This window comes from Carex rostrata, chromosome 13 (genome assembly GCF_964058835.1).
Source record: "Carex rostrata chromosome 13, lpCarRost1.2, whole genome shotgun sequence".
NCBI classification, from domain to species: domain Eukaryota; kingdom Viridiplantae; phylum Streptophyta; class Magnoliopsida; order Poales; family Cyperaceae; genus Carex; species Carex rostrata.
Window position 1 is genome coordinate 7,042,944 of NC_135930.1, and position 144,179 is coordinate 7,187,122.

The 144,179-nt window shown below is 33.7% G+C and overlaps 8 protein-coding genes and 1 long non-coding RNA gene across 12 annotated transcripts in view; 1 reads left to right on the forward strand and 8 right to left on the reverse strand.

The window, feature by feature from the left end:
* Positions 1-5,923: 5,923 nt before the first annotated feature.
* On the reverse strand, positions 5,924-83,403 carry LOC144564266 (uncharacterized). The gene is made up of 2 exons (XM_078313850.1): positions 82,952-83,403; positions 5,924-6,264 (listed from the first exon to the last, which is right to left on the reverse strand). Exons 1-2 carry the CDS (start codon positions 83,328-83,330, stop codon positions 6,227-6,229), a joined length of 417 nt encoding a protein of 138 aa, XP_078169976.1. The 5' UTR covers positions 83,331-83,403; the 3' UTR covers positions 5,924-6,226.
* LOC144564386 (methionine aminopeptidase 1A-like) lies at positions 22,844-26,344 on the reverse strand. Of its 3 annotated transcripts, XM_078313987.1 has the most exons (7): positions 26,117-26,344; positions 24,733-25,354; positions 24,259-24,357; positions 23,917-23,990; positions 23,747-23,816; positions 23,577-23,642; positions 22,844-23,185 (listed from the first exon to the last, which is right to left on the reverse strand). In XM_078313987.1, the coding sequence occupies exons 2-7, from the start codon at positions 24,743-24,745 to the stop codon at positions 23,124-23,126; spliced, it is 384 nt and encodes a 127-aa protein (XP_078170113.1). In that variant the 5' UTR covers positions 24,746-25,354; positions 26,117-26,344; the 3' UTR covers positions 22,844-23,123. The 3 variants fall into 3 exon arrangements, with proteins under 3 accessions (XP_078170113.1, XP_078170111.1, XP_078170112.1); XM_078313985.1 differs by lacking the exons at positions 24,733-25,354; positions 26,117-26,344 and adding an exon at positions 24,434-24,555; XM_078313986.1 differs by lacking the exons at positions 24,733-25,354; positions 26,117-26,344 and adding an exon at positions 24,434-24,555 and having other exon boundaries at positions 22,844-23,239.
* A 4,425-nt stretch (positions 83,404-87,828) lies between the features above and the next one.
* On the reverse strand, positions 87,829-90,594 carry LOC144564265 (single-stranded DNA-binding protein WHY1, chloroplastic-like). Its single transcript, XM_078313849.1, has 7 exons — positions 90,289-90,594; positions 89,847-89,941; positions 89,672-89,764; positions 89,388-89,482; positions 89,134-89,207; positions 88,696-88,784; positions 87,829-88,331 (listed from the first exon to the last, which is right to left on the reverse strand). Exons 1-7 carry the CDS (start codon positions 90,509-90,511, stop codon positions 88,218-88,220), a joined length of 783 nt encoding a protein of 260 aa, XP_078169975.1. The 5' UTR covers positions 90,512-90,594; the 3' UTR covers positions 87,829-88,217.
* Positions 90,595-93,049: 2,455 nt separating this feature from the next.
* LOC144564550 (uncharacterized) lies at positions 93,050-97,033 on the reverse strand. 2 transcript variants are annotated; one of them, XM_078314149.1, is made up of 13 exons: positions 96,704-97,033; positions 96,250-96,302; positions 96,088-96,156; positions 95,750-95,828; positions 95,592-95,659; positions 95,343-95,444; positions 95,167-95,256; positions 94,913-94,987; positions 94,784-94,816; positions 94,491-94,568; positions 94,018-94,086; positions 93,841-93,911; positions 93,050-93,485 (listed from the first exon to the last, which is right to left on the reverse strand). In XM_078314149.1, the coding sequence occupies exons 1-13, from the start codon at positions 96,756-96,758 to the stop codon at positions 93,470-93,472; spliced, it is 858 nt and encodes a 285-aa protein (XP_078170275.1). In that variant the 5' UTR covers positions 96,759-97,033; the 3' UTR covers positions 93,050-93,469. The 2 variants fall into 2 exon arrangements, with proteins under 2 accessions (XP_078170275.1, XP_078170274.1); XM_078314148.1 differs by having other exon boundaries at positions 96,088-96,168.
* Positions 97,034-97,639: 606 nt separating this feature from the next.
* LOC144564365 (uncharacterized) lies at positions 97,640-100,648 on the reverse strand. The gene is made up of 3 exons (XM_078313971.1): positions 100,199-100,648; positions 99,212-99,461; positions 97,640-98,675 (listed from the first exon to the last, which is right to left on the reverse strand). Exons 2-3 carry the CDS (start codon positions 99,443-99,445, stop codon positions 98,352-98,354), a joined length of 558 nt encoding a protein of 185 aa, XP_078170097.1. The 5' UTR covers positions 99,446-99,461; positions 100,199-100,648; the 3' UTR covers positions 97,640-98,351.
* Positions 100,649-101,794: 1,146 nt separating this feature from the next.
* On the reverse strand, positions 101,795-106,082 carry LOC144564585 (zinc finger BED domain-containing protein RICESLEEPER 1-like). Its single transcript, XM_078314194.1, has 4 exons — positions 105,728-106,082; positions 104,714-104,963; positions 102,286-104,177; positions 101,795-102,198 (listed from the first exon to the last, which is right to left on the reverse strand). Exons 2-4 carry the CDS (start codon positions 104,945-104,947, stop codon positions 102,171-102,173), a joined length of 2,154 nt encoding a protein of 717 aa, XP_078170320.1. The 5' UTR covers positions 104,948-104,963; positions 105,728-106,082; the 3' UTR covers positions 101,795-102,170.
* Positions 106,083-112,068: 5,986 nt separating this feature from the next.
* LOC144564351 (pectate lyase-like) lies at positions 112,069-114,758 on the reverse strand. Its single transcript, XM_078313954.1, has 4 exons — positions 114,199-114,758; positions 113,174-113,837; positions 112,774-112,877; positions 112,069-112,504 (listed from the first exon to the last, which is right to left on the reverse strand). Exons 1-4 carry the CDS (start codon positions 114,393-114,395, stop codon positions 112,144-112,146), a joined length of 1,326 nt encoding a protein of 441 aa, XP_078170080.1. The 5' UTR covers positions 114,396-114,758; the 3' UTR covers positions 112,069-112,143.
* Positions 114,759-132,980: 18,222 nt separating this feature from the next.
* LOC144564720 (cytochrome P450 81Q32-like) lies at positions 132,981-135,038 on the reverse strand. Its single transcript, XM_078314318.1, has 2 exons — positions 134,049-135,038; positions 132,981-133,632 (listed from the first exon to the last, which is right to left on the reverse strand). Exons 1-2 carry the CDS (start codon positions 134,499-134,501, stop codon positions 133,018-133,020), a joined length of 1,068 nt encoding a protein of 355 aa, XP_078170444.1. The 5' UTR covers positions 134,502-135,038; the 3' UTR covers positions 132,981-133,017.
* The window catches only part of LOC144564721 (uncharacterized), a 15,547-nt gene continuing 5,044 nt past the window's right edge, over positions 133,677-144,179 (forward strand). The window contains exon 1 of the long non-coding RNA XR_013514717.1: positions 133,677-133,744. This is a non-coding gene — a long non-coding RNA (uncharacterized LOC144564721). The remainder of the gene's footprint in view (positions 133,745-144,179) is intronic.

Consider the following 144,179-nt stretch of genomic DNA (forward strand, 5'->3'; position numbering starts at 1 on the left):
TGATTAAAGTTTCTTTTAAGTCAATGTTTAAGTTATTACATTAATTTTCATTAATTTATGTAATATATAATTCATCTTGGAGCATAATCCATTAGCTTTTAAGTCGATGTTTAAGTTTATTTGAAAATTTTTGCACCTTAGATATTTATGTTTATAAATTAGTGTTACAATGGAATTTTCGTTTATATATATAATAATTTTTTGAATATTCATTAAAATGAGAAATATTTTAGATTTAATAGAAGCATGAAGTTAAATGAATATAATAGCATAATTCAAGTTTAGTTATTTCCTTGTAGTTTGGTGTATGGACTAAATGATAGACTACCCGTACCAACAATAGTGTGAAAAAGTGTGCAACCAAATCCTGTTCTTACACCATCAGCTGCACGAGAAAGTGTGAAAAAGTGCAAAAATTGGTGAGATTGAATGACCCATTCGGTCTGGGAAAAAGGCAATTTTGGAGACCGAATAGGCCGTTCGGTCCTTATGGTTTTTCAAAAAAAAAAACAATCATATTGGTTTCGTAAATTTGATTTAATTATTTATGGTTTATAAAAAAAATTCAACATGGTTACATCTTTTTTCTTTTTTTCCCCATAGCAATTAAAGATATCTTGAATTGCTAAATGATGGTTATTTTCAGTTGTTCCTTAAAATCAAATAAAATGCATGATTTAATTAATATTATATGTGTGGCATCTGATACTCAAGTACCTGACGTTTACTTGATGGATTTTGGATGTCTGTATCAATTGAGATTCATGTTTGCACGAATTTCAAAGCAGATTAAGATAAAATTGAAAGGGTTCTACGATATGAGACTTGGAGAGGCTGCAATTAAAATGATTAAATAATTAATTATGCCATTTGATCCGATCCCTATATATAGAACTTAGTCAACGGCTGCCATGTCATCTATGCTCAAGCCGGCATTAATTACTTTAATATTTTTGACAGTTTGATATATATAATATATTGATATTTTGTAAAAACTATCAACATTTTGTGAACAACTTAAAAAAAAATGCTAAAATAACATCTAATAAATAACTTATGGGAAGTTGCAATTATTAGTTTTATCAGAAATATTTAGGTGATCTACTTCAACAAAAGTAATATATATTGGTAATTGTAGGAACCTCATTAATTATATATGTTTATGCAATCTATTTGAATTTTTTTTTTGCTTATTGATCAGTTCTTTTAGTTCAGCACCAGCTGTATTAATTTCTACCGCGATATTTCTCAACATGGTTCGATGGACAAATCAATATTGATCACCACCAAAACATTATTGTGCGAATTAAATAAAAAAAATAAAAACTGAATATTTAATTAACAAAACATAGACATACTCTGATACTAAAAATGAGCTTAATTAATTACCTAGATATCTAAATATGAGATGCCACTCATTAATTAACCCTATATATGTTTATCATCATCAGCACAAAGAAACCAAAAGTGTTTACGATATACTACCATGCATTCCTGAAAATTGTGACCAAGTCACCGATGAAACTTACAGTTATTGGTAACCAAAAGCAGCCAGTTATAATTTCTTAAGTCAAGAAGAAATATTAGTCATAATTTCTGCAGAATACATATAGACTCTTCTAAAGCATCTCCTGTTGAAAAAGTATTACATTAATAAAAAATAACATTGGTGCTCGATGTTTTAGAAAACAAAAGGAAACACTATTTTGGTAGACTTTTCAAGAACGATTTTGTTACAAACAACTACCAAAAATGCAAGAAAGCACAATTTTTTGTCAAATAAATTGTTGAATAAAATAATCTTACAAAGTTATAATGACGGAAGAAATCAACAAGAGAACACGAGTTTTGAAAAAAAATATTTTGTTTTACTTTGTTCATTAGTCTCCTCATTGAACTGGCAAGGAAAAGAGTTTGACGTAAGCAAAAAATTGATTGAGGCAACGAGGCACGCAAAATCTATTATGTGTTCACATTTATATATATTTTTGTGACTTATTTGTTTTAATATCATATCGTTGAAGAAGTTAGCTGGCAATGAGCTGCAAAGACTAGAAAAAATGTGAATAACACAAAAAATGTCAATGGCATTACGTATAGAAAGGAGGTAATTAATTTATAGAAAATGATATTAAGTCACTAATGATGCAGTATTAATTATGCTTATATATGTATGAAAGTGTCAAGTTACAGCTCGTTCTATGTGATTAAAATAAAGAAATTCCACAATTTGCCTTATCAAATAGCAGCAGTACAGGTAAACCAAACTTGTTGAAATCGATTACGTACGCAGTGCATAAGACATATATATACAGTGCGAGTAATTATAACCTGATGATGATAATTTTTTTTCATCTAAATAGATGAATTGATGATATTATGCCTGATGCCAGACAAGTAATTAATTCTCTTAGTGCTAACAAACAGGTGCATTGTGGTGACTTCTATCGTTGTTATTACATGTTGAGCTAACGACATGTTGAGCTGACATTGATGATAAGTCTGCGCTCAGTTGGAATTTAGATGACGGCTGAGGAAACGACACCGAGAGGAGAAAGCAAGAGATTGACATAACAGCGCTCAAGGCGCCTTTCACTATCCTCTATGAAAGGATGAATTTATGGTTAAGACTTAAGACGGTTTGACATATATACAACATCCCTGCAAATTATAATCCCAATTAATAGAGGATTGTTATTAAGACTTGTGAAATATTAATTATTTCTATTGGCATGCAGGTCCCGGTGGTGACTTGTCATTTGTCAAAGCTCTTCCCTTTCAAATACGATGGCCTAACAAGTACGATTTTTCTGTACGGTAATTCAACAAATGCAGCTCCACATAATATATATTATGTCCTTTTCAAAATTAAGAGAGAAAATGGAACAAGTTACTACCGTACGCACACAATTAATAATTAGAATCATACGATCCTTACTTTTAGATATATATTCCTCCTGAAAATCAGAATATTCAGACTATCATTATATATATATTTAGTTACAGTATATATCTCATTTCACAGGACAGACAAACAGATATTAGATGGGCCTAATCACTTGCGCTATTAAGCCCATACAATTACGCCTCAATTTATGGTCTTATCGAACTATCGAAGTTTCTTTATTTTTGGTCCTACTGGGCTAATAGAAGAAGTTCCCGAATAAAAATGAACCGGTTTACTACATGATACGGGGTAACTCCAGGGAGTAGACCGTACGCTTAAAGAGAGCTTTGAATTGGACTCATTCTGCTTGAGATCGCAAATTGAGATAAGACTGGGTCTCAGAGTTGATTGAGATCTCGGAGATATCAAATTCTTGACCAATGTGACATCTCTTGGCATAAGCTTCAATTGCTTGAATGTTGACCTTTTTTCTGTTAAAAGAGGGGCTTTATATAGTCTGATCCTAATCTTATAAACCGCATCACGTCGGGCGGTTTAAAGGAGATTGTGGGATCATGTGGTTGTGAAAACTGACTTGTGAATAGTTATGCCGCATTAAGGCAGCGTTTGGCTAACTGGAGTCGAGCAGGCTGTTAATTTGGCCCGTATGTCTCGAGACTTTATGAGGCCCTGCAAGGTGGTGACTTGGGCTGACTCATAGGCCTTTTCTTCTTATTTTGGGTTGGCCTCTCAATGAGATACGAATTCCAACCTTGTTCATAGCCTACGAGAGAATATAAAGGACATTGGAAACATGACCCTATTATTAGACTCTGAAATTAAAATGCATCTTATGCAGATGCTTTTGACTTAACTATGCTACTACAAGATGCCTCATGTTGATGCATTGGTGTTACTCACGGTATTAATCCAATCCTTATATTCGGATATACTTTTGTTTATATTGGGTTTACATTGGTTTGAACAATTGCTAGAAGTTAGATTCAAATACTTAAAAGAAGATAAAACAACATCTCATACATTGACTACCATAAGTATCACTTGAGGTCTAAAACATTATTAAAATTATTTCTCGTAGAGAGAAACGACGTGGATCAACAGGGCCGGCCCTGACCCTGGGCCCCAAAGCCCAAAAGGCCCCCCAAAAAAATATTACATATGTTAAAAGCCTAAAAACAAAATGGATTAATAACTTCATTTCCAGATAGCTGACGGGCCCAACAAATTTTCTAAGGTTTTTCGTTTCTAGGCCGAAAAGAAAGAATCATAAATTCCTAATCCTTCCTTTTTATTCATTTTTTCATTTTTTTTTCGTTTATTGATGGAAATTATTTCTTCATTTTGGAAACCTACCTATTCAACCAACCAATTCAACAGCAGTCAAAAATTTCTTCGCTCAAAATATTGAAAACCTAGTTCGGCCATAGGAATAAAAAAAATTGAAATCTAGTTTTGTTTTTTTCTTCTTTGTAAATCAATAAACGAGGGAAGAAAAAAAAAATTAAGAAATCTATTTCTTCTCAACACGAGCAGCGATAGCGATGCAGCAGTAGCAGCAGTGACTGGACTGTCTCTGCCTCATTATCTAGGTCCTATCCTTCTATTACTTTTTTTTTTTAATTTAAAACAATGTTTCCTAGAAAATATGGATCAGGTAGCAAAAAAAGAAACAAAAAAAAGGAGAAAAAAAAACTAAAATCTCATTGTATATGTTTTATTTTGAGGGGTATTGGTTTTATGTCCTCCCTATTTTGTATGATATATTGACATATTAATAAAAAAAATTGTAGATATTAAGATCTCAAATTTTTCTCTTGCTCCGGCCTCAAAATTTTCAGGACCGGCCCAGTGGATCAATTTTTATTCGGAGTCATAATGTCATTGTTATTTTTAGTGAAAACAATAAAATAATGTCTCGACTGTCATTTGAATCCGGATCTCTCGAGTGGGAGCCAAGAACACAAACCACCTAGACTACTACAACTTAATGAAGTATCTCAATTTCTATAAATTATGTACATTAAAATCTCGTATTTTTTCTAATTTTTACAACCTTGATTCAAATTATGTTACTAAAAAAAAATACGAAAATTTAATATATGCAATACATAAAATTGAGATTTTCATAACGTTGTAGTAGTCTAGTTAGTTAGTTTGTGCTCTTGACTGATTCTCTTTGAAAGATTCAAGGTTCAAGCCACGTTCAAGTCATATGAAAAATGTCAATGACTCCCATGTGTTCTTGAACATGATTTTAACCTTGGATTTTTCGGTTCTCAATTTTTATGTATTACATACATTAAACTTTGTATTTTAAATTTGAAGTAACATAATTTGATCAAGGTTGTAGAAATATAAAAAATACGAGATTTTATTGTATATAATTTATAGAATTTCAGATTTTCCATAAACTATACTATTGGCTCCCACCCGAGAGACTCGGGTTAAAGTCACGGCCAAGAGCCCAAGACATAATTTTATTTTATTCACTAAAATAAATTAAATTAAATTTAAAATTGCTGGAAACAGGAATTGAATCTGAAATGTAAAATAGCAAGCACGCTTCCACTACACTAAATATCAATATAAAAAAGTATCAAAACCGACCGCTCAATATATAATCAGCGGATAAAATCCACTAGACTGCGCGGCAAAAAAGTATTATTTTGAGTTGAGTACGTATTATTCTGCTCAGCGCGGAAAAATCAGCGGGCAAAAAAGTATTATTCGTTTTACTTTGTACAGAATAATCTACTACAGTTATTTTGAGTTGAGTAATTCTGCTCAGTTGGAATTTTATATGGCAGATGAGGAAATTAGGACAATAATTAAGTTATTTTTGACAGAGAGATCCGACTGCGCGGCCGAGATCTCAGCTACCTAAATCTTAGCTCTTGAAAAAGAACAAAAAAAGAAAAAAAAAGTTTCTTGTCTGACATCCGCTTATTTTTGACATTGATATAAATTAATTATCCGACATCGCTCAGATTACATGCTCAAGGTACTAGACAGATGTTATTTCACAAGCAATAGTATATATTTATAGTTGAAATACTATATACACACGGTCCCTTTAATTAACCAATTAAAGAAACGCCAACCCTTTAAATAATACATACTTCACAGAATCAACACTCATTTACTGTACAATATATAATAAGGAAAATAAATATGACAATCCAACTTTAATTACATAACATAATTGTAATAATTGAAGCAAAAGGAATGTGACATATGTGTATTAACTGTAGATGTAGGTTTACCGGACCATGCTCATGGAGTGAATGTTTCCATTAATTCAAGTAGTCAGACCATGCTTCAACAGCCACCACCACCACCACCGCAACCACCACCGCCTCCGCAACCACCACCACCACCACCACAACCACCACCACCACCACCGCCGCAACCAGTGCCGGTGCTTGCCCTGCCCCCAGTGTACGTCACGTTACCTCCCTGTTGAGGCGGACCCTGGGGCTCGTCCCCACAGTTGAGTATTACAACGCCAATTACGCACACCATGAAGAGGATTATGACGGCATGAGAGATGATGGATTTGTGTGGAAAATCATTTTCAAGCAATATGGCAAGAGCCCGTACCATTTTTCTCCCTGCTTGTTGGTGTTCGGAATTATTACATATACATATATATGGAGCGCTTGTTTACTATTACCTATATATCTCCATTCTATTATATTAAGCACGTTGGATGTCTGATCCGCCAACGGCTACGATTGAAAGATGAAACTTCGGATTTGATCTCAGCCCTTCAATTACATAATTTGTATTCTTTTGATTAAATGCATATGTTTTATATATAAAAGTCTAAATTTAGTTAAAAACATACCCACCACATGTACCGCCACATGATACGTTACAATTAAAATTGAACAAATTCTGAAATTTAGTGATATATGTATTTGTTTCCTTATTTTTTTTATTTCCATATTTCTCCTCTTCAATTAAGAAGACTCCACTTTCTATTTTTTTTTTTTTTGTTTCATTACTTCTTTTTCGTTTCTATACGGATCACAATGAAAATCAATTTTTTTTTATTTCCTTATTTCTCTTTCTTTGTTTCTATACATATTGGTGTGGGCAATTTAGAATATATTTCAAATATAGAATATATATCAATGTGTGTGTGTGTGTGTATTCTAAATTGGAAACAAGGAAGAATAAAAATATAAATTGAAAACAAAGAAGAATATAAATTGAAACGTGTGTGTGAATATATATTTCTCTTATAATATGTGTGTGTGTGTGTGTATATCCTATACATACACGCAATAACACTTTTTATTTATGTTTTTTGATATCATATTATATGTTGATATTGAATTGTTGTATGATATTTGATATTAGATTCAAATCGAGCTATTATTTGATATCATTGGTACTTAAAAATAAAGAATCATCACATCATCAAATTGTTATCAGAGAACACGATTAAAGTTAATTAAAAATACAAAATCATATAAATTTTCTATTAACATGTGTTTTAATTTTTAAATAATAATAATTTTTATTGATATATTTGTTTCTTATAATATGTCCCGTTGCAACGCACGGGTATGATACTAGTATATATATATATATATATATATATATATAGAGGTTGTCTAAGATCAAAGTGGTAGTTTCTGAACTTTCGTGCTACCAATTCGTTTTTCAATTTTCAAAATTCAAAACATCGATCCGAAGTACCGTTCAAGTTGATCTCTATATTAAAATGTGCTTGGAGACTAAATTTTACATTTTTCTAATTTTTTTTACTATTTATTAAGCCACTTTGAAAATCGCTGATCCAACGGTGGCTTCTAATTTAAGCCACCGTTGGATCAACGATTTTCAAACTGGCTTAACAAATAGTAAAAAAAATTAGAAAAATGTAAAATTTGGTCTCCAAGCATATTTTAATATAGAGATCACCTTGAATGGTTCGGATCGAAGTTTTGAACTTTGAAAATTAAAAAACGAATTGGTAACACCAAATCTCAATATATAACTACCACTTTGATCTTAGCCAACCTCTATATATATATGTGTCATGTAACAAAAAGATTGGCAATTGCCTACGGCTTGGTTGTTGCAAAAAAAAAAAAAGAAAAAAAAGGAAAAACGAAGATTGCATGGGAAAGACTTCATTTTCAAAGTAACAACTAGCTTGTATAATTCTATTTCTGCGATTCTCATGACCACGCGTGGAATTCATAAAAGCCACGTGGGCATTGTTTGTAACTTGTAATAAGTTCTTTGATATGGTAATTCAGTCAAAAACGATAACTTTGCTGTCTTGAATAGTATGTACCATAGAATATTTTTTGCAGATTTGAACATCAAGTCGATCGTCATAAATTTCATCGGTTGGCGAAAAGAGTTTCTCTTTGAACTGGCAAAGGATAAGAGTTTGACGTGAACAAAACATTGATCGAGGCAACGACGCATGCAAAAACTTTTATGTGTTCACATGGATATATTTTCATACTATTAATTTTATTTAAAATTGAAACGTAGAACTTAGCAGGCAATATTTTTGATAAACAATAAGCTGCAAAGATTAGAAACAACGTGGATAACACAAGAAATGTCAATGGTATTACGCGTTATATATATATATATATATATATATATATATATATATATGCATGTATGCATGAAAGCGTCGAGTTATTCGCTCTATGTGATATTAAGAAAAAGAAATTCGACAATTTGCCTTATCGATGAAATAGCAGCACAGCGCGCTAAACCAAACTTATTTTATTTATTATTATATATATTTTTTTTTGAAAGCTTAATTATATTGGCAGCAGCCATCAAGATTGAATTAATAGATGTGTTTACAACCACAGAGGTTTACTATAAAATTACATCAGACTTTCAAAAAATATATCCAATCCCTCATGGCACATTCCCAGTTGACATCATGAACCAGACTTAGTTGCATCCAAACAATCAGTGCATAATTTTCAGATAGTTATTGTTCAATTGTCGTGACGCAGTTTATAATTGTATCAATACATGTATACACAGAGAGCAATTATAACCTGATATTTTTCAGAACAGACAAAAACAGAAAACGTCAGGTCTCTCTTAATCGTTTAGTACAAAAATTAACAGGATATATAAAGAAATTTAAAATAAAGATTGGTAGATTTGACACGATTTAGCAAGTACACGATACGTTGATTTTGTGAGATCTGAGGAGACAAAATGTATTTCATTCAATCTAATTTTTAAATTCCAAAGTTTTGCTCTTTACACGGCATATGAGCCGTTTATTGTACCGTTGGTACGTGGCTACTGTTTTCTAGCTAATTCGGTATGCTGCCTGCTCCGATTTTTTTATTTTTATCCAAAATTTAAATTAAATTTCAAAAATTAACCGGTTTGGCTGTGAAATTTTAAATCTACCCAAACCGGTTAACCGTTAACCGGACCAAATTTCCGGTTAACGGTTAACCGGACCCTGGCCGGTTCGGTTAACGGTTTAGCGGACCAATGGGTTCGGTTAACGGTTTAGCGGACCAAGGGTTCGGTTAACCGTTTAGCGGACCAAGGGTTCGGTTAACCGTTTAGCGGACCAACACAATGGGTTCGGTTAACGGTTTAGCGGACCAAGGGTTCGGTTAACGGTTAACGGTTTTAAAGATTGATGGACGGTTCGGTTAATTTTTGAAATTAAATTTAATTTTTGGATATAAATAAAAAAATCGGTGTAATTCTTCGAACCCACATTTCAGTAAAATATTTTTTATTTTCTGGCGGCTACAGGCTACTTAATCATTTCAGTAAATACTGCAGGCTACTTAATCACAAAACAAACATAGAGTATATGAAAAATTGTTGTTCTTGTTTTTTTTTACAAATTAGTGAATTACAATTAAACTATAATGATAATTTTTATATTTTATGTTAGATATTGAAGAAGTCTTCATCATTTTCTCCCATGGATGAGCTTTCTAAAAAAACTTACAAGCAGTGGTGAAACCACATTGAATCAAAAGTAGACAACTGTTTATTTTTTAATTGTAAAAACTGAATATAGATATATCATATATGTATAATCGGACTGTTGCTTACTTCTAAATAAAATTTTATATATTTTTGGACAACCCATAGTCTGAATTGATTAATTTACGACAATCAGCAACCCGCTTATCTTATTAGTAATTTTTTTGACCTATCCCTGATAAAAATCCTGACTATAAATAATTTTATATGCAACGCATCGTAAGTAAAATACATTAATTTTATCTCTCATGACAAAGTTAACTCGCCTTGATGAACTAATTTTATATTATATTTCTTTAATTACAAATTTTTTAATTATACAGTTTTCACTTATTTAATATAAAGAAATTAATCACGCACTCCCTTATCTCCGATTTTTTTATTTATATCCAAAAATTAAATTTAATTTCAAAAATTAACCGAACCGTCCATCAATCTTTAAAACCGTTAACCGTTAACCGAACCCTTGGTCCACTAAACCGTTAACCGAACCCATTGTGTTGGTCCGCTAAACGGTTAATCGAACCCTTGGTCCGCTAAACCGTTAACCGAACCCATTGGTCCGCTAAACCGTTAACCGAACCCAGGGTCCGGTTAACCGTTAACCGGAAATTTGGTCCGGTTAACCGGTTTGGGTAGATTTAAAATTTCACAGCCAAACCGGTTAATTTTTGAAATTTAATTTAAATTTTGAATAAAAATAAAAAAATCGGCTGCCTGCTACACAAGTGTACAAACCTACGTTTTCTTATTCTAAAAATAATGAAAGAAGGATCCGCTCAAGGTGCGAATATTTGTTTACTTGGCATTGAAACAAAAAATTCTCACGCATGATCAAATGGCTAAAAGGAAATTTCACTGTGAGCTGTCGTGTGTTCTCTGCACTGGATGTGCTTGTGAAACTGCTAACCACTTACTTTTTGAGTGTGCTTATGCAAGGTCTGTTTGGAACCGATTGTCTAATCGCTTGGGATATAGACTAATGGTGTTAGGAGATTCTATTGAGCATACTTGGACCAGGTCTAAGCGTTCATTTATGCATGGCAGCTGGAATTCAAAATGAAAGAGGCTGGATTGAATGGTTTAGCATAACCATGTGGTTTGTGTGGAAGCAAATTAAGGAATGAGAATATCTTTAGAGATAAGATGTTGCCTTCAATGAATTTAGTTGATCGAATTCATGTTGAGGGAATTTTGTGGATGAAATTTTGCAAGGACAAATTGAGATAGATATGAGAGGTTGCAAGGAGAGGCAATGGATGTAATTTTTATTATTTTTTGCCATTTTTTGGTTTGGTAGCTTCTACCAACATTGTCAAAAAAACAGATCTTATTTCTTGATTTGATCCTGGGCTTGATCGATGATGTTCGAGTGAAATCAATTTTCAATTCCTCTTTATTTTCAAAACAATATCTTACTATCCTGAGCAATAATAAGGATGTTCTTAAATTGTTGACAAATTTTTAATATCGCATTTAGAAATCTGCGCAATATTAGTTAACACGGTAAATAAGTGTCATCATGCGACAGTTGCACTGTGGGGGCTTTTATCCTTGTTATTACAAATAAATGTTGAGCTGAGATTGGATGAGAACTCTGCTTAGTTGGAATTTTTGATAACGTACGAATGAGGAAACGACACCGAGAGGAGAGACCGAGAGATTGATAGAACTGCTCAAGGCTTCTTTCACTATCCTCTTTCAAAGGATGAATGGTACATCAGACTGTTTGACATGTATACAACATCCCTGCAAATTATAATTCCAATTAATAGAGAAATGTTTTTCTAAAGTCTCTTGAAATAATATTTCTATTGACAGCACCAGGTGACTTGTCAAAGATAGAATAGTTGTTTTTTATCTTCCTTTCAATATAAGCTAGCCTAGAAATTAAATACAAATGCTTAGTACGGTTCAACAAATTCTGAAATGGTGGAAGTTACTGTTGTATGTACACAGTTAGTTAGAATCATACGATTCTTACTTTTACATATGCGTCCAGATAAAATCAGATTATTTTTCGACCATTACTGATCAGGTAAGTTAGATAACTCAAGGAGTTAAAGTAGTTACAATAGATCAGCAAAATTTTACATATTTACTCGTGTCGCAGTGATTTTAGTTTACCCATTTTGACAGTTGAGAGATGCAAGAAACCATTTCTCCAATTAAGGTGCCAGATAATTGTGAACTGCATTATCTTCCCTTATCTTTTTTTTGTTTCTCTGGGCCAACGACGCACTAAATTATTACTGATTCAACCCCAAACTTAAGGCCCAAATTTTTAAAAAATGACCTCATCTATGGTCTACCATCACTACTACAAAAAAATATTTTTCCCATCGCCTCTTTACAGTTGGATGTGCTTCCGCACCAGTGTTTTAAAATACGGTTTTGTTCATGCATGCGGAAGGCCACTGCATACCGCATATGCGGTATGCGGACGCATATGCGGATTTTCATGCGAATTTTAAAATAAAAATTCACGTATATATATATATTCATATTCATATATTTGAATTTATTTTTACAAAATAACATAACCAACAATAATTTTTTGATTTTTTTAATATAAATTTTAATTAAAATACAATCAAATTATCAAAATCGCATGGGAAGACTGCATGGCCGCATATTCGGACCGCATGGCCGCATTTTTAATCCGCATGACCGCATATTCGGATCGCATGGAAAAACCGCATGGGCATTCTGAGTACGGCTGCCGACCGCATACGCATATGCGACTCCATTTTAAAACACTGTTCCGCACAGATGACACTTGTTACGAGTGACAGCACTGTAATTACGTTGAACTTTATAATTACGTGCGGATTTAGTTTGCACGAATCTTAAAATAGATCGGATGGTCAATGTTCATTAACTCGAAAGATTCCCTTTTGAGTTAATGCAGAGGATACGAAAGAGAGATCTGCGCAGTAGGAAAGGCTGAAAAGTGGAACCAATATGTAAATAACACTGTAGAAAGTTCCGTAGATCAGTAGTGTGAATAATTAGATTCAAGCCTGGTTACAACAGCGCGGTTTGAAGCCTGCCTTAGGCGCAAATTAAAATAATCACCTCTGTTTCCATTACAGAAACAGAAATTAAATGAGCCAATCCAATTGTCCATATTAGGCCCCAAACAACTAGGCCTCCAACCTATGGTCTATCCGATATTCGTTATTTTTAAGCTTAAAAATCTGATATAATAAGTCACCCGATCAAGATGAACCGGGTCACGACAGAGACCCAGTTGTGCACCAGTATGACGTAGTGTATTAAGATTTTCAAATAATATTCGAATTATAATTTTCAATACCTTGTTAAATTATTCTGAAAGTTAATAAATTGTACAAAGAAAAAACATGCTATTTTTTTTCTATTATTCGTAAAGTAACATATTATATCGGTATTTTGGTATATATTGTCTAATGAAATCAACAAAACTTCTTTTAAAATTACACTAATATCATGTCTGTACATTGCAACGGAACATATTATAAGAGAACAAAAACAAAATCCTATACAAAATTAAATATTATCATAAATTAATATACCAATTAAAAAAATAATTAATCAGTAATAAAAAAAAAACCCAACATATTCTCATACAAATGTACATAAAGCCTATTTGTGTTTGTCTAGGGAGATAAATATATCATTTGTAATAGTTTAGTTGAACTTACATATTTTGTAATAGAGGTTATAGCAAGATGCACCAGTATATGGGGGTAAAATAGGCGATGCTGGAATTAAAATAGAGGATGTCAAGATAATGAGGGTACCAGTGTTTCCGGATACTGGTTTTTCTGTTTTCTTAGAAATGTAAAGAAAACAGTTTAGCGTGACTTCGTGTTTGTTTATCATTTAAAATAATAATAATAATAATAATAATAATAATAATAGTAATAGTAATAATAATAGTAATAATAATAATAATTATTATTATTATTATTACTATTATTACTATTATTATGATGAGTGATGCTGTCATGGATCGGAATTTTTTTTCAATTTTTTGTCCGAATTAATCACAGTCGTTAATTTCAAAAGGGTAAAATTGGAATAGCATCATATAATAAAATCTTTCCGTTAAACTTTTCGTTAGATCTCCGTCCTTTGCTCCCGTCTCTTCCTCTCGTAGTCGTAGATCACCACTTCCTTAGCGAATTTGCATCTCTGAGATCTCTCCCTCCCGTGGCGAATTCTCATCCTCTGAGATATCCCTCCCGTCGGTCGGCCCCTCTCCTTTGATCCGTATCTCCCCCTCCCGTCGGTGGCCCTTTGCTCCGTATCTCCTACTCCCCCGTTCTCTCCAGTTGCAGGTCTAATTTCTCAGTATCATCTTGACTAAACATGGCACTTTCTCTGCCATTGGAGAAAGAATGAATTTAACTTCTCAACCACTCTAATCAAGTCCTATGATACAAAAGACATAGCCAACCAACAAAAAATGCATCTGGTTATTACCACTTTATATTTTTCTCAATTTATAAATTAACCTAGCATTTTGCACTATTCTTAAGGGGAAAAAGAATCGCAATTTTATCAAACAAATTTTGTTAAGTTCTGCAAAAACAAAACTATGCTAAAGGAGTACAAACTATTTCATGGTATACTGGTATTCTTATTTTTGCACTTATCACGTGTAATCAGAGATCAAAATGTCTCCCGGCCAACAAATATAATATAAAAGAACAAAGTATAAATATGTTTATTATAAGAGGGAATATGAAAAGGTAGAATAATATAAAATTATAAATCCATACCTCCCACGTAGTAAGATTTCTTATATACACTGGTGGACTATCATAAACATCTTCGGATACACTAATTTCTGCCACTTTAGGGGTAATTCCACAATCTAAGAAGCATTAAAAAATTGATAAACGAAAAAGGATCTTCCAAGAAAAATAAGTTCTCAGAGAAGAGTACAAGTCATTATCTCAGACTCTACCTTTACCAGTGAAGGTACAATTTGCACTGTAAAATCCTCCAATTTGGTACCTTCTCTCCCATACCCGCATATTTCCTATTCTTTGTTTGTTCTGGTTGTTTTGCTGATTGGATCAGATGAGAAGGCAACTCCTTGTATGAAGAGCTACTGACAAGCCACTTCTCAGCATCTTCTCATTTTGAAGACACACTCTTTCTTTGCAAATTGAAATTATTCCTGTCTAGTCTTCCATCTCTACATGGTAGAGTACTCTATTGTAGATGCTCTGGCTTCTCGGAATAGTTTCCTTTTCCGAGAGAGGATAATATGGTCCAAAAAACGAATTTGAGTGGTCCAGATCATTGGATTGTGGTTGGGGCATAAAAGAAAGGCACTGTTACTGCATAGCACAATGACAGTGTGTGTTACGAGTCATTTTAGGTTCTTCACCTATCAAGTTTTGAGTTCTATCCTTACTGATGTCTGATATGCACACACAATCTCACCATTTTATCAACTTCATTTCTGATTTATTTGATTGGTTTATCATGTGACAAGGGTAATTTAGGAAATTTCTGAGTATGCATGCTTATTCCCGATTAAACGAGCAAAGCAAAATATTTTCTCTGATATCTTATCTTTTTACTTTCCTTTCAGGATGCATAATACTATCTACTTTATTCTGATATCTTATCTTTTTTTACTTTCCTTCCATGATGCATAAACTTTTTTTCTGATATATTTTTTTTCTTGTTTCTTATCTTATTTTTTTCAATGAAGGTGGAGAGTTGCATGATCTTGTCAAATTATTACATATACTGAACAATGGAGTAATGATTTATGATGTTGTTTTAATTTCCCTTTTAAATTTTTATTTGGAAATTTTATTATTAGACTATGAATGTTTTTGTTATTGTAGTGATAGTTTTTAGTGCATTTTTTGCAGCCATTAAATTGCGTACCATTCAAAGGAAAACAAGAAGATAAAAATGATGGATAAATTCATTAATAGAAAGAAATTGAACAATTTAATCTATATTGAAATTGTAAGAGTTGCATGATACGATAAAAGGAAAGTGCACACCATGTTTTTTTTTTAAAAGCTTAGCAATGGTTGCTAAGTTACAAAAAAAAAACAAAATAAAAGAAAAGGAACATTCAATTCTAGCAATTATCTAACCATAGCTAGAAGTGCACATACAAATATATACATCTCTTCTTATTTTTTACAAAACAAAGGAAAAAAAAAATCAACCAATCGAAAACCCTCAATTTTATGCATGCTCTAAACTGTCCTTTACAATCTAAAGAGCAATTTCAAATATATTAACATAAAAATGAGTACAAGAAAATTAATATTACAATCCCAAATTCTGTCTTATACCAGTAACAATACCAGTAAACTCATGCCTATCAAACCAACATTGACAACAATGTCAGGTACCCGCATTAGCTTTGAGTGGTACTGGTATGCCATTTGCTTTAGAGAAAAAGCAGACCTGCTAAATGCCAAGAATGATTGACATAATTGTATCTCCAAATGCAATCCACTACAAATACAACATCCTGAGGGTTGCATCAGAATTAGTTTGCTCAATTGCATTTGCAACATCTAAAAAATACACTATAACGGCTTACTCTTGAAGTGCCTGATATATCTTGTTTCCAACCATTTGTGTGGTTACAAGTCAAATCGACCCTTCTTTCTCACCCTTTCTATGAGAGAGCATAATTTGATATTGACATAATTCTAAAAAATTAGATTTGAGGGCCACGGTGAAATTTTTCCCGTAATGCAGGGGCACAAAATACTCTTCTTTTTTAAATAATATGTGCATATATGGGTTATTTTGAGGCCTTGCAAGGTAAGACCAACACTGAGAACCATGCCTCAGACTCCGGCATCATTGTAAAACTGCCAACCAGTAGCATTGCACTGGACCTCTCCAAAAACAACATCCAAAAAACAGAAATAAATTAAGAATAGGATACCCGTAAAAGGGAAACTAAAACCAAAATAAAATTAAAAAAAAAAACAGAAGAATTACAAATGCAACCATCACCCATAAGGCCATAACAGAACCATCAATAGATGTTAAGCACTAATCCGGATCTGGCAAGAGATTGGTGATTTGGTGCCCATCATGCCTATTATTTCCTCCTACAATATATAGTGCCACAACAAATTAGCTGCGTTGTTGCATAAATAAACCAAGAAAATCATTTGTAAAGGTTGTAACTAAAAAAGAAAAAAGGAGGTAATAAGATCAGTTTCTCGATTTCACCCGAAATGTTTTTCTATTTAATTCTTTTTTTTCCTCCTTTTTAAAGCTTGTTTCTCTCTATGTTGAAGTCTGTTTGATATCTCATTTAATAAAGGTAATTTGAAGTTACCTCTGGTGAGGAGCATGACTATTTCCTGAAACAAAATAATTACAAAAAAAACAAAAAATTAAGATGGCACAGATGGAAACAAATGAAACATGATAGTGGTATGTACTAGCCAATTTCATTACTTGAAAAAAAAAAAAGAGTAAATACAAATGCCAAGAAAAAGTATCTAAAAACTAATACATTGCCTTCTTAAGCTGATGGTATCTAGCAAATCTATAACTCCACCTTTGAAATGCCAAATTGGTTGAGAGAAAAGGCCATCACAAATCTGATTTCCTTTTGAATAAAGGTGTATCCCTACTTGTGACAGTTACTATATCACAAACTATGGAATTTTTCATCAATTAAACCTTGATTCTTGTACAATTAAGAAACAAACAAGCTAAGCAAAGATCACAAAATAGCCATTTTTTTACAAAACAAGGAAATCAATCAAACTAACAATGGTACAGTTGGCACCATTGCACCAACCAACTTGCAGAGAAATGTAAACTGATCAAAGCAATTAAAGAAGTCGAGAAAAGGCACATGTTTAATTTTTCCAAACTATACCCAATAATTACCATATTTGCAAGCAATACCCTAAATTCTCAATCTAGCAATTTGCACTGGAAATTAATGACCGCAGACCAAGAACAAAAATATTGTGATAATCTTTAATACATTGTGAGTTTTAACATCTCTTTGAAACTCTTATCTATTACACGTTTGTTTAACACCATCCTGTTGGCTTTACTACTGAGTTATAGATTGGTATCAACAGAGGAGAAAAAAGATTATGGAAAAGGGTCAACCTCGCCATCTACAATTAAGTAAATCATTCTTGGAGATATAATGCCAGAATGATAGACAAAAAAGAATACAATCTACTACAAATGCAACTAGTTGCCAAAATTCAGTAACAGAAGCTATTATTTTAGTGTTTAAAATTAAAATGAAATGGTACCATTGAACCAAAATGGTATGTCATCAGAGCATCAAACCCATAAGGATCTGAATCTACCAGGCCATACACAGGCAAATGCAGATGCTCACCAAGATGCCGCAAAAACCTATTGTATTGGCAACATTAAATTACCCAAATATCCATTATATTGCAAATAAATCGAACTTATCTTAATTAAAATATCCATATATTGCATAAAGCATCCAAAGAGCATATATTAAAAGCACCTTAGGCTGTTGAATCTTGCCGCAACGGTTGGGTTTCGTTATGATGGTTATCCAACAGCATGTATTGAGACATAATTGCCATGATTTCTGAATCCAAAATGCAAAGAAAACAAGAAAAAGAGAGGGATCAATGCACTATCTTTTGTCTTTCTTCTTTTAAGAAACTTTTTATTGTGAAAGATCCAATATATCCTTGCCCCTGCAAAAGGGGAAACTAAAACCATGAAAAATTAACCATACCTGAAACTCAGAAACATTTGATTTGCAAATGGACTGAAAAATAGCATTAACAGTACATAAATGACCTATCCGGTGATATGGATGGAATTACTGAAATGATATTATTATCTTCCCTAAATGGGGATTGTGATAAAAAAAAAGCAACTACTAATGCAATTAAAATGGAAGTAATTACTACTGCCAATTACCAATAGAAGAATCATGGTTAAACTTCTCCGCTGGTGCAATATCAATAAAGAGAGAAGGGGAAATAACTTTGAAAAAGGTAAATTTACCAGATAGTTTTCAACTTCGGCTCAGCGTGGTACCAAGAGGGTCTCAATCGTTCTCCTCCACCTTGCTTCTGAGGCCGTCTCCGAGCTTCGGGAGCACAGCCAAAGGACCCGAAGGACCCAATGAAGCCGTAACCGGGTTTGCGTAATTAACAGGGAAAAAGGGGGAGGGCAATGCAAAATCGCACCAGGAAGAGAGCGTGTGAGGGAAGGGAGACACCGATCTAGGTTACGCTCCCGTGCTTGGGTTGGGAGCGACGGGGTCGATTTGGATTTGGGTCTAGGCTCGGCAAGTGAGAGAGAGGAAGAAAGGGCGCGAAATGAAAACTTTGGAGGGAAAAATGAAAATAAACCTAGCTATGAGATTTTTCAGAGTCGGACGGACGAAGGCTTAAGTGGAAACAGGGATCCAGCTGTCAGTGAATAGATTGGATTAAAGAGGCCACAGACCACAGTATTGTTAAATGGAGAGATTCATTAACAAACAGGGCAGCACATCACTTATCTGTATTATTAAGCACGTTGAGTGTTCGATCCATCAACAGCTACGATTGAAAGATGAAACTTTGAATTTGATCTCAGCCCTCCAATTACATATTTTGTCTTCTTTTGATTAAATGCATATGTTTTATGTATATGCTCCCACACAATACGTTACAATTAAAATTGAACAAACTCTAAAATTTAGCAATATATTTATATGTTTTCTTATTTCTTTGTTTTCATATTTCTCCTCTTCAATTGAGAAGACTCCACCTTCTATTTTTTTATTTATTTGTTTCCTTACTTCTTCTTCATTTCTATACAGATCATAATGAAAATCAATTTTTTTAATTTCCTTATTTCTTTTTCTGAAATCAAAAGAGTTGTTGTTGAACATAGTTTTAAATGTTTTGAATCTTTTGATATTAGTACTGAAAATAAAAGTTAGACAACATTGGAAGTTTTTTAAATAACACTTTACTACTTGGGGGACGCGTTCAGGTATGATAGCTCGGGGTATCAGAACATTTCTCATAAATATATAGGCATATAAATTTTAGAGTGATTTGAATATCAATTTACAATTCACTATTAAAAATCTAAACGATTTAGCTTTATCACATTTGGATTTATACATGTCAATGAATTATAAATAGGAGTCAAATTTGACATAAGAACTATACAAGCAATATGCACTACATCTATAATTTATTTACAACTTTCACGAATTCATATATTGATTGTCATTGAATCTTGTCATTCTCAACAAAATGTATATTGCAATGGATTATAATTAGACTGAATTATCCCTTCCAATAAAATGTTTTCAAAAATTAAATCATAAACATGTTATCTATCTCTCAAATATATATTTGATCATGTATCAAGTCATCGACCTTGAGGAGCTAAATACGGTGCCAGTATAGTCCGTATTAGATTTGTCCAATCGCTCAATTTTCGATTCATATTATTTGTTATACAATTATTACCCAATCTGTATATTTGCAAATCAGGAGATCTCCATTTTAAGTGGGAGTCCATATTCTCTGAGGTAACAATATTTCTATTTACTCTATTTTAGGTAGCCCGATATACCACGTATACATTTTGAAGGCTCTTCCTCCTTCGATGCCATCTCCTACGGCCTACTGGTTTCCAATAAAAAAAAAACAAATTGAGCGGAATTTTGTTTAGAAACCATAAATAAAAAAATTGATTTTATCAAACTAACATGGTTGCTTTGGTTTTTACAAAAAACATAAAAACCGAGATGCCATTTCGGTCCAAAGTATTTTTTTTTGACCGAATTGTCATTTCGGTCCGAGCCGTTTTCACATATTTCAAAAAAAATAATGTTTCAAAACTTGTGAAAATATATCGGACTGAATTGTCATTTTGGTCCCAAAAAAAAAGGGTTTGAACCGAAATGACATTTCAGTCCTTATGGTTTTTAAAAAAAATAGTAATTATGTTGGTTTCGTAAAAAAAAAATTAATTATGGTTTATAAAAAAGAAAATCAATTGAGCGGGGAAGATATTGAAAGAGTTGGGCTCAAGAGCAAAATCACTTATACACGGGAGCAATCAAGAGCTTTTGGGTCTAATTATGTAATTAATTATATTTTATAAAATATTAAATATGATTAATTTGAACTATTTGTTAAATGGATAAAAATGTGATTGCACAACAAATAATACTGTTTGGAAAATTGATTCAAAATTCTCCAGATAGAAAATAAAAGAATTTACTTTTTCTAAAGCTCAAAATTAAATGTCTCCGAAATGGCTTGAAGCAGAGGAGTGTTTGATTTATCTGTCCTTTTATATTAACCATGTAGATGTCATGATCCGTCAATAGCTGTGATTTAATTAACTAGATTTTTAACATTTAAGATAAAAAAAAGTCTGCAATTGTGATTTTATGTGGTAAAGTATTGACATTTATTATGTTGAAGTCTATATTTAGTTCTCTGAGTACTCGCTACACTAATTTTCTACCTACAATCTCTTCATATGAATGTTGTCATAAAAATAATTAATTGATAACATTTTTTTCTTTGTTTTTATATTATTGATTACCACAAAATAGGAAAGTAATTAACATGTTTGCAAACTAAATATTAATTATCTTCCTAAGATAAAAAGGTTCATTTTGTTGAAGAAAGAGATTATAAAAAAACAAATATTGAAAATTGCTGATTCGATGGTCTAGAAATTTTCTACTGTTCACGGTAAAACAACGATTTTCAAAGTGGCTTAATAGATAGTAAAAAAATTTCAAAAAATGTAAAATTTAGTGATTGATCTAATTTTATTTTAAAAGTGTAATCTAATTTAATAAATAGTAAAAATTAGCGATTTGGAAGTAGATATAATACCTAGTTTTTAGTAAAAATTAGTGATATAATACCAACAATTTTTGTAATCTAATTTAGTGATTAATCTATTCCAAAAAATATAATACCTACAAATTAGCGATTAATCTAATTTTTTTTACTGTTTATTAATCTAATTTGTAGGTATTATATTTTTTTTGTAGATAAATAGATAATTTGGAAGTAGATGAAACAAAAGATATGGTGATAGATGGAAAAGAAGAAGAAAGTTTCGAGCCTCATGAAGGGATATATGATTCTATGATATATGATGCAGTTTGTTCCACGAGTGTAAACAGTGATATACGATTCTATTATATATATTGTAGTTTTTCCTAGAGTGTGAATATTGAGATACGTGTTTGTTAATTTCTGGTTTCTCATATCTTACTGGTTTGACATATAATGCAATTTGACAATAGAGATTCTATGATATATGCATCTCTTTTTTTAACACTGTTTCATTTTCTATGATATAAGCATCTCTTTCTGTGATATATATGCATCTCTTTCTGTTATCTACAAGCTGGAATTTCTACAATTTATACAAGACTTGCAAGCCAATGAGAAGCAATAAGGTTGAGCATGAATTTTGTAATTCTATGATTTTGAGAAACAATAGGGTTCATTGTGTAAATTTCACAATACCCCTTTGTTAGGACTGGTTTGTTCAAATTTGAATTGTTATAAACCAAGAGAGTAAACAGTGATATATGCATATGTGATGTATTCCTTTGAAAACTTGATTTTCTGATTTATTTTTATGCCATGTTATTTTGGAACTTGAATGTGAAACTGGATACTGATGTTTATTTTAGGGTTTTGACATGTCCTATGTAAAGCATCAAAATGAAGATTCGAATAATGAAATCAATCTTGTCAAATGCAAGGGGCATGGTTTTATGCAGTGAGGCCTCTGATTTACAACCCATGTCAAACAACATTGGTACCAGTGGTACCAGCTCCTAGTCAGTACAATTTGGGATGTTCAAATTGCAAAAAAAAAGGGGGGAAAATATTACAGAAAAAAAAAAATAGAAATCCTAACAAGCATCCATGGAAGTTCTTATAAATTAGTTTTAACCAGAATCCTTTACAGAAAATTAGTTTCTTAAAAGAAGAAAACAAAACAAAACAAAAGACAAAAGTTCTTATAAATTATAGCTTCTAAGCAGAATCCTTGACACAGCTTCAACTGTCCATAATTTTGATGAGATAAAAAAATGCATGTACTGAACGCTAATCAAGGGCACAAAAGCTTAACCAATACCAACTCAATTCAAACTAAAATGTATTCACTGTCATAGGCACTACCGTCTTCACTATCTTCATGTTCTTGCGCCTTCGAAATTCATGCTCGGCTCTTGAAAGAAATTCCATCTTTCATTCTCTACAAAACAGAAAGAAGAATGAAAGAATAAAGTTGAACTCATTCACACCCCCTCTGCAAAATTATAACAGAAATGTATCAATACTAGTACTGATCTGATTTGTTTTAAAAACCGAATACTACAAGCAGAAAAAAGATGAAAGTACTTCACAGAAACTAAAATTTTCCTTACATTTGGTCTTATATGCAAACATCTCAACAGAGTACGGGGATAGTTGGAAATACAAATTGTACAAAAATTTTCCTTACATTTGGTCTTAAAGAATGTTAACAGATCCGAAAAATAAATGCAAAACCAGCCAGGGAAACAAATTGTACAAAAATTTGAGGTCAAACAGTATGCGTCATCAAAATATCAACAGCAGTAGTTTCTTAGTAATAATTGACTAACCGGTATTAATCATGGGCTCTATTGTAAATGTCTGACCGGCTTTCATTATTCCAACTGCTTTATTCTCTGCATAGATATCGATCGAGGGAAAAAAAAAACAGCAAATTAAAGCATGGATAAAATCATTTGATTTGATATGACCAAGAAGTGATATAAATTACACATCTTACTTGCATAATGAGGAATGTTTGGGGCACAGTGAAATAACTCTCCGATACCATGGCCACAATAAGATTTTACCTACAGATGATATAAAATTAAAAAATGATGTCAACAAATTGCGAAAAAACAATTATTAGTCATTAGTTGCATATGAAGGGTTCTGACTAATCCCACTTACAAAAGAGAGACCAGACATAGAAGCATGCCGACTAATCACATCACCAACCTCTCTAAATCTAACTCCTGGCTTAACTGAGACAAAAGACAAAGCCAAAAGTAAAATTCGTTAATATGCTTTTAAAAATAAGTACTAGTGAAAATCCTACATCAAAAGAACAGGTTGGTTATAGTATACAAAAGATCTGAATATTAGTTTGGTTAATATGCTTGACTTAATTTTCATTTGGTTAATACATGTACCAGCAAACAACTCAGCTGTTCCTGTTTTAAAGCGTAATAGAAAATGGCATGCAAAAATGCCTGTTTTATATTTTTATTCAAAGAAATTCAGAATGATCACCTATAGATATAGCTTTTTCCAAGCACTCATAGGTAGATCGAACCAGATGCTGGGATGCTTCATCGACATTACCCACAAAATACGTCTCATTCAAATCACCTATATACATTACAGCAAAAAATTACACCAAATTATCAATGCATATATAATAACAAAAGGCTTACTAAATTTTTACCATGGAAACCCTTGTAGTAAACTGTAACATCAACATTTACAATATCACCATCCTCCAGTTGCCTGTTAAGGAGAACTCTATGTGAATGGAAATTGCAATTTTTGTATATAAATCCCATAAAAAATAAAAATAAATAAACTTTACCAATTCTACATTCTCCAACAATATTTCCTTTCAGCAAGTTCAAATCGAGATTATATCTCACATTTGGGGAAGAGCTAATCAAGTCTCATTCTACGCACAACCAAGAATTAAGGGTTAGCCCTGAGAGAGATAGAGAGAAGAGGAAGGGAGCATACCGGAGGAGGTCATAGAGAGCGACAAGACGTGGTCGAGGCGGAGATCGAGGCTAGAGGCAGTGGAGAGAGATGAGGCACGACCGCACGAAGGATGAGACAAGCGGAGCCGTGGTGAAGAGGGTGGAGGCTGTAACACACTACTATCATGATGGGTAGCTGTGCACAATTAAGATGCATGATGTAATTGAATTTTTAATATATCCTTGGCTGCATCAGTCAAGTTATAAAAAAAAAGACAATGAGTTGGCTCCTTATTTTGGGATCACAAGCAGACTATTTTGTAAATCAGAAACCATTCAATCTAAATATCGTTAGTCATTTGCAGCCAGGTTTCAATAGGTACAGATATCTTGAGATACCAAGCAAACATCACATACACATGTTGAACTTTCTCATCATACACGCAGTTAAACCCCCTAAAATCTACAACCGTGAAAGTTATCCTTTCTCTAAAGAGAGCGATAGACACAGCCAGAAAAAAAAGGAGGGGGAATTAAAGCTCCTCGGCAAGTTTGGTGGATGATGCCATCATGCATAGACTTGTCGATAATCTCATATTTCTTGTGGTCAGTTGTCAGTGCTTCTTGTCCCTGCTCAGCTTATCCTCCATCTCCAGTTGTGCCTGCAATTCCAAATATTATTTCTTAATCACCGTCCAAGCTCGTTTGAACAACACTCAAGAATTAAAATCGTGAATATGTCATCTATTTCTCATATAGGCAACAATGTTAGTTTGATGCGATTTCAAGATTAATATACTATTGTTCAGGTTATATAAAAATTTAATGATTTAGCTCTTAGCCTCGCATCGACGATGAAATGAAGTCCAAATTGCACGAGATTTGGCATACACACTGCTCAAGTTACAAACTTTACAATAAGGTCCCTATTTTATTGGCTATTTACAAAAAAACTCAGCACAAGTAATAAATTGAAATACTAAACCCCTATGCCTATATCATCCATTTCGTTATTCTTATCTTTTTCTCTCTTTTCTCAAATTACTTGTTATTTTTGCTAGAAATCGATTTCACCTGCATCTGAGATCCAGTCTCGTTGCAGCATTTCAATTTGTAAAAAAGATAATGAAACCAACACTGGACATGGTTTCGTGCATTAAGCCTCTGATTGGAATGAAACTTTTGAAAAATAGATTTTATTTAAAAAAAAACTTTTAATTGCGTTCATGAAAAAGTCAATTTTTTTTATTAAATTGCCCAATTATGGAGAACAATTGATTTGCAAAGCTAGAAAAACCATAGTTTTGGTTAATTACCCGGTTGCCTTTAATCAGGGATTTCAAAGGACTGGAGAGAGAGAACAAGATTAAGACCTGAAAATCATGAAAGAAAATAGGCAGAAGCAAAAAAAACAAGAACAATACCTAGTCGGTGACACTGAACCAACAGGCGTCTATCCCCACCCCTCCTCTTTTGACGGCCGGTGAGATCAAATAGAAAGGGACAAGCAAAGAGGAGGGAGGGTTTGAGGTTTGGCACTGGCGCGATTAATTTGGGCAAAGATTTGGTCTGGCGAGCGGAGAGGAAAGCACGGCGTTTTTACTCGGCGCCGGTATAACTTCATTCATTTTCATTTTTGTTGTAGTGTGGAACTGTGGATTGCGTCTCACGGCGGGAGGTGATGAAAAAAAAGAGTTAACAGAGCAGCATCACATTTTAAATACCTATTATACCCTTCCGAAAAAATAGTCTGTTAAATTTAACAGAGAATTTTGATCCTTACAAATCATCTAAACCGTTCGATCGTAACTAAATGAACGGTCCAAAATATTTTTGATCCATTGCAGAATTTGCCTATTATGATTATTATGATTATTATGATTTGTGAAAAACTATGATTGGTCACTGCGATCATTCGTATGATAGCGGGTTATGCTTTAAATTTAATATAAAAAAAACATCTCTAAGAAATTGTGATTTAATATTTTCGGATATTTAACCACTAACTATATAAAAAAAAAAAAAAAAATTCGGCTGCTAACTTTTGCCCTTTTAAGATACCATATAAATGATATTAAGTCATTCATGATGCAGTATTAATTAATTATGCTTATATATGTATGAAAGTTCAAGTTACAGCTCGTTCTATGTGATTAAAATAAAGAAATTCCATAATTTGCCTTATCAAATAGTAGCAGTACAGGTAAACCAAACTTGTTGAAATCGATTACGTACGCAGTGCATAAGACATATATATACAGTGCGAGCGAGTAATTATAACCTGATGATGATATTTTTTTTCATCTAAATAGATGAATTGATGATATTATGCCTGATGCCAGACAAGTAATTAATTCTCTTAGTGCTAACAAACAGGTGCATTGTGGTGACTTCTATCGTTGTTATTACATGTTGAGCTGAGATTGATGATAAGTCTGCGCTCAGTTGGAATTTAGATGACGGCTGAGGAAACGACACCGAGAGGAGAAAGCAAGAGATTGACATAACAGCGCTCAAGGCGCCTTTCACTATCCTCTATGAAAGGATGAATTTATGGTTAAGACTTAAGACGGTTTGACATATATACAACATCCCTGCAAATTATAATCCCAATTAATAGAGGATTGTTATTAAGACTTGTGAAATATTAATTATTTCTATTGGCATGCAGGTCCAGGTGGTGACTTGTCATTTGTCAAAGCCCTTCCCTTTCAAATACGCTAGCCTAACAAGTACGATTTTTCTGTACGGTAATTCAACAAATGCAGCTCCACATAATATATATTATGTCCTTTTCAAAATTAAGAGAGAAAATGGGACAAGTTACTACCATACGCACACAATTAATAATTAGAATCATACGATCCTTACTTTTAGATATATATTCCTCCTGAAAATCAGAATATTCAGACTATCATTATATATATATTTAGTTACAGTATATATCTCATTTCACAAGACAGACAAACAGATATTAGATGGGCCTAATCACTTGCGTTATTAAGCCCATACAATTACGCCTCAATTTATGGTCTTATCGAACTATCGAAGTTTCTTTATTTTTGGTCCTACTGGGCAAATAGAAGAAGTTCCCGAATAAAAATGAACCGGTTTACTACATGACACGGGGTAACTCCAGGGAGTAGACCGTACGCTTAAAGAGAGCTTCGAATTGGGCTCATTCTGCTTGAGATCGCAAATTTAGATAAGACTGGATCTCAGAGTTGATTGAGATCTCGGAGATATCAAACTCTGACCAATGTAACATCTCTTGGCATAAGCTTCAATTGCTTGAATGTTGACCCCTTTTCTGTTAAAAGAGGGGCTTTATATAGTCTGATCCTAATCTTATAAACCGCATCACGTCGGGCAGTTTAAAGGAGATCGTGGGATCATGTGGTTGTGAAAACTGACTTGTGAATAGTTATGCCGCATTAAGGCAGCGTTTGGCTAACTGGAGTTGATCTGGCTGTTAATTTGGCCCGTATGTCTCGAGACTTTATGAGGCCCTGCAAGGTCGTGATTTGGGCTAACTCATAGGCCTTTTCTTCTTATTTTGGGTTGGCCTCTCAATGAGATACAAATTACAGCCTTGTTCATAGCCTACGAGAGAATATAAAGGGCATTGGAAACATGACTTTATTATTAGACTCTGAAATTAAAATGCATCTTATACAGATGCTTTTGACTTAACTATGCTACTACAAGATGCCTCATGTTGATGCATTGGTGTTACTCACGGTATTAATCCAATCCTTATATTCGGATATACTTTTGTTTAAATCGGGTTTACATTGGTTTGAACAATTGCTAGAAGTTAGATTCAAATACTTAAAAGAAGATAAAACAACATCTCATACATTGACTACCATAAGTATCACTTGAGGTCTAAAACATTATTAGAATTATTTCTCGTAGAGAGAAACGACGTGGATCAACAGGGCCGGCCCTGGCCCTGGGCCCCAAAGCCCAAAAGGTCCCCCAAAAAAATATTACATATGTCAAAAGCCTAAACACAAAATGGAAGACTTCATTTCCAAATAGCTGACGGGGTCCAACAAATTTTCTAAGGTTTTTCGTTTCTAGGCCGAAAAGAAAGAATTATAAATTCCTAATCCTTCCTTTTTATTCATTTTTTCATTTTTTTCGTTTATTGATGAAAATTATTTCTTCATTTTGGAAACCTACCTATTCAACCAACCAATTCAACAGCAGTCAAAAATTTCTTCGCTCAAAATATTGAAAACCTAGTTCGGCCATAGGAATAAAAAAATTGAAATCTAGTTTTGTTTGTTTCTTCTTTGTAAATCAATAAACGAGGGAAGAAAACAAAATTAAGAAATCTATTTCTTCTCAACACGAGCAACGATAGCGATGCAGCAGTAGCAGCAGTGACTGGACTGTCTCTGCCTCATTATCTAGGTCCTATCCTTCTATTACTTTTTTTTTTAATTTAAAACAATGTGTTCCTAGAAAGTATGGATCAGGTAGCAAAAAAAGAAACAAAAAAAAGGAGAAAAAAAAACTAAAATCTCATTGTATATGTTTTATTTTGAGGGGTATTGGTTTTATGTCCTCCCTATTTTGTATGATATATTGACATATTAATAAAAAAAATTGTATATATTAAGATCTCAAATTTTTCAGGACCGGCCTTGTGGATCAATTTTTATTCGGAGTCATAATGTCATTGTTATTTTTAGTGAAAACAATAAAATAATGTCTCGACTGTGATTTGAATCCGGATCTCTGAGTGGGAGCCAAGAACACAAACCACCTAGACTACTACAACTTAATGAAGTATCTCAATTTCTATAAATTATGTACATTAAAATCTCGTATTTTTTCTAATTTTTACAACCTTGATTCAAATTATGTTACTAAAAAAAATACGAAAATTTAATATATGCAATACATAAAATTGAGATTTTCATAACGTTGTAGTAGTCTAGTTAGTTAGTTTGTGCTCTTGACTGATTCTCTTTGAAAGATTCAAGGTTCAAGCCACGTTCAAGTCATATGAAAAATGTCAATGACTCCCATGTGTTCTTGAACATGATTTTAACCTTGGATTTTTCGGTTCTCAATTTTTATGTATTACATACATTAAACTTTGTATTTTAAATTTGAAGTAACATAATTTGATCAAGGTTGTAGAAATATAAAAAATACGAGATTTTATTGTATATAATTTATAGAATTTCAGATTTTCCATAAACTATACTATTGGCTCCCACCCGAGAGACTCGGGTTGAAGCAGTGTTTTAAATAGCGCGCTATAGCGGCGCTATAGCGCCGCTATAGCGTTTTCCAACCAAAAAAGCTATGGCGCTATGCCCAAATAGCGCCGCTATAGCGCGCTATTCCGCGCTATAGCGCCGCTATTTGAGCATAGCACGATTTTTTTAACCCGTACGCTATTTCGCGATAAACGCTATTTAAACCATTGGGTTGAAGTCACGGCCAAGAGCCCAAGACATAATTTTATTTTATTCACTAAAATAAATTAAATTAAATTTAAAATTGCTGGAAACAGGAATTGAATCTGAAATGTAAAATAGCATGCACGCTTCCACTACACTAAATATCAATATAAAAAAAGTATTAAATCCGACCGCTCAATAATCAGCGGATAAAATCCACTAGACTGCGCGGCAAAAAAGTATTATTTTGAGTTGAGTACGTATTATTCTGCTCAGCGCGGCAAAATCAGCGGACAAAAAAGTATTATTCCTTTTACTTTGTAAAGAATAATCTACTACAGTTATTTTGAGTTGAGTAATTCTGCTCAGTTGGAATTTTATATGGCAGATGAGGAAATTAGGACAATAATTAAGTTATTTTTGACAGAGAGATCCGACTGCGCGGCAGAGATCTCAGCTGCCTAAATCTTAGCTCTTGAAAGAGAACAAAAAAAGAAAAAAAAAAGTTTCTTGTCTGGCATCCGCTTATTTTTGACATTGATATAAATTTATTATCCGACATCGCTCAGATTACATGCTCAAGGCTAGGGACTAGACAGATGTTATTTCACAAGCAATAGTATATATTTATAGTTGAAATATAATATACATACGGTCCCTTTAATTAACCAAGTAAAGAAGGGGCGTGCTATTCTAAGGGCAATAATTAAGATTTTGAGAGCTGAGAGAAAATATATTCTATTAATTCCAGTTTTATCCTTATCTTAATTAAGAAATAGATTGGGCCTTTACTATGATAATTATACAGCATTCGTTATGACTGACCTACTGCAACCGCATAATTATAACAAATAAAGAAACAAAACACATACGCCCTTCTGTTTAATATCCACCAAAAGACAGGGTAGTACTGATCATGTCTATGGTAAATTGTGCATGCCATCCAGCATGTATAGTTACCGATATATTATACAAGATATTCAGACCATTATTTATGCACCACACAAGTATTGCTTGCAGCCATTAGACATATGTACCTCTCGGCGCATGCCCACATTGTTCATATTGAATTACAATAGAGTATACATACATCATCTTTTGTAGACTACTATTACTTTTGACAGGTTGGCATGAAGGAAATATCAATTTCAAAATAAACAGAATGCTAGATGAAATGGTACTAGTGCAAACCTGATGTAAGAAAGCAAGGTGTTGAATAGCATTCTTTCTAGAAAACAATATATTTTTATTTAAACTTTTATTTTTATAATTTGTGGCAGTGATGAAATGTATTATTTCACACGTAGCTTTTTCTAATTAATAGTACTAGTATGTAACCGGTTCCTTGAGTAGTATCTTCAACTTTTCTAGTTATTTCATCTCATTTTTTTACTGGTAAAACCAATAATTAACTTATTATTAATCGAGTTGATGTTGTGAATTGCATAAAATTTAAATATATTCATAAAAAAGATTTAGTTTAATACGAAAGTAATAAGATTTTCTAAAATCAACTTCTTTTGTTAACTATGATTATTAATTAAGCCGGAGAGAGAGAGTAAAGGTCCATTTTATTTCTTAATTAAGCTAAGGATAAAACTGAAATTAATAGAAAATATTTCTCTCAGCTCTCAAAAACTTAATTATTGCCCTTAAAATAGCACTCCCCATTAAAGAAACACCATCCCTTTAAATAATACATACTTCACAGAATGAACACTCATTTACTGTACAATATATAACAAGGAAAATAAATATGACAATCCAACTTTACATAACATAATTGTAATAATTGAAGCAAAAGGAATATGACATATGTGTATTAACTGTAGATGTAGGTGTACCGGACCATTCTCATGGAGTGAATGTTTCCATTAATCCAAGTAGTCAGACCATGCCTCAACAGCCACCACCACCACCGCCACCACCGCAACCACCACCGCCTCCACCTCCACCACCACCGCAACCACTGCCGGTGCTTGCCCCGCCCCCAGTGTACATCACGTTACCTCCCTGTCGAGGCCGACCCTTGGGCTTGTCCCCACAGTTGAGTATTACAACGCCAATTACGCACACCATGAAGAGGATTATGACGGCATGAGAGATGATGGATTTGTTTGGAAAATCATTTTCAAGCAATATGGCAAGAGCCCGTACCATTTTTCTCCCTGCTTGTTGGTGTTTGGAATTAATAAATATACATATGGAGCGCTTGTTTACTATTCCCTATATATATATATGTCATGTAACATAAAGATTAATTGGCAATGCCTACGGGTTTGGTTGTTGCACAAAAAAAAAAGATTGGGAAAGACTGCATTTTCAAAGTCACAACTAGCTTGTATAATTCTATTTCTGTGATTCTCATGACCACGCGTGGAATTCATAAAAAGCCACGTGGGCATTGTTTGTAACTTGTAATAAGTTCTTTGATATGGTAATTAATTTGGTCAAAATCGATAACTTTTCTGTCTTGAATAGTATGTACCATAGAATATATTTGCAGATTTGAACATCAAGTCGATCGTCGTAAATTTCATCGGTTGGCGAAAAGAGTTTCTCTTTGAACTGGCATGGAAAGGATAAGAGTTTGACGTGAACAAATTAAAGATTGATCGAGGCAACGACGAACGCAAAATCTTTTATGTGTTCACATGGATATATTTTCATACTATTAATTTTATTTAAAATTGAAACGTAGAACTTAGCTGGCAATAAGTGGATTAATGCCATTTCTTATTAATTAAGCAACGCGTAATACCATTGACATTTCTTGTGTCCAGCTAAGTTCTACGTTTCAATTTTAAATAAAATTAATAGTATGAAAATTTATCCATGTGAGCACATAAAATATCTTGCGTGCGTCGTTGCCTCGATCAATCTTTTGTTCGCGTCAAACTCTTGTCCTTTCTATGCCAGTTCAACTCTTTTCGCCAACCGATGAAATTTACAACGATCGTCTTGATGTTCAAATCTGCAAAAAAAATTATCTAGCATGGTAGCCTTACTCAGATAGAGTATTTGCAAAGCATGCATGGTATTACGCGTTGCTTAATTAATAAGAAATCGTATTAAGCCACTCAAATAGAGTAAGGCTACCATGCTTTGCGCTATAAGAAATGGAATTTTTTACTATATATGTATGTATGCATGCATACATGAAAGTGTCAAGTTATTCGTTCTATATGTGATTAAGAAAAAGAAATTCGACAATTTGCCTTATCAATAGCAGCACAGGTAAACCAAACTTATTTTTTAATTTTTTTTGAAAGCTTAATTGATAGCAGCTACTAAGATTGAATTAATACATGTGTTTACAACCACAGAAGTTTACTATAAAATAACATCAGAATTTCAAAAAAAATATCCAATCCCTCTTGGCACATTCTCTGTTGACATCATGAACCAGACTTAGTTGCATCCAGACAATCAGTGCATAATTTTCAGATAGTTATTGTTCAATTGTCGTGACGCAGTTTATAATTGTATCAATACATGTATACACGGAGAGCAATTATAACCTGATATTTTTCAGAACAGACAAAAACAGAAAACATCAGGTTTCTCTTAATCGCTTAGTACAAAAATTAACAGGATATATAAAGAAATTTAAAATAAAGATTGGCAGATTTGACACGATTTAGCAAGTACACGATATGTTGATTTTGTGAGATTTGAGGAGACAAAATGTATTTCATTCAATCTAATTTTTAAATTACAAAGTTTTGCTCTTTACACTACATGGCATATTTAGCTGTTTATTGTACCGTTGGTACGTGGCTACTGTTTTCTAGCTAATTCTGTATTTAATGCTGTCTGCTACACAAGTGTACAAACCTACTTTTTCTTATTCTAAAAAAAAAAAAATGAAAGAACAGATCATATTTCTTTATTTGATCCTGGCCGCTTGATCGATGATTGATGTTCGACTGAAATCAATTTTCAATTCCTCTTTATTTTAAAAACAATATCTTACTATCTTGAGCAGATAAGGATGTTCTTAAATTGTTGACAAATTTTTTATATCGCATTTAGAAATTTGAGCAATATTAATTAACACGGTAAATCAGTGTCATCATGCGACAGTTGCACTGTGGGGACTTTTATCCTTGTTATTACAAATAAATGTTTAGCTGAGATTGGAAGAGAACTCTGCTCAGTTGGAATTTTAGATAACGTACGGATGAGGAAACGACACCGAGAGGAGAGAGCGAGAGATTGACAAAACTGCTCAAGGCTCCTTTCACTATCCTCTTTCAAAGGATGAATCAGACTGTTTGATATGTATACAACATCCCTGCAAATTATAATCCCAATTAATAGAGATATGTTATTCTAAAGTCTCTTGAATTAAATAATATTTCTATTGACAGCACCATGTGACTTATCAAAGATAGAATTTTTTTTTTTTTTGAGAAAAAACTGATGTCTGAGCATCAGTTTGTTGTATTGATATAGTTGCAGGAGGCTGCAACTGGTGTTTACAAGATGCAATTTAAGCTCACACCTGTGAGCTTTTCAATAGAAAATAGAAATGAGAATGTAAATTGTAAAGTAAAGACAAGTAATACATATTAAGGCAATTAAAATTCTATTGAGTTGTGCTGTTTCTCTGGTGGTTCCTCTTGCTCCTCAGTTGCTGAATATTTTTGCTGCTGTCCCTGAATGTCCTGTTGCACCGTTCTCTCCATAGTATGAATTGTGTTATAAGTATGATTAACCTTGTCTTCTTTGTGCTTGTTCCTTTTGTCAGGGCTTGTATTGGTTCCTATGGCACAATGATCTATAGGTCTGTCGCCACCTTTAGGTATGTCTGTTGCCGTGATGCATAAGCTCATGAACAAGTATTTTACTGTTTCAAGTTGGTTGGTACACATGATGCATCTGTTAGTTAGGTACCAGCCTCTCTTGTTCAAGTTGTCGATTGTGAGAAGTTTGTTTTGTACCATTAGCCAACCAAAGACAATCATTCTTAGGGGACATGACAGTTTCCACAGTCTGTGTATGCTTGTCAGAATTGTAGATGTTTTTTTGATTCTCTGCTAAGTGGACTTGATGGTGAATTTTCCTGTTGTGGTCCATTTCCATGCAGCGGTATCTGGTGTGTTTGTTAGGGTGGTTTGTTGGAGAGAGTGTTTGAGTTGTGTGAATTCGATTGCCATGTCTGACATGTCCTGTAACTAAGTGTGAGTATAGTTTTGTCATAGTGTTGCTGAGAATACCCATTCCCCAGTTGTGGTGCCAGAGGGATGTTGATCTCCCATTCACTGTTAGCATGGTGATGGAGATGGAAGCCAATTGGAGAATTGTTGTGGTTGGATCTGAGCTAGTAATATGGTGTCAGGTATTGTATGGTTTATGAGTTGTGTTGTGGTTTGGTTGATGCTCTCATTCCACAGCCTTGGTACAGTAGATTGCCATTGAAAATACCATTTCAGCAGCATAGCCTGATTGAAAGATGTGAGGTCTACCACTCCTAACCCCCCTAGTTGTTTTGGCATGCACATGATTTTTCATTTTGCCATGTTTATTTTCCTTCCTTCTGTGTTGACCCCATGCCATATGAATCTTTTCCTTATTTTATCGATCTCCTTGATAACCCAAACTGGCAATGCCATGACTGACATGTGATAAACTGGTATGGCCGAAAGCACTGCCTTTAGCAAAACTAGTCTCCCAGCTATTGATGGATTTTTGGCTGCCCACCCCATTAATCTGTCATGGAACTTTTGTATCAAAGGTAGAAAAGTTTCTTTTTTGAGTTTTTTGTTTGATAATGGGAGGCCTAGGTAAGTGAATGGAAAGGATCCTAATTTGCATCTCATTAGATTGACCTGTGATTGTGCTACATCCCCTTCTGTTCTTGAGCATATAATTTCAGATTTGGTGAGATTGACTGCTAGACCTGAGATGGACTGGAATGCCAGTAGTGCAATTTTGAGGGCTTGTAGTTGTTGGGTTTCTAGTTTTATGATAGAGGAGGCAGGGTTTCATGTTTGCAACTGGCAGCCTTATATCTCCATTGGATCTGAGTTTTTGAAACCATCTTGAGATGAAGTCCATTGCTATGATGAATATCAATGGAGAGACTGGGTAACCTTTCTTGACTCCCCTGTGTAGAGTTATCTTTTTTCCCACTAATCCATTTATAATCACCTGGGAGGTGCCTGATAGAATATATTTGAAGACCCAGTGTAACCAGGTGGTCGGGAAGCCTAGGTTTGACATTGTGTTTGACAGAAAGTCCTAGCTAAGTGTGTCAAAGGTTTTGTGGATGTCGGATTTGAAGACTGCTAGGGGTATATTCTCCTTGTATGAGTAGCTAAGTATTTGTTGAGCCTATAGGTAGCCTTCATCTATATATCTGCCTTTGATGAATCATGTTTGTGTCATGTGTACCATTTTCTGGATCCTTTTTTGCAATCTGTTGGCTAGTATTTCGAAAAGGATTTTCTATACCCCATTGATCAGGTTGATTGCATGTATTGCTGAGGTTTGTTGGCTTTTTCTGTTTTGGGTATGAGGATAATGAAGGAGTTATTCAGTGGGGAAATTGATGAGGCATTCAATGTGATGTGTGTATACATGGCATGTAGATCTAGGATAAGGGTTTGTGCAAATTTCTTATAAAATTCGCCTGTGAATCCATCCAGTCGGGGTGATTTGTTGTTTGGCCATGTTGAGATAACTCCTTCTATTTCAGCTGTTGTTATTGGTGCTTGCAGTTCTGAGAGGTCTTGTTGTTGTGATGTGGGGTATAGGTTGGGCCAGTGTATTGTAGATGTGTTTGGTTGTTGGGTACCCATGAGGCTTTTGTAGTAGTAAAACAAAACTTGTGCTTTTGTTTTATGGTCTGTGTATAGGCTATCATTATGTTCAATCTGCAAAATTAGGTTCGACCTCTTGTTTTTTGATGCAATGGCATGAAAATACTTTTTACCTTTATCACCATGAAACTCTCATCTGAGTTTTGCTCTCTGCCTCCAAAGTTCTTCTTCTAATACTGCCAGGTCATTGTATCTTTTTTGGAAGCTTTTAGCAGTAGGTTTTCCAGTTGAGTTGTGGCTCTGGTTTCTTTAGCACTATCTAGCCATCCCATGTAATCTCTACATGTTTTGGTCTATACTTTGATGGAGCCAATTTTAGAGTTTGACCAATTTTTTATTTCTGTTTGTAGTTTGTTGAGCTTTTTTTGTAGTGTATCTGGTGTGTAGAGAAGTGGGTTCTGACTGCCATGTTTCTCTTACCACTTGAGATAGGTCCTCAAACTTGAGCCATATATTTTCAAATCTAAAAAAATTTGTTTTCATGTAAGAGGTTTTTACTGTTAGGCTCAAGGGGAAGTGGTCAGAGGAGGTGCTTGGTAAGGGTTTTTTGTGAGGAGTTTGCGTATTTGAGGTTCCATTCATTAGTGATGAGAAATCGGTCTAGTCGGGCCATTGCTGGGGAATCTCCTTCATTTGTCCATATGAATGCTCCGCGCCTTGGAGGTTTAGATTGAGTAGTCCCAGATCTGAAACCAGTTGTGCGAATTGTCTTGTATTTCTCCAGTCTGAGCTATTAGCCGGCCTGTTTCTGTCTTGGATGTTGAGTGTGATGTTGAAGTCCCCTCCCAATATCCAAGTTGTTGCATCTTGTGGTTTGTGAGATTTGATTTCTTCAAGGAAATCTACTCTTGTGCGTGGTGATGAGGGGCCATAGACACTTGTAAACTAGAAACTGGATGTGTCTCTTCTGTCTTGTATCACTTTGTGTTCATCGTACCTTCTACCACATATCTGGTTCAATAGTGATTTGTTCATTTGGGAGAGTTTTGTTTCTTGCATGCAAACGATGTCAGGTTTTTCTATCAGGATGGTCTGCCTGACAACAATTCTTTTTTTTTTCTTCTGTCATTGAGGCCTCTAATGTTCCAGCTAATGAATTGATATTTTGTGTTGTGATTCATTAGACAAGAAGTTCTTCTTTGAAACCAAGGTACTAATACTTATAATATTAGGATTGCAGGATACTAATATAAAACTCCAATTGAAGGTGTTTGGAGCACTCTAGTAGTGTCTCCAGTTTGCAAGATAATAAGGAATTTACAACCCTAATACAACTCTCCAATCGAAGGTGTTTGGAGCACTCTAGTAGTGTCTCTGAATGGCAATATAATAGGGCATTTACAATCTGAATACAACACTCCAATTGAAGGTGTTTAGGGCACTCTAGTAGTGTCTTCAGATTGCAACATAATAGGGCATTTACAACCCTAATACAACTCTCCAATAGAAGGTGTTTGGAGCACTCCAGTAGTGTCTCCAGATTGCAAGATAATAGGGCATTTACAACCCTAATACAACTCTCCAATTGAAAGTGTTTGGAGCACTCTAGTAATGCCTCTATATGCCAAGATAATGGGCATTTACAACCCTAATACAACACTCCAATTGAAGGTGTTTGAAGTACTATAGTGTCTCTATATAGCACAATAACAGGGTATTTACAACCCTAATAAAATACTCCAATTGAAGGTGTTTGGAGCACTCTAGTAGGGCCTCCAAATGGCAAGATAATAGTGCATTTACGACCCTAATACAACACTCCAAAGGAAAGTCTTTGGAGCACTCTAGTAGTGTCTTTGAATGGCAAGATAATGAGGGCATTTACAATCCTAATACAACACTCCAAATGAAGGTGTTTGGACCACTCTAGTAGTATCTCTAAATGGCAAGATAATAGGGCATTTACAACCCTAATACAACACTCCAATTGAAGGTGTTTGGAGTACGATTGTAGTGTCTCTAGATTGCAAGATAATAAGACATTTACAACCCTAATACAACTCTCCAATTGAATATGTTTGGAGCACCCTAGTAGTGACTGCATATTGCAAGATAATATGGCATATACAACCCAAATATAAAACTCCAATTGAAGGTGTTTGGAGGACTCTAGCAGTGTCTCCAGATTGAAAGATAATAGAGCATTTGCAACCCTAATAGAACACTCCGATTGAAGGTGTTTGGAGTACTCTAGTAGTGTCTCTATATGACAAAATAATAGTGCATTTACAACCCTAATACAACACTCCAATTGACGGTATTTGGAGCACTCTAGTAGGGTCTCTAGATGGCAATATAATAGTACATTTACAACCCTAATACAACACTCAAAATGAAGGTGATTTGAGCACTCTAGTATTGTCTCTAAATGACAAGAGAATGGTGCATTTATAACCCAAATACATCACTCCAAATGAAGGTGTTTAGAGTAATCTATTGGTGTCTCTATATGGCGCGATAACAGGACGTTTACAACCCCAATATAATACTCCAAACGATGGTTATGTAGCACTCTAGTAGTGTCTCTAAATGGTAAGATAATGGGGCATTTATAACCCTAATACAACACTCCAATTGAAAATGTTTGGAGCACTCTAGTAGTGCTTCTAGATTGCAAGATAATAAGGCATTTACAACCCTAATACTACTTTCCAATTGAAGATGTTCGGAGCACCTTCGTAGTGTCTCTATATGGCCTGAAAACAAGGCATTTACAACCATAATACAACAATCCAATTGAAGGTGTTTAGAGGACTCTAGCAGTGTCTCCAGATTGAAAGATAATAGAGCATTTACAACCCTAATACAACACTCCAATTGAAGGTGTTTGGAGTACTATAGAAGTGTCTCTATATCGCAAAATAATAGGGTATTTACAACCCTAATACAACACTCAAATTGAAGGTGTTTGGAGCACTCTAGTAGGGTTTCCAGATGACACGATAATATAATATTTACAACCCTAATACAATACTCCAATTGAAGGTGTTTAATTCACTCTAGTAGTGTCTCTATATGGCAAGATAATAGGGCATTTGCAACCCTAATACAACACTCCAATTCAAGGTGTTTGGGGCACTCTGGTAGTGTCTCCATATTGCAAGATAATGAGGCATCTACAACCCTAATAAAACACTTCAAATGAAGGTGTTTCGAGCACTGTAGTTTCTCTAAAGGGCAAGATAATAGAGCATTGAAAACCCTAATACAACACTCTAATTGACGGTGTATTGCACTCTAGTAGGGTCTTTAGATGACAATATAATAGTGCATTTACAACCCTAATACAACACTCCAAATGAAGATGATTGGAGCACTCTAGTAGTGTCTCTATATGGCAAGAGAATGGTGCATTTACAACCCTTATACATCACTCCAAATGAAGGTGTTTTGAGAAATCTATTGGTGTCTCTATATGGCGCGATAATATGGCATTTACAACCGTAATACAACACTCCAATTAACAGTGTTTGGAGCACTCAAGTGTGTCTTTATATGACAAGTTAATAGGGTATTTACAACCCTGATCCAACCCTGCAATTGAAGGTCTTTGGAGCACTCTAGAGTGTCCTATATGGCAAGATAATAGATTATTTACAATCTTAATACAACACTCCAATTGAAGGTGTTTGGAGCACTCTAGTAGTGTCGCCAGATTGCAAGATAACATGGCATTTGTAGCCCTAATACATGTCTCCAATTGAAGGTGTTTGGAGCACTCTAGTAGGGTCTCTATATGGAAAGATAATATGACATTTTCAACCCTAATACAACAATTAAATTGAAGGTGTTCGGAGCACTCTAGTAGTGTCTCCAGAGTGCAAGATAATTGGGTATTTACAACCCTAATACAACTCCCAAATTGAAGGTGTTTGGAGCACTCTAGTAGTGTGTCTATGTCACAACATAATAGGCATTTACAACCCCATTACAACACTCCAATTGAAGGTATTTGAAGAACTCTAGTAGAGTCTCTATATGGCAAGATTAGAGTATTTACAACCTTAATACAACACTCCAATTGAAGGTGTTTGGAGCACTCTAGTAGTGTCGCCAGATTGCAAGATAATAGGGCATTTGCAACCCTAATACATCTCTCCAATTGGAGGTGTTTGGAGCACTCTAGTAGGGTCTCTATATGGCAAGATAATAGGTCATTTACAACCCAACAACACTCCAATTCAAGGTGTTTGGGGCACACTAGTCATGTCTCCATATTGCTAGATAATGAGGCATTTACAACCTAATAAAACACTTCAAACGAAGGTGTTTCGAGCACTCTAGTAGTGTCTCTAAAGGGCAAGATAATAGGGCATTGAAAACCCTAACACAACACTCCAATTGACGGTGTTTGGTGCACTCTTGTAGGGACTCTAGATGGCAATATAATAGTGCATTTATAACCCTAATACAAGACTCTAATTGAAGGTGATTGGAGCACTCTAGCAGTGTCTCTAAATAGCAAGAGAATGGTGCATTTACAACCCTAATACATCACTCCAAATGAAGGAGTTTTGAGTAATCTATTGGTGTCTCTATATGGCGCAATAACAGGGCATTTATAACCCCAATACAACACTCCAATTGAAAGTGTTTGGAGCACTCTAGTAGCGTCTCTATATGGGAAGATAATAGAGTATTTACAATCTTAGTACCACACTCCAATTGAAGGTGTTTGGAGCACTCTAGTAGTGTCGCCAGATTGCAAGATAATAGGGCATTTGCAACCCTAATACATCTCTCCAATTGAAGGTGTTTGGAGCACTCTAGTAGGGTCTATTTGGCAAGATAATATGACATTTTCAACCTTAATACAATACTCCAATTGAAGGTGTTCGGAGCACTCTAGTAGTGTCTCCAGATTGCAAGATAATTGGGTATTTACAACCCTAATACAACTCTCACATTGAATGTGTTTGGAGCACTCTAGTTGTTTGTCTATGCGACAAGATGATAGGCATTTACAACCCTATTACAACATCCAATTGAAGGTATTTGGTGCACTCTAGTAGGGTTTATATGGCAATATAATATGACATTTTCAACCATAATACAACACTCCAATTGAAGGTGTTTATAGTACTCTAGAAGTGTCTCTATATGGCAAGATAATAGGGTATTTACAACCCTAATATAACACTCAAATTGAAGGTGTTTGGAGCACTCTAGTAGGGTTTTCAAATGGCACGATAATATTACATTTACAACACTAATACAATACTCCAATTGAATATGTTTGGTGCACTCTAGTAGTGTCTCTATATGGCAAGATAACAAGACGTTTACAACCCCAATACAATACTCCAATTGATGGTTGTATGTAGCACCCAAGTTGTGTCTCTAAATGGTAAGATAATGGGGCATTTATAACCCGAATACAACACTTCAATTGAAAGTGTTTTGAGCACTCTAGTAGTGTCTCTATATGGCAAGATAATAGAGTATTTACAATCTTAATACAACACTCCAATTGAAGGTGGTTGGAGCACTCTAGTAGTGTATATGGCAAGATAATAGGTCATTTACAACCCTAATACAACATTCCAATTCAAGGTGTTTGGTGCACTCTAGTAGTGTCTCCATATTGCTAGATAATGAGGCATTTACAACCATAATAAAACACTTCAAATGAAGGTGTTTCGAGCACTCTAGTAGTGTCTCTAAAGGGCAAGATAATAGGGCATTGAAAACCCTAATACAACACTTCAATTGACGGTGTTTGGTGCACTCTAGTAGGGTCTCTAGATGGCACTATAATAGTGCATTTACAACCCTAATACAACACTCCAAATGAAGGTGATTGGAGCACTCAAGTAGTGTCTCTAAATGGCAAGAGAATGGTGCATTTACCACCCTAATACATCACTCCAAATGAAGGTGTTTTAAGTAATCTATTCGTGTCTCTATATGGCGCGATAACAGGACGTTTACAACCCCAATACAATACTCCAATTGATGGTTGTATGTAGCACCCTAGTAGTGTCTCTAAATGGTAAGATAATGGGGCATTTATAACCCTAATACAACACTCCAATTGAAAGTATTCGGAGCACCTTTGTAGTGTCTTTATGGCCAGATAACGAGGCATTTGCAACCCTAATACAACACTCCAATTGAAGGTGTTTGGAAGACTCTAGCAGTGTCTCCAGTTTGAAAGATAATAGATCACTTATAACCCTAACACAACACTCCAATTGAAGGTGTTTGGAGTACTCTAGAAGTGTCTCTAAATGGTAAGATAATGGGACATTTATAACCTTATTACAACACTCCAATTGAAAGTGTTTGGAGCACTCTAGTGGTGTCTCTATATGGCAAGATAATAGGGCATTTGCAACCCTAATACATCTCTCCAATTGAAGGTGTTTGGAGCAAGCTAGTAGGGTCTTTATATGGCAAGATAATATGACATTTTCAACCCTAATACAACACTCCAATTGAAGGTGTTCGGAGCACTCTGTGTCTCCAGATTGCAAGATAATCCCAAATACAACTCTCAAATTGAAGGTGTTTGGATCACTCTAGTAGTGTTTATGTCACAAGATAATAGGCATTTACAACCCCATTATAACACTCCAATTGAAGGTATTAGGAGCACTCTAGTAGAGTCTCTTTATGGCAATATAATAGAGTATTTACAACCTTAATACAACACTCCAATTAAAGGTGTTTGGATCACTCTAGTTGTGTCGCCATATTGCAAGATAATAGGGCATTTGCAACCCTAATACATCTCTCAAATTGAAGGTGTTTGGAGCACTATAGTAGGGTCTCTATAGGGCAAGATAATATGACATTTTCAACCCTAATACAACACTCCAATTGAAGGTGTTCAGAGCACTCTAGTAGTGCCTCTAGATTGTAAGATAATTGGGTATTTACAACCCTAAGACAACTCTCAAATTGAAGGTGTTTGGAGCACTATAGTAGTGTGTCTACGTGACAATATAATAGGCATTTACAACCCAATTACAACACTCCAATTGAATTTATTTTGGGCACTCTAGTAGAGTCTCTATATGGCAAGATAACAGGACGTTTACAACCCCAATACAACACTCCAATTGATGGTTGTACGTAGCACAATCTAGTAGTGTTTCTAAATGGTAAGATAATGGAGCATTTATAACCCTAATACAACACTCCAATTGAAAGTGTTTGGAGCAATCTAGTAGTGGTTCTAGATTGCCAGATAATAAGGCATTTACAACCCTAATACAACTCTCCAATTGAAGGTGTTCGGAGCACCTTCGTTGTCTCTATATGGCCAGATAACATGGCATTTACAACCCTAATACAACACTCCAATTCAAGGTGTTTGGGGCACTTTACTAGTGTCTCCATATTGCAAAATAATGAGGCATTTACAACCATAATAAAACACTTCAAATGAAGGTGTTTCGAGCACTCGAATAGTGTTTCTAAAGGCCAAGATAATAGGGAATTGAAAACCCTAATACAACACTCCAATTGACGGTGTTTGGTGCACTCTAGTAGGGTCTCTAGATGGTAATATAATAGTGCATTTACAACCCTAATACAACACTCCAAATGAAGGTGGTTGGAGCACTCTAGTAGTGTCTCTATATGGCAAGATAATAGGGCATTTGCAACCCTAATACAATACTTCAATTTAAGGTGGTTGGGGCACTCTAGTAGTGTCTCCATATTGCAAGATAATGAGGCATTTACAACCATAATAAAACACTTCAAATGAAGGTGTTTCGAGCACCCTAGTAGTGTCTCTAAAGGGCATGATAATAGGACATTTAAAACCCTAATACAACACTCCAATTGACGGTGTTGGGTGCACTATAGTAGGGTCACTAGATCGCAATATAATAGTGCATTTACATCCCTAATACAACACTCCAAATGAAGGTGGTTGGAGCACTCTAGTAGTGTCTCTATATGCCAAGATAATAGGGCATTTGCAACCCTAATACAATACTTCAATTCAAGGTGGTTGGGGCACTCTAGTAGTGTCTCCATATTGCAAGATAATGAGGCATTTACAACCATAATAAAACACTTCAAATGAAGGTGTTTCGAGCACTCTAGTAGTGTGTCTAAAGGGCAAGATAATAGGGCATTGAAAACCCTAATACAACACTCCAATTGACGGTGTTGGGTGCACTCTAGTAGGGTCACTAGATCGCAATATAATAGTGCATTTGCAACCCTAATACAACACTCCAAATGAAGGTGGTTGGACCACTCTAGTAGTGTCTCTAAATGGCAAGAGAATTGTGCATTTACAACTCTAATACATCACTCCAAATAAAGGTGTTTTGAATAATCTATTGGTGTCTCTAAATGGCGCGATAATAGAACGTTTACAATCCCAATACAATACTACAATTGATGGTTGTATATAGCACTCTAGTAGTGTCTCTAAATGGGTATTTACAACCCTAATCCAACACTCCAATTGAAGGTCTTTGGAGCACTCTAGTAGTGTCTCTATATGACAAGATAATAGAGTATTTACAATCTTAATACAACACTCCAATTGAAGGTGTTTGGAGCTTTCTAATAGTGTCGCCAGATTGTTAGATAATAGGGCATTTGCAACCCTAATACATCTCTCCAATTGATGGTTGTATGTAGCACTCTAGTAGTGTCTCTAAATGGTAAGATAATGGGGCATTTATAACCCTAATACAACACTCCAATTGAAAGTGTTTGGAGCACTCTAGTAGTAATTCTAGATTGCAAGATAATAAGGCATTTACAACCCTAATACAACTCTCCAATTGTAGGTGTTCGGAGCACCTTCGTAGTGTCTTTATATGGCCAGATAACAAGACATTTACAACTCTAATACAACACTCCAATTAAAGGTGTTTGGAGAACTCTAGCAGTGTCTCAAGATTGAAAGATAATAGAGCATTTACAACCCTAATACAACACTCCAATTGAAGGTGTTCGGAGTACTCTAGTAGTGTCTCTATATGGCAAGAAAATACTGCATTTACAACCCTAATGCAACACTCCAATTGAAGGTGTTTGGTGCACTCTAGTAGTGTCTCCATATTACAAGATAATGATGCATTTATAACCCTAATAAGACACTTCATATGAAGGTGTTTCGTGCACTCTAGTAGTGTCTCTAAAGGGTAAGATAATTGGGCATTGAAAACCCTAATACAACACTTCAATTGACGGTGTTTGGAGCAATCTAGTAGGGTCTCTACATGGTAAGACAATAGTGTATTTACAACCCTAATCCCATACTCCAATGGAAGGTGTTTGGAGCACTCTAGTGTTTCTTTATATGGCAAGTTAATAGGGTATTTACAACCGTAATGCAACACTCCAATTGAAGGTCTTTGGAGCACTCTAGTAGAGTCTTTAGATGGCAAGATAATAGTGCATTTACAACCCTAATACAACACTCCAAATGAAGGTGTTTTGAACACTGTAGTAGTGTCTATAAATGGCAAGGTAATAGGGCATTTACAACCCTAATACAACACTCCAATTGAAGGTGTTCGGAGTACTCTAGTAGTGTCTCTATATGGCAAGAAAATACTGCATTTACAACCCTAATGCAACACTCCAATTGAAGGTGTTTGGTGCACTCTAGTAGTGTCTCCATATTACAAGATAATGATGCATTTATAACCCTAATAAGACACTTCATATGAAGGTGTTTCGTGCACTCTAGTAGTGTCTCTAAAGGGTAAGATAATTGGGCATTGAAAACCCTAATACAACACTTCAATTGACGGTGTTTGGAGCAATCTAGTAGGGTCTCTACATGGTAAGACAATAGTGTATTTACAACCCTAATCCCATACTCCAATGGAAGGTGTTTGGAGCACTCTAGTGTTTCTTTATATGGCAAGTTAATAGGGTATTTACAACCGTAATGCAACACTCCAATTGAAGGTCTTTGGAGCACTCTAGTAGAGTCTTTAGATGGCAAGATAATAGTGCATTTACAACCCTAATACAACACTCCAAATGAAGGTGTTTTGAACACTGTAGTAGTGTCTATAAATGGCAAGGTAATAGGGCATTTACAACCCTAATACAACACTCCAATTGAAGGTGTTTGGAACACGCTGGTAGTATCTCCAGATTGCAAGATAATCGGGCGTTTACAACCTTAATACAACTCTAATACAACACTTCAAATAAAAGTGTTTCGAAAACTATAGTAGCGTCTCTATATGGCAAGATAATAGAGTGTTTACAACCGTAACGCAACACTCCAATTGAAGGTGTTTTGAGCACTCTAGTAGTGTCAACAGATTGCAAGATAATAGGGCATTTGCAACCCTAATACATCTCTCCAATTGAAGGTGTTTGGAGCTCTTTAGTAGGGTCTTTATATGGCAAGATAATGTGACATTTTTAACCCTAATACAACACTCCAATTAAAGGTATTCGAAGCACTCTAGTAGTGTCTCCAGATTGCAAGAAAATTGGGTATTTACTACCCTAATACAACTGTCAAATTGAAGGTGTTTGGAGCACTCTAGTAGTGTGTCCATGTGACAAGATAATGGGCATTTACAACCCTATTACAACACTCCAATTGAAGGTATTTGGAGCATTCTAATAGAGTCTCTATATGGCTAGATAACGCGACGTTTACAACCCCAATACAACACTCCAATTGATGGTTGTATGTAGCACTCTAGTAGTGTCACTAAATGGTAAACTAATGGGGCATTTGCAATCCTAATACAACACTCCAATTGAAAGTGCTTGGGGTACCCTAATAGTGCTTACAGATTGCAAGATAGTAAGACATTTACAACCCTAATACAACTCTCGAATTGAAGGTGTTCGGAGCACCTTCGTAGTGTCTCTATATGGCCAGATAACAAGGCATTTGCAGCCCTAATACAACACTTCAATTGAAGGTGTTTCGAGTACTCTAGTAGTGTCTCTATATGACAATATAATAAGGTGTTTACAACCCTAATACAACACTCAAATTTGTTTGGAGCACTTTAGTAGGGTCTCCAGATGACACGATATCACATTTACAACCCTAATACAATACTCCAATTGAAGGTGTTCGGAGCACTCTAGTAGGGTCTCTAGATAGCAATATAATAGTGCATTTACAACCCTACTAAAACACTCCAAATGAAGGTGATTGGAGCACTCTAGTAGTGTCTCTAAATGGCAAGAGAATGGTGCATTTACAACCCTAATAAATCACTCCAAATGAAGGTGTTTTGAGTAATCTATTGGTGTCTCTATATGTTGCGATAATATGGCAATTACAACCCTAATGCAACACTCCAATTGTAGGTCTTTGGAGCACTCTAGTAGGGTCTCTAGATGGCAAGATAATAGTGCATTTACAACCCTAATACAACACTCCAATTGACGGTGTTTGGAGCACTCTAGTAGGGTCTCTAGATGGCAATATAATAGTGCATTTACAACCTAATACAACTAGAGGTGCTACTTTTACCCGATTACCCGGATCCGATCCGGAACCGAACCGGATCCGACCCGGAACCGACCCGGATCCGATTAATTTGGATAGGGTATGATTTAAAAAATATAACCGATTAAATTATGGGTATGGGTACAAAATTAATAATTTAATATCCGATCCGGATCCGAACCGGAACCGATAATGTAATGGGTAGGATATGGGTATTATTTAATTATCCGACCCATAACCGGACCCGACCCGATACCCGTATAAATACCCGATAAAATATATATTAATAACTCTGCATCAAGTTTTTGTGTTAGATAATATATTTCAGCTGAGCTATAATTTGATAAAACTTAACCAAATTTATACTACTGTTTTACACTACCCTTTAATTACATCCTTAACTAGCCCTTTAATTACGCCCTTTAATTTTTGTTCTATATTATACACATGTTACACATGACACATGATTGTCAAATTTATTCTTCCATAACCAACTTATTTTATACCTTTTTTATTCTATTACATTCAATTCATAGATTTTTTTGAATTATAGAAAAGGAAATCATCATCTCTAATATTTTACTTTCTAAAATTTATATCTCCTCCATCCTCCTGAATTCAAAAGCTATTAACAAAAAACTGAATTCAATATTTTTTGTTACACCATGAGTACTCCAAACAACCAACAACCAACAACCAACTAATAATTTAGAGTTATTATTTTTATTTTGCTATGTAACATGATATATTTTATTATTTATAAACATGATTAATAATATAATTTTTATTTTGCAGTAGTTTTTAATTCATATTGTAATGATTTATTATATGAGATGTTTAAGAAATTATAATTATATTTAAATGTAAATAATTTCTCGAATACTTTGGAGTTGTGACCTATACCCGCTCTGGATCCGGAACCGCCCCGTATCCGAACCGGACCCGATAATCCACAAACAAGTTACGGGTATCTATCTACCCGGAACCGAAAGACTGGACCCGAAATATCTACGGGTAAATAGGTATCCGGATCCGGACCCGACCCGATTTGAAACAAATAAGTATATGGATCGAAATTTGGACCCGAACACTTTTAGGGTCCGGGTCCAAATATAATAGTACCCGGACCCGACCCGACCCGATAGCACCTCTAAATACAACACTCCAAATGAAGGTGATTGGAGCACTCTAGTAGTGTCTCTAAATGGCAAGAGAATGGTGTATTTACAGCCCTAATACATCACTCCAAATGAAGGTGTTTTGAGTAATCTATTGGTGTCTCTATATGGCGTGACAATATGGCATTTACAATCCAAATACAACTCTCCAATTAAATGTTTTAGAGCACTCTAGTAGTGTCTCTATATGACAAGATAATGAGCATTTACAATTCTAATACAACACTCCAATTGAAAGTGTTTGCAGGACTCTAGCAGCGTCTCCAGATTGCAAGATAATAGGGCAATTACAACCCTAATACAACACTTCAATTGAAAGTGTTTCGTGTACTCTAGTAGTGTCTCTATATGACAATATAATAAGGTATTTACAACCCTAATACAACACTCAAATTGAAGGTGTTTGGAGCACTCTAGTAGGGTCTCCAGATGACACGATATCACATTTATAACTCTAATACAATACTCCAATTGAAGGTGTTTGGAGCACTCTAGTAGGGTCTCTAGATAGCAATATAATTGTGCATTTACAACCCTACTACAACACTCCAAATGAAGGTGATTGGAGCACTCTAGTAGTGTCTCTAAATGGCAAGAGAATGGTGCATTTACAACCCTAATAAATCACTCCAAATGAAGGTATTTTGAGTACTCTAGTAGTGTCTCTTAATGGCAAGATAATACGGTATTTACAACCCTAATACAACACTCAAATTGAAGGTGTTTGGAGCACTCTAGTAGGGTCTCTAGATGACAAGATAACAAGGCATTTGCAGCCCTAATACAGCACTTCAATTGAAGGTGTTTCGAGTACTCTAGTAGTGTCTCTATATGGCAATATAATAAGGTATTTACAACCCTAATACAACACTCAAATTGAAGGTGTTTGGAGCACTCTAGTAGGGTCTCCAGATGACACGATATCACATTTACAACCCTAATACAATACTCCAATTGAAGGTGTTTGGAGCACTCTAGTAGGGTCTCTAGATAGCAATATAATAGTGCATTTACAACCCTACTACAACACTCCAAATGAAGATGATTGGAGCACTCTAGTAGTGTATCTAAATGGCAAGATAATGGTGCATTTACAACCCTAATAAATCACTCCAAATGAAGGTGTTTACTCCAAATGAAGGTGTTTTGAGTACTCTATTAGTGTCTCTTAATGGCAAGATAATACGGTATTTACAACCCTAATACAACACTCAAATTGAAGGTGTTTGGAGCACTCTAGTAGGGTCTCTAGATGGCAAGATAATAGGGCATTCACAACCCTAATACAACACTCCAAATGAAGGTGATTGGAGCACTCTAGTAGTGTCTCTAAATGACAGGACAATGGGGCATTTATATCCCTAATACAGCACTCCAAATGAAGGTGTTTGGTGCACTCTAGTAGTGTGTCTAAATGGCCAGAGAATGGGGGCAATTACAACCCTAATACAACACTCCAATTGAAGGTGTTTGGAGCACTGTAGTAGTAGTATCTCCAGATTGGAAGATATTAGGCCATTTACAACCCTAATACAACTCTCTAATTGTTGGTCTTTGGAGCACTCTAGAAGTGTGTCTATATGGCAACATAATATGACATTTACAACCCAAACACAACGATCCAGTTGATGGTGTTTGGAGTACTATAATAGTGTCTCTATATGGCATGATAATAGGGTATTTACAACCCGAATACAACACTCCAATTGAAGGTGTTTGGAGCACTGTAGTAAGGTCTCTACATGGCAAGATAATAGTGCATTTACAACCCTAATACATCACTCCAAATGAAGATGTTTGAAGCACTCTATTGTGTCTCTAAATGGCAAGATAATGGGGGCATTTATAACCCTAATACAACACTCCAAATGAAGGTGTTTGGAGCATTCTAATAGTGTCTCTAAATGGCAAGATAATAGGGCATTTATAACCCTAATACAACACTCCAATTAAAGGTTTTAGAGCATGCTTCTAGTTTGTCCAGATTACAAGATAATAGGTCATTTACAACCCTAATACAACTCTACAATAGAATATGTTTGGACCACTCTAGTAGTGTCTCTATATGGAAAGATCATAGGGCATGTACAACTCTAATACAACACTCCAATTGGAAGTGTTTGGAGCACTCTAGTAGTGTGTCTATATGGCAAGATAATAGGATATTTACAATCCTAATACAACACTCCAATTGAAGGTGTTTGGAGCACTCTTGTAGGGTCTTTAGAGGGCAAGATAATACTGCATTTACAACGCTAATACAACATTCCATATGAAGGTGATTGGAGCACTCTTGTAGTGTCTCTAAATGGCAATATAATTTGGCATTTACAACTCTAATACAACACTCGAATTGAAGGTATTTGGAGGGCTCTAGCAGTGTCTCCAGATTGCAAGATAATAGGGTATTTACAACCCTAATACAACACTCCAATTGAACGTGTTTGCAGTACTCTAATAGTGTCTCTATATGGCAAGATAATAGGGTATTTACAACCCTAATACAACACTGAAATTGAAGATGTTTGGAGCACTCTAGTAGGGTCTCCAGATGGCAAGATAATTTGGCGTTTACAACACTCCAATTGATGGTTGTATGTAGCACTCTAGTAGTGCCTCTAAATGGTAAGATAATGGGGCATTTATAACCCTAATACAACACTCCAATTGAACGTATTTACAGTACTCTAGTAGTGTCTCTATATGGCAAGATAATAGGGTATTTACAACCCTAATACAACACTGAAATTGAAGATGTTTGGAGCACTCTAGTAGGGTCTCCAGATGGCAAGATAATTTGGCGTTTACAACCCCAATACAACACTCCAATTGTTGGTTGTATGTAGCACTCTAGTATTGCCTCTAAATGGTAAGATAATGGGGCATTTACAACCCTAATACAACACTTCAATTGAAAGTGTTCGGAGCACTCTGGTAGTGCTTCCAGATTGCAAGATAATAAGGCATTTACAACCCTAATACAACACTCCAATTCAAGGTGTTTGGGGCACTCTCCTAGTGTCTCCATATTGCAAATGAGGCATTTACAACCCTAATAAAACACTTCAAATGAAGGTGTTTCGAGCACTCTAGTAGTGTCTCTAAAGAGCAAGATAATAGGGCATTGAAAACCCTAATACAACACTCCAATTGATGGTGTTTGGTGCACTCTAGTAGGGTCCCTAGATGGCAATATAATATTTACAACACTCCAAATGAAGGTGATTGGAGCACTCTAGTAGTGTCTCTAAATGGCAAAAGAATGGTGCATTTACAACCCTACATGATAGAGGCTAATAAAACGCCACTTTGGAAGGTCAACACAACAGGTGAACTCCAATGTGAAGGACAAACCGTATTCTCTTTAGTGACACAAGCATTGGCGTTGAAGTCAGAAAACCAACTAAGTCAGAAATGCTTCAATGGGATGTTGGCCCTTATTAAGATCACACTACCTGCTGGTGAAAATATGCCGAATAATTTCTACCAAGCAAAGCATTTGATTTAGGGAATGGGCATGGAACATGAAAAAATAGACGCATGCCCAAACTTTTGCATGCTATATTACGGACTGGTGAGGGAGGAAAAGAAAAAATGTGATGTTTGTAGCGAACCAACCTACAAGCCACCTAGACCTAATCCTAAGGCAAAATCAGTCCCACGAAAACAACTTTGCTATCTACCTATCACGCCAAGATTGCAAAGGCTTTACATGAGCAAGTCAAATGCAGTAAATATGAAGTGGCATAAGAATGGTAAGCGTGATAGACCCGGGGTTATGTCGCACCCAACTGACAGTGAGGCTTGGAAGCATTTCTTAAAAAAGTACCCAGAGTTTGCTAAAGATGCTAGGAATGTTGTATTGAGGTTAACGACGGATGGGTTCATGCCATTCAACTCGAGTGCAGCTCTATATTCTTGTTGGTCGGTATTTGTCTTTTCGTATAACCTACCACCTGGGTTGGTAATGAAAGAGGAAAGCATGTTTCTCGCGCTAGTTATACCGGGACCGAAGCATCCGGGTCGGGACATTGATATCCTGCTAGAACCTTTAATCGAAGAATTGAAAAAGTTATGGAGGGACGGTGCAATGACATGGGATGTATCTAGATCAGAAAATTTTAACATGAAAGCCATGCTTCTTTGGACAGTGAGTGACTACCCGGCTTATGAGATGCTATGCGGGTAGGGTACGAAAGGTTTTTTGGGCTGTTATTATTGCCAAGGTGCAACAAAGGCCTTCCAACTGGAATATGGTGGTAAAGCGTACTGGTTCGATTGTCACAGGTACATGTTGCCTATGGATCATCCATTTCATCGGGATAAAATAAATTTCATTAAAGGAAGAGAAGAGTGGGATGGGCCACCACCAAGATTGACGGGAGAACAAATACTAGAGGTAGAACAAACTAGGTGACACGAAATGGGGTAAAAATGTTGGTTTAGCACAGTTTGGTGGTTATGGTGTGACTCACCATTGGCAAAAGAAGAGTATCTTTTGGAGTTTGTCATATTGGAAAGACAATCTCTTGCCACACAATATTGATTTGATGCATACGGAGAAGAATTTCACGGAAGCTTTGGTTAACACACTTTTAAGCATGGGAATTAAAACCAAGGATAACGAAAAAGCTCGGAAAGATTTGGCTCTCCTTTGCAATCGACCCAAACAACACCTAACCCCCTGTACAATAAATCCGGGAAAGATGAAAAAACCAAAGGCATCATTCGCACTTTCACAAGGTGACAAGAAGCTAGTTCTTACTTGGATAAAAGATAAAGTCAAGTTCCCTGATGGCCACGGATCAAATTGGTCAAGGTGTGTTAACCTAACAACTAACACCCTAACGGGGATGAAGAGTCATGATTGGCATGTGTTCATGGAGCGCCTATTACCCGTTGCATTTCAAGATTTTGTCCCTGAACCCATATGGGATGTGCTGTGTGAGGTTTCAAGCTTCTTTAGAGAGATTTGTACCAAGGAACTTGATCCATCCCATATCGACCAATTAGAAAGGGATATTATCGTCACAATTTTCAAAATGGAGAAAATCTTCCTCCCGAGTTTCTTCAATTCTATGCAGCATCTTGTGGTTCATTTGGCACATGAGGCTAGACTAGGTGGGCCAGTAGGGTCCCGATGGATGTTTCCATGTGAAAGGTGCGTTGTTTTCTCAATTGTCTTTTTAATTAAATTACCAAAATTAAATAGTAGTATATTGTTGGGGTTTACGGTGCTGTAACCAAAATCCATTTAGGCTTAAGCTGCGGAATGACCGTAGAACAAAAATTTCTACAGCCAACTTAAGCTCAGGATTAAACGGGGTATGTCAGGAAACTTTCCAAGGCGGTCCACCTTCAGTATTCCTTTGGCATCAAAACCCAATTTAATCCTTTTTACAGATCTACTCCATGATTGATTTCTAAAACTTTAATCTACTTACCAATTAAATATATTAATATAGCATATTTATACCTTGTTTCCAAATCACAGTTGGAATGCAGACCGAGTGAGTAGATCCTCACCAAGGAAGGAATCGACTCGGAGTATCACACGTGTGATACCTCTATCGGTTATCCACCAGGACTAACCGGAGAGCGGTTTATTTCTTCTGCCAGAAATACCGTAAACCGCGGAATTATGCAAAAACACTATTCACAGGGAAAAGACGAAAACCCGTAAACACGAATTTTCGGTTGCTCAGTTTCACCAATATGCAAAACTGACATACCGCGAAATTTGGTAAAACACTATTCATCGATCCTGTAAATATATACTTCACAATAACTCTCAAGATTATACGTCAACTACGTATAACTTTCTTTTCTCAACCGAAACACTATTTGGGAGAGAAACCGAGAAAGAGAGAAAATACTAATTCGTTTCGACACGAAATGGTATGAGTGAATTAGTGATTTTTCTCTCTATCCCTCCACCCTTATTTATAGAGTTTAGGGTCGGTTGCCAAAAGACCAAAATACCCTCCAAGTTCGGCCTATTTACAAGATATGACATTGAATGGATAAGGATGACATGTCATGTGGATAAGATCGATGACGTGTCATCTGGATAGGATCGATGACATGTCATGCGGATAAGGACGAATCTGAAAAGACCTGAATGCCCTCGGCCCGAATACAAATAATGTTCGTATAATTATTCTGAACAATTATATATATTTTTCTTGCGGTTGTTGTTTCGGTAATTTATACAACGTGTCCTGCACATTTATAAATTAACCGGTTAACTTTTATACAACGTGTAACACACGTTTATAAATTAACCAATGTTTTTGCTTGTTATTTTTACATAACATTTATAATTTAATTATAACACGTATAATTAATTATAACCATCTTACTATTGATCATAACCAATTTATAATCAATCACAATAAGATTCTCCGATTAACTCATATATGGTGTGACCCAATAGGATCTGTGTTATGTTGGTAAATAGAGTTAAAACTGTTTTAACTTCTATAATCATGAGCGGCATCTGGCAACACATCATGACCATCCAATTACACAGATGATGCTGTACTGTACAATATCACGATCCAGTAAACAATTTACTCGTGTCTGTTCTTCTGTCTCATAGCTATCAGATCAGTTTCAAAGTAGATGTGTGTCATCCTTGCTAACTGTATCTTTTCTTGATCTTGAGTAGATTATCAAATATAATTACTCTTGTAATTATACCGCATGCAGATAATCTAACTCTACCAAGGGGCCCAGTGATGCTATAGCTCGTATAGAGATACGAGGGACAAATAGTATTCTTGGTAAACTATCACTTCCTCAGCTAAGCTATACATATGGAAAAGCTACCGTTATGACTGCTTTTTACGGACACCGGTGGATAACAATCACACATACATATTTTTCAGTGGGAACGATAAATACCTCATACTGTAGAACGTGACACTGAATGAAAATATAAATGACACAAACATAATTCTATTTAATATTTCATTCGGGGTCTGTCAAATACCATGTTCCTAGAACATGTATCTATGTGATTAAAATGACATCTTGTGTCAGGTGGTTTGTAAAACTTAACCATCTTTTAATCCACATATAACATTATCGCGGTAATTAGTATTCCTGCTAATTACCTTGGTCAGTGACATTTTAAGAGTATATATCATCTATATTATGGAGTTTCACAATTTCAGTCATAAACTCGAAATGATCCATAAATTCAATAATACTCAAGGCAATCATGAATCATGACAAATTCATGAGTTTGGCTGGTATGATACATAAGATTTTTTTTTTTTCACAAAACTTAATTCTTGAAACTAATCATAATTTCTTTGTTCTTTACTTTACAAGAAAGTGGCTAATTTTACATAGTTTTCGGTGTAAATTTTGGTGACAAATCTGTGTACATTTTCATAACAAATCTAGAGAAACTGTAAATTTTGGTGACAAATCGGTGTTCATTTTGGTAACAATTGTTTACCAGTTGGACTTACACTTATAATATTTTGAGAAACTCTCTGATTTTCTTCTATTTGCTAATTATTTATGCTATATTACTTAATGAATAAACACATTTATCAGGGTCTGTTTGTAATTTGCACATTCCTCTTGTCAGTTTTTGTGCAAAACTAAAGGGAAATCTGTTGCGTTCTTGTATGATGGTTTTGATTCTATAAATTTGTTTTTGATAATATGTTGTTAATTTTAACTAACTAAAATATTTGTCAGATCAAATCTAGTATGTTGTGTTCTTGTATGTTGTTATGGTTTTGATTTATTTGTATGTTATGTTCTTGTATCATTGGTAAAAAAAAAAAAATTATAAAGGTGGAGAAATAACTATACTAGACTGGTATGAGTTATTATTGGTACAAATTGGAAGTTACATGGAGTTACTGACAAGGCACAAGTCGCCAAATTGAGCAATGAATGATCGTTATTTTGTTATATACACCTTGTGCAATTTTAATCAAATTGTCTCATGAGTTATAGGATAATACTAATTTTTGGGATGTCTGTACAAGGATGTCTCTCTGGATAATACTAATTAACGTCTTTTACAATAAAGTAATATAAAACGCAACTTAGAAAACATTAGCAAGGGTGCCTCTTGCAAATAGTTAGGAACTTCACAATTAAAAAATATAAACAGATACTCAAAAACAATTGCAACGGCCCGCCCTTGCAAATAGCTAGAACGTTCGCAAAAAAATAATATGAACAAAACCCGTATGGCATTTGCAACGGTGTCGCTTGCAAATAGTTTAGACTTTAATAATTGAATAATATAAATACAAATCATAAAAGCATTTGCAACGGTGACGCTTGCAAATAGATAGGGCCTTCGCACTAAAATATTATAAACAACATTTGCAACGGTGGCTCTTGCAAATGATAAGTCGGACTCGAATAAAATAATATAAAAATCTACTCTAAAAACAATTGCAACGGTGCCGCTTGCAAATAATAATGACCTGCACAATAAAATAATGTAAAAGAACCCTTAATTTTATTTGCAACGGTGCCCCTTGCAACTAGTGTGTGCTGACCGTCTGGGACTCATTTGCAAGCGCAATAGGAGACAGCAAGGGTAAGTATAAGACATTAGCAAGCGTGCTTATTTGTAAGGGCTACCGTTGCAACTATATTAATTTATTTGGAAAAAATCAAAATCTCAATTTCTATTGCAAGGGCTCTTATTACGCTTGCTAAAACCACTTTGTACCGTTGTCATTACTGGGAATTCTAGTAGTGAGCAACCAAAGGTCTAGGTTGGATTTACTGAAATGAAACAGTATGCTATAGAGTATAATCATTTCTTTCCGCCATGCTACTATTCATCTTGAGAATTATGAGGGTACCAGGGGTTCTGGCTGGGGTACTGGTTTTTTCTGTTTTTCTGTTTTTTTTAATTGATTGGGGTTTGTTCATAGTATGAGCAGGTTTTTAGAAGTGTAAAGAACAAAAACAGTTGGTAAAAAAAACTACGATTTCGCGTAAAATACGACTGCTCACTGCCATCATTCTTATGATAGAGGGTGCGTAGTCTAAATTTTGATTGTTGTTATGCTTTACATTTAACAAAATAGCCTCTAAGAAATTGTAATTTATTATTTTCGGGTGTTAGATTTATCCTTTTAGGGCATGCTCCACAATGGAGAGTAAACCCCTCATTAAAGGGAAGGAAGAGGAGACGAAGGCAGACCAGGGCTGCCCGCCACGGTTACTCGTTCCAGAACGAAGAAATCGGAGAGGAGAGGAAGGGAAAACGCTACTGTTGCAGGAGTAACTCTACGTTGAAAGCTTCCGAAATTCGTACCCCCCGATTCGGGGTGTAGACGAAGTAACATGAGCCGTGTTACCCTCCCTTCGTCTCCCGTCCCCTTCCTCTGCGCGACAGGTTCTGGAGCACACCCTTAAGAGACCATATAAAAATAGAATAAGGCTGAGGGATCCGACATTCCGTCTACGTCACAGAGGATCTCAGCTGCCTGAATGCGCTTATATATTTTTGAGGTTTATATAAATTAATTATCCGACATCGCTCAGATCAAAATGTACATGCTCAATCGACTAGGCAGATGCTATCTCAAAAGAAATAGTATATTTATAGTTTGAAACATTACATATATATACACAGTCCCTATATATTACATAAAGAAACACAGCCCTTTTAAATAAACAAAAGGCAGAGCACTACTTCACAGAATCAACACTCATTACTGTACAATAATTAACAAGGCAAGCACATATGACAATCCAACTTTGCATAACATATTGTAATAATTGAAGAAAAGGAATGGGTATCGTACCATGCTCATGGAGTGAATGTTTCCATCAATTTAAATTAGTCAAACCGCCACCTCAACCACCACCGCCGCAACCGCCACCACCACAACCACCACCGCCACAACCGCCACCGCCTCCTCTCCCAGAGTACTTTATCTTACCTCCCGGTTGAGGCTGACTCTTCTCCTCATTCCCACAGTTGAGAATTACAACGCCAATTACGCACACCATGAAGAGGATTATGATGGCATGAGAGATGATGAGTTTGTGTGGATAATCATTTTCAAGCAAAATGGCAAGAGCCCGTACCATTTTTCTCTCTGCTTGTTTGTTTTTTTTATTAATACATATGTATATATAATTAACAACACATCAGGAGCTAGCGCTTGTATAATTAATATTCGCCAATTTATTTAATATCAATATCAAAGAACCTGGCAAAGGCTCTGCATTTTCAAAGTCAACTGGCTTGTATAATATACTATTTGTGTGATTCACATCTGGACACGGTTGGAATTCGTAAAAGCCACCCGGGCAAGGTTTGTTATAACATTGATATGGTAATTCAGTCAAAACGATAACATTGCTGTCTTGAATAGTATATACCATAGAATACTAACGTCAAATCATCATAAATTTGTTTGAAAATTAAAACGTAGAAGAACTTAGCTGGCGCATTGAGATGCAAAGATTAGAAACAAAAAAAAATGTGAATAACACAAGAATTACGTGTTATTTTGAGAAACAAAAGTGGTAGTTAATTAATAAAAAAATGGCATTCACTTGGGATGCATTATTATGTTTATATACGTATGAAAATATAAGTTATATACTTTTTAGATGTGGCAAAAAAATATATATATAGACTTTCTATGCGTGAATAAGATAAAAGCCAGCTTATAAAGCACCGATTCAAGCCTGCTTTAGGCCCAAATTAAAATAATCACCCCATTTTGCAATTTGCACTACGGCAAATAGAATTTAGAGGGCCGAACCTAATTCTGATTTTAGGCCCAAATAACAAGGCCTCCAATTATGTTCTATCCATTATTCGTTATTTCCAGGCCTAAAAATCAAAGAAGTCCCCGCATCAAGATGAACCGATTTACCACAGAATTAAGATCCACGAATGAGATCCAACTGTTTATTTTAATCTGTCACAAATTTTAAAGATCTCTGCTCTTTAAATCCGAAAAAAAAAATCACCCGGTAGTGCACCAATATGTCGTAGTACTAAGATTTACGTATAATATTCAAATTATTATTTTCAACACATTCCTAAATTATTTTCAAAGTTGATAAATTATACAAAACATGTTATTTATTTTCAGGAGGGTTCAAATGCACCATGATTTTGTGCTCCAATATGTTTCATATTCTTTATTTTTGTTTTCAAAATCGAAACAATCAATCCTAACTACTCAATATGATATTCATAATAAAATATACTGGGAGACCAAAATTTTATTTTTAGAGATTTTTTACTGTTTTTTTAGATAGGTACAAAATCATTGTTTTAAAGAAATTATGGACCATCCGAAAAAGTGATATTGTACCTATGTAAAAAATAGTAAAAAATTTAAAAATATATATATAGTTTGGTCTCCAAGCATATTTTATTATGAAGATTATATTGAGTTGTTCGGATTGACTGTTCAGATTTTGAAAATGAAAATAAAGAATATGGAACATATTGGAGCACAAAATTATGATGTATTTGAACCCTCCTCATTTATTTCATATTATTCGTGAAATTTACAAATAATATATTTGTATTTTGGTATATATTTGTATAATGAATAAAACAAAAAAAGTGAACTATACATGTATTATACATCAAAAATTATAGACGTTGTCGAATAATTTAAGTATATAAACTTGCTACTATATGGCGATACATACAAAGATGTCGTTGTGCATTGGGTATTATAAAAATGTTGTATACTAGCAGTTAATTTCAATGAAATATGATTGTCACTGGATATGATATATGCCGTATTTCCATATTCATATCCGTTAAAAAATTAGTAATATATACTTATAGCAAATCTTTACTTTAGCAAGTTGCTAAACACATATAGCTAGCCGACAACAGATGATATTATATTATTTGTACTCCATCACAGATAAACCGTGCAAGTTAACGAATAGCTAGCAAGCCTGTACTCTATCATATATTAATTGTACTATTATTTTATTTCAATAGTAGCAGCCGACAAGGGATAATTATTGAAATAAAATGAAAATGTACCAAGAGGGGACTCCAATCAACGAAAATCTTTGGCTGCTTATAATATTTTTTGACTAATTGACTATTGGATAGACTTTTTATATTTAGAAATTTTTAATAATAATGTAGGAAAATAGATAAATGGTCTTAATTTTTCGATTATATAAAAAGAACCGAATCATTTGATTCTGTTTCGATAAATAATCCCTTTTAGACATATTTAAATAAACCAAATCAATGAGGTATCTTAAATATTATATGCACGGATGTACCTTGGTCACACAAAAAATCCGAAATGCCTAAAGAAAACCAAATTATTGATTTATGATTCGGCTTTGTTATAGAATCAAAAACTAAAACACTCCATCTATTTTCTGATAATCCTTTTATTAAATTTCTAAAAATAAAAATTTCTGCTATTGTTAGCTTGATTAGGGGGAAATAAATCTGCTGGAGCATGTTATTTCGATTCCAACAGTTTAAATTTTCCATGCACATCCTTGGCAAAAAAGAATTTCATGCGCGAATCTCAATAGAGACGGAATTAGAAAATTTGAATAGGGAGGCTAATCTATAAAATATAATATGTAAAAAGATTAAAAAAAAAAAGTGTGATTAGTGAGAATTGAACTCATAACATCAACTAAAACTCAAATCACTAGAGTACTAACACACTTTAGTTATTTGATGAGGGATCTAGATTATATAAAAGTTAAACTAAATTTTAATATACATAATTACTAATTTTAAAATTATAGGGTGACTTAGCACCCTTAATTACCATATATGTAAATTCGCCCCTCAATTTCAATGAAGTTGAACAGTTAGGATTGGAATTATTTCCTTATTTAGGGTATAGACGGCACAATATAATTTGCTCTACATACCAGATGGTGAGTAGAAGACTAAATGGCGGCAGATTAAAGATGTTTTGCTCAGTTGCTCGTGATGGAGGCTGCTAGAGCCTAGAGGTCCCACAGCACAAGGAACTTGACATATGTTATGTCAAAAAGCAGTTGTGTGTTATTTATAGTTTGAAATTAACATCATACACTGTCCCTTTGATTACCAAAGAAACACCACCCCTCTGAAAAATCAAAAGGCAGAGCACTATACATTTCATAGAATCAACGACTCATTTACTGTACAATAACAAGGGGAAAAAAAGTATGACAATTAAACTTTACCTAATATATTCTAATAATTGAAGCAAATGGAATGAGACAGCCGTGTATAACTCAACTGCATGTGTATGTAGGTGTACAATTAATACCATGTAAATGTAAATGTAAATGTTTCCACTAATTAAAATTAGTTTAACCACCACAACCTCCACCACAACCACCGCCGCAACCTCCACCTCCACAACCGCCACCGCCGCAAGCGCCACCTCTGTTGTAATTGTTTTTGTCATCAATAACAGCATCAATGGCCAAGCCAGCAGCCAGACCAACACCAGCTCCTGCTGCTAGCCCTAGAGCAGCACCACCCATCCCTCCACCTTTTCCTCCCCCGGCGTTGCTTGGGTAATTATAACCGCCACCACCGTTTCCATAGTATGTCATGTTATTTGTCGGTCGAGGAGGCCGTCTCTTCGCCTTGTGGCCACAGTTGAATATTACAATGCCAATTACGCACACCATGATGAGAATTATGATAGCATGAGAGATGATGGATTTGTGGGGAAGATCATTTTCAAGCAATATAGCAAGAGCTCGTACCATTTTTCTCCCTTCTAGCTCGTGTTTGGAATGAATACATACATGTATATATATAGCACATGCATGTGCACTTGTATGATATTCCTATTTATATAAATTTTTTTCTTTTGGGAAACCTATTTATATAGTATTAACAATTAACAAAGCCAATTGGCGAAAGGCGAAGGCTCTACATTTTCAAAGTCAACTGTTTTAAAGTGCCTTTCATGTTACGTTTATCCAATTGCATGTGTGATTCCCATGTGGACCACTATTGAGAATATTTTTTTTATGTGGGGCTTATCAAGGAATTTCTAAAAGCCACCAAGGCAATATTTGGTAAGTACTTTGATATTGCATAGCATGCAATTCCGTCGAAAATGACAGGTTTGCTTTCAAGTCGTCATAATTTTTGATTGATTGGCATTAAACTAGATTAATTAGTCGACTTCAGACGCAATTAGTTTTGTCAAAACTGACTAGCTGGTTTTAAATTAGAACTTGTTGTCTTAATTAAAGTACAATAATTAATCGAGTTCATTTTATGAGGAAGATTTCCACTTTTAAATTATAAGCTAGTGGTAATTAATATATTAATATCTGATTTTAAAATTAGAATTTTAGATATTGTTATGTTTTAATTTTTAGAGATAATAATTACATGTTAAAACTATTAATTGATTCAACAAATTAAATTAGGAATTTTTAATGTATATATATTCATAATGACTTTTTTTTTCTAAAATAAAATTTATATATACTTCCAAACATACTTTTCTTAGTGTTAAAAAAATCTAATAGATATTGCTTACTATCTACATTAGATATATATGCTTTATATCCAACTAATTTTTATATTTATAAGAATTCGTAAGAATGTATAATTGTTCTAAAATTTCCTGTAATCGGCATGACGCCCTAATAATTATTTATATGTCTATCATGGCATGACGTCATTTCAGAACACTCACGTTAAACCTCCTAAATTTATTTATTTTTGTTATTTTTAGATAAGCAGCTACAAGTGGTTGGTTGATTTGTATTAAAGCACGAGCCCCTCAGCCCCATATATATTTTAGCATTAATTAACACCATACCGAATAATTTAATTTAGCTGAGAGAAGAAACTCGTAACAATATTTTCATACTAATAAATGCTTGTTTTTTAGTTTTTTAAGAGCCGTGATATTGTATATCCGGTAAGTGTACATGCACTAGGCTTCCTAGCCTTCCTTTACGTTCATGTTCAATCTATAACGGGCTCGTTGGGCATCGTCATAATAATAAATATATAGCGTTCAAAATAAGGGTTGATCCAGAATTTTCGTCAGATAAAAAAAATAGTGAATCAGATTTAAAAAACTAATTAGATACTAAATAAAAATATAATACTCTAACTTATGTTTTTATTGCTATGATTTCTAATTTAATTTCAATGCTCTAACTTCTAAACTTAATTATCAATCCGAATTCAAAAAAAAATTATTCTAATTTTAAACATAAATTTAACCTAAATTAGAGATATAAAAAATCCAGTGGGGGCAAAAAAAAAATTTTATGTAGGAGCAAAGTTGATCCAGACCTATCGATCCCCACATAATTTCAAAATTCAGGGGTAGTTGAACCCCCTGACTCCACTTGGGTGTGCCCCTGGTTCAAACTATAAAGGATTGGATGGTGCAAAGATTAGTGCAAAAATAGAGAAATTAGAATTAGTAGATAAGAATAGAGAAAAATAGTTATTTTCATATTAGCGTCAAAGTGGTGTTATTCGATTTAGTAAAAATATTGTTTGAATTGAGCATTTAGAATAAAAGATAGCTGTAATCGAGAAAAAAAAATAGTCTTAATGTAGTGCTAATTAAGAGAAAAGATAGGAAGTGGGTCTTAAACGAATTTTCACAACATGAATATGGGATAAGTGGTGTCAATTTTATCATCTCAGTATTGTATTGACGGAAATTAAAAAAAAAAAAGTATTTTTTCTCTCTTTATTCCATACAATACAAGCAAAAATAGATTAATAAGAACAGTAACTATTTTGAATAGCAAGTTCTTGTTTGAATCTCATAGCCATTTTGAATAATAGCTATTATAGTCAAACATATGTAAAAGAATCGAAATAATAGTTAAAGAGTGAGTCTATGGTACTATGCATATTACGATTTGTTACCGTGCTACGGCTATATATTTGAGTTTTCAAATTCTAATGGTCGATCCGAACCATTCATCTTGTTCTCCATATTAATATGTGTTTGGAGACCAAATTTTACATTTTTTCAAATTTTTTTACTATTTTTTTAGATTTGTTGAAAATCACTGTTTTTGGATGGTCCAGAATTTTCAGATCAAGTGATTTTCTAAATATCTAAAAAAATAGTAAAAAAATTTCAAAAAATGTAAAATTTGGTCTCCAAACACATATTAATATGGAGAACAAGATGAACGGTTCGGACCGACCGTTAGAATTTGAAAACTCGAATATAGAGCCGTAGCACGGTAACAACACGTGATATGCATAGTACCATAGACTCACTCTTAATAACTAATTAATTGCGCACACAGAATAAATTGTTATTATTTTTAAATTATTGTTATCATCGTTATCATTATATTCTTTATTGTTATATTAATACTTAATATTATTTTACTATATTATATTATCTACATTCGTATTAGAATTATCATATTATTATTATTATTATTATTATTATTATTATTATTATTGATATTATTATTAGTATTATACAATGCACCTTTTCAACAAGTAAATTATCAAATGACATTTTTACTCCTTCGAATAGTGCATATAGTACTATTTTAATAACACAATTCTATATTATTAGTTTATTTTATTTAAATAGCGCTATTCTCAGAGATTTGCGAAAGACTCATTTATCAGTCAGTCGTTCATTAAAGAAAGGTAGAATTAGAAAATTAAGATAGTGCAGCTAAATATAAAATACATAATATATATAGTTACTAGGATTTAAATCAAGTCTCCACATGTACTAGTACATATATACCAATTTATGAGAAAATTATACTATATAAAAACTTTTGCAAAAAGTTCAATTAACTTATAATAAATATTATTAAAATGTTTAAAATTGCAGGGGTGACTAAATACCTTCTGGATTGGCGTTAGATCCGCTCCGGTCATTAAATCGAGATAGAAATTGGGGGAAATCTCTATTTATTTACATATTATTTGTTAATTATAACCAATTTCGATTGTAGAATAAAAGATCATGTCATGTTTCAAAACCAAGGTAATGTTATATTCTTGATTCCTCCTAGGATATCGGCCGTTGTATTTCACAAAAAAAAAAAAAAAAAAAGGTTAAGTACTAATGTGGCCGGCCACTCCAATGGTACCTCATGAAATTAAGGTATGCAAAAGAAAAGGTGTTGTTTTTGTGTATCCAACTCCAAGTAATTCCAACCCTTGATGTCTTCAATGGGCATTGCAGTAACTTTTTTTTTTTGGATAGACATTTCACTTTTCTGTTATGATAATAAATTATATTATATATGTTATTGTGTGCCTTCTTCGCTGGTTTCTATATTTTGAATTCCTTTATATATGTTTATGCCATCCTCGTCATCCCAATTCTCTCTGAGTAAGAATAAACTGTTGAATTTGATATGGCTATGGGATTGGGGAGGTCAACTTTAGATATTATATAATTTTTAATAGAGAGGGTTCAAATATCTTTATTTTTTGTGACTCCATCGTACTTCTATTTTTAAAATTTTATTTAATAACTCAAAATCTAAAACTTAAAGAGTCAAAATTAAACCGTTTGATACAATATACATCATTTTACCTATGCATGTGTAAAAAATTATAACATTCCAATTTTATTTTGATTGTCATCAAGAGCTTGTAAAAAATGTACTACTGTGGATAATTTAGAGACGTTATTTTTTCAATTTATTGATTCACATAAAAACAAAATTGAAATGTGATAATTTTTCGTGAGCACATAGAGAAAATAACATAGATCACATTCAACGGTTTTATTTTGACCTTTTAGCTAGGTTTTAAGATATTAAAGCTTCTAAGAATGGAGGCATGAAATCCAATATTTACTCAAAAAAAATATTCATATATAAATGATTATATTTGAATTTAGAACATGCCATTTTTAATGCGAAGAGTATTAACTTTTATTACTTAACAAAATAATGGTTCTTGGGACTCGATTCTGTTGTTGTGCAGCTTTTTTTTTCTCTATTATTCTTGAAACATATTACAACACTTTTTTTTTTCCGCTCATCAGACTATCTAATTCAAATTGATTGTACTGAATCAATTTGCTAATTATGTTATAAGATTTCACTCATATAAAATATTAGTGAGTTGATTGGATGCTATTCCAAATCAAATGAGTTCATCACTTCATATTGCAATGAAAATAATAACATGTACAAAATCCATGGTGTGTGTACTTAGAGACGGTCGGAATTAACAGGATAAGATTTTTTTAGAAGTGATTTAAGAATTAAGATTGATTGGACATTTGGACATTATTTCTCCCAAAAATTGAATGAAGCGAAATTTTGGGATGGATGATTATTAAAAGTCACAATGTAAAATTAGTATTCTGTCTTGTCAAATTTAATAGGGGGGAGTTTTATATATATATACCACTCAAAAATTATGAAATTACGTAATTCCTCTTCTAAATTCTATAATTACATAATTAGCATTAGAAATTCTAATAACTCACATGTTTATTCAATTAATTAAAAACTAAAATTAATTAAATTTAATTTTATATAAAATATAATTAAACAATTTCTTTCTCATCCGCCTTTCCCTTCTTTCCCCTTTTGATTTTGTGCAAATAGTTATACAAAGTAGAAAATCAAAAGAATCAATGTTTTCATATCACTTCAATTCATATGATGCTGAATATTTGTCCCTCTAATCCAGCAGTCCTCGTTGCCCCCACATGGAGTCGAACATCGGTGAGGAACTTCTTCTCTTTTTCAAGAACTGAGCTCTTCCTATTCTTTTCAAAAAGGAAAAGTCGATTTGTGTATTCTTTGATCTGGGAAAAATTCAATGTTATGTTTTGAGTCACTGTCAACAAGCTTCACAGCATGCATAAGAGTTTTTCATAAAAATAAAACAAAAAAAACCTTCACAGTTGTACCTAGCTCCTAGAAACCCACTGAAATAAAATGTGGAATTTGAAATAGTTTGACTCTCATCCTTCGAGGTGATTGTTTTTTGTTAGAATATATACATTAGAGAAGCAAGTGCTCTATCTGAAATTTCAGTTTTCCTTAGTTCGAAAATAATATGCCAACTTTTGAGATTGAAACATAGCACACTTTAAGAGGTCATGAGAAACAAACATGAGGACAATATAATAATTATAAAAAACTTCTTCAAAGTACTTATGCAGTTCTTCATTCTAAATTTTACTGATATTTTGGTCTAGCTACTACTGAACCAGCACCGTTAGATTTCCAAGTTCAAAAAAAAGGAAAAGGAGTGCTTAATTGTATTTCATATAAAATTATATCTAATTCATTTTATTTTTCAATTAATTGGATAAATATATGAGTTATTAGAATTTTTTATGGTAAATATATAATTATAGAATTTGGAGGGGGAATATAGGGGTGTCAATCGGTACGGTAAGAGTCGGGTGAAAGTATTTTCATATATGTACCCATTACAAATTGTTCTTACCCGTACTCTATCCTTACGCGCTACGAATTAACTTACTCATACCCTACCCTTACCCATTATGGTTGTCGGATAACAAAACAATAGCGAGTTAATAACAAATAATGCTATTATAATAAAAAATTATTATTTACTAGATAATATATTAAAACACATTCATTTCACAAATTATATACGTGTATTGAATGTTTAAACTTTATTGGAATTTGCTGAAAGTTATTTACGTATTTTAATAGTTAATTAAGCGTAACATAACTCTCAAAAATACTTGAAGAATTAATAGTCATTGCTTTTTAATATATATAATTTTTTTTTATAATTATTCGGTCAGATAACAGGTACAAAATAGACTTTATCTGTAACCTTACCGTTTAGATAACGAAAAAAATCTTTACTCGTATCAGTACCCGATAAATTTACAAAAAAACAATCTTACGCATACCCGTCTTATCGAATACGGTATGGATCGGATAAATGAATAAAAGAGTACATTGACACTCCTAGGAAATACGTAATTTCATAGTTTTTAGTGGTATAGGTGTAATTCCCTAATATAATAGGGTCAAATCTTGATGATTATTACCGGCCATTTTTATTAATGCCCCCAAAAACAAGTTAATTTTAAAAATAACTCCTTATTGGATTTCTTTTCATAAATGCCCTGACCGTTGGGCCCATGGGCAGCCCAAAAAAAGCCACCAGACCACCCCCTGCAGGGGTGGGCCACACCTCTAGCAGACCGCCCGGGCCAGGGGCGGTCCTCTCTGTTTTTTTTAAGAGAATCTTAATAATTTTATGAAGAAAATGAATATTGCCCTTGAATGCAACTAGGTTAGATGGATCAGAGTAAAAATTAAACAGGACCTGCCAATATTAATTAAAAAAAATTCTTAGAAATGGATTATTTAAATTTTCAATGGTAGATCTCTCTCGTCGTAATTATCGGGTTCGGCCAACCTTATTTTCAAATTAAGCTGATCTCATCTTTACAAATAGCACGAGTATAACATGCGATCTGTTTGACGAACATATGCATAATCTTGTGTTATTTGTTAATTTGAACCAAACATAAAACATATCAAGAAAGCTACCATTATACAATAGAAAAAAGGGCTTGTTGCTTCTTGTAGTCTAACATTTGATTAAATGACTCCCAAAAATATTGTAAGGTATCTTACACTTTAATTTTGATCAAGTAATGAAAAAACTAATTTATTTAAAAAAAAATCTTTAGTACATGATTCACAAATAGTAATGTACTTCCAAAAACTTTTGAGAATAAAGATACTTTTTTTTAGAAGAACAAATAATGATACTTTAAATCAGTGTTGTAAAAAGCGACTATTTAGACTGATTAACCGGCTGATAATTAGTCGTTGGCAGCAATCAAACTATCACGGATTTTCCTGACTAATCGGTCGATTATTTATGATGATGATTATTATTATTATTATTATTATATATATATATATATATATATATACATGTATTATATATACCATGAAGAGGGTTAAAATGCCTCCATTTTTTTAAATTTTAATAATTCAAAATTTAAAAATTAAAAGTCAAAATAAAACCATTGGATATAATCTACATCATTTTATCTATGCACGTGTAAAAAATTATGACATTTCAATTTTATGTGGATTGTCATCAAGAGTTTGTAAAAAAACATACTAATGTGGATAATTTCTAGACGTTGATTTTTTAACTTATTGATTCACATACAAACAAAATTGAAATATGATAATTTTTTATGAGTAAATAGAGAAAATAACATAGATCATGTCTAACGGTTTTATTTTAACTTTTAAGTTTTAAATTTTGAGTTATTAAAGTTTTAAAAAATGGAGACATGGTGGAGGCACAAAAAATGGAGGCATTTTAACCCTCCTCATGTACCATTTTTACAACTTAAACTTAAACTTCATTATATATACATATATATACATGTATTATATTATATATACATATACATATATTACATAATATATATACATATATTATTAAAAAAATAAGTTTATAAAAAAAAACCCAAACGACGTTTATAAACAAAATACCGATCGTTGTATACCTACCAAAAACTTAAACTGAATTTTTGAGGCACTAAACGATATTTTTTTTTAAATCTGATGCTTTTGATACTCGGGGGTAACCCCCGGGGTGATATTCAGATCCGTCTCATCCCCCCCCTTTCTGAAAACTAATCATATGTGCAAATCCGACTTTCCTAGCCAAAGTTATGGATGTTTAAAGTTTTTTCAAAAACCGAACTTTGGAAATTCATAACTAATTGTAGAAAAATCCAAATAAATTGAAATTTGTCAATTCTATGTATTTTTGAATGCTCTACATGCCAGTGTAATCACTTTTGCAGTTTAGTTCCTGTATCAGTCCAGACTAGTTGATTTACCAGAAGAGGTCAAATTTGATGTTTTTAGTGCTTGGCTGCTGGGTTTGGATTTGGTACCATACCAGTTGTCAGTCTAGGGTGCATTGTGCATGGACAAAGATCTAATTTGAGATTTTAATATATTTTAGTAGCTCTAAACTACTGTTTTAGTACCAAAAAATAAAGAGAAGAAAATCAACAAGCTATCAGAGGTTGAAAATTTTTGAATCAATGCCAAGTCCTTAATTAGTGTTATCTTTAAACTTGTGATATCCAACTGACAAACCAAATCAAAGTTATAAAGAGTTATGACATCACTTCAAAATATTACGATCTCTAAAAAAAAAAAAAAGAGGACCGCCTGGACTCCTAGTGGACAGCCCCTGGCCCGGGTAGTCTGCTAGAGGTATGGCCCGCCCCTGCAGGGGGGCGATTTGGTAGGGGTGTGGCCCGCCTCTGTAGGGGGCGGTCTGGTGACTTTTTTGGGCCGCCCGTGGGCCCAGCAATCGAGTCATTGATGAAAAAAAATCCAATGCGGGGGGTTATTTTTAAAATTAACTTTTTTTTGGAGGTATTAATAAAAATGGCCGGATTATTACCAATCAAGTTTAAAAGCTGGGAACTAGCCTTTGGTCTAGTAGTAAAGGCACATGGTCTCCCACATGGAGGTCATGAGTTCGAAACCCGGTTGAAGGAAATTATTTGTCATAATAATAATGCATGATATTAAATAGTTGGGTGACTTGACATCCAACCTTTACAAAAAAAAAAAAAGTTTTAAAAGCTATATTATTTAGAATACAAGTTAAAGAACAAACGAACCTGTCTCGGACGACAGTCATATAACCGAAATGAATCAGATTTGCAGCTAGCAATGCCGTACTTGTTTCCAAGAGTTCATATAAATATCGCGACAAATGATTTAAGAGTTCTTTGTGCGGCGACATAGCAACACAGTGTAAAACATTACTTACATTTAATTAATGTTATCAGAGTATTCGATTATCCAAACCTTTCTTACATTTTATGTCTTATATAGTTATTTTGAGGGATATGGAGAAATTTGACATTTAAGATCGGCCCTCAAGATTTTTAGATGTGAGAGAAAAATTTGAAATCTTTAATTATATCTACAAATTTTTTATTAATATGTCAATAAATTATACTTATTATAGAAAACTTTAAGTCTTAATATTTTATTTATTTTTAATATATATAGATTAATTTATTTTTAATATATACAAATTATATATTATTTTGGGCCCCTTTGAATTTGAGGCCCTGGGCCATCGCCCTGGGTGTCTGCACCTAGGCCGAACTTGTTGACATCCAATATATTTTCATATAAATATCATAACCAATTCAAATCTTGTTTAAATTTTGAAAACATATATGTAGATTAATAACACAGACCGATTACAAATTAATATATTTCGTAGCTGCACTCTTAATTATATTTTTATTGAACATATATATTTTCATAAATAATTAAAATGGGTAAGACCTTGTTATTTATACTGTTATACATGAAAAATGCAAAAAAAAAAAAAAAAGTAAGCCATTATTATGTTATGCTCCTTATTTAATGAAACCATAGAGAATCCGAACCCATTTCTATGTTTAAAAATAAAATCAGTAAAATATATAGCGATCTTTCTATTCATTTAAATTCATTTGTACTCCTTTGATCTCTCTCTCTCTCTCTCTCTCCTTTTTGATGTTTTCTACAGATAAAAAAATTCTCCCTCTGCAATATAGTAAGTTTTTTTTCTTTTGGAATTTTGGAATTTTGAATTAGTGGAAGAGTTCAAGTCTTCTGTAGTTGGCTAGACTATAGTATTTTACAATATACATATAAATTAGTGTTATGAATCTATATCTTCGTATTTAATTTTTTAAACAATTGATCCAAACTATTCAATTTGATTTTTATATAAAAAATTATTTGAGTATCAAATTTTATATTTTTTTATAACAAAATTTACCATCTTTTCATATAAAAATGTAAATTTTGGTCTCTAAGTTCATTTTTATATGGAGATTACATTCAATGTTCGTATCGACTATTGAATTTTGAAAGTAAAGATATGAATTCAGAGTATGAATATATATGCGAGTACATAGTCTCATTCTAAGAAAAAAAAATGCCATAACTAATTGTGTTATAAAAATTATTAATGAACAATTTTTATTTGATTTCTAAAAAATGGTCCGCGCCATGTAAAAAATTGTATGTTCAAAATCTGATTGAAATATTATTTTTATGTATTTCAAGTTAAACAACATGTTCCCATTTCATTTAACTTTTTTATTATAAAAATCTATGTTTGATTTGGATTTATGTATTACTTGTAGAAGCATGTCAAGAAGTCATGCAATAGCATTAAAAGATGTTGACGCATCATCCAATATATATTTTGGTTCTATATTTTTATTGGTACACAGCAAAGTTTGACGATGGAATTGTTCGCAAGTTGAAAGTTTCCAAAAGGTTCAGAGGAAAATATTTTGAAGGAAAGCAAATCCAACAAATCAACCGAGCGGATTCCCCTTTTTGCAATGTCTAAAATTAGAATATAATATATCGTCGAGTAAAGACATATCTCATTCATGCATCATGTGGTGTTTTGAAGATTTGTAGAAATTGTGATAAATCAAGTTGGTAAAGTTTCTTGTTGTTTATTTTGCTTAGGATAAAGAATTTGAACTTGAGAGTATTTTTACAGTTGATTTAAATCTAAATCTCCACAACAACAAGGCTACAAACACACATTTAATATTTAAAGAAGCTACACTATATAATTTTTTTTATAAAAAAATTCAATTAAAATTTAATATATAAAATTAAAATATTTAAAATTATAGGAGTGACTAAACACTCTTTGAATTAGCTTTAGATCGGTTCATGTTATTAAATGGAAATAAAAGTTGGAAGAAAATCTCTATTTATTCACATATTATTTGTTAGTCATAGCCAATTTCGATTGTAGAATAAAAGAGCATATATGTCATGTTTTAAAAACAAAGATTTTGTTATATTATTGATTCCTCTTCCTCCTAAGATATCGGCTGTTGCATTGCGTTTCAAAAGAAAGTAATGTGGTCACTCCAAGGGTACCTCAGGAAATTAATTAAGGTATTGCTGCAAGAGAAAAGGTGTTGTTTCTGTGTCTCCAACTTCAAGTAATTCCAACCCTTGATGCCTTCAATGGGCATTGCAGTAACTTTTCTGTTATGGTAAGAAATAATGTGATGTTATTAGAGCAAAGCTAGAGTGTGATGCACTCACCAAGATAATTTGGTAAGCACAACTTCAAAAGTATATCAAATCGATATTAAATTATAAGTTCAAACCGTTAAAATCCATCTACTTCATGAGTAATGCACGTATATGCAAAATTTTGAAAATTTTGAATTTATTTGCTACAAAGTCAAGCAGTCAAATAAATAATGAAAAATGAATATAAAAAAAAAAACTTATAAAATGTTCATCTCTTTGATCACTTGACTTTGTAGCAAATGAATTCGAAACTTTCAAAATTTTACATGTATATGCATCACTTATGAAGTATATGGATTTCAACGGTTTAAATTAGTCGTTTGAAGCCGATCTAATATACTTTTGGAGTTATGCTCACCAAACTCTCTTGTGAGCACATCACACCCTAGCTTTGCTCATGTTATTATGTGCCTTCTTAGCTGGTTGCTCATGTTATTATGTGCCTTCTTAGCTGGTTTCTATAGTTTGAATTCCTTTATGTATGTTTATGCCATCCTCGTCACCCCAAGCCTCCATAAATGAGGCTATAATGTTGAATTTGATATGGTCTATGATGAGGATATACTTTACCTACATTTAATGTTATCAGAGAATACAATTGATTCTTAAAAAAGTTTAATTGAAAAAGAAAAATCGAATATCTAAAATTGAGGGATACCAATTACAGTTGTTAAAGATTGGAAAAAGAAAAGATAATGGAATTAATGTTTTGCCACACAACGAGTCCATGTCCCCTTAGTTACCTGAGGTACAATCTAACAAAACAGACGGCCTAGATTAATCTCAACTGATTCAAATTAAATCCGGTGCCTATTAAAGCTATAGGGGGTCTGCTTTGAAATTCGTGTCAGGTGAAAAGAACGGTCCAGATTTAACACTTGCACCTCAGGTACCTGAGGTGATACGGATTCACACATAACAGAAGTTTTTCTCGTAAAAATGTATTTTACACCTAGTTCAACGAATAGTATTGGTGATTTTGCAGAGTGATGAATATGATTCTGTCTTTGTAATTCATGAAATAAATATCATCAATCTTTATTTTAGTTCGGAAACTCATTTTTTTTTAAATGTGATTTATATTATATGTCCTTTTGTGTGTAAAAACTAAAAAGTACTACAAAACTTGATACAGTATTAAATGACAATTATAATTATTGAATGAGGTTACAATACAGAGGTCTCCAAACTTTTGAAGTCTGACAAATAGGATTGCAAATTTCTAATTTGGAGGAATTTCACGTATATCCCTCAAAAATTTCAAAATTACGTATTCCCCTCTCTAAATTTTAAAATTACATATCCCCTCTAAACTTCAAAAACTTACATATTTACCCCTTATATTAAAATTAACTATTTTACCCATTTATTAAAAAACATAAAATGCCCATCTGACTCCAATTTCAATCTAAAGGTTCCTCTACCATCTAAATTATTTTAAGATCTGTGTGCGCTAGATCAGTACAAATCTTGAAACGAACACACACGAATATTGAAGCAATGTGCACAGATCTTAACGCGATGCACACGGATCAAAATTGCTTTGAGATATGTGCGGACTAGATCAGCACGAACTTTGAAGCGAACATGCAATAATCCTATTGCGATGTGCGCGGATCGGTCGATAAAGGACAAGAGTAATCCTTCAAATTCAAAATTGAGTTCGATGGGGGTGTTTTATACTTTTCATGAAGGATAAAATAGGTATTTTATAAATTTAGAGTGAGTTTTAATATAAAAGACAATAAAATGGGTAATATGTGAGTTTTTGAATTTTAGAGACGGAAATATATGATTTCAAAAAATTTAAGGGAAAATACGTAATTTTAAAGTTTTTTAGGAGTATATGTGAAATTCCCCCTTCTAATTTTGATATCACTCTCTCAATTATGCAACGAATGGCAATGATCCTTGATTTTTTTTTTTTTTTGCGATAAAAAGATGGAGGATCTAACCTAACAACTTTCATTAGTTTATAAAGAATTCTCTATCTAGGTTTCAAACTTACGATCTTTCAATCTAGTATTTGCCTTGTTGCTACTAGACCAAAGATTAGTAATTGACCCATAAATAGTTATTTAATTCACTATGAAATTCTCAATTTAAAGTATGAATTGACCATAATGCCCTAGGTTATTGCTATTATAAATTTAAAAATATTTATGGTTTATGGTTTTTAAATTTTTAAAATGAATTTTTCTAAAAAATATGTATAGGCATTTGGTTAAATATTCATAATAAATGCGATGTTCGATATGTCATGTATGTATGCTTTATTTTATTTTTTTAGGAAAATATTTTTTTCATAAATATTACAATTGATAAAACTTTTTTATTTCATACAAGAGAAATGTAAAAAATGAAGTAAGAAATTATTATTAGTTTATAATTAAGAAGGAAAACCGTAAAGTATTATAATTTATAAAAAAGAATAACCAAATATATTCTAGTTATTTCATAATTGAACATGAAATAGTATTAACTTTAAAGAAGGTCATTATCTTTAGTTGCATTGTTCGGAGTGATTATCAACATCAATAGTTCAAAGTTAGAAAATTGATGCCACGTGAAAGTGACCGATTATTCCATAAGATATCTGATAGAATAGTAGAATGGGATATTTTACAAAATGAACTGCTTTGAAAAAAAGTCTCTCAAAATACCCTCTTTTCAATTTTTTTATCAAAATAACTCCATGGACCCACTAAAGTAAACATTTCCCTTCCCTTAATTTTACACCCATTCTTTTATACCTCTTTGTTTTCCCTAGAAAATGATCTAAGCCCAAAATAAACTATACGACTGGCATACGAGTCCCCTTATTCCCTGATGTACAATACATTGGAAAAATTATTTTACGATAGAGAAAAATAGAATCTATAACTTTTATAATGTGGTAAAGAGTACAAATCACTAGACTAAAGTAGTATTTAGATATAAATTAGTTTTATTTTATCTATATTTCTTTAACAAAATATAATAAAACTGCATATGTACTTTCGCATACAAATCCGTATATGCAATATGCAGTGGTTTTTCGCATGCATGAACAAAATCGCATTTTAAAACACTGAATATATCTTATGAGTAAGTGACGACATATTTCATTCATGCGTCATGTGGTGCTTTGAATATCTGTAGGAATTAATTGTGATAAATGATTTGGTAAAGTTCTTTTTTTTGCTTTGCTTTGCTTTGGAAAATAATTGAATTTCAGAGAATTTTTTACAGTTTCCCTTCTCACTTCCTCTTGAGTATGGTTAATATAACATCAGTGTCATTTCAGTCTATATAACACCAACTCCAAAACCTATCAAATTGAGTTCAAATGGTGAATCCAAACCATTCAAACCGATCTACTTCATTAGTTGTGCGTTTACATGTAAAATTTATAAGTTTTTGAGTTTATTTGATATCAAGTCAAGCGGTCAAATGTGTGAGTTTTTAAATTAATTTTAATACATTCATTTTTCAATTTTTTTGCCGCTTGATTTGATACTAAAATAACTTGAAAATATAAAAAAGTTTGCATGTAAATTCATCACTTATAAAGTAAATTAGTTTGAACGGTTTGGATTCACCATTTGAACTCGATTTGATAGATTTTAGAGTTGGTGTTATATATACTGAAATGACACTAATGTTATATTAGTCATACTCCTTCCTCTTTTACAACATCTCTTGATATTGGCGCTTTTTTGTCTGAATTTTTTTATTTATAGAAATTATTTTAAAATTATATAGGAATTTTAATCTCATAGAAGGTATAGAAGGTACCGAACAATGATTTGGCTTTTTTACCTACTCAAAATTTGAAATTAAAGTCTTATTGAAGCCAAATTTATTGTGTCATTTTGTGTAGTCATGTGGCTTGATATTGTTAGATTAAATTTTAAATTAAAGTGGCAATATAAATGATCGGAAGTTTTGTCTCTTAGTGTTATCAAAATAAAGTTTTGAGACTTTTAAGTGTCAATTAATAACTGTTTCAATTAATTTGATTTTTCAATAATAATAACATACTAAATTTAATCCGTTCATTTGATATTTACTGACGTACCAGATTATGGATAATACAAATAGGTCATATTCCTGCAGTCATATTATTTCATATCAAAGATTTGTTTTATTAAGAAAAAAAATGGATTAAATAAGTAAGAGAAACCGCTTTTAAATCAAGTTGAAGTATTATTTCGTTGTGTTTACGAAATGGTTGCATCTTCCATGCTAGATATTTTATGTTTGTGAGAATTATATTGTTCAAAATCCGATAAATTATTGTGGATTCATGTTAATGCATAGAATTTACAAGTGTTCATGATCAAAATCTCCATAAATTTCATCTCCTTTTCCTATATAATTTTAAATAATTTCTATGAATAATAGATTCTGCTTTTTTTGTTCATACTATCAATTTATTATTTCTTATCTTAGTGCCAGCCATGGTAGCTGTTCATCTAAAATCTCACAAGGATATTTTGTTAAAAAAATTTAAAGAATGATATTTTGTTCTATGTTTTGAAAAAGAATGACACTTTGTAAAAAATTTCAAATCTAACACCATACTCAGATAATTTCAGTTTAGCTAAGACAATAAAATCACATAACAGTATTTTCATACAAATAAAAATATTTTCCGATACGGGTAATTAAAGTGAGACAACTAAAAGTAGTTACAATATCTCTGCAAAATTTTACAAATTTAGTTTGTGGCAGTTATTTTAATTTAACCATTATCACCGCTAAATATGCAAGAAACCATTTCTCACCTAGTTCGGATTCAGAAGTAATTCAAATTTTGAGTTTAGATGATTGTCTGATCAGAAACTCATATCAATCCGGTTTGAAGTAGAATACACGACGAAGCTTCTTTAATATTTGTGTTGAAATAAATTTGACCATCCATATCTAAACTCAAAATTTGAGTTATTTAAGGTCCTATGAATTCTTTCTCACCGTTGCACGACGATTTGTTTTCTTTCCTGTTTCTGTTCCCCTACACTACAGGGTAAAGATATTAACAGAGTAGTTTTGACTTCATACAGCGCACATACTATGGAATCAAAACTGAACTACATATGGTTTTGCGCTTTATGAAGTAAAAACCTCTCTGTTAAAATCTTTATCCTACACTCCACATGCACTAAAATTTAATTATTATCCGTTTTCTTGTCCCACTTGTAACAGTACCAATTGCCTAAAAAGCTTATTTAATTATTATTAAAACCGAGAAAGGAGAGGTAGCACAATTGGCTAGAAATAAGTCATAGAGTTGTTGTACCCAAAGGTCGAGAGTTCAAATCCCCCTCACAACTTTGCAGCTTCTTTGAATATTTTCAAAAAAAAAAAATTATTATTAAAGCCTTCTATAGGCCCAAATATCACCGAATGTCTCGCTTCAGAAAAACAAGCCAACCCATAATTGCCTATTAAATTTTCGTTATTTTTAGGTCTAATAGACTAATAAAAGATGTCACCGCATCAAGATGAACCGGGTTACCAGAGACCCGGTAGTGCACCAGGATCATGTAGTATTAAGATTTCAAAATAACAATCCAATTATTATTTTGAATAATTTGAATTAATTTAGAATTTGAAAAATTATGCAAAAATATGTTACTTATTATATATTAATTGTCAAAATTACATTAGCATGGGTAATCAAATACAACATTTATATGGGATACTCGTGCAATTGACATCAATTGTATGGATATTCCATTAAATTAGTGTTTTTTTTTTCCACATAAATAATTTAGATTCTTGTTGGGTAAATAACAAATTTGTATATGGGGAGGGTTCAAATGCCTTCATTTGTTGTGCCTCTATCATTCTTCTATTTTTAAAAACTTAAATAACTCAAAGTTTAAAACTTAAACGTCAAAATAAAACCATTAGAATATGATCTATGTTATTTTCTCTATGTACTCATAAAAAAAATATTACATTTTAATTTTGCTTTTATGTGAATCAATAAGTTAAAAATCAACGTCTAAAAATTATCCACATTAATATACATTTTTACAAGTTCAAGATGATAACCAAAATAAAATTGAAATACTATAATTTTTTACATGCGCATAGATAAAATGATGTAGTTCAAAATACACAGCAGTTTTGGATTCATGCAGTGTAGAAAGTAGAAACCATAGAATCAAAATAGCATTACATATGGTTCATGCGCTGCATGAAGCTAAAACTGCTCTGTTAACATTTTTACCCTTGTATTCCATGGAATTCACAACCCCTCAGGTTAACCGACTGAGTACAATTGAATTGGATGGCTCAAAATTATTCTTTTTAACTTGGTATGAATCTCAAAGTACAAATAATACTGCCCCCCTCAGCCATCCCGAGCAAACACCAGCTCAAAGTAAATCTGACCGTCCTTTTCAATTGTATTGAGTCAGGTACCTGGGAGGATACGGATCCGTATACCATGTCCATGGAGTAAATACTTATTTTAATTAAAATAATAAGGCTAATCACCACAACTACCGCCGCAACCACCACCGTAGCCGCCACCTCCACATCCACCGCTCCCATCTCCACCAGCGCCACCTCCGTCTCCACCACCTCCGCCTCCATTATCATTATGTTTGTCGTTGTTAGCAGCATCTATAACAGCATCGATGGCCAAACCGGTAGTCAGGCCGACGCCAGCTCCTGCTGCTAGCTCCATAGCAGGCCCGACCCTGAGACTGTGCAGCCAGGGCAACCGCTCCGGGCCCCAAAATTATAGGAGCCTCAAAAAAAAAATTAGTTTGTATATATATAAAAAAAATTGTATATATTAAAAATAAATAAACTATTAGAGCTCAAATTTTGTATATATAAATGGTTCAAATTTTTCTATAAATAAATATGATTTATTGGCATATCAATAAAAAATCTGACCGACTAATTGCTTCTACACATTTTCAGAAGTCAACTGGCTTAAAGTGCCTTTCATTTACGTTTATCCAATTATATATTAATTGCTGTGTGATTAATTCTCATGTGGACCACGATTGAGAATTTTTTTTATGTGAGTCTTATCATGAAATTTATAATAAAGGCCACTAAGACAATATTTGGCAAGTACTTTGATATTGTATGGCAATTCAGTCGAAAATGACAGATTTGCTGCCAGGTCGTAAATTTTGATTGATTGGCATTAAACTAGATTAATTAGTGCATCAAGAGAAGAACAAGAGAAAAGTAACAGGAGATATTGTTTACAAACAAAACAAGAGAAAATGGCGCAATATTTGATCGATGATACAGTTCTAGATATCATGCTTTGGATACGCAATGTGTAACAGAATTGTCAAGATTAATATACCGTACAGGTCCTTTTTGTGCTCTCCTAGCAGCAATTGGGGCTAGCTAGGCCATTTTATTTCTGTTATTTTACTAGTTCAGTGTTCAGTACAATTTGTAAATATTGCTGTGGTGTTCTAAGCCAGGACTCTGTAATTAAACTTTTTTTTTATTACTATATTTGTTGGCAGTAATTCGCCGCCAACCTTAAAAAAAACTACCAGAGACAATTAGTTTAATTTGTCAAAACTGAGTAGCTAGCTGGTTTTAAACTAAAACTTGTAGTTCAAAGTACATAATTAATCGATTTTTTTTTTTTTTTTTTTTTGTAAGGATGATGTCCTTAAAATTATATGCTAGCGGTAATATCTAATTTTATATTTAGAATTTTACCAATATATATTTAAGTTTTAGTATTTAGAGATAATATTTACATTTTAGAACTATAAATTGATTAAACAAATATTAGAAATTTTGAATTTGGAATGTACATGTATATATAGCAGTTCGTATATAATGATTTTATTTTCTAAAATAAAATTATATATGCTTTCAAACATACTTTGTTTTATTTTCAGTGCAATAATTAAAATTCTAATAGATATATATTGAACTATCTAGATTAGATATGCTTTATGTCCAAATAAATTTATATATATAATGTAACCTGCAGACTATTTTCAAATTACATCAATATTAAATCATATCACAAAAATTTATTATATTTATAATTTGAAACATTACACAGTACCCAGTTCTTTTACAACAGTCCCGTTTATATAATCATAAGGCAGAACACTACACAGAATCAACGACTCACTTTACTCATTTACAACTGTACAATAACATATAAAAAAAATGACAACCAAAGTTTACATAACATATTCAAATAATTGAAGCAAAAGGAATGAGACGGATGTGTATAGTGTTACGTGTACCGAATTATGTCCATGGTGTATATATTTCCATTAATTGAATAAAGTCTAACCCCCTCCGCAACCACCGCCGCAACCGCCGCCGCAACCACCGCCGCATCCTCCACCGCCTCCATCTCCTCCACCACCTCCATCACCACCCCCGCTGTCATTGTTGGCAGCATCTACAACGGCATCGATGGCCAAGCCAGCAGCCAAACCGACACCAACTCCTGCTGCTAGCCCGAGAGCAGCACCACCCATACCTCCTCCTTTTCGTCCATCGGCATTGCTGGGGTAATTATAACCTCCGCCGCCGCTCCCATAATATGTCATGTTACTTGTCGGTTGAGGCTGTTTCTTCGCCTTCTTGCCGCAGTTGAATATTACAACGCCAATTACGCACCCGATGAAGAGGATTATAATGGCATGAGAGATGATGGGTTTGTGGGGATAATCATTTTCAAGCAATATGGCAAAAGCCCGTACCATTTTTTCTCCCTGTTTGTTCGTGTTTGGAATTAACAATTTAACACATATATAAACACAACAGGAGCGCTTGTATAATATTCCTTATAATTTTTATGTAATAATAAGAAAGGACTTGGTGAAGACTCCATTTTTTTTTTCTCAAAGTCAAATTAAGGCGCCTTCCAAGTTCCAACTTCCAACTTCCATGCTTTCATGTTTACGTATTACGTTTATCCAATTGTGTCATTTCCGTGTGGACCACCATTGGGATATTTTTTTTTATGTGGGACTTATTTGAATTCGTCAAAGTCAACCCAACAATGTTAGAGAAATTATTTTCTGTGCCATACATACTGCGCGGGAGAATTCGAACCATGTAAATATAAGTATTTAGTAGGATCAGATTAGATTTTAACTTTTAATACAAATTTGTATATTCTCGATCTGAAGTATATCCTTTATATTTTAAATAAACTCATAATTTTTTATGGTTTTGTAAAACATCATTATATTTCTTTTTCTTTTTTTTTGGTTTGAAATCATTATAATTCATGTGGGGCCCCATGAGAAATTTATGCGCCCGGGATTAATAACAGCCTGGTAGGCTGGTATCAAACTCAGTTTTCCTCTCTATAATGCATTCCTTGTTAGATAATAATTCTATTTATATATCTCTTTTTCTTTATAATTTGATTGTAATGTACGTACATGTCGGGTTTGCCCAAATAGCCCTAGCTAAATCTCCATGCTCATTAATTTAGTATATAATCACAATACTTGTTTGAGTTTTTAATTGGGTTGTTGAACACTATTTTTTATTTAATTGAACGAATTGAAATGTTAACGGAAAAGGAAATTTTTCTTAATAGAAAGTAAGAGAGAGAAATAGAAAGAGTACAGTAGTTCTTATATTGGTAGAAAGATCGGTACGAACGAATTCTACTGATTTTAAAAGTCTCAAAATTTGAAACGGTATTACATGCACCAATCCTAACTCAGATTTTTAATTTATTTTTAATTTCCCGTGGATTATGATGATAGCGTCATAGAGGATCCAAAATTGAAATCCAAATCAGGCCATATGGTAATGGAAACTCAAGGCTCCATGTTTTTGTTTAGCTTATTACAAACAAAATCCTTACTCAAGAGGTGCTGATTACAAGAGGGATCCTAGGAAAAGCGAATCCGTATCCTCTGTAGTATTGTAGAGGATCACCCTCACTTTACGGTTTGAGATTAAATCTCAACCGGTTTGAGATTCGAGTTGTAATAGGGGGTAGTATTTTTGGGCTGAGTCATGCCAAGTTAAAAGAAACGGTTCAGATCTAGTAACTCTACGGAACAGTATCTCTGTAGTAACAGAGAGGATACAGATTCAAGAAAAGCCGGATGTCACCTGTGTGGCGCACGAATCGAGGAAACAACATAACATATCATCTAGTATTGTTCTTTTGCACATGACTTCTCGTTCTCGAGTAATCTACTGGCTGTGTACAACATTCCTGTGTCCGGAGGTATAGAAATCATACGGGCATGGTCGAAGGTGGACAATGATTTGACGCGACTGCAACTGGATGCTTTGGAAGGAGAGGAATGGGAGGTTATTATCCAATAAAAGAAGATCAGTGAATTTGTTAATTAATGATACAACAATTGAGATCTTAATGTGGATATTTAGAATAGAAGGTCTGAAACTAATGACTCAAGAGTCTCAGATTGACGTTGTTAATTTTGACTTTGTTAACCCGGTTCATCTTGACGTTGTTTTTCTCCCTGTTTGTTCGTGTTTGGAATTAAGTATTAACAGCACTTGTATAATATTCCTAATGTTTATGTAATAAAGGACTTGGTGAAGGCTCAAACTTTTTCAAAGTCAATTACGTTTATCCAATATTCTAATTACTTGATTACCGTGTGGACCACAGTTGGGATTTTTTTTTTTTTATGTTGGGACGGCTTATCATTTGAATTCGTCAAAGTCAACCCAACAATGTTGAAAGTTGGATAAATTATTTTCTGTGCCATATATATACTGCAGGAGAATTCGGATCATACAAGTATCTAATAGGAATATAGAATCAGATTAGATTTAAACTTTCAATACAAGTTCATACTAATTTTAAAGTAGGCTCTTTAATCTCTATAGCTTAAATAGAATCATAATTTTTATAATTTGATTGAAACTTCATTATATATCATAGGGTACTACATGTAAATTAACTCCCACAGAATTGGTAACAACCTGGTAGGCTGGTATAACGCATGCAGGAGGCAAAATTGTGGCTGGGAAATGGATGATCTCGACATGCCAGTAAAATAATGCATTACTGGTAAAGGAATCAGTGATGCAACAGTCTCTGGGTCATACGTGAAGGGAAGAACCTAACTGGTAAAGGTTACAGCAGCAGTTTATATGACTGATTTGTGTATAAAAAGATGTTAGGCAGTATTTAAGCTGTTACTGATAAGTGATAAGGGGACTAGAAATTACTAAACTAGAATTTAATTAATGGAAAACTTATAACAATAGAAAAATACTTACATCAGCTCCATGTTCTACACAAGTGTCGACGGCCACATAACTCTCTGAAAGAAGCCACAAGCCGCATGGATGGGTCTCCCAAAACAATTGCCTACATCAATTGAAGAACTTGATATAGACACATGTTTCGGGAGAGCCATCCATGGAGGTTTTACAAAGGTATTTGAAGGAAGTTCATTCGAACACTAACAGCTGTGATTGTAATAGCTCAAAAACTTGAAAATGTTTCAAATAAAATTTTGTACCCGAAAATACAATAATATTTTACCAAAAAAATATTGTTACAAAATAGAATATTAAAAAAAATTTCGCCCAAAAAATAACTACTTTACAAAATTAAAAATATTTTACCAAAAAAGCTCATAGATGTGTAAGCCTCTTGGCATTTTTGTTAGATTAGAGAAGGCTGCAACTTATAAGAATAGTTGCAAAATAAAACACATGATACGCGAAGTTCCAAAAAGAACTTGTCCAACCAAATTACCACAAATATTGCTAATAAATGAATAAAAAAAATCAATTAGGAAACAAAAATAGTGTGACAAAATATCTGCTACCCCCTCGCTCAAACCACACAACTCGAACAGCCGAGCGGCCGGAGGCCTCAATTAAATATCTGCCCATCACACTCGAATTAACTCCGAATGTGCCACTGAAAAACCTTATCTCGTGGAATACCACGCCTCTCCATTTCTTACGGAGATAGCGCTCGGCCATGGGCATTCTGTATATTTCAGATAATTTAAGGGCAAAATTTAGATCTGCGCACTGCAATAGTTGCAAATCACAAATCGTTAAACTAAAGGTCTCGATCGCAAAGCAAGAGAAAATGCCTTTCCGAAAAGTGATTAAAAAACACGAACAGAAAAAATAGCTGCAGTGTGCTCGGAAAGAGCAAATTGAATTAGTATGAAATGAATCTCCAGTGAAACCCTAGAAAAAGAAAAAGACTTATAGGTTAAAATTCCATCCAACGGTCTGGATCGAAGAGAGCAAATTGATATGAAATAAATCGACAGTGAAACCCTAGAAAAAAAAAAAGGTAATAGATATGAAATGAATCAACAGTGAAATTCCATCCAACGGTCTGGATCGAAAGAGCCATATCTGGACATTATTGGGCCGTGACCCAAAGAGATACATTTACCAACCGAGAGGAATCAGTCCGATATCAACTATCAAGGCAAATAAACATTAAGGTGGGGAATAAAAATTGAAGGAAAACATGATTAATATATGAGGAGGGTTTAAATGCCTCTAATTTTTGTGCCTCTATCATACCTCCGTTTTTAAAAATTTTAATAACTCAAAATTTAAATCTTAAAATAAAAAATAAAACCGTTGGATGTGAACTATATCATTTTATCTATGCACATGTAAATAATTATGACATTTCAACTTTGTTTTAATTGTCATCTTGAGCTTGTAAAAATGTATACAAATGTGGATAATTTCTAGACATTGATTTTTCAACTTATTGATTCATATAAAAGCAAAATCAAAATGTGATAATTTTTTATGAGCACAGAGAGAAAATAACATAGATTACATCTAACGGTTTTATTTTGACGTTTAAGTTTTAAACTTTGAGTTATTTAAGTTTTTAAAAATGGAGGCATGATGGAGGCACAAAAAATAGAGGCATTTGAATCCTCCTCTTAATATATTGTATATTGTGTTTGGTTATAGATTTTATATTTTTATATATCATATTGCGTATAATGACATGAAAATGTACTAATGACTAATGAATTCTGTATATGTTATTTATACCTTTATAAATTTATTTTATGATGACTTGAGAGGGCTTGGTAAAGTATTTCTTTTTTCACACTCTGCACTCTCGCATGTTGTCCAAGATAATAATAGGGCAGAGTTTGAACTTCCTTCTGACCTCAGATTACATGATCAATGGTTCAGGATTATCAAATATAAAAAGTTTTGATGGAGGTTAAACACAAAAACACTATCAATTCATCATGCCCCTTGATCTAGTTGACATCATAAGTTAAAATAACGCAAAAGAATTGCACAAAAACTGAAGGCAATTAACAGTACGACCTCATTTACATAGAAATGCTAAATCAGTATTTAAAATTCTCCTTACTAACAGATAAGAAGAGAATATTAGTAATTGCCAACACTTGATACATACCAAAACATACTTCCCCAACTGATACATACCAATCCATACTTCTCCAACTATCCAACATCCAATTTCTAACCATCACCTAAAAAGAAAAGAAAAGAAAAGAAAAAAAGAAAGATAAAACTTCCCAGTGGCACGCTCCAAGTTACATCATCACATTACAACAAAAGGCCCAGTCACAGAGAGAGCTGTCGATTTGCTTTCCAATAATTTTTCATTACCTTTCCCACTCCAAATCAGGACGTGAACTGTAGTTATTCATTCGTCCTGAATTACCAGGACTAATAGAGTTTGCAAAAGTGTTCAAGCCAAGCAAGTGCGGTACGAGATACTGCACAACAAAACAAGTATTATAAAGAATCAGTAAAAACTTAGATACAAAAAAGAGAGTAAATTAATCAAATAAGTCCCTAAATGTGTCCATTTAACAGGCTTGTTAAGATTTCATAAGTAAAAGGATTAAAAGGTCCACACCAAATCCTTGACCCAAATCCAGGTTAAACCAAAATACAACTCATTTGATGACAACACCAAACTAAAATTTACATCTGTTTTCAACTGAAACATACTATAAGAACAAGACCGCAGCAATTGAAAAGTTTACACACCGGAATTTTAACTGGGGAGACCTGGGTAATTTACTTTGAAAAAGTGAAAAATTAAAAGGAAATAAAGCGCAGAAGTTGTATTATTACATCAAGACAGGATCGTAGGATGGCAAATTCACCCTTGGTAATAGGTATATAAATGTTCTCCTCCACATTCTTTAGTCGGTCAGAAACACCTGTATAGAAATAGAACAAAGATAATGAAGCTATCCAACCATAAAGCCTTTCCAGTTCTGAATTGTAACAACCACACACTGTGTAATAAAGAAGTAGAAAGAGGCTGGTAAGGTCCATAACCTGTAAAAATTTATTTGATGTAAATCTTTTTTTGAGCCAGATCAGATTCCTTTACATAGAGATAGAGAAATTGATCCTTTACTACAAAAATCAAATTCCAAATATGACTTCACCAGAACCCAACCTGCCCACAGGGCCATGTTCTTTTAAGGCCACTATCAGGTAAGATCTGATTGCATGTCAGTTGGTTGGGTCGGTTCAGTGCTAAAACTAGCAGTAAAAACATACTCAGATTAAAGAAGTATCCAGAACCATCTGGAAGCGGCTCTGCCTTCAATACTTTACGGACTTGCCCTTCTTCGCTGTTTAAAAACAATGAGAAAACCCAAAAAACTACACATTTCATATTTGAGAAATATTTAATCATAAATAAAGCCTTCAGACAAGCAATAGAACTCAGTGGATGAAGAGACACAGCAACAGATGTTCTCATCAAAATAAAAAATAAAAAAATTGAAATAAGAAGAACAAATATGGATTACCTTTTTCCCAGGAAGGGATCATGGAAAAATTCACATGAATCGTCGGGACCCAGACTTATTAAAGTTCCTATTTCCCCCACATTTAATGTAAATATCTACACTCATAAAAAAGTTTGTCATATATAAAAAAGCGATTGCAAGTACAATTTCACTTCCCTTCTTTTTCTTTATTTTGAGCGGCACGATACCAGTGCAATCTGTAATCTTACCAGTAAAAACATCTCAGAATAAACTGATGAATATTTTTTCTTTAGAAAAGATGTATATTTTAATTGAAAACAAACCTGCTTCCGACTCCAGTCAAACTGACGGTTTCCAGCTGCAGGGGCAAATTGTAAAAATACACATCCCTCCTTTGCAACCTTGTACAGACCAGACTGTGACAGAAAAAATGAATATATTTTAAAAATGGAATGAAAAAGAGAACAATAGAAGAAAAAGGCCAAAAGAGAAAACTACATCTATAGGGCTGAACTCAGGAGCTTTTGGACTAATAGTTAGTGCCGCCTTCCCTTTATAAATAGTGTAGTCCACAAAAACCTTGGCTGATTGACCTGAAGATAAAAATAAAAGCACAATATTTACTAGGATATTTTGCATGCAAGCCCTTAAAAAGTATGAATTAACATCACTAAAATGTAAAACTCCACATTTGCTTCTGTGTGCCCGAGAGACATATTGCTAAATCAAACAAGTATTTACAAATACTTCAATGCCAGGGTTATATGGTTCTTCCAGAAAAAAAAAAAGTACCAATTGTACAGCCAAGAAGAGATGAAATATACCACAAGGTAGCGGGGTCATTTATAGTTAAAAAGAAGAAGAAGAAGTGACGGTGGCTTTCTACTCGACTGAAAACATAAGGGGAAAAGTAAATAAGAAAAGGGAAGGTGTAAAAAACCATCGTCATGCGGCCGTGACGACATATGTTGTTGCATTGCGTAGTAGTCTGACTGGGACTGGAGAGCATGTACGGACAGTCTCCTATTTCTCCTGTTTGTGCCATTTTGAGTGATCGGAACTAGGGTTAGGTTTTTACGAGACGCTGAAATACCACTCTTTCTGACGAGTGTAGAGGGGTTCGAGTTCACTCCAGAGCAAGCGACTGAGAACGAGAGCGCCATACTTTTCTTTTTTCTCTTTTAATATTTTGCTTATTTTTCTACTACTTTTCTGTGGGGCGGTGAATTGAGAGGGAAAGGGGAAGAAGAAGGGGTTTATTAGGGGTTTTAAGTTGGGCTGGGCTGGGCTATTTTCGTCGGATCCTGTTCGATTTGACGGTTAAGATCACACCTGAGTCCTGACCGGATTGGTGTGGTAATCAAAGTGCCAACTTTTTAAAGGTCGAACGAAGCGCTTGATCTGAAACGTCCAATATAGCGTACAGTTAGATTTATCTCGGATGGTCCAGTGAATTTTCACCACTGGAGGGGAGCTGAACCAGCTCAATTGACCATGATCGGTTTTCAATTTTCTAACGAGCATGCACAACTAGAGTGGAAAAATGGCACGGCGGAGAGCCGATTCCGTTACATAAAGGCGCGGAACGGTACGGCACACGTGTTAATTATGTGCTGCAATTCACATATTTCGTGCTGTGAGCATTCGCATGATGTGATCATTTTTTGAAATTTTGGTACAGCACGACATGTTATGCGAAATATCTAGTTACGGCATAGCACGTAGTCACGCAAGTCACGTGTAATTAGGACCATTAGATATTGATTAAATAGTGAATCTTGGATAAACTAACTTAAATTATAATTAAGTGGTCACGTGAGGCACGTTTGAACATGGTGTGACCATTCACGTGCCGTGATCACCCTTAATATTTTAGTCATAGCACAACACAGTACGTAAAAAATTAACTTGATCACGATACAACACGTTACGAGATCAAAGTTACAGCATATTAGTCACAGCATAGCACAACACGACACATTTTTTCTAATCTATGTACAACATCCTATGAAGCCCGAAGTGATTATTTCACGCCTAAGGGCTTCACTTTTCTAAAAAAAATTTAGAGAGAGAGGGATAGGAAATTATTTTTTTCATTACTGCTGTTTAATTTTATGTGGAGATGTAATTTGTTGGAAAGGTAAATATGTTTTCATCTTTATTTTCAAATAAAGGTACTTACTCGTGGAACGGATGAATACTGTTAAGCAATTAATTAATATATAATTTATTAATTGAAATTTTATGAAGAATTGTATGTTTTTATTAATTTATGTGTATATATTTGTAATTATTAAAAACTATTAATTTAACTTATCAAATTTATTTTAACTTTGTTTTCTTGTTAATTAATAAAATTTTATGAAATTGTCGTATAAATAAAAACAATCGATTCATATCTGTTTAATCACCGCTAAATAACTAATTGACCAATTAGTCGGATTAATTGGCCGTTTTTTACAACATTGATTTTCATTACATCATTAAAAACCATTTCAAGTACTTCGAATCTTCGATCAAGAATTTGAAAAGTCTGACTCATCTGACGCTTTTTCTTTCATTTGTCTTTTGAGATTGTGTGGATGTTTAGTAAACTTTTATTTTGACTAACGATTCGAATGCATTGGATGCCTGCCCTCGCATTGAGAAGAAAGGACACTTTTTCTAGGTGAAAGACCATGGGGAGAGAGAGAGTGTCTATGATCTATGGATCTCCGATCGAGAAACCGTATCCAGTCTTTCTCGAAATTTGTGTATGACAACTTATTTTTTTTTGAGATTTGTGCAGAAAAAATTTGAACGGTTGACATTGGAATTTCAGGTTCTGTAATTCCTTCCCGGATTACAGCAGATTCGGACTCAAGTTTTTGAGGAGTAAGCTAGGGCAAGACAGAACTGATATGTTGAGACGTACAGTGAACTGTTTTTCAGAAAATGTTAGAAGATCTGGCCAAAAAATTGGTAATCCTGTTCATTTATTCCCGACGGACGGTTCGATCCTTTCTAATAAAACGCGGCGTGTTAGAATGGTGATATTAAAGTAACAGACCCTTCAGAAGTCACAACACATAACAGTTTGACACATTGATAACTACAATTGGTATTGGGGAGAATTTCTACTTTGCCTATACAAAATTCTAGCTGCTTGTCCTTTATCATTTTTTTTTTTTTTTTTTTTTTGTCTTTTACGCTAATTGCAATATTTTAGGATGAGCAGGAGGTAAGGTAATTTCAGTTTGTTAATTAACCAGACGAAAACAAAATTAGACAACTGGGTAAGTTATAATATTAGTATTTTAGTAGGTATCACGAAAAACCCATAAATGCGTACGGAAACGAAAATGCAGACCAAGAACGAAAATTCAGTTTGTCTCTATTTTATTTCATGAAAATAGATGATATATTTGTCAATATTATTTAAAATGTCTAAATAAAAGGGAATAGAAGAAATAATGTTAAGTTTTCATGAGATCTCATATTATGATATTTTCATGAAATAAATCAATAATTAGCTATTTTAGAAGTTTGTATGAATACATACCGAACTGTGTACAAAGGAAATGCACATATCCTTTTTTTTTTTTTTTACCAAAAGTACCCAAAATTTCTTTTGATTCGGGAATACACGATTTTGTTTATTTGAATGAGAATAAGAAAATTAAATATGCAGTAAGAGAAAGAAAGAAAGAAAGAAAGAGACAATGAGCAAATCCAGACTTTTTATTTGAGCCATCTTAACAGAGAACATTAGAGATCTACAATAGTAGAAATCTCATAAACATGTAATTCTTTCAAATTAATGTATAGCAAATCAAATTTATCAACATTTCTCTAGTCAGATGGAAAAAAAAAAAAAAAAAAGGTATCAAAGGTTAACAACAATGTAAGACGATCCATCTACAGTTGTTGTTGCTGACCCTGAGGGCCTGAATAAATAAGCAAAAAAAATAGATGACGTCTATGTATATTGATTTACAGGAAAAAAAATGTTTCAAAATTAGAAAACAGAAACTTATGCAATTGCATTCTTAAACTCAGGCAAGAGGAGGTCAGATACCAAAATCCCCTCCACCTGAATTTTTTGCTGCAAGACATCATTCTAATATCTTCTGTTGTCGAAATTAGATGGTTGTTGTTCTGTTGAAATGCACATACACAGAATCACTAAAGATATGTAGCATCACTTCTACCATTGCAAAATTTAAACAAATTTTAAATACCCATCTAATCTTGAATATATTTAACTTGCCCTGACTGTTAACCTTTGATCTGCACTTAACCAGAAAGTTCAAATCATGATAAACAATCTAACTTTAATTGTATGGTCAATTGATGGGCAGAGGGCAGAGGGCAGACTTGAGAGCTGAGAGCTTTGGAGTTTTGGAAGGGTAATTGTGGCAATTCGATATTTTAGAAGAGTGTTCATGAATATTCCACCAATATGTTATACTCTCACAGGCAATAGATAGAAGTACACTAATAAGGGAATTACCGACGTAGAGAGACTTCTCTTGCTATGGCCAAATTGAAGTTTTCTGTTTCCTCTACAATATGTTGCAACCCCTGAATAAAAACAAATGGATAAAAAAATCAAACTATTTTTCCTTTTATATGTTTATTAAAATAACTCATTTAATACTTTTATTCACAAAAGCAAAAGAGCAGAAACCTTTAAATAACCGGTATCTAGGTGGTCAACAAATCTCTTCCCTGCTAACAAGTGCTTCGGTGAAATATCCTTCAGTAGATGAGCAAACATACAAGAAAAAAAAATTGACTTAAAAGTATAGAAAGAAACAATAGTTTGAAAACAGTAAAGTTTCTGGAATAAATTGCTAAATTTACAATTTGTTCCAAATTCACCCTTAGGTTTGTTTATCTGGACAGTTGCACACCCTCAAATTAATTAAGTTCCCACCATGTATTTAAAAAAAATAAAATAATAAATAAGATATTTTCATTTTGCTATAGATTGAAACAGAATGATCCAAGGAATTTTTCCAGTCAATAACACTAAAAAAAAAAAAAAAAATGTGCATTGCACATTGGTAACTTTTCTTTTGCAATAAGCACATGAAATCACACCAACTTAATAGAAGGTTTTCAAATTCCAATGAAGAATATATAAAATTGAAAGCTTACATATAAAGATTCAGGAATTTTTCCACCTTTTCCATCCACAAACCGGCAGAGGTACATTATGCCAGTCAATGAAAGATTCTTTGAGAAGAAATTCAAAAATGTCCATCAACAAAAGGTAAAGAGAGATTGTTAGAAAAGAAAAAGATAAATAGACTACATGAATAATAAAAAAAATCTTGATGTAACCATAAAAAATATAGTCCTGAACTACAATTTCAATTACTTTTAGAATTAAAAAAAATGGTCAGTATTGAACAAGTATTAGATCATCCTGAAAAACGAAAAGTGCTTACCTGTTTGTCGACCATAGAATTGACCTTATTGTCCTATAAAGAAATCAGCAATATAACTAGTAAGTATCATTATGTATATACTATACAACAGTTTTAAATAAAATATATTTTCTTAATTTTTTTTCTCACCATATTTGAAACCAACTGTTGGATTGAGCTCAAGTCCATACTCAAATTCTCTATCAGTTTATTCGCGTCACCAACCTAATTAATGCAAGAGAGAACCACTTAAGGATAATCTAAACAAAGGGAAAACATGATACACAAGAAATATATAGGAATACATATATAACAGAATTATATAGGAATACATGAATTGTTACTCTATGCAAAGTAGGTACCACCTGATTCGAAAAAAGATATGGTCAATTAAAATATAGTACCTCCTTTCTTATCACATTAGATATCTCCTTTTGTTCATCAAGTTTACCATCCAAGTTTTCAATTCGCTGTGTAAGGTGCTTCTTTGTTGCCTGAGAAATCACAACATTTCTAATAATTTGAATTGGGAAAATATAATTAATAAAAAAATGGAGTTAAATGCTAAATTAGAACTTACAGCAAGGGCAGCTGAGACTTGTTCAAAATGTTTGCTCATACTTGCCACAGCATTTGCCATATTTCTCTTTGTCACATACATCATATCAGAAATTGAAATTCCCTACTTAAATTTTTGACAAAGAGAAAATCAAGGTAATGCACTAAGATTTTGATACTAGAGTTTCAGAAAAGTATTACTTGCCTTCAAACTTATAACAAAACGTAACAAATTTATAACAAAAAGTTAAATGGAACACAAAAGAATTACTTTTAGCCACATGTATCCATAGCTCAATGCGCCGATTGCAGCAGCTGGAACCACAAATGAAGCCACTCCTGGAACCACAAATGAAGTCACTCCTACTAAGTTTTAAAAAATTATTGTTGTTATTCCTTGTTTAAAAATGTTGCATAAATGTGTTTTACCTTTATTGTTGGAATTTCCATTTAAAATAACAGGGCGTGAGGAGGCAAGCTGATGTACCTCTGTAGCCAATCTCCTTACCTGGAAAAAAGCATGAACAAAATAAAATGGTATGCATTAAACTGTTCAAGAATAAAAATAAATTTACATTACATACACTTTTATAGGATGAAAATAAGATTATCCTAAATGCCCAATATCAAATCCAAGCACGTCATTGAAAAAGCAATAAAAATGAAGAATGTGTGTTATTTATGTTTTTTACTTTCAAACTCAGCAAGGGCATAATTGGTATTTCGTGCAACAAACTAAAAACATTTGTATAAGAAAAAAATTGAACCTGAGAAGCAAGAGCTTCGCTTAAATCAGCATCAGCAACACCTACATTTTCTTTTGACCTCTCAAATCCCTTCACCGTCCTCTGAAGAACATATGAAAGTTATCTGCATAATACTTACTTTTGAATTTATTAAAGCAAAAGATTGCCTTGTCTTTTTTTCACCTGAAGCTCCCCCAAAATATCAGAAAATTTTCCATTGCGAATGAGAATTGAACCTAGTCACACAAAAAGAACTCAAATTATTAACCGCAGGTTATGACGGATAAAAAATGTCTCAAGATTCTTCCCAGGTTGCTGTTCCCTTGTTCAACAAAATGGTACATTTGTCCCCTTTCTTATATCAAAATCTCAATGTAATAAATTTGTCTATACAAAATCCTTCGATAAATAACCAAGTGAAATTTTGTCCGGTGTTCTGGCTCCTAACAATTAAAAACATCAGGTAGCAAAACAACATATATTTTACCATAATTCATTATCTGTACCAATGCGCATGGACTTTACATTGATGCATTTACTCTATTGTATTTCAGATTGGTATAAGAAACATGTCAAATTCGAAAGAATTTATTGCCTAAATTACTAAAATGATTCCTTCCAGTGTATTTGATATTACCAGCTGCGCCTAGGAGAATAGCTTTCGAGATCGTCACTCCCGTTTGCATCGCCATTGTTGTTCCTTTCTTTTCTTCAATCTAAAAATATACAACCACCACCTTTTGGAGGTTCGGTCAAAAGTTATGACATTTCTCTTGGGCGGAGGAGGCGAGATAGCGAACGAGTGCGTATCCTCTGAGATATCCCAACTTTTGCGTGACCGACGTGTCCGGTGTCTATTCGACGTGATGTAGGGGTCAGTATTATGTGTGCTTTGAGATTCGTGCAGAACTTATTTAAACAGTTGGGATTTTCCATAAAGTCACGCAAAGTTTGAGATATCTCAGAGGATAAGAATTCATCACGAACGAACGACGGAGCGCGAAGAATTCGTATCCTCTGAGATATCTCAAACTTTGCGTGACTTTATAGAAAATCTTAACCGTTTAAAGACGTTCTGCACGAATCTCAAAGCCCACATGACACTGACCCCTACATCACCCCCGAATAGGCACCGGACACGTCGGTCACGCAAAATTTGAGATATCTCAGAGGAAACGCACTCGAGCGCGAAGCACTTCGAACTGTCCAATGTTAAAAAAATGTGTAACGGGTCGTTGGCAAAAAAATGAAATGAAATAACAGATAAACGCAGTTCGTGATTCATAAATGATTCGATAAATTGTAAGATTTTAAAATTCATAAATATAATACGGATATTATTCAACAATTGTTAGATATTTTATAATATAATAAATAATATATTTAAACTTTAAAGAGTGAGGCTATGATACTATGCATAATGAATATTAGTCTGTACTATGAATTAATATCTTTAAAAATAAAAATAAAATTCAAATAATCGATTTGAGCCATTCTACGTGATGTTCTTATAAAAACGTATATATAAATCAACTTTTACATTTTTTTTTACTATTTTTTAGATAGGTGGAAAATAATTTGAGCTAAATATTTTAGACCATTCAAAAGATGCTTAAAAATAATTTGTTGTTCGTAATTATCTACAAGGTTGATATTTTTTAATTGGGTAAAAATAATTTGTTGTTCGTAATTTTTTAATTGGGTAAAAATAAATATCAACCTTATAAAAATATTGAGTTGTAATTATCTATCCTTATAAATATCAACTTTAATTTGATGCAGGAATTGCTATATGCCCATATCAAAACAATCGATTTGAGCCATTCTACATGATGTTCATATAAAAATGTACATATAAATCAACTTTTACATTTTCTTCAGAATTTTTTTACTATTTTTTAGATAGGTAGAAAATCATTTGAGCTAAATATTTTAGACCATTCAAAAAGTAGTAATTTTCTACTTATTAAGAAAAATAGGAAAAAATTAAAATATAAAATTTAGTCTGCAAGTACATGTTCATATAAAAATTATGTTGAATGGTCTAAAATATAAAGTTGAAGAAAGCAACGGGATTTCAGCCATAATAGCCATCTTCAGATGAGGTTCCTCATTTTTTTTGTTCTTGGTTCAAACCAAAATCTCTTACAGTTTGAAGAAAGCAATGGGATTTCAGCCATAATAGCCACCTTCAGATGAGGTTCCTCATTTTTTTGTTTTTGGTTCAAACCAAAATCTCTTACAGTTTGAAGAAAGCAATGGGATTTCAGCCATAATAGCCATCTTCAGATGAGGTTCCTCATTTTTTTGATCTTGGTTTGAACTGAGAGAGGTTGCTTTATATCCCCCATTGGTCGCTTCTCGCATCTTTCAAGATGACGTTTCAGGTGACTTGTGCCTGACAACAAACTATAACTTTGACCACAATACTCACAGATAGCTCTCAGATGATCAGGTCTCTTCTGAAAATGGTCCCACGCGTCAGACTTCTTCAGTCTCTTGTTAGATATGCTTCGGTCACCTGATTCCAGGTCAGACTTCTTCGGTCTCTTGTTAGATATGCTTTGGTCACCTGATTCAGGGTCTTCAATAATGTTACCCATTGAAATCTGCAGTGGAGCAGACCAAGTTAGCATCTTATTCTGACCATGATAAAATAATCTTTAACATGAGGGGCTAATATTAATTAAACATAAAATAAATGGGAATATCTATCTTCTGAATCAACCCAATCACATTTGCTTTGAAATTTTTCTTTTTCTTTTTAAGATGCCAAACTCCATATGAAAGCTGTTAGTTCAATATCTAATCAAATGCAAGGAAACTAGGTCATCTTACAATTTAACCTGATCTGACCCAACTTGAGATCACTCAAAATTTTTTGACCGACAAACAGGTCAGAAACAATCCAACCCTTATATATTTTTTTGAAACCAAAAGAACAAAAATAAACTCCAGTCAATGTACTTATCTCTTGTTCACAGCATACTAGTAAAAAGACATTGCTTGACCTGAACACAACTCATAAGAGAGTTGACCTCAGATCTCATTTCTTGTCTGATAAAAGCAGCAATTCCAAATGAAAAATTGAGAATAACCTTCCTTTCACATAAGAGAGTTGATGTCTACAAAGCAAATTTCTAACCTCCTCCCGCCAATCTATGAATGGAGATTGGTTCATGCCTCCTTCCAGAAAGTTTTGGCATGTTTCAATGTGGCGTTTCAGATGGGATGTCCCTGTCTTACTCTTTGCACTTAAGCTTTTACCGCAAGCTTTACAGATAGCTCTTTCACCGTCTGGTGAGTCCTCGAAATACTTCCACACTTCAGACTTCCTCCTTGATCTCTTGAGTAGAATGTCTTCCTCAATGGTAGACATGATAATGAAGAAAAATCTACATTTTCAGAAAAAAAAAATATTTCTGCACTTAGGTTCATCCGTGATGAGAATTATAACTTCAAAATAAATAGATGGTACAAGTGGTCAAAATAATTCAGCATTGCTGGAAATTTTTATTGATCGTGCTAGTTCCGTTTTGGAATTTATTTATTTATTTATTTTTTTCATTTTCAACAAAATCCGTATATGTAGGAAGGCATAAGAGAAATGTATTGTGCCATCTCGTATGCCAGTATATCTTACATGTACAGATTTTGCAGAAAAGGGTTGATTCAAGTCACCATTTATTGACTGTGACCAATAATAATATACTAATTCAACTGAAAGATGCCTCATTTTACTTATTGTAACAATTCCAAGTTTTATTTCGTGAACTCGAGCAAACAAGAGGTTATTATGTAGACAAGACCAAAAAAAAAAAAAAATTGAATGAATTTCTTCAATCATTAATACTACCCTGCCATCTAATTACAAATCAGTGAATTAATCGACTATTGCAAAAGTTGCAGAAGTCTTATGTGAAAGGCGGTACCATGAATTTCTTCTGTAAATCAAGATACTGATAATTACCCTCGGGAAATCCTAATTTTCCACAAAATCAAGCAAGATACTCATACTAATCAAAGTAGGCATATACACAAGGGACAGAGGAGACTAACTAAACTAATCAATTAACTAAGAATTCAGAACAAGAGAATTCTGGTTTGAACAAAAGAAAAAAAAATCACTTACTATTAATTTTCACCAGTGAGATCGAAACGAGCTTCGACAGACATTGACTGCAGAGTTGGAGGAGGGGTGCACTGGAGGGGGTCGGGGGGTATGATTCAAATTGAATTAGTGTAAGGGTTTTTTTCCGAAAGGGGGAAATTTGGGAAAGGGCTTCTATGTTGCTACTCACAAGTCACAACCACCGCACGACATTTTCATGGCGGTGCGAATTAATGAGATGCGAAAAATGTAGGTGCTGGTAAATATGGAATTCGGATACCTAAAGTAACACAAATTTTGGGTTTAGATCGGGACCGTCAGATCTGCACTGGCAGTAATATCAAAGTATCCCCGTGCATTCCACCTCGGGTCAGTTTGGCCAAGATTATGATCGAACTGTCTTAGATCATAGCTCAAATTTTGAGCTAGGATCCAGACCAGAGGCCGTGAAGATGCTGCTGTGGAAGGGAAGATAATGGATCTGGAGGAAGGCTTAAAACCCGAAATCCGTGGTTCTCTCCGATAGTTGTTTCCGAAATGGCGAAATCCAACAAATAGGACAACCGATTCGGAATTTGAGCGATGTTCATATAAAAACGTACATATAAATCAACTTTTACATTTTTTTCAGAACTTTTTTACTATTTTTTAGATAGGTAGAAAATTATTTGAGCTAAATATTTTAGACCATTCAAAAAGTAGTAATTTTCTACTTATTAAGAAAAATAGTAAAAAATTTAAATATAAATTTAGTCTGCAAGTACATATTTATATAAAAATTATGTTAAATGGTTCATATCAATTATTTAAACTTTAAAAATAAAATATTGATTAGTAGTAAAGATCGATTCGCAGCACTATGCATAATATCGTAGCCTCGCTCATACTTCAATATAAATATTTTTTATAAAATAAATAAAGATATTTTTATACTTTATTAATATGTTGGATAAATGATTTGGGGGTTGTTGTTCGTACAGTTTAGTAAATTTAAAAATAAACCGGAAAGATGCTTAAAACTAAAAAGAATAATACAGATGCAATACCGGTATGACTAGATTATTGTATTGGCAATATCATACTAGAGCTTATTTAGATGATGATGGATCTCATCTATGTGAGAATAGATACAAGTTCAACCCTATAAGAAATATTTTAGCAAAAAAAATAGATGTCTTAGTTAAGGGAGTCGTTATTTTTTTCTATAAAGATGTCGCAGTTAAGGGAGTCATTTAAAAAAAAAAAATTGTCTATAAGATGGCACGACGAATAAACTAAAAATATATTAATACAAAATAAAGGCAAGTGTGATATTTCTGTACGTATTTGGCACGAGCAAATGGATTGAAATTGCTACAAAACAAATTTGGGCGAATGTTTGAAATTTTATGTAAAATGACATCAATATTTTTCTTCCTAATAACAGACCCGTAGGATACCACACATAGTTCATACTTGCAGAAGAGTTGATTTGGCATCGACACTACAAGTCCGTTGATACTAAGCTCAAGTTATACATTTTCAGAGTAAGATTTGTTTGAAAAAATATTGAGTTATAATTATCAATCCTTATAAATATCAACTTTAATTTGATGCAGGAATTGCTATATGCCCATATCAAAATGTCGATGTACTAATTCAGTTTATTTGGGCTCCAATATCTACAAAATTGGGAACAGTCTCAAGCACAAAATAACAAGAAAGGGTGGTGGCACACAGAAACTACTTCAATACACAAAAAGTTAAAATTCTAACTACAACTATAAACCAATAACCATTTTCACTACAGCTTGCAATTAAGAAAAGGTGCCGCACTGCGCTCGAATTCACGGGCTAGAAGTCAGACATCATAAAGTATGACATAGCATTGTTTCTTTTGAAGTAGATTACGTAAAATTGTTTCATCCCATAGGATTTCTCAATTCAGGCCTGAACCCCTTCCGGGATTTCCCGGTGCTACAATTCCATGCCATGCCAATAGCAAGACCAAGTGTCATCGACTCTGCTCCCCTGGTACATCACTGTTTGTGTGTGACAAAAACATTAGAAAACTGCAAACATAATAGTACGACTATACCAAGAGTGTAAAATTAGTTATACATCTGTACCTTTGTACATCAGAGATAATCCAGGCCTTTGAGCACATCACAGCCTCGACCAGCCTAGGGTTTGCTTCTTTTTCAGCACTGATATTTGAACGCAAGTTCGGAACAGCAAGTATGTCACGTGCAATCCTAGCTAGTACAGGATAGCGCGATCTATTTTGTTTCCACCAACCCAACAAGTTGAAATCCGCATCTGTCACATCAACTACATCTTCACTCAAATACTCATCTAGTTCAGATTCTTTCATGTTCTTTTTACACTGCTTCTTATACATAGAGAATTCATTGATAATTTTTGTGCGACACAGTGTATATTCACTTGAAGAACCTTCTTGCTTAATATTGGTAGTTTCACTGGGTAGAGAAGATGATTCATTGGCTTTCTCTTGTGCATATTCCTCGAAGAACATTCTAAGGCATTCACGAATCCTGTATATTCTAACTTTCCCTTGATTTGACTCGAAAATTTTCCCAAAGCAATATTCCAAGTAAATTAACTTGAATCGAGGATCCAATATACAAGCAATGAAAAGGAGCTCATTGCATGTGCCCAGCTGATCGGCAATTGAATCTTTCAAACTAGAAACATTCTTTTCTCCAGCTTCACTTTCACGTACAATTTCAACTTCACTAATATCTTTTTCCAAACTCGATATAACGGTTCTGATTTCCAAGAGACTCTGAAAGTACAAATTTGGACGGGGGTAGTGACAACTGGACCACTCATTCACTATATCAATAATTGGCCCAATAATTTGAAGTGCCAGTTCCACTCGTTTCCAATTAATACTACACGGGGTGAAATGCCATTGACCTATTTCTGTAAGTATGTACCGACTGAATACATCTTTATATAAGATCACATCTTTCAACAATAGAACAACCGAATCAAGATCTTCGGAATATTTCTTCAGCCAAATTACATCTACAGGAGGAAAACCCATCTCCATTGCAAGTTTGTTGAAGGTGCTCATTCGGCTAGGAATGTTCGTCAGAGTATCAAAAAATTCTCTTATTTTGCGACCCTCTTCAAGAACAAAGGAGTAGAAGTAATGATCAATAAACTCGACCAGTATTGTTTTACAACAAGGTACGTGGATGTACTGGCCATCAAATAACATTCTAGAAGAGTACTTTGATCTTAAGCTATCAATCACCTCTGACTGATCTAAACCAGAATCAAGCGTAAATGTAAAGAGTTTATCCTCGAGCTTCCAGTCAGATAAGCAAGTTTCTATAGCAGCCACTAGGCCAGAATCACATAATTTCTTGAAACCAATCAACCTTTTAACCAAGTAATTGTCATCATTAATAAAATATGCAGTTATGGAGATGTATCCTTCTACCTCCCCTGTCATTTCACAGGTAAAGGTAACTCGAGAAGTTAAATTCTTCAATTGAACAGCCAACTTCATTTTCTCATTCTGATAGTAGTCACAAACTTCCCTCTCCAAGTTGATTGGTCCCATCAAACTGCGCCAAACTCTTTTACAGTTTGAAGAAAGCAACGGGATTTCAGCCATAATAGCCATCTTCAGATGAGGTTCCTCATTTTTTTGTTCTTGGTTCAAACCAAAATCTCTATACTCATCCTGAAAAGCAACTGAGAGAGGTTGCTTTATATCTCCCATTGGTCGCTTCTCGCATCTTTCAAGATGACGTTTCAGATGACTTGTACCTGACGCCTTTGTTGAACTATAACTTTGACCACAATACTCACAGATAGCTCTCAGATGATCAGGTGTCTTCTGAAAATGGTCCCACACGTCAGACTTCTTCGGTCTCTTGTTAGATATGCTTCGGTCACCTGATTCCAGGTCAGACTTCTTTGGTCTCTTGTTAGATATGCTTTGGTCACCTGATTCTGGGTCTTCAATAATGTTACACATTGAAATCTGCAGTGTAGCAGACCAAGTTAGCATCTTATTCTGACCACAGTAAAATAATCTTTAACATGAGGGGCTAATATTAATTAAACATAAAATAAATGGGAATATCTATCTTCTGAATCAACCCAATCACATTTGCTTTGAAATTTTTCTTTTTCTTTTTAAGATGCCAAACTCCATATGAAAGCTGTTAGTTCAATATCTAATCAAATGCAAGGAAACTAGGTCATCTTACAATTTAACCTGATCTGACCCAACTTGAGATCACTCAAAATTTTTTGACCGACAAACAGGTCAGAAACAATCCAACCCTTATATATTTTTTTGAAACCAAAAGAACAAAAATAAACTCCAGTCAATGTACTTATCTCTTGTTCACAGCATACTAGTAAAAAGACATTGCTTGACCTGAACACAACTCATAAGAGAGTTGACCTCAGATCTCATTTCTTGTCTGATAAAAGCAGCAATTCCAAATGAAAAATTGAGAATAACCTTCCTTTCACATAAGAGAGTTGATGTCTACAAAGCAAATTTCTAACCTCCTCCTGCCAATCTATGAATGGAGATTGGTTCATGCCTCTTTCCAGAAAGTTTTGGCATGTTTCAATGTGGCGTTTCAGATGGGATGTCCCTGTCTTACTCTTTGCACTTAAGCTTTTACCGCAAGCTTTACAGATAGCTCTTTCACTGTCTGGTGAGTCCTCGTAATACTTCCACACTTCAGATTTCCTCCTTGATCTCTTGAGTAGAACGTCTTCTTCAATGGTAGACATGATAATGAAGAAAAATCTACATTTTCAGAAAAAAATATTTCAGAATTTAGGTTCATCCGTGATGAGAATTATAACTTCAAAATAAATAGATGGTACAAGTGGTCAAAATAATTCAGCATTGCTGGAAATTTTTATTGATCGTGCTAGTTCCGTTTTGTATTTTTATTTTTTTTTTCATTTTCAACAAAATCCGTATATGTAGGGAAGGCATAAGAGAAATGTATTGTGCCATCTCATATGCCGGTATATCTTACATGTACAGATTTTGCTGAAAAGGGCTGATTCAAGTCAGCATTAATTGACTGCGACCAATAATAATATACTAATTCAACTGAAAGATGCCTCATTTTACTTATTGTAACAAGTCCAAGTTTTATTGCGTGAACTCGAGCAAACAAGAGGTTATTAGGTAGACAAGACCAAATAAATAAATAAATTGAATGAATTTCTTCAATCATACAGTAATCACAGAGAATTTTACCATTAATACTACCCTGCCTCCTAATTACAAATCAGTGAATTAATCGACTATTGCAAAAGTTGCAGAAGTCTTATGTGAAAAGCATATGTCAATGGTACCATGAATTTCTTCTGTAAATCAAGATACTGATAATTACCCTCGGGAAATCCTAATTTTCCACAAAATCAAGCAAGATACTCATACTAATCAAAGTAGGCATATACACAAGGGACAGAGGAGACTAACTAAACTAATCAATTAACTAAGAATTCAGAACAAGAGCATTCTGGTTTGAACAAAAGAAAAAAAAAATCACTTACTATTAATTTTCACCAGTGAGATCGAAACGAGCTTCGACAGACATTGACTGCAGAGTTGGAGGAGGGGTGAACTGGAGGGGGTCGGGGGGTATGATTCAAATTGAATTAGTGTAAGGGTTTTTTTCCGAAAGGGGGAAATTTGGGAAAGGGCTTCTATGTTGCTACTCACAAGTCACAACCACCGCACGACATTTTCATGGCGGTGCGAATTAATGAGATGCGAAAAATGTAGGTGCCGGTAAATATGGAATTCGGATACCTAAAGTAACACAAATTTTAGGTTTAGATCGGGACCGTCAGATCTACACTGGCAGTAATATTAAAGTATCGCCGTGCATTCCACCTCGGGCCAGTTTGGCCAAGATTATGATCGAACTATCTTAGATCATAGCTCAAATTTTGAGCTACTTTAGGGGATCCAGACCAGAGGCCGTGAAGATGCTGCTGTGGAAGGGAAGATAATGGATCTGGAGGCCCGATATCCGTGGTTTTCTCCGATAGTTGTTTCCGAAATGGCGAAATCCAACAAATAGGACAACCGATTCGGATCCGACAAGCCCAGAAGACACGCTGCGGCAGTGGTACGGCGATATAACCCCTATCGATATTGGAGAGCATAACTCTATTATTTCAAATTCGACCGTTCATCTGTATCGAGATTCGTGCACGAAAAAATTAATGGTTAGATTTTGAATAACAGGATCTTGCTCTTCTATTTGAAAAACAGCGGAGTAACATTCATCATTATTTGTTGGATATATGGATTTCTGCAAAAATATTTTTAGATTTTTCTTTTTTCATTTGACATTTGATGGTTAGATCATAAATCAGACAATGTGAAACAAAAAGGGAATTAAAAGTGTCAATATTCGAAAACTTAAAAAATCATAGAACAAAGGGTAGAGCAGAATAAGGGTTATTTCATGCGTTAAAAAGAGATGTTATTTTTTAAGCAAGAATAAGGGTTAAAACTTATAAATCGGTTATTACTAAAAAAAAAATGTCTTAATCAATTGTGCCAGACTTGATTTTTCAACCAATATTTATTAAGATTTAATAAGGTCCCTTCCACTCAATTAGTGATACTCCATAAAAAAGTTGAGTTTGAAGGTCTTAAAGACGTGTCAATCATAGAGTATAAAATTAATTACTTTATTATTTGAATGTCAAAAATGCAAAAGATACTTGCAAATCCGTATACGGTCAAAAATTCAGTATATTTGAAGGTAAAAAGTTAATTACTTTATTATTCAAATTAACATATAACAAGGGTATAATATAGCAATTTGAAATGCAAAAGTATTTTTTTTTAAAGGTAAAAACGCAAAATGTTTAATACAAGCATCTTCGAAAATACAATTCAAAATAGTACTTGGCCATACTAAACTGAACTAAATTTGCAGATCCGTAATTATGTCATTCCATATTAAATTAAGAAAAGATACTTGCTCCAGTACATTTCTTTTCTTTTTTTGATGAAAGGCAAGATTGCCCGTTCCATTAATATGAAACAGTTAACTTACAATCAAGCACTAGCAACTAGGGAGCTGATATTAACACTATTAAAATTTGTTATCGACACAATACAATTCAAATTTTCTTATCTGATGGACAAAATTGCCCTTCATTAAGCAATTACTTCTTTTTGCTCCCTTAAATAGTAAACTTTTTAATGTCTATATATCTTTTAAAAGACTTTCTAAATCTGTTTTTCTTCATAGTGAGAAAAAAAAGCAGCAGATTGGAGCTATCAATGATTCTATCAGTAATTTATTATTTATCAAGCTCTTAGAAAGTTCTTAATTTTTTGCATCTTCTACTCCTTTTTTCTGAAACAAACTGAATTTTTTGGATCACCTTCTATTATCTAAATTGAAGCATTGTTTATCAGGCAACACATATACCCTCTCCCCTCACCACACTCCAAAAAACAAAAAATAAAAATATTGTATATATATTCCTCCCTAACAACAAAATAATTGTTTCACAAATTAAAAAAAAATTAATTATAACACAAATCTTCAAAATATTACAACATAGTGCATGAAATCTTCATCTAAATGATACACCAAATGTTTTGCATTTTTCTTGATTTTCAGTCTAATTATACCAAATGAGTTTTATTATGTATAAAAAAAATATAATAATGGATATATCCAATAGAAAATAATTAAAAAGATTCGGTCTAAAAAAAAAATAATATTTATGAAATTTATATACAATTAGTGCCGATAGATTTATTTTAAAAAAAAATATTTTGCCAAAATAACTTTTTCTTTTCTTTTCTTTAAGTAGATACTTGGAGTTGGGTAATATAAATGTATATATTGATAGAATTTCAATAATATAATAAAAGCTTTCATTCTTGTAATATATTTAAAATATTAAAATATGATGAAATATAAATAAGAAATATTATCAAATATTTATTTAATTTATAGATTTAACTTTCAAAGAAAGAGAATCATACAATAATGTATGTGGGAGAAAGAATATATTAGTTTCTAAAAGAAATTAAGGAAACAAAATATTATAATAATGAATGAGAGGTATAGTTTTTAAGGACATAGTTAATGAAGGATAAATTTATTTATATATTAAAATATTTAGATAGTGTTGTGTTAATAAAGATATTAATAGTGTCAATATCATCACCCTAGCAACTACTCATTATATTGTTCAACTACCCCTAGATTAACAAAAAGCTGTCTCTTACTAATCAGGCACATAACATCATCAATTTCACAAAATAAACCCAGCATAACAACATCATCAGTCTCTGAGCATCATGACCCACAAAATATACCCACCAAAACATCACAGAGACATACCCTCCAGTCCCATTTCTGAAAAGAAAACAAAAACAAAAACGTTACTTCTTCCAAGTTCTTGAGCTATGCACCGCCTCCTCCAGCAGATTCCATGGACTCTGAGATGCTACAATTTATACAAGGCATTATTACACAAGACATGAACTAGATAGTACAGTGACAGTATGATTAAGTACTGATCACCATAATTTACAAATGATATCTGTGTGCCTTTGTTCGTCCGAGATAATCCAATCCTTGGAGCAAATCAAAGCTTCTACAAGTTCAGGGCTTACTCCATTCAGGACTCTCAAATCTGAACTGATATTACCTTCTATGCTATACACACAACTGGGAACAGCAAGTACATCCCGTACCATCCTAGATAGTACGGGATATCGCAATCTATTATGTTTCCACCAACCCAACAGGTTAAAGCTTGCATCATCAAGACCAACCAAGTCGTCAGTAAGATACTCGTCAAGTTCTGTGCTTTGGGTTTTCGTTTTTGCTCCTTTTTTACTTCTTTTGACTCTGGGAACTAGATACTACATATGCATCAAAAAGTTTTTGGAAGCGTTCCCAAATCTGATTGCACTATGGAGAGTCATCAAAGTAAAATCTCACAATATGGTATCTGTATTGAGGATCCAATCAGGGCCGGTCCTAAAGATTTTGGGACCTGGGGCGGGAGATAAGTTTGAGTCATTTATATGGAGGTGTAAATGAATAAGATATTATCCGATTTCTTTCGGATCTGAATCCGAAAAATTACTTAAATTATCTAATCTATATTCGTATCCGAGACTATCGGTATTTGTATCCGCAAAGTTACAACGGATAAAGATACGGTTTAATAATTAACTATCCGTAACTATCTGTATCTGATTATTTGCACCTCTAGTCCACAAGAAATGAGTTGTTAAATACAAATAATTTATTACTTATATTTTAGCTGCATGGTATTGATATATAATCGTTAATGTAGCTGGTTCAAGACTCTTTTTATTTTTGTCGTACGTGCTTAGAAAAAAATACTATTGATCTTGAATTGATATATTCTGATTAACAATATAACATTATGAGCTGAATAGTGACTAATATTTTGGTAATATGATGTATGTTTTGTATCAAACAAATTTATTATGAAAAATATTAGATCTAATTAATGAATGAAAAAAAAAACTATATTTAGATATTATACTTTACTAGAATGTATATTAGTAATTTTTTTAATTATCTGAATTATATTCATATCCGTCTGATATATAATTCGTATTCTTATACATTTAATATTCGATCCGTATCCGAGACTATCCATATTCGCATCCGTATTTGAAAAATTACAATGGATAAAGATACAGTTTGATCACTATCCGATCCATATCCGACCGATTACACCCTTACCTTTATATATATATATATATATATATATATATATAGTTTTATTAATATGCCAATAGATCATTTTTATTTATAGAAAAGTTTAAAGCTTTTATATATACAAAGTTTGATTTTTAATATTTTATTTATTTTCAATATATACAAATAATTTTTTGTAATATATACATACTAAATTTTTTTTGAGGCCCTTTGAATCCTGGGGCCCGGGGCCATCGCCTGGGGTGCCCTGCCCCAGGACCGGCCATGAGTATGTAATTAGAACTTTTTGGTAAGAGAGTAATCAAGTTAATTTGATAATTTAAGTTTAAAGACAACTTATGTCTTTTGTCTCTCTACTCTCACTTCTCGAACATGCAGCCTACGCATATTTCGTCGGACATATAATATATATAGGGAGGCAACTAGAGTGAACTCCAACATGTTTCTTCAATCTATATATGATATGTGTACTAAGACATACATTTTGGAGACCAATCCTACAACCGGTGACATCCCAAAGAACAAATTATTGGATGATTACAATAATAATGTAGGAATCTACTCTGGAGAAAGATAGAACAGTAATAACGCACAAGAACTAGCAATTTGGGGGCGTAGTTGGTTCCCCTGACTAAATGAGGAAGTACAAGAGACCCAATTAAGCAATTAACTAAATAAAGATAGATCGAAGTGAGAGCTAAACTAAAAAAAGGAAGTAATTATAGATTAGTATAACCCAAAAGGACTTACATTAGCTAGGGTTGATGAACAGGCATCAAAATCAAGTTGCTTTGCCTTGAGGAAGAGGTTTTTTGTTTGAAGAAAAGGATAAAGGGGCGGCGTTGGACTAATGGGCTTAGTACAACTTATACAGGCCAATAGGCATAAGGATAAAGAAAATAGCTAGTCAACAATTGACACGCCAATGTGCAATATTTAGGTTTAGTTTATTCCCATCTGGTCAAACGTTGTCCCAATATCCCCCAAGTCCAGAGCACGGAACGTGCATGGTTTCAATGATTAAGATTTAATAATTTGACATACAGAAATTATATTCTCTGGACTTGTTTTTATAAGTAACATATAAAAAAAATATCAAAATTTCATTCATACCATTAATTTTGAACGATTTCATTTTATACCATAACCTTTGAATTATTCTGTTGAATAATTCAGCTATATATTGAAATCTGCGTTATTATCTTTTGAAAAATCGGCTGTCTAATAACACATATTTCAACTGTTGAATTATTTAGTAGTCGATTTAAATCAAAATTGTCTGAAATCGATACCTGTTTATATTTTTTTTCTTTTCGTATGAATTAAAAATTTGGGAAAATTCCAAAGGTCAATTTCATCCGCGTAATTCTATCACATTAGAATCCATCCTGCGCTGCAACTCCCTTCACCAAATTAAAGAAAGCAGGGAGATCTTACTACGCCTTCTTCGTATGTCAAGGCCATCAAACGCGCCCCCCCCCCCACACACACACACACACACACTCAGTCACTCAACTGCATTAAATTAACCAAACAGTTTTAACAGTTTTAACAATAAAAATTTTAATTCTGTTTAAACCAAATAAAATTAAACATTAGAATATACTTATTTCGGCTTGCCTCCAATTGAATAGTACTACTTCCGGTGTACATATTTAAGGATTTACAAGTCGTTCTCCAGAGATTGCTTCTTTCCACTGCATACAGGAGTTGGGTAGCCAGCTCATAGGATTGAGGTGCGCGTCGAGGGAAGTAAAATAAAAAGGTATGGACATCAATCCAACAATCCAAAATAGTTAATAGGATCATATCACCGTAAGTTGTACTTGCTTTCAATTTCTATAACTAATACCCTACTAATCGACTTAAGACATTAATTCTGTGTTCTTTTTCAGTTCACTGTTCCCAGGGTGATAATATGTAACAGCCAAAACAAAAAAACTTTCTTTTTTGAAAACCCAATAGTAGCTATCAGGGAATACAATCCGGTACCGGTACCCAAACTCCACCGTACCAGTACCTATACAGCACCCAAATTAAAAATGCAAAAAAATTCAAAAATATCCCAAAACAAAGAAACTTTCACAAAAGTACATGACACCAAATAATTGTTCCTTGAAAGTTCATACATAAAAGATCCACACATGTTCCATTGAAAATTTATCGGATTCCACTGTTCTGAACACACCAACTGATCTCTTGAAAAGGAAAAATGTAGTACAATTAGCACATCTGATTTCTCTTGCAACTAAGAGTCCCAGAAAAGCGTGTTAGACGCTTGACATAGGTGCCTGATTTAGCCTTAATGAAGCCCTTTCTGCTGTACGCCATTTCAGATTTCCCGCCAGACTGAATAAAGAAAGCACCGTTACTCATCAAGTCTCCCTCTGATTTCCAGACCCAGTCCTGCCACTCACTCTGTAATGTGTATTCTCTTTTAGTGACCTCCTTAGCAAACATATTAGGTGGTGCGATGTAACGGTTGCCCTGGCTGATGATTGTGGGGTTCATGTTGCCACCGATGGCGTACATCTCCCAATGAGTGTAATCGTTATTCACCACATGGAAGAATCCAAATCGGCACCTAGAGCAAAGAATTACAAGTGAATTCAGAATTTCTATTTTGAAGAAAACATTAAAATGGTATTTTAAATGTCCAGTGTAAAAAGAAATTGATAAACACTAATACTTATCACAGGAAAGTTAATGACCCAATTTTTATGCTATACATGTAAGGAAAATTAATGCCTCATCTGGTAAAAAAATAATTTGAACTCTGTTTAGACTAAATTCATATAAAATTTTCAGAAAAAAATTTGTAATGTACATGTAGAATTTAATTAGAACCCAAACCTTGGCATCCTTTGAACCAGTCCCTTTCCAAAGTGGTTGAACGCTACTGTAATTTGCATGATTTTGTCATCCTCATATGAATTGCTTGCCCCAAAAAGCATCACCTAGAATTTCTATATATTAGTTACAATTATTTTCACACTAATAATTTGAACTATTTCTAATAACTTTTTGGAAGATATATATATTTTTAATTTCTAATGCAAATTAAACAAGGTTGTGCCTGTTATAAACATAGAAAATTTATTGTCTTCTGGATCAGGATATCGATATTGAATGAAATCACTTGATATGAACAGAAGATTTTTGAACTTTTCAGTGGAAATTTTTCCGAATGTTCTTACTGTGTCTTTTTAATTAATCTGCTGGTACTGAAAATATAAATTTGGTGGTAACCGACATGATCATGTTTTGTGAAGTGACTATTGGAGATGGTGATGGCAGTAGAGCCTTGAATGACATCAATGAGACCATCCTTGCAGTTCCACATGGAGACATGATCTATCCAAATTTTACTTGATCCAAGAATAGATATGCCATCTCCATCACTAGCAGTTCTCAGCCCGAAGTGACTCAAGGAGTCTCTTACCATGCCGCCCCAGGAATTAGTGATATTATGTATTTTTACATTATGTATGATAATGTTATGCACATTCTGGATCGTGATCTGTGCACCATATGCAATGTGAACCCTAGCGCCACGCCCATCAATGGTTTTGTGGCTGTTGATTATGAGCTCTTCACGAAGGGTAATGACCATGTCACGCGCAAAAATAATCCATAGTGGTTTGTCTTGCACGACTGCATGACGGAGTGTACCAGGTTTAGGTTTGACCAAGTCATTATCTGAGGGGTCGGTGACGACGTAGTACCGGCCTGCAGCACCACCGGTGGTGCCCCGGCCAAAACCCTTGACACACTTGACTAGACGCTTGCGTTCGCGGATCCAGTTCTTTCTGCACCGCCAGCAGCGGTCAATTGGGTTGGTGGCTGTGCACTTGCTGGTCCATACATGACCATGCCATTGACGCAATACCCGCCTAGTGCTGTTATTGTCAAGTGCTCTGTATAGGATGGAAGAAAAATTGTTATTACAATTAGTTTGATGGTTAGAAGGTGAAATTTTTTTTATATTACAAAAATATTTTTACTTTCAAGTTTCTTCTTGCTATTTTAATTTATCTATTGAAGAAGTCTCAGACTTCTTAGTTGATACTTATATTTTAGTGCTGTAAGTTGTCACTAATTCTCTTCTGATTTAATATTCAAAAATATAAAACTCTATCAACAAATTCGAACGGTTAATATTGTATGTCATGTATACCAAAAAATTAAAAAAAAATATTCATCAATTACATATTTACATAACATAATTTATATTGATCATAATATTCACAATATAACTAAATAAGTAAATATGCTTACTCATGCACAGCTCTGTTAAAGTGGTCGGTGGCTACCTCAGGCTCAGGTTCATAAGAGGCCAAGTTCCGGGCACGTGAAATCTCTTCCCTCTGCTTCCAGTACTCATCTGTAAAATTAGCAGTGGCCATTCCGGCCAACAGGACAGAAAGGAAGGAGCAGATAAGGATGAGAACACTGCTCCAGTTGGGGCCTGCCATCCTTTGAGGCTATGCTAGAATAAACACAACTTAACATTTCTCTGATTGGAAGCTAAATTTATGTATTTTGGTTTATGGTGGTTTGCAAAATTTGTTGGCGTTTCAAATGAAGGGAGCAAAAATGAGAAGGGGTTAAAACAGCAACGCTAATAAAGGGAATTGATTCGGAGATTTTAGAGGTTAGCAACGCTAATAAAAGGAAATGAACCTCCAAGTTGCATAATGTAGTTTGTTGCTTTGGCGCGCCATTTGCAATTACTTGGACACTTGCAATTGTATCTATAATCAGGTGGTCATGAACTCATATTCTTAATAGTGAGCGAAGCAGATTTGATGGGCATCCGATCTTGATCTGATGGTTGGTCTAAGTCGTTCAATCCATGTTGAGATTCGTGCACTCGATTTATAATTTTAATAGTAAGCATAAATCTCTACTGGAGTCGAACGATCCAGATCGGACACCAACTGACTTTGGTCCGATGCTCATTCAAAACCCCCCGCTCCCTTCTTTATATGCCTGTAGGGATTTCAGTAAATTACTGGTATACAAATTACGCCTCTACAGTTATTTAAATGAAATAAATATCACTTTTTCTTATTTTAGTATCAATTGCAACTAAACAAGCTTAGTTCTCAATTCTTAAATTGTTGAAGTTTCTAAATCACAACATCAGGCTGATGCCCCTTAGAAATCATGCAATATTATTAGAAACTCTACGGCTTTATCAATGTGACCATTCTTGCATAGTCCATTTATAGGAGTGCTATAGGTACATCATGTCACGAAGAGTATCCTCTAGAGTACCGCACTCACTGTCCACAATCACAGCCGAGCAATTTTTTTTTTTTTTTTTTGACCAGCTGTAGATGCACAGGAGTCTTTAATATTTGTGCCAGACGGTGTAGATCCCTCATTCTACACGGTAGGATACTCTACTGAATCTGAACTCCATCATGTCATGTAGAAAATCCATAGCTTTCTCAATGTCACCTTTCTTGCACAGCCCATCTGTAAGAATGTCATACATAACCACATTAGTACACATCCCAACTTAGGCATTTTATTGAGCACCTTAATTGCGGCCTCACTAGTTCTATTATCCCAAGATAGGCTTTTTGAATATCGGACTGAACACCACTGTATTAATTTTGTGACCTTCTTTGAGAAAACAATAGTCCAACCTCATTTGCTCTGGCACAGCAGTCCATCAAGAGAGAAAAGACAAGGTTGTTTGAGGGTTTGATGCGAACCAAGGCATCAAAGAGCTGATTGAATGCACGAATGGAGGATGGAGCGTTCTGTGCAGCCAACACCTGGAAGAACAGTTGATGCACCTCTTGGGTAGAAAATAGAAATGGCATCTGGCTGCTTCCCCTTCCCAAAACAGAAGCGAACACATTAATTGGTGTTGCTGGATGATGAATTTGATTTGGATCGAGGGAAGGCGTAACAAATACGACGGAGGCCTCGGCGAAAAGCTATCGGGATGGGGATTGGGAATGGGTTTTGAAAATTGAGGGCCTGTTCGGATGTGCAGAAACAGATGGGATTTGGGTTGGGTTCGATTTTATTTCCGTAACCCGTTCGGCAGCTTAGTTTTTTCCTCATCTATTCCTACCGTATCTTTCCAAAATCTTTCCGGAACGTGTAAATTCGTAGGAACTTTTTTATTCAGTCAGACTCAATTTTTTTTTCCTACGCTGATAAGTTCTCTCGCCTCTCTCTCTTTCCTCAATCGCAACTTTGGCGGGAGATCTGCGCGGGAAACTCATGTGCAAAGGAGCGCAGAAAACTCGAGCGAAAGAAGGAACTACTACCACCGGTTTTCTCGGCCATGACTAGAGAAGGTACGGTTGTCGCTGGAACGAGTTCATCTCACGGTTTCCTCTTAAATTTAGACTAATTTTTTTTTATTGTTAATCTTATGCTTTGTTCTTTACTCATGCCTTTGTTGTGCTTCTCCAAAAGCATAAATCTTACATTGGGTTGTGTTATTCGGACCTGAAATTGAGTAATTTTTGGGTCAAATTGGATATAATTTTAGCAAAATACCACTTACAATGAGCCAACTCACCAAAAAAATTGTTGGTATTTGAGAGCAAAAGTAAAATTGTTAGTATTGTGCTAGTACTTTTAGTGGATTACTGGTACGAGATTGTTCGATTTTTCTAATCACTGATCTGGTCAAGTATTTTCTGATTTTTATAATTTATGGATCTCTGATGTAAAGATATGCAATGCATGTATTTTCTGATTTTTCTAAGTAGTCCAAGTTGCTAGATTGATGATAAAAAAAACTATATCATATCTCCTTTGATAATCTGTAATGTATCCATTTTGGAGATGAGGAAGGTAACAACCAATGTTATTACTTTGATTTTGGCCATTTGTTTTGAGTTTTCTTTCAGATGCATAGCCAAATATTTTGAGTTCCAAATCTCCATATTTTTCTTATGAAGGTTGTAACAGGAGTATCCCATTTGCATATCAATAAAGAAAGGGGTTGATTCAATAAAACATACACAAACAAAAAAAAAATTGAAAACATATCAATAAAGAAAATTGTATAATATCAAATATTTTAGAAAGAAAAATAGAATTTCCCATAACTAATTCCACGGTACAACCGAACACTCAATTCAACACATTCCCATAATTAATTCTGCGCATACCCGTACCCATGGGTTCCTACTTTTTCAAAAGTGAGTTCCCATTCCCATCAAATCCCATCCCGTGTAATCCCGTGACATCCGAACAGGCCCTGAAGGTGAAGTGTAGCGGGCCAGAGAACACACAACAGTACAACACAAATCATGGTATTCTCTTCTAAACTGATTAGATATTTAAATACGGAGGAGCTTAAAAATCATTTTTAAAGATATTTCAATAATAATAATAAAAAGGCAGAACAAAGCAAATTTTGTGCGATATCATTTTTTTTTGTAATTATTTTTATCATTCAAATTATATTAAGAAAACTAACATTAAATCACAATAACATTAATTTCCTTTTTTTTTTTTTAAGAAAACTAACATTAGAAAAAAAAAAAAAATCAAATTTCTATATGATTTGCATAATTAAGTCATCTAACACGGGATTTGTATCCTCTCAGGTACGTACCTGACTCAACAAAATTGAAACGAACGGTTCAAATTTACTCTCAGCCCGTCGGGATTCCGGATGACAGAAGCAGGATTATTTGTGCTTTGCAAGGTTCTAAATAGCGATTATAGCGGCATAGCTGGGAGACAGAGAATGTTATTGCGAATAGCGTAGCTATAACGAAAGTTATCATACATAGCGATTTTCTCTTTTCAAATTTTATATTATATATTTCTTCTAATTATCAACATAATCAATATTAGAGAATTAATGTAACAACTAAATGACAACTAATCTAAGTCTATATTTTTTTATCAATTACGCAAATAAGAAGGAAAAAATAAAATAAAATGTAACATTATTTAATAGTTTATATTTAATAGTATTACATATTACAATAGACAAAGAACAATTAATTTTATAAGGTAAATAAAGTCAATATACATATTTAAATATTTTATATATTATAATAATAATTAAAATCAACTTTCAATTGAAATGAACGATAATAATTTTACAAATGAATACTATGCAAAAAGCAATCAAAGTGAAGAATTAATATTTGAATATTTCTCGATATAGAATGATAGAATAAATCACAAATAAAAATAGAAACATATAATTTGGTTTAGTATATTTATCGTAGAAGACCATATAACATTAGAAATAAGAATAGAAGTATAGAAACCCATATAAATTGCAAAAAAAAACCAATGTAGCATAGCGGTAGCTATAACTCATATAGCGATAATAGCGGTCAGCTATTATAGCTATAGTGGTTTTAGCTGAGTTAGCGCACTTTTATCTTATATATAGCTTAGCATTTATGGTCCGAAAAAACTATAGCGCCGCTATAGCTAGCTATTTAGAACACTGGTGCTTTGAGATGCGTGCGAATCCATTTTCTGACCGTTTGATTCAATTCTACTCAGTCAGGTAATTTGAGGGGATACAAATTCTCTAACACGTAGGTTGATCTTCAATTACGAAGAACCGGCTGTAGCATTTTACCCCAAGGGAAAAAAAAGAAATAGACGTGTATTAAAGTTGCTTGCTGCATGCTTAGAATTTTTTTTAAGTTAAGCACCTCAATTAATTCAAATTAAATAAACACTATTCATCTCTTCAAATTTCAGTTTTTACTACTCACGCGCCCTCAACCCGTGCACCAAATTTGTTGGTGCACGGACTGGGGAAGCGCACTAATTTTTTCTTTTTTTCTTTTTAGAAAGCGCACCAATTATTTTTTTAGTTATGTTCTGAATTGTTTGAAATATTCGGACTAAGGGCGTACTGGTGATAAAAAATGAAATTTTGAGTTTTAGGTGGTGTTTGTTTAATTTTAAATTATTGGATTGTTAACTAAAAAAATTTCAGTTACATGCTGGTGAAAGGTGCGTTTGGACCAGAAAGCTTTTCAAATACTTTCCAAATAAAACTCGCATTGTTACAAAAAATAAAAATAAAATAAATAAGAAAAAAGAAGAAGAAGAAAATGCATAAAATTTTACCATGGATATGTCTTTTGCATACATTCAAAATTATAGTTTAGTTTGCCATGATGTAAACATTGAATTTAGGGCAAAACAGTGACATAAGCTCGTTCGATATCGAGTCTATTTGCGATGATTTGCTGAAGTAACATTGTGGTATGTTGTAAATTATAGTTTATCTCTGCTATGTTAAAAATATGAAAAAAAAAATGATTCAATGAATAATTTGCTAGAATATTTTATGGTAATACTAATTTTTTTAAAATAATCAATGAATGATAAACAAAAAATTCAAAGTTATGGTCCATCTTACAGTGCTTCTATCTAATGGATTTGGCCACTACTCATTGTTTCATCATTGTTTGAGCTGTTGCTTCCATCTGGCGGATTTAGCAACCATTTTGTGGTGCTTCTGCTTTGTAGATCTGGTCATCGCTCTTCGCACTGTCCTTCCGGGGATTTTTATTTTTCAATATCATCGGTTCGCTTTTTCATATCTTCTCTTGAGCCCTTCTTTCCTTTTTTTGACAATAAAAGAGTGGGTGGAACGAGCTATACATATAGTTACTTACTTTATATGTTGTTTGTGCTGGGTTTGTTTTATGTGCTCTCTTTCTTCTACTCTTTTTCTCTCCCTTTTCTGCTTTCTAAATTAGCAGTTCTTCATTGGGATCTCTGAGTGGTGACTGTCTCGATCTGGTTGATTCAGTTTCTGATTCGGTTTGATTTATGCATCTCTTGGGGCTTCTGAGTGGTGACTATCCTGGCCCAGTTGATTCAGTTCTCGATCCAGTTTGATTCAGTGCCTCCTACGATGAAATTTGTCAGCATAACAACTATGCTCACAGAGGAAATCATCACTAGGCTCCTATCATTTCCATCAAGTAAGGATGACTAAAATTATGTCCAAATGATGCACATATCACTGTGTTTTTAGTTTGTTTACAGTTGAGTTCTTTGTAAGACATTTCTTGTCTAATCTTATGTAATAGTTATTTTGTAACTCTTTAAATTAATAAAATCGTCTACTGTTTTACTGCCAAAAAAAAATAATAATTACATAATTAGTCCACATTAATACTTAACAAATTTACTTCTTCAAGTTCAAAGTAAGACATGCTTTGAAACGAAGAATTAACTTAGACTCATCTTAAACTAAGCTTCCAACAAATGTTGTTTTTTTTTCTCTTTTAAAAAAATGTTTATTTTACTATTTTACTATTTTGAATAGTTTTTGGTACCGGTTTAATTTTCATATGCAGAGGTGAAATCAGAAATTTACTATAGTGGAAGCTGAATTTAATAAAAATAATATTCAATAAGATATATTTAGAACGAAATATATATCTTGTCTTAATTAAACAATTAATTGCTTCATTAATAGGAGATAAATTACAACATTTTATTAAATATAGCAAAAATTACACACCAAATCAACCCCAGGCATATATTACAGATTTACTATAACGCCACCTAGCTAACCCAAGGCAGAAAATATATTTTTTAATTTTTTGAAAAACTGATAGAAGCTATCAGTGACCAAAGCAGAAAATATCATAATTAATTGCATACTTATTAATTAAGAACGTAAAATTGTGCTAATTTAATTCCACTGGATGCTCACAGTAATTAAAACGAAATTATTTTTATTCAGTTCTTCCACAAATAAATGCATTTTTATAAATATAGGAATCAAAAAATAATCAGCATACTACCCTATCTTTAGATAGAAGCCTTTATTTAGTTGTACTGTATGTTATATAAGTCCGTATACAACCTCAAACTAAAATTTCAACATACATCAAATAGAGATGGCTAGAATATTGACTCAAACCACCATGGAAATGATCTCCATATTGCACCCACACCTGGTCGTGCTTTATTTGGTTGCAGCAACAATTACCATAGTGATCGTTGCCGTTTTTGCATGTGCAGATCATCAGTTCAAGAACAAATCGTCTCAGAAAAATAAAAATACCAGAAAACGGAGCAGTACTGGTGGCAGTAAAGGTGGAAGTACCGAAGGAACTAATTCTATTTTTTTTTACGGTAGTACTGTGGGTGTTGGACATGGTGGACATGGTGGATGTGGTGGATGTGGTGGAGGAGGTGGCGGCTGTGGTGGCGGTGGAGGTGGCGGTTGTTAGTTCCAGACTGGCATAGATGATATATAGTACTTGTTATTACTCTTTTTTTCTTTTTCTCTTCCTTTTTTTTGGGTACTCCTAGGCGAATTCAAGCAATAAGTGCTTGCTAGCTAATCTAATAATTTGCAATGTAATAAGGTGTTTTCGTGCTTGCTTATTTCTTCAGTATTATTTTTCCTCTGTATTAAATCTTCACGTGCTTGGTTTCATACTTTGTTTTGGGAGGTAGCAATGTCAAATATTAATCTCGGCCTTATTATCTAAACAAGTGCTGTTGATGGCTTGGCATTTTGCAATTAGAACGAGGAGGTTTTTCAAGGAATTATACATGCCTGCTGATATTTAGTTATAATAAAATTTACTTCTCTATAATTGCTTCGTAAACTGACAAACAATATTTCACTAGTTGTACTTTTCAAATTTGAAAAAAAAAATGAAATATTCCAAGTTCTTAAAGATTCCCCTATATGTTTTAGTGAAGGAAATAAAATAAGATGAGGATTTAAATGCTTTCATTTTTTTGTGTCTCCATCATGTCTTTATTTTAAAAAAAAAATTTATAACTCAAATTTTAAAACTTAAAAGTTAGCATAAAACTATTGGATATAATCTACATTATTTTATCTATGCATATTTAAAAAATTATGATATTTCAACTTTGTTTTGGTTGTTATCAAGAGCTTGTAAAAATGTACTAATATGAATAATTTCTAGATGTTGATTTTTTAATTTATTGATTTACACATAAACAAAACCAAAATGTGATAATTTTTTATGAGCATATAGAGAAAATAATATACATTACATCTAACGATGTTATTTTTGAAATTTATAATTTAAATTTTGAGTTATTAATATTTTAAAAATAAATACATTTTAACCCCTTCATAAAATAAATAATCAATGATCATAAAGAAAGTGCATCTTAAAAAAGTATGATATCTAGAGAGAAATCAAGTAAGGATAAATTTGTCCATATAACTAAAAAAATTGAAATTATTGTGTTGATATAAAAATTGATTATGTTAGTATCAACTCCACCCCCAATCTTCTTAAATTTTTTTTGCTGTTCTTGGAAAAAGAAAATTGAAAAGGAAAAAAATAGATTTGTGTCGGTGGAAAAAGATTTAGGCTCCTCGCGCATTCAGCGACGAACCTCCGAATTCAGGGCCTAAATCACGGTCCGATTTCAATTTTTGAATTCAGGGCCTAAACAGCATGCAAAAAATTTGTCACCATCTAGATCAGGAATCTTTGCCCATATTACTATGTCACCTTTTGAATCAGCAATATAAGTTGTATTCAACCGAATAAAAGACAAAAAATACGAAAAAAATATAATGAGCCGGGAATAAAGTCTACCTTAAGAACCCTGATTTTAAAGCAAACTGAAACATGATCTCATCCAATTATTCCGAATCACAACTTCAAAAACTAACAACACTTTAGCCCCTGTTGTCTTTGCCACACTATGCATATTAACTAATGGTATTAATTAAATTTTACTTACATATACTTGATGTTTCCGGAACATTTAGTAAAAATATAGCATTTATTTGCATTTTTAATCTATACTAGCTTATTGAGACGTAAACATAAAGACATAAATAATTAAAATAAAAAATTATCATTAGTTAAATGAGTGTTCTATTACAAACTACTACGTACAAGCTGGCATGATTTAATAACATGACAAGACAAATAATAAGTCACAACTGCAAAAATAAATAAATAAATTAAATGCATATTAAACTCAATAAATCAACCTTTCCTAGTTGAACCACAAATCGAGTGCAAAAATCATGATCTCCAATCAAATCGAGCGCAGAATTATTTAATACACCTCAATCAACTCATTCAATATTTTGAAAAAACTTACGACAAGATCAATTGGCAATACCTTTTAGACATTCTACATAGTAGAGAATTTGGACCAAAATAGATCAAATGGATCACTGAATGGTTGGTTAGCTCCCAATCTTGCATAAATATAAATGAAGAGCTGACTAATTATTTTTTCAGTAAGAGAGGAGTCCGACAAGGTGATCCCTTGTCTCCCTACTTATATATTTTAGCAGCAGATACCCTTAGTAAAATTTTCATGAAAGGTAGGAATACAAACACTATAGTAGGGTTAGGCCCTCCAATTTTAGATAATCATCCTCGTACAAACTACCATTACGCAGACGATACTATTATTTTTCTTAAAGCTGATGAAGCTAATATTGAAAAGGCATGGTGGGCTCTCATTGCCTTTGAGGCCATATCAGGTATCAAAGTTAATTATGCAAAAATCTCAATGTACCCCATCAATGTTCCGGATATTTCTAGATATGCCACATAATTTCAGATGTACCCCTGCCTCCTTCCCTATGCAATATTTAGGTCTCCCTTTACATACACATCGGTTGACTGTCCAAGATTGGACTTTTCTTATTGATAAACTAGAACATAAACTACAAAATTGGAAGGGTAGTCTACTGTCGATAGGCGGGCGAATGACCTTACTCAATTCAGTCTTATCATCTGTTCCCCTTTATTTTTTTGTCCATATATAAGATTCCAGATACTATCATTCAAAAAATTGATTGCATTCGTCGTCGATTTTTATGGCAAGATAATAACAATGGCAAAAGGAAATACTCCTTGCTAAGTTGGCAACGAGCTTGCTTTGCCAAAGAGTTTGGAGGGTTAGGGATTTTAGATTTAAAACAAATGAACATAGCTCTGCTTATGAAGTGGTGGTGGAAATCCAAAGATCCTATATACAGTAGTTCTTGGAAAGATATGATTCTACACAAATACAATATTCCTTCAACACATACATCTGAATTTTGGGCTAATATACTAAAATTACAATCTCTAGGCCAAATAAGTGTGTCATATGAACCTGGAATCACCACACCACACAAGTAATGTTCTGGTCTGATATTTGGTATAAAAACTGTCCTCTGTCTTCCAGGTTTTCTTTTCTTTTCAATATCTGCACTAATCCTAATATTCCCTTGCAAACGGTCATTAATTCTCAAGGAGGAGCATTACAGTTTCGTAGATCTTTGGATGAGGTTCAATATACAGAATGGTTAGAAATTTTAGAAATTCTTAGTCAATTATCTTATACTCATTTGCAGGATAGCCTTAGCTGGAGATGGAAAACCAGTGGCCTTTTTTCAATCAAATCTTTATATACCCTGCTTAATTTTAGAGGAATTACTCCCAAAAATGCAATGTTATGGTGGAAGATCCCTATACCTCTTAAGATTAGGATTTTCATGTGGTTTACACACAAAAATAGGATATTGACCACTGACAATTTAACCAAAAAAGAATGGAAGGGAAATGATATCTGTCAATTTTGCAACCAACCTGAATCGGTCAACCATCTTTTTGTGACCTGTCCTTTCACCAAACAGATCTGGTTTTATCTAGGATCCTGTCAAGGCATTAGTATTGGGTGGTCTAAATTTGCGGACATCATTAAATTTGCTAATCAATTGCCCAAAATTCATAGAGTCTTTTTCCTCTTAGTTTTTAGTGCGGTATGATGGACACTTTGGAAGTATAGGAATGCCCTATACTTTGCACAAGGTAAAAAGAAAACAGTTAGACAAATTATCCTACTAATCCTTTCTCTTGTTCATTATTGATCAAGAAAAGTGAAGACGTCAGTCTCCGAAGCAACTACTGGATGGCTGCCAGATGACCTAGATGTTCTTCCCTTATCTACTTGGCATCTGGATGAGGAGGCTGTTGCTCCAGCCGAAGAGGAAGAAATAGGGCTGCCAATAGTCCCTTATGAAGTTTGAAGTACAACGCTAGTTTCAGCCACAGTTTGTGTTTGCTTGTGATTTCCTTAGCCCCATTGCGAGGCTTAGTTATACGCTAGTTTTGCTTAGTGTTGTGTTGTTTTGGTTATGTCGTTTGCACTCTGTTATGAATTTGCTTGTTTTGTCTGCATTTTTGGGGGGGTTAGCAGCTTGTTTGCTGCTATTTTTGGGTTCGAGTAGCTGCTTCATGCAAGCTCTCGTTTTTACAAGGCTGTTTTTGCTTTAGGTGCAGTAGCTAACTGAGTTATCAAGGGTGTAAGTTAATGTTTTTCCTTCAATGAAGATGGGCCTATGGTCTTTTTAATCAAAAATCAACTCATTCAAGGAATTTTTATCAAAATCTTTGCATCCTGGCGTATCAAGGCAAAGAGATTCAGCTAAAATCAAGATAAATCTAGAATAAATTCATTTACATCATATAGTAAAATATCTTCAAAATCAAAGCAAGAAATGCAGAGTTCTAATTAAATAGCTGCGCTATAGCTTTTTCGGACCTCAAAAGTTATAATGTCATTAACCGCTTTTCTTTTATAATGATTCTAAATATCTAGCTATGATTGCACTATAGCTTTTTCGAACATTAAAAACTATAACACTATAATCGCTATTTAGAACCTTGAAGAAATGTTATGATCGATGTTGGTCAATGTGGTACTAAGTAACAAAATAGCATCAATAATATTATAATTTTTCTTTCTTTGATTGAAAACACACAAAATATAAAAAAACATAAATGGTGCTATATATTGGAAAATGCTAATATTCTACGCGTATCATAGAGGGTCTTCGTGCAACGGCTCAATATTTGAGTTTTTAAAATCCTAACAGTCGATCTGAACCATTCAACATGATCTCCATATGAATATGTACTTGCAAACCAAATTTTACATTTTTTAGAATTTTGTTACTATATTTTTTAGGAGGAGGGTTCAAATGCACCCAAATTTTTGTGCATCCAAATGCACTCTATCTTTCAAATCTTTTTTCTCAGTTTTCAAAGTCCGAATAGTCAATCCAAACTATTAGATGCGATCTATATATTAAGATGTGCTTGGAGACCAAATTTTACATTTTTTGAATTTTTTTTACTATTTATTAAGTCACTTTGAAAATCGCTGATCCAATGGTCCATAAAATGAAAAATCAGCGATTTTCAAAGTAGCTTAATAAATAGTAAAAAAATTTCAAAAAATGTAAAATTTGGTCTCCAACCACATCTTAATATATAGATCGCATCTAATGGTTCAGATTGACTATTCGGATTTTGAAAACAGAGAAAAAGGATTTGAAAGATAGGGTGCACAAAAATTTGGGTGCATTTGAACCCTCCTCATTTTTTAGATAGGTAGAAAAATAATTGATATGAAAATTTAGTACCATTCAGATTAAGTGATTTTCTACCTATCTAAAAAAATAGTATAAAAATTCTAAAAAATGTAAAATTTGGTTTGTAAGTACATTTTCATATGGAGATCATGTTAAGTTAAATGTAAAATTCCCGGCTCATTATATTTTTTTCGTATTTTTTGTCTTTTATTCGGTTGAATACAACTTATATTGCTGATTCAAAAGGTGACATAGTAATATGGGCAAATATTCCTGATCTAGATGGTGACAATTTTTTTGCAGTTTGGTTCTAATATAATAAATGGTTATTTTTTGTATATTTTTATAGATTTTTCTAATTTCTTATTTATTCCTGAATTCTTCAATTTATCTAATTTATGAAGGATGTGTGTCTTTATTTTCGGTATGCAATTTTTATCTTATATTAATATGCAAAATTTGTTTATTTCAAAATTCAAGATACTCTATATCTCTTCAAATATTAGAAGGCCTAATAGGGCTTGATTAATTCTTCTCCTAAAAAACAAAATAATAAATGAAGTCCTATTATTTTTCTCTAATATTTAGTTAATTTCATTAAAAAGATTCTATAAAACATTCTCACTTTTCTCCAATATCTCAAACCAACTCATATACCTCTAAGTAGTTGGCATTGTTGGCTACCAAATTAGATTCCGTTTTTTTATAAGAACTTAAGCATCTCTGCATTTAGAAATGAAAAATGTCTCTTTATCAGATAGTTTTAGTAAGAAAAGAAATAAAATAAGAACTTAGACAAATAAAGCGACGGGTTTTAAATATTTTAATAATTTATATTAAAATTAATTGATTTATTTTTAATTTTTTTATATAGTTTTGTCTCCTCGTAAAATGCTAAATGTGTATTGGTAGTCTTTGTTAGAATTTTATTTTATAGTTGTAAAAACTTTACTTCAAATTTCAATGACCACACATTATATATTTTAAATTTGCCCTTCAATGTAATATGTTTTGGTTCTGCCCTGAACAAATACAAAACCATTAGTGTAATAATTAATTTTTTCTTTTAGTAATTGCATGGTTAATTTATTTATTTTCATTACAAAAATTTTAAAAACAAATAAGGCCAATTAATTAACCTCCATTTACTCCAAGCAATTACTCCATTTTGCTAATGACAAAGAATTCCGAATTTATTGGATTTTTTCTTATTTAATATTTTAGTAGTTATGTGGATCAAAGCTTTTACGGTAATAAATTTTATTTTCAGCAATAGCAACCAGGGCAGAAGCTTAGTCAAAGATGACTAAGTCATCCTATAATTTTAAAATTTTAATTATACATAATTTTAATTATACGTATTAAAATTTAATTGAGTTTTTATTTTTTTTAAACTCTTTACATAGTCTAATCACTCTCAATTAATAACAAAGATTTTGAGTTCAAATCTCACTCACTACAATTGTACATTTTAATTTTTAATTTTCAGTCATTCCTATTAAAATTTTCTAATTCCACCCCATTCCTATTAAAATTTTCTAATTTCACCCCTGATTTCAACCATTTATTATTTAAAGGATAAAACCAGCATGGAGAAGATTCTTTGCTCAAACATTTGCTGAACCGTACGATTTATAAAAGATGAACGATCAACAATGCTTTTGATCCATAGCACAATCTGCCTTTTATGGTAAATATAAAAATTCAAAAATAAATTCACACAAATTCACACATAATGACATAAATTCACACAAATTTATATATTAAATTCATATATAATTGAGCTTTACAGATAAACAAAAATTTACACAAATTCATATCTAAACTGAACCAACAACATAAAATTCATGCAAAATTATAAAAATTTACATATAAAAATTCAAAAATAAATTCACACAAATTCACACATAATGACATAAATTCACACAAATTTATATATTTAAATTCATATATAATTGAGCTTTACAGATAAACAAAAATTTACACAAATTCATATCTAAACTGAACCAAACAGCATAAAATTCATGCAAAATTATAAAAATTTACAAATTCTTAGACTGAGCTAACTAGCTCGCCAGCTCGCAAGCTAGATCCAACTCAAACTTGTTAATTACTTACTAAACTAATGAGCTGATTCATTTACAACTCGTACAAGTAACGAACGAGCTATTAACAATTGAATTAAATGTGATTTCTAATCAATCCGCTACGAGCTTTTACAAAAAAAAAAAAAAAAAAAAAATTGTAGGCCAGATCTCGTGTAATATGGCAGTCATCTATTACTATTAATTTGAATTAGAAAAATTTTAAACCTCTCTATTTCTACTCTTACTATCAGTAGATTTTTATTTCTTTGATCAAAAATTTTAATCAATCTCACTAATAAATACAACTACATTGTTACCGCAATTGAAGAATCGAAAGACCTATCGACACTTTTTATAATACAAACTGTGTAGAAGTTGTTTTATAAGAAGTGTCGATAGTCTTTCGATTCTTCAATTGCAGTAATAACATAGTCGTATTTGTCGGTAAAGCTAATTAAAATTTCCAATGAAAGAAATAAAAGTCAAGTAATAGCAAGAGTAGAAATAAAGAAGTTTAGAAACTTTCCTCTTCAGATAAGCTGGCTAATTGAGGTGATCAACAACTCCGACCTATGACCATCAATCCAGTTGGAAGTCTGACACATCGCCACTTCTTTTGAGCTGCTAGATCAGTATTTCTTATGTATTCTCTCTATAGCTTTGCGGCCGGAGCATAGGTAGAGAACTTCAACTTGATCAGCTTCAATTGGCAAATAAAAAAACAATATCTGAAGCATCTCAATAACCCTAAATTCTCCTCTCCTGCTGTCAATCAAGGATCTAAAATGGGACCGGATGCTGTTGCACGTACTGGAGATATATATCTCCGCTGGATATATAAATGTGAATATCGGAAAAAGAAAGATAATTTTGAATATGAAGAGCTTGAACTCTGATATTAAATATTGAAAATGGAATTGAACTGTAACATAGTAGAAGAGAGGAGTATAAAATATTCAGAAGAGAGTAAAGTAGAACTGCTTTTGTTGTATATATCACAGACACATACATGGGTTGCTACCCTATATATTTATACTAATTAATGCCGATCAAGAGAATTCCAGATTCTACATATTACAAACTTACAGAAAATTCTAGATGCAAAGCATCATAATAACAATAATTACTAATTAGTAGCTAGTGCTTTCTAGATTGTGCAAGAATATTAAAGTCGCTGGAAGATGTTCTTGAATGATCCAGGAGTAATGCTTGTAATGGGCTTGGGCCTCTTTCGAATGCTAATGGTAAGCCCAACTTCTCTTCTCCTTTTTTGGTGATGGATGGGGGGAAGCTGGATTAATAGTAAGGTTACCTCTGTTTTAATGGGTTGGATATAAATGCAGTGCATGTCTTTGTAAATCAAGAATAACAACACACATAAAATCACCTAAATCATATGTATCATTGATTTTGCAGCACGCCATTAATTCCGGGCCTCTAAATTAAAAGAAAATGTTAAATAGTTAATCCTACTTGTAGTTCCAAAATCAAATCGTCCAAGGTATAATGCAATGTACTGCACTGAGTAGAGAAGCTGACTTTCAGGATTCAATATCCCCATATAATCTTATTACATATTCGGTCCGTTCAATCTTAATGAATGGATCAGATCCATATCATGTTCAAATTTAAATAAATTTTACTTTTTTAAAGTCGGTAACCCAGCACACACGGATCCAGGAGCATACACTACAGCAAATCTCACTTTTTGCGACCGATTTTCCGGTCGCAGAAAGTATAGGCGCCGGTCGCAGAAAATCAAACCGGTCTCAGAAAGTGAAAACCGGTCTCTGATACCCCGGTCGCTGAAAGCATTGTCGCAGATACTCTCCCGATGACGTCACCGGTCGCTGAATGACGTCATCCGGTCGCTGGTAATTTATCTGCGACTAATTTTTTTTGTCGCAGTTGTTTTTTGCTGACGTCATAAAAAGATATTTGCGACCGGTGAAACCGGTCTCTGATGCCCAAAAACCGGTCGCTGATTCTTATATCAGCATTTTTTTTGTATATTTTGTTATTTACATTTCTCCATGACATTTCAACATACAACATTACATCAAATAACATAAATAAGACAACAAATGACATATAATTCCACATTTTTGCTGTTTTTTCCCATTTCAAAGGCTGAACTTCAAGTCAAATAATTTCACATCATAGATTGTATTAGTCAAGTCAAATACCAGTATGAGCTAATTATAATCTTAGTCAAGTCAAATACCAGTTAAATACCAGTATGAGCAACAATGAACCTATCAATTTGATTTTCACAAAGAGAGAACTAAAAAAAATACATTAGAAGCATCTCAAAAAAAAAAAAAAACCTGCATTAGCTTGATAGTTAATCCAGATATAGCACCCTCATAGCTACCAAAAATTGAACCTGTATAAAAAAATAAATAATGCTGTTATCCTAAGCTTTCATTGTTATTTAATTTGATTGGTTGCAAATTATGAGTATATATAATTGATTGACAAGGACTATACAGTACCATTTGGTACCAAGTAATTGGACAACAAAAGGAGATGTTGACTTAAGCACCTGAAAAATAATCGTATAATTGATTGACAAGGACTATACAGTACCATTTGGTATCAACTGATGCTATGTTATACCATCACAAAGAATTTAACTGTCCCGGGATAATTGTCCTAAATTAACATTTTCAAAATGACTTGTAATACTCTTATTGTAATAGTTATTGACTGAAAACGAAGTAACAGGCCTCATATGATTTTGTGACTTACAATATATATTGAGATGCAAAACAGTTATAAATCCAGAGACCCATCTTGCATGAAAAACAAGCTACAACTAATTGCAGGGTCACGCGAGTTTGAGAATTTATTTTTCCTTCAAAACAAAGCAACTAATTATTCGAAAGACACCATAGTTTTTTTTACTGTAAAACAAACATTTGTAAAGAAAGAAAGAGAGATCTGGCTTGGGTGATTTGAGAAGGCAAGGGACCTTGCGGGAGTAAGAGTTGGTGAGAGCTGTGCCCTAACCGCCGGGGCGGAAGGATTGCTCCGTGATCGAATCGCCGAATAGCACCATCTGAGGCCGTACCGGTACCGCCATCTCTCTCTCTCTCTCTCTCTCTCCTTTCTCTCCTTTCTCTCAGGTCAGGTCAGATCAGACCTAAAACGGGAAGAGAGGGGTGGCGCGGGGGGAGAGGGGTAGGGCGCGCGGGAGGAGAGGGGTGGGGCGCGCGGGAGGAAAGGGGTGCGCTGGTTTTGATTTTGGGGAAGGGTTTTAATTTTGGCGGAGGAGAAGACTTTGATACTGGCGCCGGTTTTTTGGAGAAGGCTTTTAATTTTGGCGGTTTTGATTTCAGAAGCCACTTTTTATTTTCAGCGACATTACAAAAAAAAAAAAAAAAAAAACTTTCAGCGACCGGTATTAGCGCCGGTCGCTGATACCGGTCGCAAAAAATCCTGGTCGCATCAGATTTTTGTTATAGTTTGTTTTTTTGGAAAAAATAGATTTTCTACGACCGGTGTTGGTGTCGGTCTCTGATACCGGTTGCAGAAAATCCGTTCTGCTGTAGTGATAGTAGGCAAAATCAGCCGATACCGATCCGTATCGGTATCGGCCGGCTCCGATCCGATCCTGAGTCGATCCTCACATAGAAAATCATAAAGAAAAAAAAACCCGATCCTGAGCCGATCCTAAGCCGATTCCGATCCGATCCTCCGATCCCGTATCGGTATCGGCCGGGACCGATTCCGATCCCGATCCCGATCCCGATACCGATTTTTCCTACTATGTCCAGGAGTCCGCATCGTCTGCATAAACTCAAGAGAGGATTTTTTTTTCAGTTAATACATCTTGGCCGTCCGATTATAAACGAAGTCTAACCGGTCTCCGCCTATAACAGAGAATTTTAATATTAGTGCGGATCAAATTCGCATGATTCTTAAAGCTAATCAGACGGTTCAGATACATTAACTCAAAAAATTTTGTTTTGAGTTAATGCAGAGGATACGAATTCCGGATCCACAACTGTTATGTTTTGAAGCCTCGTCATTCATTCAAGCGCTAAATTAATGAACAAAAACAAGTAGCAAAATTAAAAACCTTTCAACCAGGAATGTAGGTCTGAATTTTTTTCCAGTCATATTTTGTATTTTTAATTAGTTTTGACTTAAATTAAAAGAAATAACTTGATTTTCTTAATGATAGTCTACTTCAGCTGGCCTTTTAAATATTGGCCCATAAAATTGAAGGCAGAGTATGTACCGAGTAGTTGTATATTGTGTTAAATTGTCCAAAATTAAAGGCCATGACTTAAAGGGGCCTACGGCGCCTACCGTCCCCAAAGAATAGCAAAAGAGAGAATTGAAGAACACTTCTGTTGGAGAAGCTAACTTAGGCTTTAAAGGGAGATCTGTTGTTTGCAGAAAATGCATTTAGGAGAAACAATATGGTGTTTAGGCAGGTATTACAACATTAGTTATCTATGCAAACGGTATATCTATGAAAGTGACATACTGGTACGAAGATAATTCATGATTACCTTTATGTTATTTACAAACTACAAGCATCATCACAACTCTCAAGGAAATACATTATACAAACTTATTGAGAAATTTCGAAGCATTGTCCTTTTATTCGATAATAAAAGACGAGGCTTAAAACTCGGAGAGGAGTTCCTTCATAGCCGTGCGAGGCTGATACATAGCTTCTAGTGGAGTGGCCATAGGAGTGGTTAACCCACAACCCTCGGTTAGGTCTATCAACTCATCACCAAGTCTTTTCCATTCAAAACTCTGAATAAGAGTTCCTAACAAGACACCCAGTGTACGCATTGCAAATGGCTCTCCCGAGCACCTCCTCCTCCCCATTCCAAACGGTATCACCAACTTTCCATTGGAATTCCCGTTCTCAAACCTCTTCGGATTAAATTTGTTTGGCTCCTCCCATATTTCAGGGTCTCTCTGTATCGCGTAAATATTCACAATAAGCATTGTTCCTTTAGCAATGTCGTAATTTCCGAGTTTGATGTCTTCACGTGACTTGTGAGGCACAAGGAGCGGTAGAGCCGGGTGGAGTCGGAATATCTCACTAATGATACAATTGAGGTAAGGAAGGTTGTTCATGTCAGATTCTTGTATCAACCTCTTATTTCCAACATGTGCATCGATCTCAGCTGTCGCCTTCTCCAGTATTTGAGGGTTATTTAACAACTCGGCCATTGCCCATTCTATGGTAGTCGATGTACTTTCAGTTCCTCCCAACATCATGGTCTACATATACAAGAGGAGCATTTAACGAAATAGATATATAATATGTTATTAATTTTTTTTTGTCTTCTTCCTTTTATTGCTGAAAAAAACCATAATACTTTTGACTAAAGAGGTTTCTATCAACACCACTTTCATTAATGAAATACAGATAAAATCCAATAGCATTTATGGGTGCAATTTAATTTGCAGAAAATTACCGGTTTCAATAGAAATAATTTTCTTGCCTTTTGTTATAAAATTATTTTTTACAAAAGAAAAGAAACCTTGCCATGCTTTTACTAATTTATTAAGAGAGGTGTATTCTTTCGATTTGTTTAATTTTTTTTCCCTATTATTTGATATTTTCCAGAACAAATTTTGAGCCGTGCAGAACAAATATCATTTTCTAAACATTATGAAGAGAGAGCAACACTTACTATAACAATGTCCCGGATAACTTCATCTTTGTATTTCTCAGAATCCTTCTTTTGCAACTCAAGCAAACTGTTAATCATTGTCTTCCTCTTTCCCATCCCCACAAGCCGGTGCTCATCTATAAACCTTTGCACCGACTCCTGATTCACCTTATTCACATGCTTCACCCTTTTCATCGTTCCTTTCAAATCAAGAATCCTCAACAGGGGAAGGAAATCCTCCACATTGGAGGCCCCACTAATTTCAAACCACTCGAGAAGTGATTCTCTGAATTTCTGCATGTCTTCTGAGTCATTGTTCTCCCCGTAAGCTCGCTTCCCAGCAATCGTCATTAACATTACATTCATCATCAACTCAAACAACATATTTTTTAAGTCCAATTTTATGAAACTATCAGATTTAGCCTCTGATTTCTCTTGAGATTCATTGTGTGATGTAAATAGCTGACGTGCCATGCATGTGAACTCCTTAGCCCGGATATGCGAGGAATCATTCAATTTCTGGCTTGAAAGGAGTTCAATTGCTGCAGCTTGGCGTACGGTACGCCAGTAGGTACTGTAATTGGCCCAAACAATCAAACCAGGTGCTATCTTGACGGTCGGCACATGGACTCGATTTGCAAATGCTAGGTCATGGGTGGTCAAGCACTGTTCGGCCAGAGTGTTACTCGACACCACCAATACCGGGCGGGAACCGAAACGAAGAAAGACTGCAGGTCCAAATTGGTTTGAAATTTTGTGGTTCTGTTGCTTTTAATAAATGCAGCTGGCCTAAGATGGGAAGAGCTGGTGGGCCCGGAGGGAGCTTCTTCTTGCTCTTGCTCTTGGTAATGGAGTTGACAAGAATTGTGATCAAAATAAGGACAAAAATGCAAAAAAAAGGTGTTCATGGAGATCAAATCCATACCCATGGTTAAGGTACAATAAGATCAAGGATGGATTTAGTAGTATAGTATATCCTCTTTTTTCTTGCCAATTTGTACTACACAGCTCTTTTTATACAGCAGATCATTTTTTTTAGGATTAATTTTTCATATATCCTTAAAGAGTTTTTTAATTTTTTATTTACCCCTAAACACTTCAATATATCTAATGTGTCTCTGAACTATTGAAATTCTTTCTTTTATATCCTTTGAAATAATTATCCATTGTCAAAATTTATTTCTTCCAATTGTACTCTTGTGTGGACCCTCTAATCAAACACTTATTTTATTATATAGAGATTTGAACTACATCTTTTCAGTTTATTGAGCAATGGAGTCTCAAAGCAAAGTATCCGCTCAGTTCGAGAAAATTCTTGAATGAGAAACTAACGAAATAAATACAAAGTTGTAGCTTTGAATGTTTAGATTATATATTGATTCATGAGCATAGATTTGTTGGATTACTGAATATAGATTATAGTTCGATTGATCGATTCACCAAGTGGTAAGAAAAACAGAGGTTACAGACGGTAGAGGAAAGTAAATGCGTTTACATGCAAACTTTTTATGTTTTCGAATTATTTTAGTATCAAATCAAGTGACAAAAAAATTGAAAAATAAATGTATTAAAATTAACTTAAAAACTTACACATTTGATCCCTTGACTTGATATCAAATAAACTCAAAAACTTATAAATTTTACATGTAAACGCACAACTAATGAAGTATATCGGTTTGAACGGTTTGGATTCACCATTTGAACTTGATTTGATAGGTTTTGGAGTTGGTGTTATATAGACTGAAATGACACTGATTCTATATTAGCCATACTCAATATAAACATATATTATTTGTCTTATTAAAAAAAAAATCTACAACGACATATTGATTTTTTTTCTCATTTCGTTAGTTTCTCCTTTCTATTCATTAGAGAATGATATGAACTATAACTGATTATGTTATCCTCAATAAAATAAGTGTTTGATTAGGGCCCACACACGGATATAATGGGAAAAAGTAATTTTTGACAATGGGTAATTAATTTAAAGAGTAAAAAAGAAAAAAAATTTAAGAGTTAAGGGACAAATTAGATATATTAAAGTGTTCATGGGTAAAAAAGAAATTAAAAAACTCTTTGAGTGTATGTGAGAAATTAACTATTTTTTTTTATCATTTTAAGTTGGCAAAAAATCTGCTGCGATTCCAAAGAATTGCAGGACTCTTTCTTCCAAATCAAACCGTTAATTTTTTTAAATACACAGATGCAAGAGCAGTTGGTTTTATGCACGAATCTTAAAACAGATAAACAGTCTGATTTTGAATAGCAGGTCCCTGCTATTCTTTGAAATCACAGCAATTGTTCTTGATGCAGTCAAGCCATCTTGATTTCGTCTGGGACTTAAAATTGGACCCATTTCCATGGAGCTAACTCCGCTGCTCTTCAAATAAAAGAGCAAGACTCTATTATTTCAAATTCGGTTGTTCATCTATGTTGCGATTCGTGCATGAAAAAAATTTAACAGTTAGATTTTGAATAATAGAATACTGCTCTTCTATTTGTAGAGCAGCGGAGTGGCATCGGTCAATAATGGATTGATTGATTGAGTAGTAAAAAATTGGCGTCTAACCTCTAATTTTCATAAATGATAGTTGTGTTGATTGATTGAATAACCTCTCATTTTCATAAATGATAGTCGTGTTGCTTTTGTATTTGCTCTGTTGTTTCCTTTGGATGAGTCTGATAATCAAAATTACGATTTTGAGAAAGATTTTTCATTTTGAGTTGTCACAACTCACAACCGTCCACGCTCCTTGTGTCCACCTACTGACGCAATCAATGGAGAAAAAAAATGTCCATTTTACTGTTTCGGATGAGGGCTGAGATTGTGTGGTGGACTGACGCAATCCGTGAAGAAAAAATATCCATTATGCTGTTTTGGATGAGGGATGAAATCGTGTGAACAAATTTGGAGCTTAGTCGTCCACCTCACCGTAAATATTTTGTTTTTACTTTTGGTCTTTAATTAACTTGCTGATAGCACGTGATAAAGAAGATCACCAGTTTTTACATAAGATCATGTGCTAGGATTCTTTATACATATTTTAATAGGATTGAAAAATAATTACTAGATCCGTATATGATAGGTTGGAATTGGATTCTGTCTATTTACAGCACATTTTATCACGGCATATTTAAACACGGTGTGACTATTCACGTGTTGTGACCATTATTTAACATTTTAGTCATGATACAGCACGACATGTAAAAAATTAATTTGATTACAACATAACATAGAACGAGATCAAAATCACAGCGTATTAGTCACAACCAGTGTAGTAATATTAGGTTTCTATGCGGTATGCGGAAGGGCACCGCATACCGCATATACGGTATGCGGCCGCATATGCGGATTTCTATGCGGATTTTAAAATAAGAATTCATATATATTTGAAAATTGAAATACATAGTAATACAAATAGGAATAAGAATTTATGAGTACAAATAGAAATACATAGTAATGACAACATGCCAATATCATCAGTAATAGTAAATTAGTAATACAGAGTAATACAAATAGTAATACATTTTCTTGAGAATTACAGTAACATGTTACTGTTATTCCTGTTACTGTTATTCCGATTCCAACATCAATGAAGTCCAATGGTTGGGATCTAAATAACAGGTTCAAGGAATAACAGCTGATTTATTATCAGTTTGGTCAGGTAAAAACCAACAAGTTCTGTAACAGTACAAATACATAATAATACATAGTAATACAAATACAAATACAAATAGTTAGAACAAATAACAGGTTCAAGGATTATATGCGGCCTATTAAAACATATGCGGTCAAAAATATGCGGCCGCATATGCGGAACCACATATTAAACCGCATATTGATTTTCTATGCGGTTCGGAACCGCATACGCATATGCGGCCGCATATGCGCCGCATATTACCTAATATTACTACACTGGTCACAACACGTTTTTTCCACAAAATACTTCTCTCCGGAGTTACAGTTTACTTTTTGCAGTTGCTGGGGCCTAGGCCTTCTGATTTCGAAAACGATATATTTATTTTATGCATCATCCAATCTCAATTCAACATGTGCATTTCTAATAACAAAGATAGAAAACCCCACAGTGCACCTGTCGTTAGAACCCAAAGAATTACTTGTCTGACATCTGGCATGATACTTTTTCTTTTTTGCTTAATACATCTGGTATGATATTGATTTACCGTGCTATTGCTCAAGTTTATATGCGACAAAAAGACAACAAATTAGGAACTTTCCTTTTAATGGTTTCATGGTACTAAATCGTGTCAAATGGACCAATCTTTGTATTATAGCTTCATTTTTTTTTTTAATATTTTCAGGTAATTTTTCTACTAAACGGTTTAGAGTAAACTTGATGTTTTCTGTTTGCGTGATCTGAAATATATCACTTTATATATGTATGGATACAATTATAAGTCCTTTCAGTATCAATTAATTCAAGAATAATTATCTGAAGTAATTAGATGCAACAAGTTTGGTGTACCTGTGCTGCTATTTGATATAGCAAATTGTGGAATTTCCTTAATGTTAATAACATAGAGCGAGTAACTCGATCCTTAGTGACTTGATCCTCTTTTTCTATTAATTGTGGAATTATGTATGTTATTCACATTTTTATAATCTTTGCAGCTCAATTTCCAGATAATTAATTAAGTTCAACGTTTTGATTTAAAAACAAATTAATTAATAGTCATGAAAGTATATCAAAACTATTTAGATTTTGCATGGGTGATGATATTAACAACACTAATTCTTTTATTAACACAACACATTCAAATAATTTAAGTATTTAGACAAATTTGCCCTTTCCTGTTTATTTCCTTTTCAAAATAACTCTTTTATACATATCAATGCTACCTATATTTTCTTCTCTGTTTATTTTTCTTTTGTTAACATCAAAATAGTAAATATATTAATTACCATATATATGGTAGAATTTTATAGAAAAAATAATTTAAACAATTAAACAATAAATTCATCAAACAAAGTTTCATGCTTTTAATTATATTGTTGAACTTTAATTGTATTATTAAACTGTGTTATAATAAAGAAATGTAAAGTGCAAACAACATAATACCAACATGAACATAAAATAAAAAACGTAATGTCAACATAATGCGCGCCAATATAATACAGCAGTCCCATAGTCAAAATACTACAGTCAGAAATATATCACAATAAACAAAAACTCTACAATCATCATCTTTGTCTCCTTCCGGATAGAGACAACCTAGGAGCCGCTATGCCCTTGCCATGCCTGTGCGGCTGCACGCGCCTCTACGGACTCACATCTCGTAACGCCTCCTCTCCCAAATCCTCCTCATCGTCTCCCATATCCTCATCCTCGTCCCCCGTATACATGTGCTGCGTACCTGTCCTGGCTGCCCATGGATCAAATCCAGCAGCTGACTCTGCATTGGCGGGCTGTGTACGCAGCTCCCATGGATCTTGCTCCCAGCTTGCAGCATACGTGGCAGGAGGCGGTGCGCCAAATAATGCAGAGACAAAGCCATCTGTAGTCTGAGATGAACTCCCACCAGCCTCAAAGTCGTGCTTCATCTCCACTCCATATCGTGGTCTGTGGGAGCCAATGACCTCTGCATCTATATTTGCCGGGGCCAGCTCATTTATGCTAAATATGGGATCGGCATTCCAACGAGGTGCTCCATCCTAGATTAAAATAATATTAGTTTTGCTACATACAAAGAACTCTGCCACAAATAATGGTATAATTAGCGACTGATCGTGCCAAGCTCTACTGCAACTCCGTATTTATTTTTATAAGCATCCCATCCTTGGGTATTCAACACCCAGTCGTGGAACGCCCAACCTGAGTCATCAGCTGCATAATTGGAAGTTAACTGAGTTAGAACGAACAATTCAACGAAAATAAGAATATTGTGTGTGTCATACTTTTAATATTAACTTGTAATTACCTGCAGGAGCTTGCGGCATATCGTGGCCGTAGATGGCCTCTGGTTGGTAGTCCAGATTTCACGGTGCAGACTTTATCTTCCGCCAATTTATGTTCTCCACAGCATCGCGCAGCATGCCAACGAGGCGGCCTTCAAAACCGCCTGTCTCCACGATTGGTGCAGTGTGGTCGAGCATCTGGCATCCTATATATCCCCAAGGGTGACTGTCATCTCCCCGACCGGGAGATGAAATGTATGAGTCTCAAGTCGCCATCTCTCCGCTAGACCATGCATCAGAGACACATCGATCTTACTCTGCGGCATGGTGGCAAGCTGATACAACCCGAGGTTCAAGATGTGATAAGCCAAAATTGTATCTATTGAAACCTAGGGTTTGTTATGTAAATTAAGCCAAGTTTTGATTAAATTAGGTTTGATTAGGTTAGAAATGTCCAAAAGTTCAAGTTACTTCCCTAGTTATGTTTATTTTGCAGGTAATCAAGTGCTTGGAGCTTAACGGAGCAAAACGGGTGATCTGTAGCAAGTCAACACGAAATTTGGAGCATCTTTCACATTTATTACGGACCGAAATGAAGTTATTGCGGGCCGCAACATTATCAGACAGAGCCAGCTTCCAGACAGCATTTTTCGAACTTTTATTGCGGCCCGTAAGGACCTTTATTGCGGCCCACAATGACCTCTCCAGATTTTTCTACGCAGTCTTTTAACTGCCTCCACTCATTGCGGCCCGCAATGAATGTATTGCGGCCCACAATAAGGCAGTTCAGAGCCCGAATTTGCTATTTTTAGTTAGTTATTTCTAGGTTTTACAAGGGGTTATAAAAAGGAATCTGTAGAATAGATTAAGGACGGTTTTTTAGGCATAATTTCTAGTTTTGAACAAGGAAAAGCAAGGAAGAGAGAAGAAGGAAGAAGAGAACATCATTGATCAACCGGTTTTATTAATTTCTTTCCTTTGGAACTCTTTTACTCTTTTTGATTTCATTTGTGTCTTAGCCATGACTGGCTAAGAGCTTTTCTAGGGTTGATTGGGGTTGTACTTGAAACTTTTGTTATGATTTAGTTGGTTTTATTTTATATATTCTTGTTCTTTGTTATGATCTATTCTTTATTTTAATTGATTGTGAAGACTTAATCAAAATCACATGAAACCCTAGGATTTGGTATTTGCAATTGAGAAATTGAATATTAGGTCCAGACCATAAGGAATAGGGTATTTGATAGGCTAAGTACCAAGAGGTGACACTTGTCTTATACGGGCTTCACCTAATAGTTTAGAAAATTGTGCCAAGTACCGAGAGGTGAAAGATAGTTTTCTAGATCAATTGGGACAGTAAGAACTTAATGACTTTAGATTAGAGTAGCCAAGTACCGAGAGGTGACGTTTATTCTAATTGAAAGATGGTATTAACATAGAGATATCACTTTGTACCTACAACACCCAACTGTGCCTTCATAAATATAAGAACAAAATTTACAAACCAATTAGTCGTAACACTAGTGGATAGGAACCCTAAGAAACCCTAATTTCTCATACTTGTTAAAAATCAGATTTTGCTTTAAGACTTCAGTTTAATTCATTTTAATCGAAACCAAACCATCATTTGAACAAACAAAAACCTTTTTATTTTCTTTTACTAAATTAAATTGTTAGGTTAGATTTGATATTCCAACTTGTCCCTGTGGAGATGATCCCTAAGTACTACTCGACAAGGTTGTACACTTGCAACCGAATTGAGCGTAAATTAGGATTTATTACTTGTATTGTAATAAATAACATCAAGATGTATCGCTGCATTTCTTTATGGAGAACGAACATAATCTCAAACCTGTGGTGCCTCACCGTAAGCATGACATCATCCTGTATTTATTATCAATTTGTCAGACTCAAATCGTGCCATTTTTTAGTAACTCGACAGAATGTCATTTTTTTAAGTATAAAAATCACGTACCTCAAGAGATGCCAATGAGACGCGGTGCTTAACATGATGGGTCCATAGAAGAGGACTAAATGTGTCAGGATCATGCACACCATCTGGAAAATTGGCCTCAGACGACGGATCCGCTCCAGTCGGATCCTCAAAACCCCTGCCAGTCGTATCATCATACGACGACGGGCCCTCTCCAGTTGGATCCACCAAGGACGTGCCCGCTCCACTCGGATCCATAGCATCTGCACCCGCTGCAGGCTCAGCTCGTACTCCCCACCGTCTAACTCTAGGCATACTACATTTACCAAAAAATATTAATCAAAACATACAATTTATATAATTTTTTTTTAAAAAGAATTGCATGTATATAATCCCAAAATAATTGCATGTATATGATTTTCATGCATATACAATTAATTTTGTTGCATGCATATGCATTTGCATGTATATACAATTAATTTGCATTTTGCATGTAAATAAATTGCATGCATATGCATTTTTTTTTTACAAAAATTAATTTTGTTGAAAATAAATAAACTTTACAAAAAAAAAAAAATGCATATACAATTCTGGGTTTACTTTTTGGGTGTATATGCAATTTGTTTACAAAATTAATTTTGCATGTATATGCATTTTTTTTATAAACAAATGAACTTTACAAAAAACAAAATTAATTTTTAAACAAAAAAAATGCATATACATGCAATTTACTTATAATTCTGGTGTTACTTTTTTTAGATTTATTGAAAATCATATACATGCAATTATTTTGGGTTTATTTTTTTTAGATTTATTGAAAATCACTGTTTTTGCATGGTCCACAATTTTGATATACATGCAATTCTTTGAAATTCTAAACCGCACAAAATATTTGCAGACCTAAATTTTAAAATTAAAAAAAATGAGATATACATGCAATTTACTTACAATAAAAAAATATATATGTCATTTTTAAACAAATATTGATATACTTCAAAATAATTAGTTTTACTTCAAATTATTTTGTATTGATATATACATATTTTCCACGAACTATCACAAAAATAATTTTCAAAAAATAAATATGCATATTTTTAAATCATAAACCCAAAAACTAAATTCTTAAACAGTTCAACCATTTGAACCATAAATTATAATCCTAAATTGAACCGTAAACCCTAAATTTTTAAGTAATTCACAATTCACAAACATAAACCCTAAATTTAACTATAAACCCTAAATTTTAAAAAAATTCACAATTCACAACTATAAACCCTAAATTGAACCATATGACATTCGAGCAATTTTACCATAAATCATAATCCTAAATTCGAGCAATTGACCCAATTCAAGCAATTCAAGCATCCAATTCAAGCAATCAAGCAATTCAACCATCTAATTCAAGCGTCCAATTCAAGCATGTCAGTGCCACAATTCAAGCATCCAATCGAACCAATTCGACAAATTCAATCAACTAATTACTCACATCTAACCCTAAACATCGAATCGAACCAAACCGAATCACATTTTACAAAAACCTTAGACCCTAATCGAATAAAAAAAAAGAGAACTCACTTGTTCGATCGAGAGAGAAGCGAATTGAGGCGCGAGGCAGTGACAAGCGTGGTGCGAGGCAGAGAGGGGTCGGCCGGTAGGTTCTTCTTCTTCTTTTGTCTTTTTTTTTCTGATTTTTTCGCGCAGGAATGAAGGCAGAGAGGAGGGCTCACGGGGGGTTAAAACCTGGGCAGTGGGGCGCCCGTCCCTGGGGCGCTTCACATAGCGTATGGGCCGCCCGCCCTGGGGGCGCCTCACTAGCCATATGGGCCGCCCTTTATACTGGCGCCTCACGGGGAATTTTGGGCCGCCCTGGGCCCAGGCGGTCAGGGCATATTTAATAAAAATTTTAAAACAGGGCTATTTTTAAAATTTTGATTTGTTTTAGGGATATTAATAAAAATGGCCGCACAAGGCGCTTTAGAGGAGTCTCTAATTCTATATTCTTCAGAAATTATTACTAAAGCAACGTTAAGGTAAGAATTTTTTTTATTTAGATCATATTCTCCTTGTTTCAGAAATAAAATTAATAAAGAGACTATTTTGAATGGAAGCGTCTAATTGACCACAGACTTTTGTTCACCATTTGTCCACAGATTTGACTTGCGGAAATACTGTAAAACTACTTTTTACATGTTGTATAATTATACAATATATCACATAAAATATATCAATTAATCACAAAACATCCAGCAACTATTTGAAGTGGTCCCATGATAATTAGAAACAGATGACAACTTTCACAACA

Coding starts and splice junctions, on each gene's coding strand:
- LOC144564386 (XM_078313985.1), bottom strand. CDS start 24,551: ATGGGATTTATATACAAAAATTGCAATTTCCATTCACATAGAGTTCTC. Junction 23,817..23,916: donor CTATGTCTGGTCTCTCTTTT/GTAAGTGGGATT, acceptor TATCATCTGTAG/GTAAAATCTTATTGTGGCCA. Junction 23,186..23,576: donor AGAGCCCATGATTAATACCG/GTTAGTCAATTA, acceptor TCTGTTTTGTAG/AGAATGAAAGATGGAATTTC.
- LOC144564266 (XM_078313850.1), bottom strand. CDS start 83,330: ATGGTACGGGCTTTTGCCATATTGCTTGAAAATGATTATCCCCACAAA. Junction 6,265..82,951: donor AGGCGGTGGAGGATGCGGCG/GTGGTTGCGGCG, acceptor GTGGTTGCGGAG/GCGGTGGTGGTTGCGGTGGT.
- LOC144564265 (XM_078313849.1), bottom strand. CDS start 90,511: ATGGCGCTCTCGTTCTCAGTCGCTTGCTCTGGAGTGAACTCGAACCCC. Junction 89,765..89,846: donor CTGAGTTCAGCCCTATAGAT/GTAGTTTTCTCT, acceptor TTTCTGTCACAG/TCTGGTCTGTACAAGGTTGC. Junction 89,483..89,671: donor TTGACTGGAGTCGGAAGCAG/GTTTGTTTTCAA, acceptor TTATGAGTGTAG/ATATTTACATTAAATGTGGG.
- LOC144564550 (XM_078314148.1), bottom strand. CDS start 96,758: ATGGCGATGCAAACGGGAGTGACGATCTCGAAAGCTATTCTCCTAGGC. Junction 96,303..96,703: donor TATTCTCCTAGGCGCAGCTG/GTAATATCAAAT, acceptor TTGTGTGACTAG/GTTCAATTCTCATTCGCAAT. Junction 95,445..95,591: donor ATGGATACATGTGGCTAAAA/GTAATTCTTTTG, acceptor AAATTTAAGTAG/GGAATTTCAATTTCTGATAT.
- LOC144564365 (XM_078313971.1), bottom strand. CDS start 99,445: ATGTCTACCATTGAGGAAGACATTCTACTCAAGAGATCAAGGAGGAAG. Junction 98,676..99,211: donor TCATAGATTGGCGGGAGGAG/GTTAGAAATTTG, acceptor GCTCCACTGCAG/ATTTCAATGGGTAACATTAT.
- LOC144564585 (XM_078314194.1), bottom strand. CDS start 104,947: ATGTCTACCATTGAAGAAGACGTTCTACTCAAGAGATCAAGGAGGAAA. Junction 104,178..104,713: donor TCATAGATTGGCAGGAGGAG/GTTAGAAATTTG, acceptor GCTACACTGCAG/ATTTCAATGTGTAACATTAT. Junction 102,199..102,285: donor ATTATCTCTGATGTACAAAG/GTACAGATGTAT, acceptor ACACACAAACAG/TGATGTACCAGGGGAGCAGA.
- LOC144564351 (XM_078313954.1), bottom strand. CDS start 114,395: ATGGCAGGCCCCAACTGGAGCAGTGTTCTCATCCTTATCTGCTCCTTC. Junction 113,838..114,198: donor TTTAACAGAGCTGTGCATGA/GTAAGCATATTT, acceptor CATCCTATACAG/AGCACTTGACAATAACAGCA. Junction 112,878..113,173: donor ACTTCACAAAACATGATCAT/GTCGGTTACCAC, acceptor TAGAAATTCTAG/GTGATGCTTTTTGGGGCAAG.
- LOC144564720 (XM_078314318.1), bottom strand. CDS start 134,501: ATGGCACGTCAGCTATTTACATCACACAATGAATCTCAAGAGAAATCA. Junction 133,633..134,048: donor TTATCCGGGACATTGTTATA/GTAAGTGTTGCT, acceptor TTGTATATGTAG/ACCATGATGTTGGGAGGAAC.